The 144179-nt window shown below is 39.9% G+C and overlaps 3 protein-coding genes and 1 non-coding gene across 7 annotated transcripts; 1 reads left to right on the forward strand and 3 right to left on the reverse strand.

The window, feature by feature from the left end:
- Nucleotides 1-10452: 10452 nt before the first annotated feature.
- ALDH5A1 (aldehyde dehydrogenase 5 family member A1) lies at nucleotides 10453-35403 on the reverse strand. The gene is made up of 10 exons (XM_060189293.1): nucleotides 35062-35403; nucleotides 30401-30484; nucleotides 29111-29281; nucleotides 26128-26244; nucleotides 20902-21045; nucleotides 18664-18807; nucleotides 16764-16926; nucleotides 13809-13974; nucleotides 11733-11791; nucleotides 10453-10704 (listed from the first exon to the last, which is right to left on the reverse strand). The coding sequence occupies exons 1-10, from the start codon at nucleotides 35401-35403 to the stop codon at nucleotides 10499-10501; spliced, it is 1596 nt and encodes a 531-aa protein (XP_060045276.1). The 3' UTR covers nucleotides 10453-10498.
- Nucleotides 35331-90415, forward strand: GPLD1 (glycosylphosphatidylinositol specific phospholipase D1). Of its 3 annotated transcripts, none has more exons than XM_060189291.1 (26): nucleotides 35331-35439; nucleotides 39728-39810; nucleotides 41827-41882; nucleotides 45148-45226; nucleotides 49322-49419; nucleotides 50917-51027; nucleotides 53279-53327; nucleotides 54982-55036; nucleotides 57389-57496; nucleotides 57796-57823; nucleotides 57919-58058; nucleotides 58485-58550; nucleotides 61005-61128; nucleotides 64832-64971; nucleotides 68156-68342; nucleotides 74957-75067; nucleotides 76532-76606; nucleotides 76704-76860; nucleotides 78458-78599; nucleotides 79507-79612; nucleotides 79700-79793; nucleotides 84481-84657; nucleotides 85149-85309; nucleotides 86886-86912; nucleotides 87013-87063; nucleotides 90307-90415. In XM_060189291.1, the coding sequence occupies exons 1-26, from the start codon at nucleotides 35402-35404 to the stop codon at nucleotides 90391-90393; spliced, it is 2550 nt and encodes an 849-aa protein (XP_060045274.1). In that variant the 5' UTR covers nucleotides 35331-35401; the 3' UTR covers nucleotides 90394-90415. The 3 variants fall into 3 exon arrangements, with proteins under 3 accessions (XP_060045274.1, XP_060045275.1, XP_007526005.1); XM_060189292.1 differs by lacking the exon at nucleotides 35331-35439 and adding an exon at nucleotides 39218-39329; XM_007525943.3 differs by lacking the exon at nucleotides 35331-35439 and having other exon boundaries at nucleotides 39660-39810.
- Nucleotides 83892-84022, reverse strand: LOC132538514 (small nucleolar RNA SNORA44). The gene has a single exon (XR_009549868.1). It is a non-coding gene; the product is annotated as a small nucleolar RNA SNORA44 (small nucleolar RNA).
- Nucleotides 90416-93209: 2794 nt separating the features above from the next.
- Nucleotides 93210-114788, reverse strand: MRS2 (magnesium transporter MRS2). 2 transcript variants are annotated; one of them, XM_016189507.2, is made up of 12 exons: nucleotides 114442-114788; nucleotides 112233-112306; nucleotides 110481-110517; nucleotides 107314-107426; nucleotides 106263-106436; nucleotides 103945-104075; nucleotides 102515-102631; nucleotides 99052-99204; nucleotides 98702-98819; nucleotides 94103-94216; nucleotides 93681-93795; nucleotides 93210-93240 (listed from the first exon to the last, which is right to left on the reverse strand). In XM_016189507.2, exons 1-11 carry the CDS (start codon nucleotides 114671-114673, stop codon nucleotides 93685-93687), a joined length of 1374 nt encoding a protein of 457 aa, XP_016044993.1. In that variant the 5' UTR covers nucleotides 114674-114788; the 3' UTR covers nucleotides 93210-93240; nucleotides 93681-93684. The 2 variants fall into 2 exon arrangements, with proteins under 2 accessions (XP_016044993.1, XP_007525985.1); XM_007525923.3 differs by having other exon boundaries at nucleotides 114484-114787.
- Between the last annotated feature and the right edge of the window lie 29391 nt (nucleotides 114789-144179).

A 144179-nucleotide genomic window follows, 5' to 3' on the forward strand; every position in this document is an offset into this window, starting at 1 on the left:
GCTGATGTGGGGTACACTATGGTGAAGACTCCATTGCAATTTCCTGTGAATTTATAATAATTTCAAAATAAGATATTGAAAATGATCAAATAGATTAATACTTTTTTTCTTTTTCTTGGTAAGGAATCATCTCTAGGGCTTCCCCACTCTGGGCTTATTTATTATTATTATTATTATTATTATTATTAAAGAGAGAGTTGCCACAACACCAGTTTCCTTCAATATAGTAAGGGCCAGGCTCAGACCTGGGTCACATACATTAAAGCAGCACACTATGCAAGGGAACTGTTTTGTCAGCTTCAGATTCATGATTAACTCTTAAATAATAAAACCTTTTCCATTAAAGTAAGGAACACTTTTAAAAAAAAAAAAATTTTTTTAAAAATTTATTTTATTTATTTGCTTTTGTTGCCCTTGTTGTTTTATTGTTGTAGTTATTATTGTTGTTGTCCTTGGCCTGTGAAGCGACTCCCCTGCAGGTGGGGAGCCAGGGTTCGAACAGGGATCCTTATGCCGGTCCTTGTGCTTTGCGCCACCTGCGCTTAACCTGCTGCGCTACAGCTCGACTCCCGAACACTTTTTTTTTTTTAAAGCCAAGTCAGTTTCCCCAACTAGATGAGCCAGAAACTCTCTCTCTCGCTCTCTTTTTTTTTTTTTTTGAAACAAGCTTGGGCAAATGACCACCTTTTCAGTTACTGGAAGCCCAAGTGGTGAGTGTTATCAAGTGTTTTCCTAAAGATGAGTCTAGAGTTGCTGAGATCTTTGCATAAGAGTCAGAGCACACTGAGCTTTGTAGAATTTAATACCATGCCTACAAAAAAGTCCCTGCCCTCCTAAGCTACTGGAGTAGGAACATTGTCTGTGGTCAGTCTTTCTTGGTTAGCTGATTAAATAGTTAGAGGTTAATTTGCAACTACAAATTTCCCAGTCCATTTCCACTATTTTATAAATAGTGTGACCATGAACACAGTTTTTTTCACACTCTCAGACCAAGCAGGGCTTCTTCTTTTTTCCCTAGACAGCATTCCCAGATTTGCTGAATAAAAAATACACAAATTTGTTTTTCAGTTTGTTGATAAGTCAGCTAAAATAGCCTTTGCTATTGAAATTTTTCTGATAAATGAGAGTGAAGGTACAAGAGTGAAAGATGACTACATCTGCTTCTAAGCAGAGGCCTAGGCCAAAGATGGAAAAAAAAAAAAGCCACCTAAAATTGAGAGGCTTCTCTTGGCAGCAAAGTAATCTCAATTTTATTTTTAAAATAAAAAAATTAGGAAGTCGAGCAGTAGCACAGCGGGTTAAACGCAGGTGGCGCAAAGCTCAAGGATCCCGGTTCAAGCCTCCGGAAACAACAAGGACAACAAAAGGGAATAAATATTTTTTAAAAAATAATAATAAAAGATTAAATAATCGTGGATTATAACAAGTTTCAGGAGTGCATCATTTTCATTATTTTATTTATTTACAAAAAGGAAACATTGACAAAACTATAGGATATAGGGTACAACTCCACACAATTCCCACCACCAGAACTCCGTATCCCATCCCCTCCCCTGATAGCTTTCCTATTCTTTATCCCTCTGGGAGTATGGATCCAAGGTCATTGTGGGATGCAGAAGGTGGAAGGTCTGGTTTCTGTAATTGCTTCCCCGCTAAACATGGGGATTGACAGGTAGATCCATACTCCAAGCCTGCACAGAAGTGTCTCATTATGACTCAGCATCGATTTATACATTAACTTCACCAGGGCAAGTGCAGTTCTTCCTTTACCATATAAATGAGACCTTTTACCTGTTTTGAACACCCTTCTTCCCTTCTGGTAACCTCTATTTTGGTCTCATAGTTTAAAAACTTATGTTTTGTTTTCTTCAATCATTCTTTTAAAATATATTTTTTATTTATTTTATTCATTATTGGATAGAGACAGAAATTGAGAGGGGAAGGGGAGATGGAGAGGGAGAGAGATACTTGTAGCCCTACTTCACCACTTATGAAGCTTTGCCCCTGCAGGTGGGTGTCGTTTTCTACGGGTTAGGTTGTTTTCGCCGGGCTGGCTTCACGGGCAGGTAACAGACGACCAGGGACTCATAGTTGAGCTGTAGGCAGTATCTCTTTATTCATGCAGGACGCAGCACAATCTAAGACGAGCTAAGCTAAACTCAAGGTAAAGTACTCTAAAACTCACAATGCTGTCTTTATATATACTTGCCAAGTAGGGTGGAAACAGGGTGTGACATAGAGAGGGTGGAGAGAAAAGTGACAATCAGAGTGTGACAAGGAGAGGATCAGGGTGTGACAAGGAGGGGGGGTGGAGCAAAAACATATCATGAAACAGTGGGGATTGAACCAATGCCCTGGAGGGAGGTACTTGTTAACAGCGGTTATATAAATAGAATGAAGTGGTTATGTAAATAGAATAGTGTTAAGCAGGGGGATTTAAACCAAATGAAACAGAAGGGGTCTCATGCATACCAACAATTCCCCCTTTCTTTTTAACTAATGGCCATTGCGGGGTGAACAGAAATGTATATTGTACAGGCGTTTTCAAAAGAACTGGCATAAGACATGGAAAACAAAATAGGCGAACAGCAATAACCAGTGTGATGCCAAGTGGAGCTTTTCTTGCCTCAAAGGGCAAGGCCTAGCAGGCGAAAGGGCATTTCTTGCCTCTGGGAACGCTTCATGCCTCTGGGGGCATCTCTTGCCTCAAAGGGCGTTTCCTGCCTCTGTGGGCATCTCTTGCCTCTTGGGGCGCTTCATGCCTCTGTGGGCATAACCTAATAAGGAGGGGGAGTTTTCTGCCTCTGGGACAGAGCCTGCAGGCGAGGGGATATGGTCTATAAAGTCTCAAGGCAATTGGCTGAAGTTAGTCTTTGAGAAACACAGCTGTGTGTACCAGTAAGTCCGATGGAGGTGTCAGTCCAAAGTAGCTGACCACAGAAGAAAATGCCGGAGGATGAAACGCTGCACGTCTGTCTCGATGGGGAATGTTGGCCACCAGAATTCTGCTTTTCTGTAGAGAGTGAGCTTTCGAGTCTGTGAATCTGTTTCTTCAGGTCGTGCCAGGTCACATTATTGGTTTCTGGGGGCGATGTCAGAGAACAGGGGTCCAAATGGATTTCCGGGAATTCCATTTGAGTAGATGCTTTTTCATGTGAAGACTTGACAGCTGAAATTCACTTACTTGTCAAACAAAACTTGTAGCAGATTAGAAGTTTACTATCATTGATAACTCCATTATAATTGGAAGTCCTTTCTAGTATCATTTCAAGGTTGTTAAAACACTTTAAACTCAATAAAATGTGGAAAGGTAAACAGAAGAACCACGGTTAAAAGCCTTAGGCATGAGAATAATTAACATAATCATTGCACTATCTGCCCCACCCATAACTCATACAGTTTTCAGGATTAAACGTTTCAGATTCATGTCAAGATGTAAAAGAGAAATCAAAGGAGGAAAAAAACAATTTTTTGGATTGTTTCTGGATATCTCTAGAAATCATGGCTGCGTCCAGCATTTTTTTTTTTTAAGTCAATGTCAAACAAAAATTCAGTCATTCAAATCATTCTCTTATGAAACGCAACTTGAACCAGATTATCAAGATCTCACCATGTAGGATTAAGAATCCCCGGAGGGCGACCTAGTCCAAAAAGGTCCTTGAAATTCCATTTAGGGTGTTTCTGACTGTTCCTGCTGGATTGCTTCAGGCACCCATTTTTAAAAGCGTCTTCCCATTGAAGAAAGAATCCAATCAGGAGAGTAGAACTAACCACATGTCTCCATACTTGGGAACTGCCAGGGTACTTGAGAATGTTCTTCAAATTAGAGTAGTCCTTCTGCATGGGAAACATTCGAGAAGAAGTCCAGAAAGTTCTAGGGGAAATCCCCATGCATATCCCAAGGTCTACGATCACGGTCATAAAGAACCAAACTGTGGCCCGGAGCAAAATGTAGTCCTTTTCCTCAGGAAACATGGGAGAGGGAATCCAGAAAGTCCAAGGAGAAATCTCCGTGCATCTCCCAAGCTCTATGATCCCGGTCATAAGAAACCAAAGTTCCCGGTGAGGGAACCGAAGTGTGGCCCATAGTAAAATGTTCCAGAGACAGAGAAACTGTCTCATAATGAAACAGTAGAGGCTTTGGCAAACCTCTTCGTAAGTAGAAGAGAAGACCATAGTGCATAGGTAGGCAAAGTCTTCACTTATCTAGGAGTTGCGCAGGTCTGCCCCACGTTGGGCGCCATATGTCGTTTTCTACGGGTTAGGTTGTTTTCGCCGGGCTGGCTTCACGGGCAGGTAACAGACGACCAGGGACTCATAGTTGAGCTGTAGGCAGTATCTCTTTATTCATGCAGGACGCAGCACAATCTAAGACGAGCTAAGCTAAACTCAAGGTAAAGTACTCTAAAACTCACAATGCTGTCTTTATATATACTTGCCAAGTAGGGTGGAAACAGGGTGTGACATAGAGAGGGTGGAGAGAAAAGTGACTGGTGACAATCAGAGTGTGACAAGGAGAGGATCAGGGTGTGACAAGGAGGGGGGTGGAGCAAAAACATATCATGAAACAGTGGGGATTGAACCAATGCCCTGGAGGGAGGTACTTGTTAACAGCGGTTATATAAATAGAATGAAGTGGTTATGTAAATAGAATAGTGTTAAGCAGGGGGGATTTAAACCAAATGAAACAGAAGGGGTCTCATGCATACCAACAGGTGGGGACCAGGGGCTTGGACCTAGGACCTTGTGCGCTGTAATGTGTGGGCTTAACCAGGTGCCACCACCTGGCCCCTACTTTAATCACGTTATGTACTCTATATACCATGTATTTGTAGAACTATGTGGTATTGGTTTCACTAAGGCAAGAGTCTGTAGATTTATCCAGGTTGGAAATGGCAGGGCTTCATCTTTCCAACTTTTTTTTTTAAATGTTTTTATTTTTTATATTTATTTATTTTCCCTTTTGCTGCCCTTGTTTTTTATTGTTGTTGTAGTTATTATTGCTGTTGTTGTTGATGTCATTGTTGGATAGGACAGAAAGAAATGGAAGAGGAAGGGAAGAGAGAGAGGGGAAGAGAAAGATAGACACCTGCAGACCTGCTTCCGCCTGTGACGTGACTCCCCTGCAGGTGGGGAGCTGGAGGCTCAAACTGGGATCCTTACGCCAGTCCTTGCTTTGTGCCACGTGCGCTTAACCTACTGTGCTACTGCCCGACTCCCCATCTTTCCAACTCTTAATTCATTAATTTATTTAAGGATTTATTTACTTATTTGTGAGAGCAGGAAGAGAGAGAAAGCACATTAAACTTGGGACTTCATGTTTGGGATTATAATGCTGTATCCACGGTACCACCTTCTGGGTCACTCAGAAATTTTAAGTAGCTGAACAGTATTCCATTCTGTATATATGTCACATCTTTGGACACTCTGATTGTTTCCAACCCTTGGGTACTGTTGAGTAATCTGACGTGAATCTAGGAGTGCATATATCTCTTTGAATTAATGTTTTAGAATTTTGGGGACTAATACAGACATGGGATAACTAGGTCATATGGAATTGGTATTTTTTTTCTATTTCAAAATGAGAGGATCTAGAGCTGGTTCTGGTGATTGGCCTTTAGCCATACAAGAGAGAAGGGTGAAACCTTCATAAATATTTGCCCTGCTTCTAGGAAAATAGAGTAGGGCAGAGAGCTTTTCTTCTTTGTGTTCTCAATTGCTTTCAGTTCAAAATAATCTTTGCACTGAAGTGGTCTACATATTATGGGATGTCTAGTTTTAAATTCCAATGTTCTTATTTTGGGTTGATTATATATAATTCAGGAAAGTCATGAGACACTTTTGCATAGAAGAACATAGAAAAAAAAAGAAAACCATAGAAAAATGTCATGATTTTCTGGATAACTGAATATATCATTCCTATGTGTGTATGTATCTGACCTAATACTATATCTACCACAAACTCAAACCATGTTTTAGCAAAAGATAGGCAAAAAATATGACCAGGAAACACGGAAATTGAATGTTTTGTTAATATTTATTAATCACACACAACTCTGTCTACTAATAAGTTACTGACACATGTATACATTATCAAAAACTGGACAAATGAGCTAAATGCTCATGTTTCAAATGCAAAGTATATTCACATCACTATAATTATTTCCAGGTTTTATTCCACAAAATATAACATGGAAAAAAACACACAGCATAAATATTCAAGTAAGATACTCTCTTAAGTAGCTGCACATGGATAATTAGAACCCCAGGCTCTATACCTCAGAGAAGGCAATTATGTGGCACAAGTCAGTGAATAAATTAACAACATACACCTATACACATTGTGCTTCTGATCTTTATTTTCAGCAGAGTCTTTCCATATGAATAAAGGTAGATGGGCTGGGGAGATAGCATAATGGTGATGCAAGAAGACTTTTATGCCTGAGGTTCTGAGGTCCCAGGTTCTATCCCTAGCAGTACCATACACCAGAGCTAAGCAGTGTTCTGGTATAAAGAATAAACTAGAACAAAGGTAGGCTAGACAGCATCTGATATAAACTCATATTATAGTCTATTCAAAAATGATGATAACCAATGCAAATGAAAGAGAATTCCTGCAAATCTGGGGTACACAGCTGAGGAAAGAACATTGAGAAGTAGTTTTTCAAGGTCAGTAGGCTTTTGTTATCTAGGTACTTTTGGTTAGCACTCACTGAAACAATGTCACCAAAAGTACCCTTCACACAGTAGGTGTTCATAAAACAAAATAATTCCTGAAAAACATGGCTAGGTCAGTATCTCTTCATGATCCTCAGAGAGGGCAAGTTTAAAACTTATTCTGTAAAGAGCCAAAGAATAAATATTGTAGACTCCACAGGTTATACTGTGCCTATCGAAATGCTCAGCTCTACCATGAAAGTAGCCATAGACCATACAGCAATTAAATGGGACATTTGCACTACAAAAATTTACTTACAGACACTGACATCTGAATTCCATATAGTTTCAGGTACAGTAAGTAAGATTATTATTTTGATTTTCACCCACAGCTATCTGGAAATAAGAAAACTATTCCTATCTCTGCATTATATAAAAACAAGTGGCAAGACAGATAAGGTTAATGAGCTATAGTCAGCCAACCTTTGCTTTAATGATCCTTTCTATTTCATAATGGAAAATATATTTGTAGAAATCCCATCAATCACTTCGGGCACCTTATTGGCCACACCCCAAGAGAAAAAAAGTAGGCCATTGAAATGTTTGTTTCCCCCCATAATTCAGAATTTTTCTTTCTTTTTATTTTATTTTTTTTTACGGAAGAGTAATCTATCTCCTTTTTTCTTTTTCTTTTTTTTTTTTTAACCAGAGCACTGCTCATCTCCAGCTTATGGTGTGTGTGTGGGGGGGGGGGGGGAGATTGAACCTGGGACTTTGGAGCCTCAGGCACAAGAGTATCGTTGCAAAACCATTATGCTATCTACCCCCCCCCCCCAATCTATCTCCTTTTCAAAGTACTCACAAACATAAGAAAAGATCTTACAATGAATTCTGGTCCTCACTTTACATACCTGGTAAACCAAGTAAACAAAACAATATTTACCAAGGAATCACTGACTTATAAAGCTACAAAGGTATAATACTCTAAACACCCTCAAGCATGAGTATGTTGGACTTCTAAAAGTGATATTACAGGACTTGCATGGCCACACCCCAAAGCTTGTGCTGACAGGACCTGGTCAATGTTTGTCACTAGGAGTTAGATTTTCAGCTTTTATCTACTGTGGGCCTCGAAGATAGGTCTGGCATAACCCAGGCCCAGTACAAGGCTGTTCCTGGACTGGCTGCCATTTTTCTGTGCACAAGGACATCCCAGAACTCAGTCAACCATAGCTTCCCCAGACTCACAGAGGAATTCTAAGTACTGGGAGGGGGGGAGCTGAGTAATTGCAACGATTGTAAATTTCCTTCATGTTTTCTTTCAACTACTCAGATATTCATGGACTGTCAGTGGATTCTTAAGAGAGGAAAAATGTTATCTTGCCCCATTTAACCAGGAACAACCTTCACAGTCATACATCATGTAAGGTTGGGGATATGTTCTGAGAAATGTGTCACTAGGTGATTTTTTTTTTTTAATTGGATAGAGACAGAGAAATTGGGAGGGGTAGAGAAGGAAGAGAGAGAGAGAGAGAGACACCTTTAGAGCTGCTTCACCACTCATGAAGTGTTCCCCCTGCAGGGTGGGGACTAGGTGATTTTTATCACTATACTAAAATGAATATTCATAGACAAATCTAAAAGGAAGAGCTCACTGTCTACCTGGGTTATATATAGGGGTTACTGCTATATTTGTGATCCACTGGTGACTTCTTCTTCTTCTAGCGTTTGCCCTTCTTCTGTAGCCAGTCAACAGCGTCAGGTTGAAAGCTGTCAGGAGCTGCTTGTTGCTGGCTTTGAAAGTGAGTGGGATCCATGTGGATTCAGTCGGCTAGGAAGGATCACTGGTGACTAATACATCGTTAAGCAAAGCATGACAGTATCCCTTTCCTCAGTATTATAAAGGCTGATTGTTAACATGTCTAGAAAATCCTCGAATTTTCCACAGGAGAGGGCTCCTGCTTTGCAGTGTATGTGACTCAGGCTCAAGCCTCCACTTCAGTACCTGAGAGTACTACAGCATTGATGGAACTTATACTGCTATGGTATTATCTCTCTCTCTTTGTCTCTTTACCTGAATAAGTCACCCCAGAGTGATGAAGCTCTGGCAATGACAAAAATAACCTAGAGGGAGTCGGGCAGTAGTGCAGCAGGTTAAGTGCATGTGGCACGAAGTGCAAGGACCGGCCTAAGGATCCCAGTTCAATCCCCCGGCTCCCCACCTGCAGGGGAGTCGCTTCACAAACGGTGAAGCAGGTCTGTGGGTGTCTGTCTTTCTCTCCCCCTCTGTCTTCCTCTCCTCTCTCCATTTCTCTCCTACCCAACAGCAACGACAACAATAGTAACTACAACAATAAAAAACAAGGGCAACAAAAGGGAATAAATATTAAAAAAAAAAAAACTTAAAAAAAATCACCTAGAAGAGCCTTACTTTTTCAGAGTGAGAAGGAACTTTTAATCATGATCTCTAAAACATATAATGGCTACAAGGTGTCTGAAATTCAGGACCTCAGATTTCTTCTACAAGGTAGGGTGACAACTATGGAATTTTTCTCTCCTTGAGGGTAGTGCAGTAAAAGTGCCTTTGCTCTTTTGGATATAAGGTAGCAGTCCCTCAAGAAGACAGAAAAAAGCAGGCTGAGGTGGCATGTACTTGAGTGTGCCTCCCCTCCCCTTGGTTGAGCCACTGATGTACTCCTAGTAATAATGGAGTACTTACAATGTACTTATATGGAGTTCTCCTGTACTTACAATGAGTTCTCATTTTTGAAGAATAATTAATATAGTTTTTCTTAAACTCACATTCATTTTTCCTCTTGGATTCATAATATTGCATTGAGCTACATGAGGGGCAGGGGTGGGTAAGTGGCATGTCTAAAAGAACAAAGCTGGTACTTGGCAAAGGAGCCAAGCTGAACCAGTAAGCCTGTACCTTTCACTTTACCACCTGCCTGTCGAGAGCTTTGCTTTCCGCTGAGGCTCATTTCCCAAAGGAAACAAATGAAATGGAAAATAGAACAGAAGTGAGAACAATCTTTAGGACCATGAAGGCGTCAATTTAAAAAATGACAAAGAGCAAAAGAGGTGTTCCTTCATCCCTCACAGAGAAATAGGCAATTTTGTGCTATTTCAGAAGTTTTAAATTCCATCCCAACCTCTGCAGCAATGCTTCTGAATACACGGCCAGCGTCTGCAGTGCTGAATTGGTCTGGCAGCCATGAGAGCTCCATGGTGCCTGATCAGTCTGGCCATGGCCGGTGCGCCGCTATGTTCCATCGCTGGGGAGCCAGAGACAACCTGAACTGCCCCTGCAGCTACAGACAGACTATGACCCACATAGTCAACGACTGTCACCTCTCCAGATTCAAGGTCTCGAAACTTTACATCAGGCTCAACCTGACGCTGTTGACTGGCTACGGAAGAAGGGCAAACGCTAGAAGAAGTCTGTGAATCACTCCAAGGGACCTTGCCTGTGGCCTTCCTGGTCTAAGCCTCAGAGCCACATGGGACAAGGCTGTGTTAATGACAGTGCTCCAGGGGCCACCTGCCTTGTGCTGCATTTGCTTGGAGGCATTCACTATTGTTCAGGGCTCACAGGGTCTCATTCTATAAAGTAAAGGCTGGTTGTGGGGGAGTTTGCAGTCACAGGTACAGAAGCTTTCCTTGGTCCCTAGTTAGGTAAGGGGGAGGGTTAAGACTGGCATCTACTTAAGGTCAGGAGGACCCGATGAGCTTTACAAAATGTCTCAGATAACTTAGAAATTCATTTAAAATAAAGTATGGCATGTCCTCATGTTGGTAGATAAGTATCCTGCTTTATTTTTTAAAGAGCTAGTGCCGCCTACAAGCCTCCAAAACACACATACTTGATTTCTAGATACTCATCAATGCCATACTTGGAGCCCTCTCGCCCTAGGCCAGACTGCTTCACCCCACCAAAGGGGCACTCAACAGAGGAGATCAAGCCTTCATTAACACCAACCATGCCAACCTCCAGCTGCTCTGCCACTCTCCAGATCTGGGCCGGGTCTTGAGAGTAAAAATAACCTGTCATAGGAATAAAGGACTCAGTCAACATGTAGACAAATCATTGAAGACATCAGATCTAATGCTGAGGGTGCCATGGATGATCATTGGTCTAGTCACGTAAACTTAGATCCTCTCTGTTTCCACCCAGAGATCCCACCTATTTCTTCATCTCAAACCCTTTGGAAATTACTTGTCTGCTTTCTTCCGTCATCATCCCATCAGAAAAGGCAGAACATACCAATATAGCTGAACTCGGTGTTATAAAGACCCTTCTCTACATTTTTTAACTCTTGATTTATGGTATATGTCTCAGCAGCCTTAACCTCTTCCACTTGTTATAATTCTTACATCACCCACGGCTAGTGCCCACAGTGGGGCATGAGTTCAGATAATAATGGCTCCCATACTGGTGCTGAATTTCTTCCTCCCCCCCCTCCCCTTTTCCTTTCATCTTCTTAAAAATACTCTTATTTCCTCTTGGGTTTACTAAATTCCATTGAGCAATGCTCATGTAATTTTATCATAATGTAAACACCTTGACCATCTACAAACTTAAAAAAAAAAAGAAGAAGAAGAAATGGCAGCCACTTGGTGAGGCTCATCTGCATGTATTATCTTCCTTTCTACACTGACCTCACACTAATGCTCTTGTCTAGCATTTTCCCTATTTAAACTTCCAGGAGCCAGGCAACATGGGAGAAAAAAAACACCTGGAATTTCCAGGCATTATGCTTCTGGGAATATGAGGTTTCCAGAGTATGTGTGACTCTCTTCTAGAACAATCTGCACTGTCTGTACTATAGCTCTCCTCCCACCCCCAACACATACCCTCAGCTCTAACCAGGGAGCTCCCAAATGTGCTTTACTGTGGTCGGGGCAAGGGAACAGAAGCTGACACAAAATACATTAACTTTTCCTCCCGAGAAAGCAACAGAACAAATCAAGAAAACTAGGTTTCCTTCTTGAAACTTGGGCAATGTTTAGAAGATAAACTCAAGCATCAGCATGAGAAGTGACTGAGCACCACTACGTGGGGTGAGGCCTACCTGCCAGCCCAACATCGGCTGCATTAGCAATGGCCACAGCCTCCTCCTCTGTGTTGAACCTGCCAAAGTTAAGACGGGTTATCAGCACAACAACCTGTTAGGGAGAATAAAGAATCTGCCTGGGTTGAAGTCCCCAGTCCCTATCTGCAGGGGGGAAAGTTTCACAAGTGGTGAAGCAGTACTGCAGGTGTCCCTCTTAGTTTCTGTCTCTATCCAAAGAAAGAATAAGTAAAAATTAAAAAAATAATAATAATGGCACAAAATCAAAATGTAAGAAAAGGATAAGTATTCATAGCAAAATGAAGAACAACAACAAGATGGGGAGAACCAATTATAGGTAACAACTAAGTAGAAGTATCTAGGATAAAAAAAAGGGTTGTGACACTCATCACCAAAGTTCTATGTCCAATGCCCACTCGATAATAACCAAAGTCCTGTCAAATTTTAAAGTTTGTTTTTCTTTTCTTTATATATATGTATATATATATATTTGATATTTATTTATTTCCTTTTGTTGCCCTTGTTGTTTTATTGTAGTTATTACTGTTGTTAGATAGGATAGAGAGAAATGGAGAGAGGAGGGGAAGACAGAGGGGGAGAGAAAGATAGATACCTGCAGACCTGCTTTACCGCTTATAAAGTGACTCCCCTGCAGGTGGGGAGCCAGGGTTTCAAACCGGGATCCTTATGCCTTCTGGTTCTTACACTTTGCACCACCTGTGTTTAACCCACTGTGCTACTCCCCCCCCCCTTGCCTCCAGGGTTATTGCTGGGGCTCGGTGACTGCACTACAAATCCAGTGCTCCTGGTGACCTTTTTTTTTTCCCCCGCATTGATGTTGTTGCTGTTATTACAGGATAGAACAGAAAGAAATTGAGAGAGGAGGGGAAGACAGAGAGAGGGAGAAAAAGACACCTGCAGACCTCCTTCACCACTTGTGAAGTAACCCCCACTGTAGGTGGTGAGCCGGGGGCTAGAACTGGGATCTTTGTGCTGGTCCTTGAGCTCTCTACTAAAAGATTTTTTTTTTGTACCTAATTCATAACCAGGGATTGAAGTAAAGCCTCTGTTTAATAATAATAACAACAAAAAAGGTTGTGATAATGAACTTGAGAGATGAGCTGGTAGGTTTATCACTAAGCTGACAGATGGCAGAAAAGGAATGTTTAAAAGAGAACAAAGAATAGATGGAGAGATGGAGTGAACAAATAAAAGAGTTAAGATAAGTGAAGAACAAAAGTAAAAGGATATAAAACTTCTTTGAAGGCCAGAAAAGGGTAAACAAAGGGAAGAGAATATTTGGAGAAATAACAACCAAGAATTTCTCAGAACAAAACACTTAAATATTTAAAAGTATCAGACTAAAAAAAACGTCTACCATGTCATATCAGAGTCTCCACATGAAATCAAAGGATGCAAAGAAATTTAAAAAATCTCCAAAGAGAGAAAGTATAACCCTCCCAGAGAAATAAGAACCAGATGTTAGATTTTACAACAGCAAAAAGAAAAGAAAAAAAAAAAAAAAGGAGGGATAGTTTGAAAATGTTGAATCTAGAATTCTATCCAAGGAAATTATTATTTACTTATGAATGTGGCATGAAAGATCATTTCTCAGGACTTATGGGAGGATTCATTCTATTCACAAGAATGAGTTCAGCAGAAAGCAAGAATTGATAAAGATTGTGGTCTAAATAGGCAATAACACACTTCTTTAAACTGAGCTTGAATTCAATTGCCACAATACAGCTCTCTCCCTCACTAGCCCACTCCACCTCAAAAATCTCAAAGGAACTGAAGACTTTCTTTCTTTCTTTCTTTCTTTCTTTCTTTCTTTCTTTCTTTCTTTCTTTCTTTTCTTTCTTTCTTTCCTTTTCTTTTTTTCTTTGCTTTTTGTTTTTACCAGAGCACTGGTCAGCTCTGGTTTATAGTGTTGCTGGGGATTGAATCTGAGACCTTGGAGTGTCAGGCATGAGGATCTGTTTGCATAACCATAATGCTCTCTCTCTCTCCCACCCTAAGAGTTTCTTTTCCTTTTCTATTCTTTCTCCTGTCTTCCTTCCAGCTCAGTGATCTTACTTGATGACAGGTGCCAGAGGTCCAAAAGTCTCTTCCTGAGAGCAGAGCATGTCCTGGGTGACATTGCTGAGCAGGGTGGGCTCAAAGAAATTTTGTCCAAGTTGATGTCGATTCCCACCTGTCACAATGGTGGCACCTTTGGAAACTGCATCACTCACGTGTTGCTCTACCTGCCATGAAGAGGAAAAAGATGAGCCCTTGGGAAAGTTGGTTGAGGAGATTTTGGAAACAGTACAATCCTGTAGAGTGCTCAAACTTCAGAAAAGAGAACTGGATCTCTCACTTCAAAAGTTACAACGATAGGGCAGTGGGTTAAGTGCACATGGCATGAAGAGCAAGAACCGGTGTAAGGATCCTGGTTTGAGCCCTGCTCCCCACCTGCAAAGGGGTCACTTCACAGGCGGTGAAGCAGGTCTGCAGGTGTCTATCTTTCTCTCCCCTTGTCTGTCTTCCCCTCCTCTCTCAATTTCTCTGTCCTATCCAGCAACAATCACAGCAATAACAACAACAGTGATAAACAACAAGGTTAACAAAAGGGAAAAATGGCCTCCAGAACAGTGGATTAGATTAGTAGTGCAGGCACCCAGCCCCTGCAATAACCCTGGAGGCCAAAAAAAAAAAAGGGTCATAAACAGGCATGGGCAGTGGTAAACTCAGTTGAGCACACATGTTACCATGTGCAAGGACCCAGATTCATGCTCCTTGACCCCCAACTGCAGGGGAGGAAGCTTCATGAGTGGTAAAAGTGGTGCTGCAGGTATTTCTCTTTCTCCCCTTTCTCAGTTTCTCTCTGTCTCTATTTAATGAATACATAAATAAAATGAAAGGCTACAAGCAATATTATTTAGTGCCTTCCGGGTTGAAGGAACCCAGAATTTTATCCACTCTGCAAAGACACAGATAATAAGGGTATATGAAGTGCCCAGAGGCACCCTCTCCTACTCCTCTCTTTTTCCAGTAGTTTGATGTTATCTGTGGGTGGGTCTGATGTCTGGCAACTTTGCTCCTATTTCACTCCTAGGTCAGTTCCAGTGTCTTGAGTCCCATGCTGTCTCCTTTCCTGGACTTTGTTTTCACTTTGTTCCAATACAGGCATAGCTCTCTATTGTACCTTGGTTTACCATGCCCAGCAGATACTGTGGTTGTGTACAGGGCCCCCAACCAGTAAAAAGATTGCAATTTGCTGAATACTCAGGTGATGGTTAAAATTTTAGATATATATGTATACATATACATATATTTTTTTTTAATTAAGGTAAATATATTGTATTTTTAAGACATAATGCTATTGCTCATTTAGTAATCTCCAGTATAGTATGAACATAACTTGGACAGTCACTGGGAAACCAAATTCATTGTGTCTAGAACCAAGCCTCCAATGTGTGCTTGTATATTCTCCTCTAGTAGTTGTTTCAAAAAGATATGTACCCTACTACCAGATGAGCTATTCCTTGATCCTTGAAAATAATTTTCCCCCCATTTTATTTGGAGGGGAGGTTAATGTTTTACAGTATAGTTGTTGACACACAGGTACAACCTCTGCCCATGACAGGTGTGAAAAGGATTTTTTTTTTAATCAGTAGAAGGAGAGAAGTCTGACTCATCAACTAGACTGACATATTTTGAACAAAGAATCCTAAAGCTTACCTTTCCTGCCATTTCTAAATTATGAATATGTTTGTTGCAATTCTTTTAAAAAATATTTAATTTATTCCCTTTTGTTGCCTTTGTTGTTTTATTGTTGTAGTTATTATTGTTGTTGTTATGTCGTTGTTGTTGGATAGAACAGAGAGAAATGGAGAGAGGAGGGGAAGACAGAGAAGGGGAGAGAAAGATAGACACCTTCAGACCTGCTTCACTGCCTGTGAAGTGACTCCCCTGCAGGTGGAGAACTAGGGGCTCGAACTGGGATCCTTACACCGGTAGTTGCGCTTTATACCACGTGTGCTTAACACGCTGCGCTACCACCTGACTCCCTGTTTGTTGCAATTCTATCTTTTCCTGTTGGGAGACTTTCATCAGGAATTCTTCTGGAAAGAATGCTGGTTCATATCCCAGAGCAATGTTAGGGTAAGATGACTAGAGGGCTCTGAACTCTATTCCATCAAGACCCTAAGACCCAGAGAGAAAAGAGTAAAAAAAGGATGAACATTTGGAAGTAGCAATAAGTGGAGGTGTATCTTAGAAAGGAAAACAAGGCACGGCCATAGGAAAAAATGGGCAAATATATATAGAATTACAGAAACAATAGTCAATCTGTATCTGTGACCTTGGGAGAATTACCACAGTTTCCAGTAGAGGAAATGGGGACACAGAACTCTAGTGGTGTGGATGGTGTGGAATTATACCCCTGCTGTCTTATAATTTTGTAAATTAATATTAAATCACTAATAAAAGAGTTCTTTTGGAAAGACATTTTTTTCAGTCAAGGGGAGAAGCAATAGCTCAAGGTTAGCATTTCAGCTGAAACAAAAAAGAGCTCAAAAAAAAGTGTGGCCTTGATTTCCTTCCAGGTGTTCAAAGTTTAGAGAACTTGAATTCAAGAAGATCCTATTTTTTTTGGGCGGAAAAAAACAAACAAACAAACAAACAAACAAACAAACCCAACTAAATTACCACCACTAAGATTATGAGAAAAGAAGGCAGAAAAACCTCAATGACAGACCCATGAGGCCTCAGTGATAGAGACGGGCAAACCAATGATCACATTATAGCAACTGATTCACAGAAACTAGAAGAAATCTACTTTTTCTAGACTCTTCCACTATTTTCAAAATAGTCTCACTGGGCAACTTACCAGTTTTTTTTTTTTTTTTTAACCAGAGCACTGTTCAGCTCTGGTTTATGGTGGTGCAGGGGATTGAACCTGGGGCTTTGGAGACCAGTGTGCTTTTTGCTAGTCCAGCCTTTGGTACAGAAATGATGAAGTTATCTTTAGCAGAAAATAAAATGCACCTACCTTTTCTACTGCACTTTTATTAATTAATGGACCTTGGGTAGTTCTCTCCTCAAATCCATTTCCTACATGGAGGTTTGTCTTAATTGCCTCAGCAAATTTCTTCACAAAGGAATCATGTATTCCCCTTTGCACCAAGAAACGGTTTGAGCAAACACAAGTCTGGGAAGAAAATAAATAAATAAATAAATAAAACACAACTCACAGGGCGTGGCAGGTGTTATTGTCCCCACCTATAGATATGTGACTGTCGGCTTCCTCTCTGAATGTGGAAACACTTCCTTAAGGTGGTTCCTGTCCTGTGCCCAACCTGCTGTTTTCTTCCCGAGGTAGGGTTGAGTCTAGAGATAAGCACCTTGGTGAGAGCACATTCCTTTCCAATTACCTCCACAGCTACCACACCTCTGTGGTTAAATAGGCCAATTCAAATATCTCTATGTGTGCGCACAGATGCACACACATACACACTCCATAGAGCCTTGCACACATAAGACCTCATGGCATAGTGTTACTCTGGTACACACACAATTTTTTCAAATTATTTGAATAAGCTTTTGTGAAATGAATGAGTGGAGGGAATTCAACACAAAAAGCTGCAAGTTCCTGAGAGGAAGATATACTGCAGTGAAACTGAGCAGAAGCCAGAAAGAATGCAGCCTAGGACTGATACCCTTTGCCTAAAACCTTCCAGTGTGGCTCAGTCTGACATTTGGAAAATCATTATTCATGTCACCCTAAATTACTGAAAAGATTATTTATTTTCAATTCATTATTTTAAAACTCCAAACTAGAAATATAATTAATACATTTTATCTCTGTTCTTTAAAAAAAATTTTAATTCCCTTTTGTTGCCCTTGTTGTTTTACAGTTATAGTTATTCTTGTTGTCATCGTTGTTGGATAGGACAGAGAGAAATGGAGAGAGGAGGGGAAGACATAAAGGGGAGAGAAAGATAGACACCTGCAGACCTGCTTCACTGCCTGTGAAGTGACACCCCTGCAGGTGGGGAGCCGGGGGCTCGAACCGGGACCCTTATGCTGGCCCTTGCACTTTGTGCCACGTGCGCTTAACCTGCTGTGCTACCGCCTGACTCCCTTAAATTTTTTTTTTAAATAACTATTTATTTATTGGATTAACACAGAGACATCAAAAGGGATGGGGAAGATTGCAAGGGAGACAGAGAGACACCTGCAGCACTGCTTCACCATTTGTGAAGCTTTCCCCCCTGGAGGTGGGAACCTGGGTCTTTGAACACTGTAACATGTATACTTTAACAGGTGTACTACCACCTGACCCTTCATCTCTATTGTTTTTAAAAACATTTTTTGGGAGGTGTCAGAGTAACACTATGCCATGAGGTCTTAAACCCAGAACCTCACATATGCAAGGCACATGGTTCTTGTGATAAGCCTTGTTCATAGTTCCATATCTTTTTTCTTAATAATGTATTTTGTAGTAGAAACAGTATATTTTATTTTTATTTTAATGAGAGATATAAAGGGAAAGATACAGATATAGAGGTAGACAGAGAGAGAGACAGAGAGAGAGAGAGAGGGAAAGAAATAGATCAGAGCATTGCTCAGTTCTGGCATATGGTGGTGCTGGAGATTGAACCTGCAACCTCAGAGCCTCAGGCATGAGGATTTTGCAGAACCACTGTGATATCTCCCCAGTCTTAGTAGAAACAGTCTATATATTTTTTGTGTTATTTGCATTTTCACATGCTTAAAGCAGAATATCCAAAGTTGTAGCTTTACAGAATGAATGGACGGGCAGGATCCAGACAGTTCTTCTAGAGGACAAGGTGTTGGGATTCTTATAAACACACACACACACACACACACACACACACACACACACACACACACACACACACACACAAAATGTTACAAGACTCACCTGTCCAGAGTTCCTAAATTTAGATGCCATGGCCCCTGCTACGGCCTGGTCCACATTGGCACTGTCAAATACAATGAATGGAGCATGGCCTCCCAGCTCCATGGAGACCCTTTTCACTGAGTTTGCTGCATGGTGCAGCAGTATCTGCAGAAGACAAAAAGCTATGAGCACCAAAATCAACTACCTGAACTTATTTATATGCCTTTGTTTAAAATTACTTACATAGAGCAGTGAATATGGGATGATAGTTTACATCAGAAAAGGTATAGCAAAACTACAGTCATATCTGCCTGTATTTGACAAACACTGAAAGGATAACAAAAAATTTTTTAAAATATATTTTTTATTCATTGAGTAGAGACAGAGAAAGGAAAGCGGGAGATAGGGAGAGGGAGAGAGATAGAGGAAGAGAGATAGAGAGAGAAAGAGAGAGAGAGAGAGAACCACAGCCCAGCTTCACTATTCCCAAAGCTTTTCCCCTGCAAGTGGGAACCCAGGGCTCGAAGCTGGGTCCTTGAGGTTGGTAGTGTGTGTGCTCAAGCTATTGTGCCACCTCCTGGAATCCAACGAGATTTTTTTTTTTTAATTACTGATTGATTGGACAGACAGAAATCAAGAGGGAATGAGGAGATGGAGAGGGAAAGAGACAGAGACACCAGTAACACTGCTTTACCACTTAAACCTCCCCCACCCCCAAAACTCAACTCCTCTTTCTGTGCCAAGCCTCTTGTCCTAGGATAGTAGCCAGTCTATGAATCTGATTTCCTTGGGTTAACTGATCATTCATGATTTAAGTGTGTGTGTGTGTGTGTGTGTGTGTGGTGGATGGAGGGGCAAGATGTTATGTGCCACAGAACAAGGCTGCTGACCCTCTTAGGTCTAGAAGGGGTGACACCCCTAGAAGGTGGCAGACTATGTCTCTGAGGACCAAGAACTCAAGTCACTCACAGATTCTTTGAAAAGATCAGTTCAGAGGAGATCTTTGCTATATAATGCAGTTATTCCTTTAGTAAAGGTTCCTATCATTTCCCTTTAAGCTACTTGAAATGAATCACTGTTTGAGTAAATAATTTAGATGGTAATGTTGAACCTGACAGGAACATGGTTGATATTTTCTTGTGTGTGTGTGTGTGGGGGGGGCGTTTGATTTGAAAGTGACAGTTTGCAGAGCAAAGTGAGGAAATGTAATGAGTTGCTGCCATTTGTCCAGCATCCTGCAATTTTTCTGGTTTGAATGGTGAAGGTTTTATTGCCCTTTCTCCCATGTTCCTTTCTCATTGTTTGCTTCAGAGTAATACCTGAAAGCCCCTGAGATAAAGTTTGCACAATAAGATCCACTGATCAGGGGAGTGACAGTTTGTGGATCAAAAAATTCCTGCTTCTTTGAATGTAAAACATTAATTTCCCAATAAAGAAATAAAAAAAAAATTCCTGCTTCTGTTCTGGATGCACAAGTGTCACTAGGCATGAATGTACAGATATGACAGAAGTGACTAGAGTGGGCTTTTTAAATTGCCTTTTTCCTTTTTGCTTCTAATGAAGTCTAAAAATGACCAGTTTCACAAAAACTGCCAGGTTAGATTGATAATATTTTTTGTCTGGCATGTGTTTCTCTATACAACTAGCTCTAGTTTATACATGTATGTGTAGTACACACATATATATTAACAGAAAAAAAATTATAACCAGGAGAGAAACACCAGAAATAAAATTTTTGTTTTTCTGATTTTTTTTTCTCTTTTGAACATTTAAAAGGATATTAAAGTCCACTCAGAGGCATAACTTGAGATATATGGAAAAACCTTTTGGACTTTAAAAGGAGAAAAAAATTCTGTCTGTAAATTTCTTTATACCAATACATTTTTTGTTCAGCTCTAAGATATCTATTTCAGCATCAATTATAGGTTTCTAGAACCTAAGTCATGAAGCATGCATTATAGAATTAAGGAAATACAATGGACAGCTTTCAGTCACTTCACATATGACGTACTAGGAAACTAAGCTACTCTAACTCTGCCAGTGCTGTCAAGCAAGAACTTCCTTCATGTCACAATAAGGAGCAGCACATACCACCATCTCTCCAGGGGATGATGATCTTACTCTACTCAACAGCACTATTAACTCAGTGCTGAAAACTTTCCTCCAAATGGTAATCAAGAAAAAATAGTATTTTTATACCCTTCAAAAAAGAAAACATTGGAATGACATGTGTCCCCCCATAAGACTTAAGTCACTTACCTTTCCAGTAGCTGTTGAGCCAGTAAAGGAAATTTTGGAAATGAGAGGGTCAGTGCAAAGTGCCTCCCCTACTTCCTTGGCTCTCGTTTTAGAGCAGGGAATGACATTGTACACACCTGCAGGAATCCCAGCCTGGTTAGCAAGCTAGAAAGGAGAAATGGCAAATGGTCAGACTGAAAAAAAAAAAAAGAGAGAAAAGAGAAATAAACTGGTAATTTTTAGTTGACCCTGGGGACAGAGTATGAATATATTTGGAACTGAAGTAGATAATCGTATTAAAATGATGTTAATATGCTGTTAAATGTTTGCAAAATAAAGTTTCTTAGAGCAGGAGTTTCAGTGCTACTTTTTTGTTTAAAAAAACAAGTTGAATGTCTTTCTCAATAAAATCAGAAGATGGTGGTGCACCTGGTTGAACGCACAAGTTACAGTGTGCAAGGACCTAGGTTCAAGTCCCCACTCTCCACTTGTTGGGGGAAAACTTCACAAGTGGTAAAGCAGTGCTGCAGGTGTCTCTCTCTCTCTCTCTCTCCTCCTCTAACTCCTCCCTTCTCTCAATTTCTGGCTGTCTCTGTCAAATAAATAAAGATACTTTTTTTAAAATGTTAAAAGCAAGCAAGCAAGCAAACAAACAAATAAATAAAAGAAAATCAAAGGATAGCCATGAAAAAAAGGTTGTCAGATTCATTGCAGAATCAAAAGGAACCAGTGAAAAGAAATCTTCACTACTGCACATGACGATGGGTGAGGTCTTTGCATGGGTGGTTTGCTTTCTCAGTGCAATATGAGGAGAGGGAGGTCTAGAAGGGTAGTGTGTACCCTGGTCACATTCGAGGTAGAAATAAAGCCAGCATGACCCCCCACAGCTGCTTGACTTGGGGACCCAGGCTTTGTGCCTGGTGATTCTCTTTAGGTAAGTCCCATCCTAAGTTATTTATATTTCCAAATTCCACTAACAGTAACCTTATTGAACATATATGATTGGAATTTTTTGGAAGATGATGATAGCAGTAAAGTTTTTGAATCTTCCTAAGTCACTCATAACCCCCAAGAGCAGAGCAAAACCAAAATAAAACGGCAAAATTAGACACCAAACTCAGCATCTCAGAGCCAGCATTAGCAACAAGACTGGATGTAAATGGAAGCAAGTGAAAGTTCTTTTTTTTTAAAGTTGTCATACAAATGCTTGACTAAAGCTATGATTCTGAGGTATCTACTTGTAAGACAGTTATTTTGAAAAATTGCATTTCCAATCACATGACTAGATAAAGAGCCACACAGCACCTTCCACCCAAGTTTCTTTTGTTTTCTAATTATCTCTAGTTGACTTAGATAGCTGACAAGTCGTCAACTAGTTTTCTGCCTTCCTGAAATTTAATTCCTGTATCTTGTTTATTTCTTTATTTTTAAATTCAGTGCTGGGGAATGAAGCCAGAGTTTTGTGCTTGTGTTTTTACTGAGCTGACTCCTTCATTCAATTTAGGTATTTTTAAATGTTTTATTTATTTATGCCAGAGCATTGTTCCGCTCTGGTTTGGGGGGTTGGGGTAAGAGGGGGCAGTGTACACGTGGGGACAGAACCAGGGACTTTGGAACCTCAGGCAGGAAAGTCTTTTTGCATAACAATTATCTATCTCTCCTGCCCCTTCTACTCCATTTTTTATTCATATTTTTGAGAGAGCAAAACACTTTTTGACATTAAAACACCAAACTTGGTGCTGTCCATGGTACTCCCATGGGGTACTAGAAATCAAACCAAGGGCATCACACATAGTAAGGCCATGCTTTACGCACTGAGCCACTTTCTGGGTTTTAAATCCACTAAGAAAGACTGAACCCATGAATCTCTAGGCCCTCCACTGTGGACTCTATAAGAATGAAACTCTAGGTCCATGTTCTCTTTCTCTCTAACAAAGGCCCTATAGACACAGCCTGCCTCTCCTCTCCTCTCCTTTCAGAGTTATTTATTAATTAGAAAAAGAGAGAGATTAAGAGAACCGGAGTATCACTCTGGCATATGCATTTATGGAGATCAAAATCAGGACCTCATGCTTGAGAGTCTTAAGACCTTATCCACAGCACCACTTCCCAGGTGCCCCTTATTTTTCCAAGTTCCCTAATAGTTGTTGCTCAGATGCATCTGAAATCATAGTAAGAACCACAGGTGTTGGTCTAGCCATGTTGGCTCAGGTTGGGAGCGTCTGTGGAGAGAGATCTCAGGGGCCAAGTAAGTACTCCCGGATATTTCTGGCCAATACTGTCATTATCTATTTTTTTTAAATACATCTTTTTAAAAATATTTATTTATTTTCCCTTTTTTTTGCCCTTGTTGTTTTTCCCTTTTGTTGCCCTTGTTCCCTTTTGTTGCCCTCGTTGTTTTTCATTGTTGTACTTGTTGTTACTGATGTCATCGTTGTTGGATAGGACAGAGAGAAATGGAGAGAGGAGGGGAAGACAGAGAGGAGGAGAGAAAGACAGACATCTGCAGACCTGCTTCACTGCCTGTGAAGAGACTCCCTTGCAGGTGGGGAGCCAGGGGCTCGAACTGGGATCCTTCTGCCGGTCCTTGCGCTTTGTGCTACGTGTGCTTAACCCGCCACACCACCACCCACCTACCAAAATGCATCTTTTTAAAAAAATCTTTTAAAATTTTAGTTATTTATTATTGATAGAGACAGAGAGAAATTGAAAGGGGAGGGACAGATAGAGAAGGAGAAAGACAGAGAGACACCTGCAGCCCTGCTTCACCACTTGTTAAGCTTCTACCCTGCAGGTGGAAACCAGAGGCTTGAACCTGCGTTCTTGCACACCGCCTGGCCCCAGTACAGTTACTGTCTATAGGCTGAGGACAACACAACAAAGCACTGGACAACAAGAAATTCCCACAAAATGCAAATGACATGTGGGTGAGGCCACAAAACAGTGACAAAACAAAGGGATCACTTGTGTGAGAAGACACAGAGGAAGCAGTAAGATCACTGATGAACTGATAAGAGAGAACTTTAAATAGCTCACAGATGTTCACAGAACACAAGGTGGGTGCATCTGGGAATAGCAGCCATAACTGCTCAATGAATAATAGGACAGTGCAAAGGACTCCAGTAAGGGGTGAAGCGCGAATCATGTGCACCGTGAGATGGAGGAGGAAGAGACCCCTTACAGTTGGTAGAAGGGCCATGTGGTGGCACAGCTTGTTGAGTGCACACACTGTCATGTGGAAAGACCCAGATTCAAGTTCCTGGCCCCTACTTGTAGGGGGGAAGCTTTAAGAGCAGTGAAGTAGTGCTGTAGGTGTCTTTCGCTCTTTCCCTGTCCTCTCAATTTCTGTCTTTATCTCAAATAAATAATAGATAATATATATATGTTTAATATTTTTATTAATTTTTTTATATTTATTTTCCCTTTTGTTGCCCTTGTTTTTTTATTGTTGTTGTAGTTATTATTGCTGTTGTTGATGTTATCATTGTTGGATAGGACAGAAAGAAATGGAGAGAGGAGGGGAAGAAAGAGAGGAGGAGAGAAAGATAGACACCTGCAGACCTGCTTCACCATTTGTGAAGTGACTCCCCTGCAAGTGGGGAGCTGAAGGCTCGAAATGGGATCCTTACGCTGGTCCTTGCACTTCACGCCATGTGAGCTTAACCCACTGCACTACCACCCGACTCCCAATAGATAATATTTTTTAAAAAATTTAAAAAAAGGTTTGGGTGATGGTGTACCCAGTGTACATGTCACCATGTATAAGGATCTGAGTTCAAGCCTCTGGTCTGTACCTGCAGGGGGGAAGTTTCATGAATGGTGAAGCAGTGCTTCAAGTGTCTCTCCTCCTCTCTTCCTGTCTCCATGTTCCCTCTCACTTTATCTGTTCTATCAAATGAAAGAAAAAATAAAAGGAGGAATCAGGCGGTAGCACAGCAGGTTAAGCGCAGGTGGCACAAAGCGCAAGGTCCGGCGTAAGGATCCCGGTTGAGCCTCTGGTTCCCCACCTGCAAGGGAGTTGCTTCACAAGCAGTGAAGCAGGTCTGCAGGTGTCTATCTTTCCACCCTGTCTGTCATCCCCTCTTCTCTCAATTTCTCTCTGTCCTACCCAACAACGAATGACATCAACAACAACAATAATGACCACAGTAAAGCTACAACAACGGGCAACAAAAGGGGGGGAAAATAGCCTCCAGGAGCAGTGGATTCTTGGTGCAGGCACTGAGCCCCAGCAATAACCCTGGAGGCCAAAAAAAAAAAAAAGAAAGAAAAAAGAAAAGGAAGTGGGGGGATTACACTTAGACACACACACATGATGACCAACAATGTAAATCAGACAGAAATGTTTGGAAATGAGCTGAGGGATAATCATTGCAACACAAAGTCAAATATGTCAAATACATGATACTTAAAAAAATAAGAGGCGAGCCGGTGGTATACATGATAGAGTGTACACATTACTATATGAAAGGATGTGCATTCCCAACCAGGTCCCCACTTGCAGGGGCATAGCCTCATGAGTGGTGGAGCAGTGCTGCAGGTGTCTCTCCCGCCCCTTCTCTCTCAATTTCTCTTCTTTCCCTGAAGAATCAATCAATAAATAAATCAATCAGTCAATAATAAATAAATAAATACAATCTTTGGCTGGTGATAGGATTTCATTAATTTGAAAACCAGCTGAGGGAAACAGTACAGCGGGTAGAGCAATGGACTTACATGTCTGAATTTCCAGTTCCATCCCTAGCACTGCATGCCCTGGAATGGTACTCTCTGACTTCTGTCCTTCTCTTTTAAGTGCAATATTTCTAGTTTGTAAAGATAAAATCCTTCAATTTGAAAAAAACAGGTAGCTAAAAAAAAAAACACAACAACAATCAAGTACTTCTTATATGAGCTAATCAGTAATGAAAGAAAGAAGATGAGTTGTCAGCCGTGCTCTGCTTTGTGCTCTTATGTCTCTGACTGTAATGCCTGAGTTTTCACCTAGCCACTATGATCTGACTACCTATTTAAAGAAAATAATGGAAGACAGAATTTTTTTTTTTTTTTTTTAGGATAGCCTAAACAAATCCATGGCATACTACTGTCAGGAAAATCTTTCAGCTGTTGTTCTTCTCTAAAAAGGAGAATCAGATGCCTTAAGATGAGGGCTGTCAATTAAAATAAAACCAATAAAGAAGGAGGGAAGGATGAACTCCTTCCTTGACCCTTTGGGTTGGACTTTGCAGCACAGGGAGAGCAACTCACCTCAGCAAGGGCCAGAGCAGAGAAGGGTGTGTCTTCGGCAGGTTTCACCACCACGGTGCAGCCAGCAGCCAGCGCAGCTCCCACCTTCCGGGTGATCATGGCACTGGGAAAATTCCACTGGGTGAGAAGAGTAAAGGCAGTATGTAAGATGAGGGGCTGTCCCATAGTTCAAAGGCAGGCAGGTCAGGCAGGCAATTAATAAATTCTATTGCACAACTCACTAGCAAAACTGTTCCTGACTCCCACACAGGTGAGTTCTCAGAACACCTGCCACCTGTCAACTTGGACTTGGGAGACAGATTTATAAAGACAACAAAAAAAAATTTGCAGCCTAAAACAATACATCATCTACATCAGGGCAGCAAACATTTTCCTTAAAGGGCCAAGACCATAAATGTAGCGTATGGTTTCTATTAAAATGTTAACTGCAAGCTTGTAACATGAATGTACATGTCTATGCTTCAACACAACTTTATTTGCAAATGCAGGCAGTAGGTTTAGCCTGAAGGCTGTAGTTCACTGACATTTTAAGAGAAAATATCAGCAAAAGTGATTTAGAAAGTGGCAGTCATTATTTTCTTCTCTTTCTGTTTATAGAGAGGCATCTGTAGACAGCTAGAGATCTATAATAACTGCATTTTGTTTTGACATATTATTGTAGAGTACTTCTCCAGCACCATCTTAAACGGTATAAAATTAAACTTAAGTAGTCCGGGAGGTGGCACACCTTTGGACTCTCAAGCATGAGGTCTGGAGTTTGATCCCTGGCAGCACATGTGCCAGAGTGATGTCTGGTTCTTTCTCTCTCTTCCTGTCTTTCTCATAAATAAATAAATAAATAAAAATCTTTAAAAAAGAATGTAGACCAGGTCTAAAAAATTATAATTAAAATATCAGTATAGTCCAGTGAGATTGGTATTATGATTTTTGTTTGTGGGTTTGGTGTAACTGAGTCAAAGCAGCTAAGTAACTTCCTTAGATCACAGTCAGTCAGCAGTGAACTTTTCATCAGACCTACTTAGTCCTTGTAGTAAGGGGGTGTTTATATGTAACTGATCAAAGAAGGAACAATAATCTTGAGACAAGTTGGCAGCTACTGTAGAAAAGTTGGGACACAGCAGAGAACATATAGATAAAGAAAAGCTAGTCAAGAACAGTAAGTTGGGCATTCACTTACATACTGTCGTCCTATCCAGAAAGATACAACATTGTATTTCTTAGTCTTTTACCTCTAGAACCTCACCCAGTGCCTATGTTTTGCTCTTGATGACTATAAATTAAGCATAAACTGTTGTTCAAAATTACAGATATACACACATATTGATGTTCAATGATGCACACCTGAAATCTGTATGTTTAATGCAATGTTACTTCAATAAAAATCTATTTAGGGGGTTAGGTGGTAGCGCACCTAGCTGAGCACACAAATTACCATATGCAAGGAACTGGGTTCAAGCCCCTGGTTCCCACTTACAGGGGAGGGCAGCATCATAAGCACTTAAGCAGTGCTGCATGACTCTCTGTCTCTCTCTACCTGCCCCATCCCTCTCAATTACTCTCTGTCCTGTCAAATAAACTAGAAATAAAAAGAAGGGAGTCAGGTGGTAGCACAGCGGGTTAAGTGCACATGGCACAAAGCGCAAGCACCGGCATAAGGATCCTGGTTGAGCCCCTGGCTCCCCATCTGCAGGGGCGTCACTTCACAGGCAGTGAAGCAGGTCTGCAGGTGTCTATCTTTCTCTTCCCCTCTCTGTCTGCCCCTCCTCTCTCCATTTCTCTGTCCTATCCAGCAATGACGACATCAATAACCCTGGAGGCAAAAAAAAAGTGTCATGTTAAAGTTTATTAAGAAAATGATGAATATCTTCTTTGAAAAAATATTTATTTATTCCCTTTTGTTGCCCTTTTTTCTTAATTGTTGTAGTTGTTACTGTTGTTGATGATGACGTTGTTAGATAGGACAGAGAGAAATGGAGAGAGGAGGGGAAGACAGAGAGGGGAAGAGAAAGATAGACACCTGCAGACCTGCTTCACCTTTTGTGAAGTGACTCCCCTGCAGGTGGGGAGTCAGAAGCTCAAACTGGGATCCTCATGCTGGTCCTTGCGCTTTGCGCCACGTGTGCTAAGCGCACACCACTGCCCTACCGCCTGATTCCCGATAAATATCTTTTTAATGGTCACAGGTGAGGTCAAGAAGCAGCTTTTTTTGGCAAATCAGAAAATCCTCCTGGCTCCTCCCCGATGTTTCAAACTATGAAAGCATTAGAAAACATATTCAGGTTAAGCAAGAAAGCTCACCTGGAAGGGTGCCTGCTTTCTGCCATGCCTGTGAACCAGGTTGGAGCCCAGCCCACCATACTGGAGGAAACTTGGATATTACAGTATCTGTGTCCCTCCTTCTCTCTGATTCTCTTTTTTTTTTTAATTTTTTTAAAATTTTCCCTTTTGTTGCCTTTATTGTTTTTCATTGCTGTTGTAATTATTATTGTTGTCATCATTGTTAGATAGGACAGAGAGAAATGGAGAGAGAGGAGGGGAAGACAGAGAGGTGGAGAGAAAGGTAGACACCTACAGACCTGCTTCACCAGCTGTGAAGTGATTCCTCTGCAGGTGGGCAGCCGGAGGCTCGAACTGGGATCCTTAGGCCGGTCCTTGCCCTTTTTGCCACCCGCACTTAACCCACTGCACTACCGCCTGACTCTCTTGATTCTTTCTAACTGAAAAATCACGATTAGAGCAGATAAGCCATAATGATGACATGTGTGTGTGTGTTTCCCACTAACCCCACCCATCTCATAGAGGACCAGGAAATGCGCCTCCACATCCAACAAGGAATCAGGAAACCAAGAAGAGGTAAAAAGTGTAACTAACAATATGAGTATGCCTCTTCACAAGGAAGGAAGAAAGAAAGAATTGCTTCCTGAGTCCCTGTTCAATGTCTCACTCTGGGACCTCGTCTCATCCTGATCCTGCCACTACGTACCGGGGTGATGATTGCAGCCACACCTAGGGGCTGTTTGAGGACCAGAGCTCGTCTATCTTTTGGTGGGGGATAGATAATGTCCCCATAAATACGTCGGGCTTCCTCTGAAAACCATTCCAGGAAAAGGGCAGAATAGACAATTTCTCCTTGCGCCTCCTTCAGTGGTTTTCCCTAGATTAAATCAGAAAAGGACATATTGTTAACTTCTAATAGCAAAAACATGACTATGATTCCAACTTCTTCAAGGCTGCAAGTAGGAGTAGAAAAGTTTCCAATTAGGAGCTGGGAGGTGTTGTGCGCTTGGTTGAGCACACACGCTGTAATGTGCAAGGACCCAGGTTCAAGTCCCTGGTCCCTACCTGCAGGGGAGATGCTTCACAAGTGGTGAAGCAGGGCTGCAGGTGTCTGTCTCCCCTTCTCTCTTCCTCTCTATCTCCCCCTCCCTTCTCAGCTTCTGTCTCTATCCAAAATTAATTAATCAATTAATTAATAAAAAATTCTAGTTACAAAACCCTGAGAGTGGTTGAGAAATGTCTGTCTTCAGTGTGTGTTTCAGAGAGCAGGCTTCACATGGTGAAGGAACTATAACAAAGCCAGTATTCATTAGCATTCCTACTGTGTTTACAAATTAGGAGTAGAAAACTAGAACAGCATTTTCTATATTTTCTCTTTTAAATGTTGTAACCATGGTGTAAGTAGTTTAATGCAACAGAGAGATACATTTTTTAGTTATCTTTATTTATTGGATAGAGACAGCCAGAAATCAAGAGGGAAGACGGTGGTACAGAGGGAGAGAGACAGAGAAAGACACCTGAAGCCCTGCTTCACCACTCGTAAAGCTTTCTCCCTGCAGGTGGGGACTGGGGGCTTTGAACCCAGGTCCTTGCACATTGTAATACGTGTGCTCAACCAGGAGCACCACCACCTGCCCCCCTCCAGTAGATTTTTTTTTTAGTAGATTTTTAAATGAACAAAAACAATATGAAAAAAAAATCAAACAAAACAGTGACATGGAATAAAATCTGGACTAGTGAAAAAGCAGTGCACATAGTTCCACTTAAAATCTTGCAGCATCTTAAAGAATAAGTTAGTACAAATTTTTATTTGCTTAATAAGTGCCAGGCATAATTAGAAAAAGACATAGCTGGCCTAGTAATTGACATCTACTTCGACAAGGAACTCACATTTCCTTAAGCTACAGAACAGCCCTGAATTAGTAGTTTTCCCAAGTGCTAGTCTAACAATTGCCAGAGAGTTTCTCAGGGTAGCACATTTAGAGCCTGAACTTACACTTTCAGCTGTAATTATCTTGGCAAGTTCATCTTTATTTTGCATCATCAAATCGTACCATTTCCGAAGTAATGAACTCCTTTCCTGAAAAGGGGAAAAATGAGAAAAATAGTGAAATACCAAGTCTAAAAGGACTTTAAATAATCTCCAGTTTCTTAAAACACTAGCTGTGCAGTCTCATTTTATTTTACCTTTATCTACTTATTGGATAAAGACAGCCAGAAATCGAGAAGAAAGGGGGTGATAGGGAGGAGAGAGACAGAGAGACACCTGCAGCCCTGCTTCACCACTCGCGAAGCTTTCCCTCTGCAGGTGGGGACAGGGGCTCGAACCTGGCTCCTTGCGCGCTGTACCATGTGCACTTAGCCAGGTGTGCCACCGCCTGGCCCCCGCAATCTCATTTTTGAAAGGCCAGACATGGACCTTTATCTAGTGAGTCGTAACAAAGACTCAGTGCCAAGTCGTAGCTAAAGTGCTATACTAAGTTACACATTGTAAAGGAGAGTAAATTTTGTGAAACAGCTATTAGCACTTACGATAAGTCTGAGTAACTTTAATTTCACTATACAAAGGTTATTTTTTTCTTATGAAATTGTATTTTCATAACTTCATAGTTTCCAAATAGGTGAAGCACATACAATCACACTTAAAAACATTAGTGGAAAATATTCTGTACATTTATGCCTCCAGGGTTATCAGAGGGGCTCAGTGCCAGCACTCTGAATCCACTGTTCCTGCAGGCCATCTTTTTTCCATTGTTGCTGCATACATTTAATTTTAAAGATTTATTCATTTCTATTATTTTCTATTTAATTTTTATTTATAAAATGGAAACACTGACAAGACCACAGAATAAGAGGGGTACAATTCCCTCTACCAGAACTCCGTATCCCATCCCCTCCCCTGATAGCTTTCCTATACTTTATCCCTCTGAGAGTATGGACCAAGGGTTATTATGGGGTTCAGAAGGTGGAAGGTCTGGTTTCTGTAATTGTTTCCCCTCTGAACATGGGCACTGGCAGGTCGATCCATACTCCCAGCCTGTCTCTTTCTCTAGTGGGGCAGGGCTCTGGGGAAGCGGGGCTCCAGGACACATTGGTGGGGTCGTCTGCCCAAAGAAGTCTGGTTGGCATCATGGTAGCATCTAGAACCTGGTGGCTGAAAAAAAGAGTTAACATATAAAGCCATACAAATTGTTGACTAATCGTGAACCTAAAGGCTGGAATAGTGCAGCTGAAGATTTGGGGTTTCTGTTTTAGAGAAATGCAAATAAAGTCTACATTGAGATTACCACCTCAACCCTGTGAGAATGGCATACATCAAAAAGGACAGCAGTGACAAATGGAGAGGTTGTGGGGACAGAGGAACCCTTCTGCATTGCTGGTGGGAATGTAAATTGGTCCAACCCCTGTGCAGAGCTGTCTGGAGAACTCTCACAAGGCTAGACATGGATCTTCCATATGACCCAGTAATTTCTCCCCTACGATATACCCCAAGGACTCCATAACACCCAACCAAAAAGATACGTGTACACCTATGTTCATAGCAGCACAATTCGTAATAGACAAAGGCTATTTAAAAAATATATTTTAATTTATTTATTACTGAGTAGAGACAGAGAGAAATTGAGAAGAGAGGGAGAGAGGGAAAGAGACAGAGAGACACCTGCAGCCCTGCTTCACCACTCGTGAAGTTCTCCCCCTGCAAGTGGGGACCAGGGACTTGAACCTGAGTCTTTGTGCACTGTAGTGTGAGCACTTAACCAGGTGTGCCACTGCCTAGCCCCTAAGCTATTATTTTTTAATTAAGGGAAATACACATAACATAAAATGTACTCTCTTAACTATTTTTAAGTATACATTTCAGTGGTATTAAGGACACTCACAATGCGCAGCTATCACCACCATTCACCTTTGGAACTCTTCATCTTAGAAAGTTGAAACACTAACTTTTCATCCTCCTTACTGCTCCTCATTATTTATATTCTTTTTTTTCTTTTTTTGTTGTTGCCCTTGTGTATCCTTGTTGTTATTGCTTTCGTTGTAGTTGGAAAGGACAGAGTTCTCTGGGTCATTCAGAATATTAAGTGAGGGAGATAGCATAGTAATTATGCAGAAAAGCTTAGGGCAGATGATAGATAGCATAATGGTTATGCAAACAGACTCTCATACCTGAGGCTCCAAAGTCCCAGGTTCAATCCCCCGCTCCACCATAAACCAGAGCTGAACAGTGCTCTGTAAAAAGTAAAAGGCAGATTATGCTGAAAGACTTTCATGTCTGGGGCACCGAAGAATATTATGGGGATCAGGAGATAGCTCACCAGGTAGACACTTCACCATGCCATGCAAGAGGCTCCCTTGCCACATGGGAGCACGTACACAGAAAAGCTTCATAAACAGTAGAAAAGGGGGGCCAGGTGGTGGTGCACCAGGTTAAGCACACATAGTATGAAGCACAAGGACCTGCACAAGGATCCTGGTTTAAGCCCCTTGCTCCCTAGGTACAGGGGGGAGGGTCGCTCCACAATTGGTAAAGCAGGTCTGTAGGTGTCTATCTTTCTCTCCCTCTCTATCTTCCCCTCCCCTCTCCATTTCTCTCTGTCCTACCGAAAAAAAGAAAGAAAGAAAGAAAGAAAGAAAGAAAGACTATAGGAGCAGTGGATTTGCATCCCCAGCAATAACCCTGGAGGAAAAAAAAAACAACTCAACAGTGGAACAGTGCTGCAGTATCTCTCTGTCTCTCCCCCTCAAAAAAAGGGGGCCTGCTGGGGACTGTGCAGGTGTGAAGTTCTAGTGGGTGGGGTTATGCAGAGACTCTCACATCCGAGGCTCTATGATCCCAGGTTTAATCCCCAATACCACCACAAACCAGAGTGGGACAGTGCTCCAGTAAAACAAACACACAAAAAGCCCTGGGAGTTTCCCCACTAGGGAAAGAGAGAGGCAGGCTGGGAGTATGGATTGACCTGTCAACGCCTATGTTCAGCGGGGAAGCAATTACAGAAGCCAAACCTTCCACTTTCTGCACCCCATAATGACCCTGGGTCCATACTCCCAGAGGGTTAAAGAATAGGAAAGCTATCAGGGGGAGGGGATGGGGTGCAGAGCTCTGGTGGTGGGAATTGTGTGGACTTGTACCCTTCTTATCCAATGGTTTAGTCAATGTTTCCTTTTTATAAATAAAAAATAATAATTTTTAAAAAGCCTAGGAGAAATACAAATAAACAACCTGAAATTAAAGTCTACCTCACTCAAAGTAGAGCCCATGGTCTTTTGAATGGCTTACACCCTACCCACGCATCCATAATCTTCTACCCTACAATTCTGCCCGCCTGTCAGTCCACTTTTTTTTTTTTTTTTTTTAAGAGTTAGGGAGTGGAAAAGACCATAGCACCAAAGATTCCTTCAATCTTTTGGGGGCTTCATTTGAATCTGGGTCACAGTGAGCTATTTCACTGGCCCTCTCATTCTGCTCTTAATTCCTGTTCTATAAATGTGTCAGGCATGTTCCTGACTGGATTGTTTGCCCATTCTGAATTCCCTCACCTTCTGTGGTTCTCAACTAGAGCACAAGGTGTGATGTTATGCTGAATTGTGTTCCCCTAAAATTCATATGTTGGGATCCCAACCTTCAATACCTAAAAATATATTTGGGTAGTTTTGCTTTCGTTTGTTTAACCAGAGGACTTACTGCTTCCAGTGGGCATTGAACCTGGGTGGGTGATAACTGGGCTTCTTAGGTGTGAAAGTCTTTTTGCATAATGACTTCCTAAACATAGTCTTCAAAGAGGTTGCTGAGACTGGGGTGCAAACAACTTTTTTTTTTTAATTGAGGGGTTTAATGCTTTACAGTGCATTGACATATGATTAATACATACTACCAATTTAATTAAAAGGGATTTTCAGATAGATAGTTTTGGACAATGGCAAATTCATATTCTGTAAAAACTCACAGCATGGGGCTAGGTGGTGGTCCATCTGATCTGCTCAAGCACATACATTATTACAGTGTGCAAGGACCAAGGTTCAAACCCCTGGTCCACACCTGCAGGGGAAAGCTTCACCAGCGGTGAAGCAAGGCTGCAGGTCTCTCTCCCTCTCTATCTTCCCCTCCCTTCTCAACTTCTCTCTGTCTCTATCCAATAATATATATAAGATATATAGATATATAAAGGCTATATATAGGATATATATGTATGTGTCATATATATATATATCCAATGATATATATATCACAGCAATTCAAGTCTATGATATTTGAATTCTTCATTCATGATTCTAGGCCAAGGGCACTTACTACCTGTCCTGTGGACCAACGGAATGGCCTTCTGCATAGTCAACCAGGGAGTTATTTCAGATGCTCAGAAGAGTCACTTGTGTCCCTCACCTTCCCTGACACTGTCCCCTCTTCCCAAGTCAGTCTCGACTAGTTAGTTCACTGCACACTCCACTGACTGGCTGTCATACTGAAAACATGAGGCTCAGGGATAACGACTCTGTCCCTAAACCCTGGGCACAAAGTGTTCCAAGCTTATTTGACGATCCCCTCTTATTTTGGGGCTTACAGCTTTGTCAATCCGAGAGTCAGGGGGTTGAGGAGGGGGGAGAGGCCAGGTGGGTTTCGCTTTGAGTCAACTCTCCCTGGCCCCGCAGCGCGCTTACCTTGGCAGAGACCCCCTTCCAGCTGCAGAAAGCCTCGTAGGCGGAGCGCACAGCGTTGCGAGTCTCTGTCACCCCGTAGTCCGCCACAGTGCCGAGCTCGGCGCCGCTGGCCGGGTCGTACACCGGGAAGGTGGCGGCAGCCGGGAGCCAGCGGCCGCCCACGAAGCCGTCGGTGCGCAGCAGCGCCCGGGAGAGGCCCGCCGGCCCCCCGGCGTAGCGGCGGAGCTGGGCCAGGCCGGGAGCCGGTCGCCAGCAGCCCGCGCGGGGGCGGAGACCACGGCCGGGAGGAGCAGGCGGGAGGCGCTGGGCCCCGAAGCTCCGCAGCCGAAAGCAGGTCGCCATGGCCGAGAAAGTAACAGTGGCGGCGGCAGGAAGCAGGCAAGCGAGCGCGCACACGAGCGCAGGGGTCGGGCGGCGGGAGCGAGGAGGAGGCGGGGACGCGCTGAGTGCTTGGAGGCGGCAGGTCGAAGGTTGTGGAGACGCGGAGCTGCGCTTCCCCGGGCGCCCTTCACTCTGAACTTGACTTTAAGCGCTGTCCTGAGGCTGTTTGGGAAGGATGTATCTGGAATCGGACGATTCGCGGGAAGATGCACTGGCCCTCTCGGGTGTTCGATCGTTTGTTAATGAATGTTCCTTAGCCACCCCAACAATGCGTAGCTGCTCAGTTTCTGCATCACCCCTTCATCAAGACCTTTCCCAGCCACAGGAGTCTGTTCTGGATGCATGAATACATGGGTGCCTGCACTGTCCAGAACAAGTTCAAGTTTCCTCGTTGATGCAGGATTCAGGGAAAAGGTTAATTTGTTGGAACAAAATGCGACCAGGATGCTTTCCTAGGTGTGGGTCTAGGTGTTCTCATTAATTGCCCCTGATACCTAAGAGAACTTTGGAGACAGACAGACTTGGATCCAACTCAGAATCTGCTGTGGACAAGCACTGAGGTCAGGTAGTGTGGGCAAATGATTTAATCTCAGCCCTCTCATTTGAAATGGGAGCAATACTCTCATATGTTTGTTGTGGGTAAAATATAATCCTTATATTTATATTTTAAGCATTAAATGTTCCAGAAGTTCAAAACAATGATCACAGTCATAAAGCGCTAATTCAAGGCATATTAGGTAAGATTAAAACTAGGCCATAAACTAGTGAATGGAACTATTCATTAAAGCCAAATCAACTAAAGTATAAGAATTCATTGTACAGACTATGTTCACCTTCAAATAGCATTCTTCACCCAGGCACAATTAGTTTGAACCTAAAAGTTTACTGCGAGTGAAAATCAAAATATTAGGCATATACTCCAATTTTATGAATTTAAATGACATCTAGCCCTGTATATTGATTTAAAATTATTTGTCTCAACATAATATCACCTTTTCCTTCCTACAGCTTTAGTTGAGAGTCTCTCACTAGCTCTTCTAGATTTTATTCACTTTTTCCCCTCAGGCTTCCCCCCCCAAAAAAAATCAAGAGTCTGTACTTGACAACTTTGTTTTTAGCTTATTTCAAGCTAGTCACTCTTGAGTCAGTCACATCTGGAAGAAACAGGAGACAAAGTTTAGTCTTTTGTATGTGTGCATCATGACTTCATCTATGTTACATTACTTGAAGAACTGGGGGAGAGGAAGCACTGATAGAAATGGCTGCCAGCTGAGTATCACTCTCAGAACTTGGAAGCTGATGTGTTTCCATCTACTACCTGAAGAGGGGACTTTAGTGATAACCGATTTCTTTGATCTTGGGAAAAGGCTGTTCTATTGAGGAAATTGAGGTACTGAGAGGTGAAGTAAACTGTGGTCCAAAAATCTCTTAATCCAAAATTAGTAAATGTACAATTACTTAATTAATTTTTACCAGAGCCCTGCTAAGCTCTAGTTTATGGTGGTTTGGGCAATTGAACCTGGGACTTTGGAGACTCAGGCATGAGAGTCTCTTTGCTTAACCATCATTTTCTTTCCCTGCCCAGTAAACTCACCTTTAAAGGTTTTGTTTGGAGTGGTGCCCATCCCTTTCCTAGTTAACCTCTCCATTAGGCTGAGATGGCACAACACTCAGGATTCACAATACATTTAGGGAGGGGCACATAAAGTGCTTAATTTCTTCTAGAACTGGAAGAAACAACCTTTAGGTTGAGAATTACTTGTTAGTAATACAAATGCAAATATAAAGTGAGATATTTATTTATTTATTTATAGGAAAGAAAAAATCAGATTGTAGAGCTACAAAATTCATGATCTCATCTCTCCCAGCCCCTTACTGTTTTTGTGTTCTCTGCAAATCCCCATTGTTGCATTAATAGGATGAAGTCATTCTGAACCTCAAATACAAATATAGATGCATATATATTTACATATAGAAATTTGGGATTCATATTTCTTGACTACTGAATCTGATTCCTTCTCTGGTGCTTTGTGGTTGGATTTGTTTTTATTAAAATTGCTTTGATATTCTGAGGCAGCTTTGTTTTTTTTCTTTTTTTAAATTTTTATTGTTGTAGTTATTACTACTGTTATTATTGATGTCTTCATTCTTAGATAGGACAAAGAGAAATGGAGAAAGGAAGGAAAGACAGAGAGGGAGAGAGATAGAAAGATAGACACCTGCAGACCTTCTTCACCACCGCTTGTGAAGCGACTCTCCTGCAGGTGGATGTTTTTTTCTTGTTACTCCTCTGCAACCTTCTTGCTATTAGCATTGAATGTCTACTCTTGGATGTCTCAGCCCTCAGCAAAGCCCCACCTCCCCTGTAGGCTTTGGAAGGTTGAATGAAAAGTTTTATCAGAAAGGCATAGAAATCGCAACCCATTGTGTATGTGGGGGAGTAAAGGGACCCTGGCAGGATACACTCTGTTTGGGGGTGCAGTTGGTTTCCCAGCTCCAGCAGATTGCCATATCACACTGGAATACCTATGACGGGGGTGGGAATAGCATAATGGTATGTAAAAATACTTTCATGACTAGAGTCAGTGTATTGCACCAAAGTAAAAGACTCTGGCATGGTGGTTGTGGGAGGTTCCTGAAACATGATGGCGGAGGAGGACCTACAGGGGGTTGAATTGTTATATGGAAAATTGAGAAATTTTACACATGTACAAACTACTGTATTTTACTGTCAACTATAAACCACTAATTCCCCCCCACAAAGAAAATGAATAAATAAGAAAAAAAAAAACCTTTTATGCCTAAGGTTTCCAAATCCCAGGTCTAATTCTCCACACCACCAAATGAACAAACAAACAAACGAACAAAGGCCAGACTTCTACATGAAGTTTTGTGTGTGAATTTCTTATTCTTTTAAAAAAATATTTTATTGGGAGGTTAATGATTTACAGTACAGTTGACAAGAGAATTTTGTTGACAGAGGGTGAGAGTAAGTTGACCTAGCACCTGGGGAGCTAGAGCTCACTCATTGTGAAACTCTCAAAATAATCTCTAGCACTGCATATGACACAGTGGTGTTCTCTGTTGCTTGCTTATGAAGTAAATAAATCATTTGTATAAGTTAATGTATGTTTATAAGACATTTGTTTAGTCAACAAAGTATCAATTCCTCAGTCTTAAAAGACAATTTTTAAGACAATTCCTTTGTCTTAAAAGCAGCCTGGAGCAGCTGGGTCCAGCCATAGGGGAAGAGCCTCACAATTAATTTTCTTGGGACTTTGCAGGTGACTTAGATAAGGTTGCTGAGGAAACTTGGCAGACACCTAAAGATCTCAGGTCATCCCATCTTCTTATCGTCTCTTTCTGTAAGCTCATCTGGAAAGGAAAACCATTTCTTCCTACTCTTAGGTTTCCTTTCTTGTTCTTAATGTATAATTTGAATAGTGAAAGCTTTCAGACTGGAATGATTTTCATGGGAAGCTTAACCTTTCATTAAAAAAAAAAAAATCCCCATGAATTAATTGCTCCTGGTCAGATACTTCATGACAGGTGGATTCTGAGACATTTTCTGAACTCTTATTTCTTGGTCCTAAACTTTCTGTTTCACACCGACTCCAGTCAAATCAGCATCTTTGATTGAGCTGCAGGAATCTGACTGTTCAACAGACTTCAGATAAGCCCTGGAAGAATAGTCAAAGGTAGTGAGACGAGGAGTTGTTGCTCTTGTGTAATCACATACAGTGTCAGCATCTGTTGCCAAGTGCTGCGTAGCCAGTCCCAGCTGATGGTCGTAAAAGCTTTCCCAACACTTGAAGCTTTAAGGGCGAGGAAGCAGAGCAAGCTGATGAATGTGTGGTGAGGATGCCTGTGAGATGGGTCTTCATAAGGTGATTTGATCCAATTTATTGACTGTTGATTTGGAGAGGTTAAGTTCTTTTGTTGTTTTATTTTCAAGAGAGCAAAGAATATTTGGAGACTATGTTGCTTGTAACTCCATACAAGCTCTCATTTAAAAGCAATCAAAACAAAGTCTTGGTCAGAAACTGGCAATGCACCTAATTGGAGGCATGTCAATTTCATTGACTTGTTTTTTTTGTCCCTTTTAGGTAGACAGTTTGTTTGGTGGTCTGTTGAAATTAAACAGTTGACATTCAGGGGAAATATGATTTTGAAACAAGGTTGGGCTTTCAGTGTCAGTGACCTTCTTAAAGGCAAAACTGTGGGTCTGTCTGCATATCAGGCTTTGAGCTCCTGCAGGGAGTGATGAAAGTATGTCTGCTTCCAGGTTCTGGTTTAGCCTGCTGATTGTCCTGGGCTGTCTCTGTGCTAGAGCCTCATCATGTGGCATTTCAACACACGTCGAAATAGGTAAGTACCAGTGCATTTTGGCAGGACAACGAATCAGGCAAAATGTGTTAGGAAGTTTAAAGTTGGGGCTGGGGAGAGAGCATGATGGTTACGCAAAAAGACTTTCATATCTGAGGCGCTGAGCTCCAGGTTCAATCCCCAGCACTATCGTAAACTGGAGATGAGCAGTGCATTGGTCTCTTTCTGTATCCCTCTCTCATTAAAATAAAATATTAAAAAAAGAAAGAAGTTTAAAGTCTGTCCATAAGTTGATCACAAGTTCCCCACTATACAGACCAAGCAAGTAAAAGCCATGGCTGGGGTGGCTGCTGGGGACTGGGATTATCAGGGTGAACTCTGGAGGGGCAGGGAGGGAGCAAGAGCATGGAAGCCTCTTTGATCACGGGGTTCCTGGTGGTTGCTCAGAGTAGAGAATAGTGAGGAATTGCATAAACTAAAGGTTGCCATAAAACAGAGACGCTGACAGAGTAGGAGAGGAAAAGCTGGCTGGATGGGATAGAGTAGGAATGAGGAACTTGTTTGTGCTGCTTCACACTTCCAAGTACACCTGTAAAGGGCCCCATATCATCATGGGAGTAGGGCCCTGAGTCAAGTGGTCTTAAAGATGATTGGTCCAGTGAAAGCAAATAAGCAGGGGTGTTTGTTTCCTGGCATGAGAAGTATTCAGAAAGAGGACTGAAGTTTAGCCAACTAACTGACTGTCAACAAGCTCATGGGCAAATACAGATTTATCAGTATCTGGTTCTTGAGTGAATGAGGTATATTTATACATTGAACAATATGAGACAGTATAGTATAATGAGGTGTGACTATATTACAGATTTCAGGTTCATTTCAGATATACATGGTATGCTAAATATTCCTTTAGATAAAGGCAATTTATTTACTTTATAGTTACATCACCTTTAGGAGGTACAAAGCAGAATTTAATTACAGATAATAATCTGTCAATGTAAAATATTCTTAGTGGGGCCTGGTGGTGACACACCTGGTTGAGCACACATGTTACAATGTGCAAGACCTAGGTTCAAGCCTCAGAGCCTGGTTATAAAAAAAAAAAAGTTTCAACATTTATAGGGTTGGCGAGATAGCATACTGGTTATGCCAAAGATTTTTATGCCTGAGATTCTGTAATCCCAGGTTTAGTCTTCAGCACCATTAGCTAGAGCTGAGAGACGCTGTGGTCTATTTCTGTATCTCTCTCATTAAAATAAATAAAATATTTAGAAAATTTTTTAGCATTTAATATATAGTAAACATATTAATATAACATAGCATGTAGTAAATTTACTTGTGTGAGCATAATTGAAAGGCATTCTTAATATATACTTTTTTGAGAATTTCTATGCAAAGGGAAATAAAACCCTTAGTATTTATTTACTGCTGTAGATGATTTTATAATATATTGGTTCATATTTTCACCTCTTACATAATACCTCTGTGGAAGGTCTATATTTCTGAGCTAGTCAGAAGTGACCTCATTTAATGGATTGGATTGTTAAACTACAAGTTACATATGTAGGCTGTGAAATTATCACTCTTTTTAAAGATCGTTATTTATTTTGGATAGAGACAGAAATTGAGAGGGAAGGGGGAGATGAAGACAGAGGGAGATAGACAGAATGTTAGAGACCTACAGCACTGCTGCACCACCCGTGAAGCTTTCCCCGTTAAATGTCTTTGTCACTTACCACTTATTTTCTGTGATTCTCTCAGTAAATCTGTAAGAGAGGTATTATTTACTTAAGTGTACGTAGGCAGGAACTAAGGCCTAGAGAAGTTAAATAATTTACTCAGGGTCAGAGAGTTAACTTTAAGTCATCATGCAAATATTTTGTTGTATCACAATAGTACATACTGTGTGAATAATGCCAATGGAAAATATGAGTACATAATTTTCATTTCCCACTTTCTGACAGTTATAACCATAAAAATTATTTTCCCTTAAAATGATCTGTTAAGTTTTATTTTCAGTTACAGTTGAACTTTATTGATCTGTGCATTTATTTTCCTCAGGTCACAGAGCTCTGGAATTCCTTCAGCTTCAGGGTGGGACTGTAAATTACAAAAAGGTATAAAGTTTGATTTTTTTTTTCTTCACTGAGCCCCAGTGATAACCTCCTGGTTTAGAGGGTTCCTGAAGTAATCTTCAGCGATCCTCTTTGTTATTCCTAGTTGATTAGGGAGAGCAAAATGCCCCTGGAAGTCTCCCTGATTTTTAAGTTTTATTTCTTATGCATTTCCTTCTAAAGGTCTTAACAGATATTTAGTTATCCACCTCCATAGTAGTTAATCTGTTCTATACCTTTCAACCCCCCCTTTTAAAATTTTATTTATAAAATAAAAAATATCGGGTGGGGGTAGATAGCATAATGGTTATGCAAAGAGACTTTCATGCCTGAAGCTCCAAAGTCCCAGGTTCAATCCCCCGCACCACCATAAACCAGAGCTGATCAGTGCTCTGGTTAAAAAAAATATATATATATATCAACAAGACCATAGGATAAGAGGAGTACAATTCCACACAAGTCCCACTACTTTTAACCAGATTGCTGTTCAGCTCTGGTTTATGATTGTGCTGGGGATCTTCAGTGCCTCAGGCTTGAAAATCTTTTTGCATAACGATTATGCTGTCTTCCCCACTATTCTGACTCTTTACACTATTTCTAGTTCTATAGTTGGATGATACTTTGTAACAAAAATGCTTCTTAAATACTTAAAATTTGATACAATGTATTTAATGTTTTCTCTTGATATTATCATATTTGGATCAAATTAATACCAATAAATCTTGATTATCCAGTATAGAAAGTAGGATACTAAAGTTACTGAAATCTGTTGTATCCTATACTTTCAATCATTTGCTTCAGCCTCCTTACTTGTTGATTTTTATCAGGGAAAAACGGTATTTATTACTTGACTCCCATCTTCAGTGATCCTGTTTAAAAATAGACAGGAAGGGCCAACAAAATAGCTCACTTGGATAATCTACTTTGGATATGCACGGATATTTACTTGGATAATGCTGTACTTTGCAAATGCAGACCCAGGTTCAAGCTTGACTCTCACTACACTGGAGGAAAATTTGGAGCTATGGTGTCTGTCTCCTTACCTCTCTCTTTGTCTCTGCTTTTTTTTTTTTTTTTATTTAAATCTGAGCAAGTCATTGTAGAGTGAAAAGCATTAATCTACTTGCTTTACCATGTGAACAATTAAACCTGAGTGTGTACAGACTGTTTTCTCCTAGTGGGGACTTTGGAGCCTCAGGTATGAAATCATTATGCATAAACCATTATGTTGTTTCCCCCACCCAGATTATTTAACTTTCTTTTTTGTCTAAAATATATTTTTAAAAAAATGACATAGGGTGTCTTCATCGTATCAGAAAGCACACAATGTCAATTTTTATCATCTCTGGACTCTTAACTTCTAATTTAGTTTTTTTTTTTTCATTTCTAAAATTTCCAATAGGCTTTTCTTTGTATCTGTTTCTCTACTGATAATTTTTTGGGAGGTATTGTTTGTTTTAAATGTCTTTTAATTTTTCAGCATATTTTTTTTAATGAAAGTTGCTTTAAAACACTTATCAGAAATACAGGCTGAATTCTCAATGGATTATAGTCTATGATAGTAGATTCAGGGAGTCAGGAGGAGGAAGGGAGGATTACTGTAAGAGGAATTTAGGAATGGTGGAATAAGATGATGGTTTATAGTGGAATAAGATGATGGTTTATTGGAGCTAGTAGCATACTGATACTTATATTAGGGAAATGTAGTCTTGTAACAACAAAGATTCTGCAAATCAATACATACTCAAGTGATATTAGACTTGAAAAAATAGGCTGTAAACCATTAACCACCCACCAATAAGGAAAAAAAGAAAAGAAACATGAAGAAAAAAAAAAGAATTGAAAAAATGTTTCTACTTGACAGATCTCCTTGATACTTAATGAGCTTATGAATGGCATATAAAGACTAGTTAATAGATAAAAAGGAACAACAGAATAGCATAGGAAAAAAAAACACAGATAATTCTAAAATTATGTCATCTCAATGTTATGTGTGGTGGGTGATTTTTTTTTTTTTTTATTGAAACCTGAATATTTTAAGTGTTAGGTTAAGAAACTTGACTTCTTTATGTCCCCATCCCACCACCCCCAATTTGGTATTAGGAGATGGATAGTGAGGGCCACCATAGAGTGGGGATCAGCATGAATTGCATAAACCTGTCAACAAAGAAAGAACATTTGAAAGAAAACCTATGCTTTTGCCAGGATGCTGTGCTGTTACTACAGCACTGGACTTGAAATTATAAACTTCTGAGTCTCTGATCCTTGACATTGTATGCACCAGAGTGATGCTTGGGTCTCTCTCTCTCTCTCTCTTTCTCTTCCTCTCTTTTTCATTAATAAACCTTTAAAAAAAAAGGAAAAGAAAACCTTGAGTAGGGGAAGTAACATAATGTTTACACAAACAGACTTTAATGCCTGAGACTCCGAAGTCCCAGTTTCAATCCCCATACCACCACCGTAAGTCAGAGCTGGGGTAAAAACAAAACTAAACAAAAAACAAAAACTTGTGCAATCTACTTTTATATCACTTTAAAAGGGAAAGGATTTTCAACTCTCTAAAATTAAAAAGGGCATAGTCTCACACTAAGGGACTAAAAACTGATCTTTCTATTCATCTATTCACATACATAAATTCATGCTTACATGTGTATACATATAACATGTGTCTGTATTTTCCTCATTTCACTGATTTACAGTTGGCCATTGAAAATGTTCTTCAGCCAGACCTTCAACCTTCTGTGTCCCACAATAATCTTGGGTCCATACCCCCAGAGGGTTAAAGAATAGGAAAACTATCAGGGGAGGGGAGGGGATACAGAGGTCTGATGGTGGGAATTGTGTGAAGTTGTACTCCTCTTATCCTATGGTTTTGTCACTGTTTCCTTTTTATAAATAAAAAATTTAAAAAAAGAAAAGAAAATGTTCTTCAAACTAGCAACAAGGCAGTAAAATGGCTTTAGGAAGATTCTACTCTGCTGAATAGCCAACAAAAATGAAAGGTTAAATTTAAATTGGTAATTTTTGCTACTTCCTAAGTAGCCTGCCTAGGTTTGGTAGTGAAGAATCTGAAGTTCTGTGTTGTAGTGTGTTGTCTTGCATTATGCATGCATTTTTATTATTTGTTGACCTTTTTTTCCCCCTATTCCACTACCACCACCTATTTGTTCCCCTGTGAAAATAACTAGCATCTTCGAGATCGGTTGGATCTGAATTTCCCAGACTGTTGATACTTATCCTCTAATCTTTATATTTTCCTATTTCCCAGTTGCTACTTGAACACCAGGATGCATATCAGGCTGGGACCGTGTTTCCTGATTCTTTTTACCCTAGTATCTGTGAAAGAGGTAGGGTGAAGATTTGTAGACACCGTTACTTTTACTTGAATAATAGAAAGTGACTTAATATTTAACTGCACTTTAAAGTTTTCAATGCTGTTATTCAGCAGCTTAGTTCATGTTGTCAATTTTTCCCACTCAGTCAGACTTAGCTTGCTTACGTAGAGAAATTCTGGCATGCTACGTGGTAGTGCACCTTGTTGAGTGCATGTTACTATGCTCAAGGGCTCCACACACTGATTCCACACATGACTTCATGGTGGAAGCTCCATTAGTAGTTAAACAGTGTTGCAGGTGTCTCTCTTCTTATGTATCTCCCCCTTCTCATTTTTTCTGTCTTGTCAAAGAAAAAAAACCTTTAAAATGAAATTCTGAACCTTATTCTAGGTAACTTTACTCATTCTACTGCTTTCTAGCAGACGAGAAAACATTTTAAAAAGGACTAAGTGGTCTGTTGTTTCTGTATCTTTTATGTTGTCTGTTAGCAGGTGACATTAAAAAATCCCTTACATGTTGGGTTTCAGTTTCCATGTCTGAGACACAGTAATCACTTTTAAAGTTAATTATTCATAATTTTGTCAATGTTATTTGTTTCTTTGCTTTTTTTTTCAAATTGTTTCTCTTTTTTAAAAAATCATCTTTATTTATTGGATAGAGATAGCCAGAAATTGAGAGGAAGGGGAGATAGAGACAGAGAGACACCTGCAGCACTGAGTCACCATTTGTTAAGCTTTCCCCCTCCAGGTGGGAACTGGGGGCTTGAACCCTAGTCCTTGGGCATTGTAACATGTGCATCAACCAGGTGTACCACTACCTGGCCCCTGTCAGTTATTTGAATTTAGGATTTTCCTCTTCATAGGACTTTTTGTAGCTAGCATGTCCTATTTGTTCTTGGGCATAACTTTAAGTCTTTGTCATTACATGTAACTTTGTTACATTGTATCCATAAACATGGTAATTTTGATACAGTTATACTTTCATAGTGGTACATAATCCAAGGACTATTATATTGGATAGAATGAAACTAAATGCAAGATAAGGGAGGGAAGGATTTTGTTCTTGGTAATTTAGATGTGAAACTTCTAAGGAGCTATCATGTTAAATGACATGGGGTGGTTGTGCTACTGTACAATTGGGGGTGATGATACTAGGAATTTTAATAAGATTTTGTGAAGAATATCTAGAAAAAGTAGTATTTTCAGTCTGACATAGAAGACAATGTGAATTTTTAAGGTGTATGACTATACTTAAAACTCCACTAAGACTACAGAATTGTTTTGAGATATGGGAATAAAGGTAATTTTTGTTGAATCTTTATTGGTACTAATGATGGACACTTAAAAAGGTAACTAGTGTATATTTTTATGGGTTGGTACTTAGTAGTACTTCCAAAATTGACTTTGAAATGCTGTGAATTCACTTTTCACTCTGTAAATGTAATTATTTATGATTACTTTATTAAAAGGCAGCCAGCTGTAATTTTTACAGGACTGTGTGAGCTATTCAAACGCTTTCACCTCCAAAAAGGATATTAACTTCCAAAACAACAATGTGCATAAATGTGGTAATTCGCTGCTTATTTCCATTAAATGAAACATTCTGATGACTCATATTACCATGAATTTGCTTTAACCATCTCATTTGCATAAAATAATCCATCAGCCTGGTCCCAAAAGAATCAGTCAAAGAAAAAGACCCCAAGGAATAGACATTGTTACCGAGTCTACTAAGTAGCTAAAAAGTAAACTAAAGTAGTATCATCAAATTTAGGTATGAAATTCTACATATGCAAAGTACTGTGAAGGTGATACATCTTGGAGATGATTTTTAAGTATTTGAAATATTAAAAGATCATTATCTTAAAATATCAAAATAATAAAACTACTCTCACTTTTCGACCAATTTTGCATGTATTTTGTTGCTGTTGTCGTTGTTGACATCAATAAAGGCTTTGTCAAAAATTGGGCACATCTGAGCTAGTGTTATCAGCAAACTAGACGTATGGGTTGTATGAGGCCCCATTAGGACACAGACAATGCACCCAAATTGAGTAATTGGAGAGGAGTTTGTTAAGAGAACTTTTCAAAGCTGTCGCAGGATGTAAGGAAATTTCAGGTAGGGGGCAGTAGAGGAATTGCAGACAGATTACTAGAAAGGGGCCTCTTTGTGGGGCTGAAATTTAGTCACAGTACATGGCAGCCACTGGGACCCACACACAGGGAGCCAAAGGAAAGAATACCCCAGCCTTTTTTTTATTCTCTTGTTTCCTGTTGGTTTACTCCATTGGCCAAATCTAACACACTGAAAGTTAAGAGCAAAGATGTCAATTGATGAAGTCACTTCTTCAAAGGCAGCAGGATGAAGGGAGTAAAGAGTGAATCAGGATTGACTAAGGAAAGACAGCACACTGGCTCATCCTATAAACCTTTTTGAGGACTTTAATGTAGTGATTAGCCATTGTCTCACTGGTTTTAAAAAAATACAGTGATGCCTTCAGTGTCAGTGACTGCTGGCTCTTACTGTTTTCCCATATATGAAATATTTTTTCCCCTATTACCCTCAAGTATCATTTTGTTTATATTTATTTATTTATTCTCTTTCGTGGCCCTTGATGTTTTATTGTTGTAGTTATTATTGTGGTTGTTATTGATGTAGTCTTTGTTGGACAGGACAGAGAGAAATGCAGAGAGGAGGGGAAGACAGAGGGGGAGAGAAAGACACCTGCAGACCTGCTTCACTGCCTGTGAAGCAACTCCCCTGCAGGTGGGGGGCTCGAACCGGGATCCTTATACCGGTCCTTGCGCTTTGTGCCATGTGCACTTAACCCGCTGTGCTACCACCCGACTCCTGTATCATTATCTAATACTGCTATTTTCCTACTTGCTGCAATTCTTTCTGAATTTTTATTTCTAATTAAACATGCCCTATAATGTTTCTTTAAAAAAAAAAAAAAAAACTACTGGGAGTCGGGCGGTGAAGCAGGTCTGCAGGTGTCTATCTTTCTCTCCCCCTCTCTGTCTTAGCCTCCTCTCTCCATTTCTCTCTGTCCTATCCAACAACAACAATAACTACAATAAATAAATACATAAGTATTTTTTTAATTTAACTAATTAATTTCACCAGAGCACTGCTTTTTTTTTTTTTTTTTTTCACCAGAGCTCTGGTTTTTGGTGCTACGGGGGATTGAACCTGACTTTTGGGCCGAAGTCATGAGAGTCTCTTTTGCAGAACTATTATACTATCTCCCCCGCTTATGTATTTTATGTTAATGAGAGAGATAGGAAGAACAGAGCACAGCTCAGCTCTGGCTTATGGTGGTGCTGAAGATTAAACCTGGAACTTCAGAACCTCAGGCATGAAAGATTTTTTTTTGCCTAATCATTTTACTGTCTCCCCAGCTGCCTCTTTGATAGAGACCAGGACCTAGGGGACAGGGTACATGAACACATGTATCCATAAATTAGGGAAAACTATATACCTCAAAGTAAAAGTGCTCAATCTTCTTCTAGCGTTTGCCCTTCTTCCGTAGCCAGTCAACAGCGTCAGGTTGAGCCTGATGTGAAGTGCTCAATAGTCTGCTATGATTAGACTTAGACAAAAGCTCAGCAAGCAAGACCTAAAAAAAAAAAAATACCATAAAATGTCTACTTAAATATTTACTGCTTGTGTTTTCTGTACTGTTGGAGGGGCTATTTATGATTGACATGGATTATAACTGAGCAGTATTTCAATATGCAGGTACACATCTTTACTCACTTATCCATTTGTGCAGCACTTAGGTCACTGATGAACACACACACACACACACACACACACACACACACACACACACTTAGCTTTTGCTCTCAGATACTGAAAACACTTCACATCCCAGCCTCTGCTACAGCCTTTGTGATACTAGACCTTATGAGTCCATTGAGTGCCTCTCTTTTAGCTGAATCTGCTGTTCTAGAAATGTCCTTTGAGCATTAGTGGAGAAACTAAGAGTTGAAGGGAAGGAAATGGAACTGAATGCAATGGCATGACACTTCATGGTGGTAGAAAATTTGATTGAGAATCTCCAACTGTTTAAGAGACTCCTGAGAATTGTTTTTGTTTTGTCAGGAAAATTCCATGATGTGTCTGAAAGCACTCACTGGACTCCATTTCTCAATGCAAGCATACATTATATCCGAGAGAACTATCCCCTACCTTGGGAGAAGGTAGGCACTGCTCACTGATCGTAAAAAAATTAAAATTCCAGTCCTATTTTTGCACCTGCATTTAACCCATCTGAATCCTCACCCCAAACTGTATAGACCACTTAAATTACCTCAGTTCCAAACCTAGTACTTGAATGCTTGGTACAAAGTAGGTGACTAATTACTTGAATAGCTGCCAGGCTAGCATGGTGGTGCCTCTTCCCAGGCACCTACTCTCTGGGTTGGAGAGAAGGCAACTGGAGCCAGCCTGGGCTGCTACTCACTCAGCAACACAAGGGCGATGACTCAGGAACCAAACACGTGGCGGCGAGACAATGCAGTGTCTTTTTTTTTTTTTTTCCCTCCAGGGTTACTGCTGGGCTCGGTGCCTGCACCATGAATCCACCACTCCTGGAGGCCATTTTTCCCCCTTTTGTTGCCCTTGTTGTTGTAGCCTTGTTGTGGTTATTATTATTGCCATTGTTGATGTTGTTCGTTGTTGGATAGGACAGAGAGAAATGGAGAGAGGAGGGGAAGACAGAGAGGAGGAGAGAAAGATAGACATCTGTAGACCTGCTTCACTGCCTGTGAAGAGACTCCCTTGCAGGTGGGGAGCCAGGGGCTCAAACCGGGATCCTTAAGTGGGTCCTTGTGCTTTGCGCCACATGCGCTTGACCCACTGCACAACCACCCGACCCCCAATGCAATGTCTTTATTGATCAGAGAGCCACAGCTTTTAAAAGACAGACCTGGAAGTGGCAAGTTGGAAATGGAAATGGCTAGGAAAGGGGCAGAGAAAGGCAAAATGGAGCTGGAAAGGTAGGAACTTCCTTAGCAACTGTAGGAGGGTATTAACTGGCAGGATTAATACTACCCTGGAGGGTGGGGTCTTGAGGGTAGAAAGAAGATAGATCAAAGGAATGGAATGGGTGGGGTCTTTCAGGCAAAACAATGATTACGTAGATAGGCCATAGTATCAGGAATGCAGGGTGCTTTGTGACACTCCTCACAATTGCCCGACAAATAGCATTTTAAAATTTATTTATTATTATTTTATTTTATTTTTTAAATTATTTTTGTTTTTTTATTTGTTTATTTATTATTGGATAGAGACAGAGAGAAATTGAGAAGGGAGGGAGAGAGAGAGACACACACCTGCAACCCTGCTTCACCACTTGTAAAGCTTTCCCCCCTGCAGGTGGGGACCAGGGGCTCGAACCTGAGTCCTTGTGCACTGTGATGTGAGCACTGAACAAGTTGCTCCACCACCTGCCCCCCCCAATAGCATTTTTTTTAAGTTGGGGCTAAGTTACTTGGTTACTTTTCTTCAGTAGTACTTCTCAGGCACTACAAAACATTTCAAAAGTCATTTGTTTTTGAAACTAGGAGCTGCAGTGTACCTACTACTGATTTATTTAAGTGTCAGTAATGGAAATCAATCCATATTTATTAAAACTTTTAATAGGATTGCTATAAAACAACTCAGATACACCTAACTCTAGTTTGTTTATTTGACAGGATACAGAGAAACTAGTAGCTTTCTTGTTTGGAATTACCTCCCACATGGCAGCAGATATCAGCTGGCATAGCCTGGGTATTGAACAAGGATTTCTTAGAACAATGGGAGCGGTAAGTATATATCTTTAAAGTGTGCAGGTGAAAAGAAACCACCCTATATCCCTCCAGGTTCTTCAAGTCTGGGATAATAATTAAAACAAGAGCACACCAGACTGATAAGAAAGAAGAATTTCAACAGCTTGTATACCTCTTGTATAGATGGGAGAGATCTGGGGATTCTGAGAGAACTCATGTCATGCAATCTTATGCACCAACTGAAAAGCTTTTTTTAGCACAGAGGACTTACAGCACAGAGGACTTTGGAAGAAGGAGGGTTCAATGGTGAAAGTTCTGTCTTCTCAAGAAGAGAAGAGAATATAAGGCAGTGCCAGTCCCTAGTTGGAGTCCTGAATATCTCAGAAGATCTGGCCTGGGGGGCAGGGTGGTAGCGCAGCTGGTTATGTGCCCATGGTGCAAAGCCAAAGGACTAGAATAATAATACTGGTTTGACCCCCACCTTACAAGGGGAGGGGGTCACTTTGTAAGCAGTGAAACAGGAATTCAGGTGTCTGTCTTTCTCTCCCCCTCTTTGCCTTCCCTTCCTCTCTCTATTTCTCTCTGTTCTATCCAACAACAACAATAACAACAACAACAAGGGCAACACAATGGGGGGAAAATGGCCTTCAGGAGCAGTAGATTCATAGTGAAGGCACTGAGTCCCAGAGATAACCCTGGAGGTGCAAAAAAAAAAAAAAAATCTGGCCAGATGACTGGAAGACAGTGATACACACCCATCCCCCCAAACACCAGATTCTGTTTAAGAGGGATCTATTTGGAAGCTAATCTACATTCTACACCAGACGTCCCTCCCATGAATTTAACCCTTTTTCCAAAGACATGTGGGGATGAGGTGGGGCAGAATGATAGATATTTTGCTTCCCTACTAGGTAATGACTTTAAGGATGTGATACTCAATGTCAGAAACTGATGGTAAACAAAAAAGTCAGAAGAAAGACAAACACTAGATACTCTCACTCATATGAAAGATATAAAGAGGGAGTCGGGCTGTAGCTCAGCATGTTAAGTGCAGGTGGCACAAAGCACAAGGACCGGCATAAGGATCCCAGTTCGAGCCCTGGCTCCCCACCTGCAGGGGAGTCGCTTCACAGGCGGTGAAGCAGGTCTGCAGGTGTCTATCTTTCTCTCCCCCTCTCTGTCTTCCCCTCCTCTGTCCATTTCTCTCTGTCCTATCCAACAACGATGACATCAATAATTACAACAATAAAACAACAAGGGCAACAAAAGGGAATAAATAAATAAATATAAAAGAAAATAAAATAAAAAAAGAAAGATATAAAGAAATAAAGGGAACAGAGAAAGTCAAACAAAAACAAATTCCTATTTCGACTCTGACCTTAGAACCGAGGTTATGAAGACAGCTATGTGAAAGGGACATTGGCACATTGGCAATAGTGGCAACATGTTTTTGAAGTGTGAAATTGGACCCCTAAAACACAGTTTCTAAGTTATTATTATGTCATTAAAAATAACGAAAACAAAACAAGTTAATTCTGACCCCTTTAAAGGAAAGGAAAGGAAAATGTCTGGTTACTCAGATGTCATATGAAAACAAGATTTTTTCCCCTCCAATGTAGTTTTTGTTATGTCTTCATTTTTTCCTATTCATTTTTTTTAATACTCTTCTTTCTAGTGAGTAAATTTATCTACATGGGTAGAATGAGTAATTCTCACTAAAAGTAGTGAGATGATGCAATGTTCTAGTTTAGCTGGAAGGTTTGAGTAGCTTTGTATTTTATTCAAGAGGTGTTCTTAATAAGGATAGGGATAGCTATACAAGATTCTGTTCAGTAAAAAGGGGGTGGAGTGGGGGGAAGGTGCAGAAAAAAATAGCTCCATGTGCTTTGTTTCTTCCTTTTTAACTTTCTCTCTGACAATGTCCTATCTTCACATTGAAAATTGTGATCTTACCTGGTGACTTGATTCTAGCAGTCCACTCTGGCCATTTGTTATATTATTTTGTGAAAGAATGAACTTGAAGATTTGTATTTATACTATTAGGTATAAACGTTTGCAATAGCTTTGTTACCAGACATTAAACAGGCAGCTCAGCTGCCTTTTTTTTTTTTTTTTTTGCAAATAAAGTAACATTAAATATAGCTGTGAAAACTGATTCTAACCATTATGTATCTCTTGCAATTCATTGGGTTAAACTATTGGCTCTCACTGTTTGCTAAACCACAGAATATGAGTTTGGGCTTTAATTTGTGATATACTCTAGATAATCTATTTTTTCCTTTCTTAGATTGATTTTCATGGCTCCTATTCAGATGCACATTCAGCTGGTGATTTTGGTACTGTTTATTTACATTTGTCAAATTTTCTTTTGCAGTAGTTATGCTTCACTTTAATGAAAGTCACTATTGTAATTTAGGATTGTTGCTATATTATCTTGCTGGTAGCATATAATACTGCAGTTTGTTTCCAATATAGGTATACCTCATTTTATCGCTTTTCAGCCTTTAGGCTAAGATCAAATGTAGGTATACCTCATTTTAACATACAGATATGCTTCTGAAAAGCTGTGTGTATGCATTTTTTAAAAATTTCTCTTTATGGGGCCAGGTGGTGGTGCACCTGGTTAAGTGCACACATTCCAGTGTGCAAGGACCCAGCTTCAAGTCCCATATCCCCACCTGCAAGGGGAAAGCTTCATGAGTGGTGAAGCAGGGCTGCAGATGTCTCTCTGCCTCTTTCTCTCTATAGCTCCCCTCTCAATTTCTGTGTCTATCCAATAATAAATAAACATATAAAAATTTCATTTTACCATTAACTATGTCACAATTCTATATAAGGTTAAAACTTTTTAGTCTTAAATTGGTGGCTTCACTATTTTCTGTAGTAAATTATCTTTAAAGACACTGACTAGATGGGGAGAGATTTTTTTTTTTTTTCCTTCTCCAGGGTTATTGCTGGGCTCGGTGCCTGCACCATGAATCCACCGCTCCTGGAGGCCATTTTTCCCCCCTTTTGTTGCCCTTGTTGTAGCTTCGTTGTGGTTATTATTATTGCCCTTGTTGACACAATTCGTTGTTGGATAGGACAGAGGGAAATGGAGAGAGGAGGGGAAGACAGAGAAGGGGGGAGAGAAAGATAGACACCTGCTTCACCGCCTGTGAAGCGACTCCCCTGCAGGTGGGGAGCCGGGGGCTCGAACCGGGATCCTTACGCCGGTCCCTGCGCTTTGCACCACATGCGCTTAACCCACTGCGCCACCGCCCGACCCCCGAGGGGAGGTATTTTTAAGAACACTTATGGTTGGTGGGGGCAGATAGCATATTAATTATGCAAAGAGACTCTCATGCCTGAGGCTCCAAAGTCCCAGGTTCAGTCCCCTGCACCACCATAAACCAGAGCTAAGAGACCTGTTATAAAAAATTATAATAATAATAGAGAACCCTTCTGGTCCATTTTCCATTAAAGTGAAAACTAACATTTGTTAGAAGTTTTTGATTGGGAAATTCTTTTTTTAATTCAGATTTTAAGATCTTTCAGATCACCTCTTTTTAAAGAAAAAGATACTTCTGGGAGTTGGGCAGTAGCGCATCAGGTTAAGCACACCTGGCGCGAAGTGCAAGGACCAGTGCAAGGACCAGTTTGAGCCCCTGGCTCCCCACCTGCAGCGAAGTCACTTCACAGGCAGTGACGCAGGTCTGCAGGTGTCTATCTTTCTCTCCCCCCTCTGTCTTCCCCTCCTCTCTCCATTTCTCTCTGTCCTATCCAACAACAGCGACATCAGTAACAACAACAACTACAGCAACAATAAAAAGACAACAAGGGCAACAAAAGGGAAAATAAATAAAATTAAGAAAAGATACTTCTATCTAAAACAATTAACAAAAGTGCACAATATGAAGAATTTGGTCTAGATTGTGTAGATTTGTCTTGAAAGAAGCATGCTATGCTATCATTAATTCATGAAATGTAATTATTTTCCTCATACCATAGGAGGAGATGTGTTGAGCCAATCTGAATTCAATTTTAATTACCTTGCACGGCACTGGTAAGGGCAATTTACATTTAAATCTGTGATATCTACACTTAAGGACTTTTGTTTTTCCTTGCAAAATATCATTTACTATATAGTGAAGGGGTTTTCTTTTTCTTTTTTCCGTTTTTACTAGAGCACTACTCAGCTCTGGTTTATGGTGGTGCTCCGAATTAAACCTGGGACCACTGGTGCCTCAGGCCTGAGAGTCTTTTTGTATAACCATTGTACTATCTCCCCGCACCATAGAGGAGAATCTTATGCTCTTGCACATTTTGAACAATAAAGCTGCAGTCTTAGTAGATTCTTTAAAAGATTTCATTGTGATGACCGGGGAAGGAGTTGACATTTATGCAGCTGTGGTTTTGATCCTTTTCCACTACTTGTGAATGAGCAGTACTCCTAAATCTGTCATAATTTATTCATTCTTTTAATATATATATATATTACCAGAGCACTGCTCAGCTCTGACTTATTGTGGAGACAGATGGTTGAACATGAGACTTTGGGCATCAGGCATGGGCATCTCTTTGCATAACCGTTATGCTATTTTCTCAGCCCTTAAATCTTAAATTAAAAAAAAAAAAGCAGTTCTGGGGATAATGCAGTAATAGCACACCGAACTTATAGGCCAGAGTTTCTAGTTCTAATCCCTGGTATCACTATATTCCAGAGATGAGCAGTGCTCTGGTGTTTCTCTTGCTCTTACGAAAATAAACAAATCCTGTGGTCCACGAGGTGATGTAGTGATAAAGCTTTGGACTCTCAAGTATGAGGTCCCAAGCTCGATCCCTGGCAGCATATGTGCCAGTGTGATGTCTGGTTCTTTCTCTCTTCTATCTTTCTCATAAATAAGTAAATAAAATCTTAAAAAATAAATAAACAAGTTCTTTTTTAAAAAAATGATGATTATTATCTATGCTAAATGAATGTGTTCATATATCTTATATAAAATAACAGGTGTATTATGTATTTTTATATAAGTGTGTTCAGGATCTGGGGAGGTAGCATAATGGTTACGCAAAAGACTTTTATGCCTGAAGTTCTGAGCTTCCAGGTTCAGTCCTTAGCATTGCTATAAGCCGGAGCACTCTCTCTCTCTCTCATTAAATAAGTATTTTTTTAAAGAATATTTTTATACAATAAAAAAATTAAGATGATGCTCACCTGTGTAGTTAAAACCCAGCTTAAGAAACAGAGTGTCTTAGAAGCCTTTTCTTTCTCACATCTTTTCACTCCAATAAGGGGTAGCCATTTCTCTGAGTTTTCTTTGTTGCTGTTTTCTGTAGTTTTACTGCATATGAATGGATCCATATGTAAAATGTTATGATTTTTTTTCACTTTAAATAATAGAATGGCACAGCATCTATTCTTGAATTTTTTTTTTTTTTTTTGCTTAAAATTGTTTTTGAATTTTGGTCATACTGACACATTCATCTGTAGTTCATTCATTTTCACCACTGTATGTCCTTTTACTACAAGGATTTATCAGTGCAAATTACAGTGTTCTAGTGTTGATGGATATGCAAGTAGTTGTAATTTTTCTTTTGCATTGCACATAATGTTGCTATGAAGCATTATTTTTATAGTTAGGTAATTTCTTTTTTAAATGTGTATTTATTCATTCACTTATTTGATAGGACAGAGAAATTGAGAGGGAATGGGAGATAAATACCTGCTGCCATTGATGCTTTACTGTGCAGGTGAGGACCAGGGACTTGAACCAGGGTCCTTGTGCATGGTAATATGTGCACTAGACAAGGTACTCCACCACCCAGGCCGCTAAGAAATGTTTTTGTAGATTTGTTTGTGTAACAGAAGTGAATGTCTTTCAATAAACCACAATGGGTGTGTTGTGAAACTATACCCATGTAATCTTATAATCTTGTAAACCATTATTAAACTGCTACTTAAAAAAAAAAGAAACCACCATAAGAAATGGAATTACAGGGTTGTGTGGTTTTATACATGTTTAATTTCATTAAATAATCAGACTTTTCCAAAACCTCTTCCCAATTTGTACGCCTGTCACTTTTTATAACAGCTTATAAGACTTCTTTCTGTTTCTTCTGCATTCTAAAACTCTTGGTGTTGTCTAAGTTTAAATTGTTCTGATCTGTTTTGTGTGTGATGATATCTCACTAAAGTTTCAATTTGTATTTTTCCAGATTACTAACAATGTTAATATTCCCTCTCATGTAAAGTGGGAATACGGTAGTACCAACCACTTGGGATTATTGGCACAGTCAACTAATGCATGTAAAGTCCTTTTCAGAGTGTCTGGCACATAGTAATCATGGAATTTTACAGGTAGTTATTATTGTTGCTATTACTATCCTCAACTTAAGAATCTAATGTATTTCTCAGGTATGTACCCGTAAAAGATCTACTGGAGATTTATAAGAAACTTTATGGCCGAGAAGTTATCACCAAACATGTAATTGTTGACTGTTCATATCTTCAGTTTTTGGAAATGTAAGTATAATACATATACATATATATATATATATACATATATTCAAAATGTAGATTTTTCAAATATAAAAATTTGAAATAATTTTACTTGATTTTATTAGTATACTTACTGGTATTTTTTGCTTCCTGAAGATGATTTTCCTTATTCAAATACAGCTGCATTATAGTTGGTGTATGATGATGGATTTTTAAAAAAAATTTTAGTATTTATTCAGATGATGGATTTTGTTGTTGTTGTTCATTATTTCTTTTCTTTGAAGAAATCACGTTCACTAACAACATTATTGTTTATGTTGTAGGCATGGTGAGCTATTAGCTGTTTCCAAGGTAAAGATTTCATTTTTTCAAAATACTAATTTAAAGAGTTCTATAAATACCAGAAGGTATACTTTGTTTCTCATTTTTCTTTCTCTCTGCCACAGCTCTATCCCACTTATTCTAAAAAATCCCCATTTTTGGTGGAACAATTCCAGGATTACTTTCTCGGAGGACTGGATGACATGGCATTTTGGTCCACTAATATCTACCGTCTCACAAGCTTCATGTTAGAAAATGGGACCAGGTGAATTATTATTCTATTTCTATCCATTATGTCCTGCTTTGCCTCTCTCTTCCTCACCACAACTCTCAGGACTTTTGTGCTCACTTGGTTGAGCTCACGTTACTGTTCACAAGGACCTGGGTTCGAGCCCCCAGTCCCCACCTGCAGGGGGAAAGTTTTGCAAGTGGTGAATAAGTGCTACAGGTGTCTCTTTTTCTTTCTTCCCCCATCTCCTTCTTCCCTCTTGATTTTTTACTGTCGCTAGCCAATAAATAAAGATAATAAAAAAGCAAAATTTTTTTTTACCCCAGTGTACTAGCTAAGAGCTGGCTATGTAAAGCCAAGTCGCTAGAGATGGTTTGAAACACACCACTCCTTCTCAGTAAAATTCCAAGTGGAAAAGGTTAAAAAAAAAAGTGCCTAACTCCTTCACTATTTCCCCCCTAGTGCCTGCAGCCTACCTGAGAACCCTCTGCTCATTACATGTGGTGGCAATCAAACTAACACCCAGAGGTAGGTGGATTCCAATGTTATTCATAGAAAAAGAACATCGCACCTGGAGGAATATTCATTAGACATTGAAAGCATGGAACTTATAGACAGATTGGTTCAAATCCCTTCTTTGCCATTTATGGATGTGATTTTATTTTTTTTTAAACAAAATGTATCGATGTGCCATTGTCATACCATACTGTAAGTTTTCAGGAGTACAGTATTATACCTTTATATGAGATTCTCTGTACCTACTACCAAAGTTCTAATATCCTTCCACTGTCATCACTGCCTGTCCATTGAAATTCCTACCTCCCAGCTCTTTTCCTCTACTATTACCATGATATTCACAGAGGCTGAGTTTTGTTATCTTTTTCCAGCTTGTTTTAGTTATTCATATTTTTACATAGGAGTGAAACCACCCAGTAATTATTTTTCATGTCCCTACTAATTTCATTTAGCATAGTCACCTCAAGTTCCGTCCACTTTATCTCACCAAAGGCATGATATCATCTTTTTAAATTCCATTGGATATATATCCTATGGTTTCTTTACCCAGTTATCTATCAATGGGCATTCAGATTGATTCCATATTTTGGCTATTATAAATAATACTGATAAAAATATAGGAGTACTTGTGTGATATTTTTAGATATTTATTTATTTATTATTGGTTAGAGACAGAGAGGGGGAGATAGAGAGGGAGAGATACAGAGAGACTCCTGCAGCCCTGCTTCATCACTTGTGAAGCTTTCCCCTTGCAGGTGGGGATAGGGGGCTTGAACCCAGTCCTGCACACTGTAATGTGAGCTTTAACCAGGTGTGCCACCATCTGGCCCCTTGTGTGATTTTTAAACTTGTTGCTTAATATTTTGAAACCTCCTCCTTTGGCAAAATGAAAACAATACATACTCATACTCCCAGCATAATGGTGTAGGGCATGTGTAAGAATGAATAGGAAGCAATTAACACATTAGTAAACTGCACAGTAAATCTGAAATAGCAGTTGATAGCATTTTATCATTGTCACTATTACACATAAACATTACTTTGGAAAAAGAATTTATCAATGAGTCTTGGAGTGAGATCTGAGAAAGAGAACCAGAGAGTCTGATGTGTGTTTTTCCGGTTGGAGTTAGTATTTCCTGTTAGGTACTAATAGTTTTTTTTTTCTTTCTTATTTATTTATTTTTTTTAGATACAGATAGAAAGGTCAAAGAGAGTGAAATAAATTGTAGCACTGAAACTCCTTTCACGTGTTGGGGTCCAAGCTCAAACCTGGGTCATGTTCATGGCGAAGCAGCACACTTAAGTGAGCTATTTTGCTGGTCCAGGTGCTGATATTTTAATAGCTCTGTTAATGTTACAAATATGCATTACTAGTTAAAAATATTTCATAAAAATATTTCCTTATCACCAGGTTCTAGGAACTAGTTTGGGCATTAGACATCTCACTGTGAACAAAACAAACAATTCTTTCTCTGGTGGAGTGTCGGGCTACATGGGTGGATAGACATTAAACAAGAACTTGGAAACACTAGGAAGGACAAGTGCTGGGATAGGTAGGGATACATAAGACTATCACAGGGAGGCTTGGAAGGGATGTTTCAACTGACATATTTAAGGGTGCATAAGAGTTAAATATTCAAAAAGGCATAGAAATGGAAGATCTGAAGGGGAAGGAGAATTTAGAGCTTCCGAAAAATGAAAAATATGCAGAAAGTGTTCAGTTAAGCCCTCTGTTTAATTTAGTTGAAGTGGGTAATTAAAAAAATTAACTTGAATGCCTTTAGATTTCACTTACACTCTCCCTATTGTCAGAATTTCTACACTTGCTGGTGCCAAGGCCCCCTTCATTCATTTCTGCTGTCTGACTTTCGCTCCCATCATTTTGGAGACCTGTCTGGCTCTTCATATTTTCAAGGCTGCTTAGCACATATAAACTTGGGAAAGCATTTATAGTGTAGACTTAACTCTAGGACGTCTTTAAAGAGAAATCAGCATATCTGAATACCATTTTCCCCAGCTACTTTTCTTAATTTATTTTCTTGAATGTTTGTGTGAAATATTTAAATAGTTTGACTTTTCAGTCATCTGAAAGGAATGCAAACCTTTTAATCTATAAGAACTTTCAGACTATAGGAGAAATCATTTTTTTGTAAGGACAATGTTTTTTGTTTGTTTGTTTGTTTGTTTGTTTTAAAGGTTTATTTCATGAGTAAGTGAGGTAGATTGTCCTACCTCCTTGGTCATATATAAGGACAAGCTTTTCAAACCTTGGAAATGTGTTCACTAGGATATTTTGTGAAATCATCCATACAGAGTTTTCTAAAGTACTGTTTGTTACGGTTGCTGTTCTTTCAGCTTTCTTATGTTAAAATTGTATGTTTTTAAAATCTGTAGTCAACTTGATTATATTCTTCACTAAAGTAATCAGGGTGTGTGTTGTTTATCAGTCTTCTCCCTTTTCCACAGCTCCAAAGTACAGAAAAATGATTATTTTCATAGAAATTTGACTGTATCCCTAACTAAAGATGCTGGGAAAAATATCAACCATACTGAGAGAGGTGTGTTCTTTAGTGTGGATTCCTGGACCTCGGTAAGAATTTCTGCTTTGAATGGAGAAAACAGAACACACTGCTTCTTTTGATCTCTTGTAGATTCCTTGGTTGTCTGTTTGTTTGCTTACAAAAAGAAGAAAAGAGGGGCCCAGGTGTTAGCTCAGTGGGTTAAGGGCACATGGCGCAAAACACAAGGATCAGCATTAAGGATACCGGTTCAAGTCCCCCCCCCCACCTGCAGGGGGGGTCGCTTTATGGGTGATGAAGCAGGTCTGCACGTGTCTTTCTCAGCCCCTCTGTCTTCCCCTCCTCTCTTGATTTCTCTCTGTCTTATCCAACAACAACAAGGGAAACAAAATGGAAAAATGACTCCCAAGAGCAGTGGATTCATGGTGCAGACACCCAGTCCCAGCAATAACTGTGGAGGCAAAAAAAAAAAGAAAGAAAGAAAGAAAGAGAGAAATGAAACAGAAAAGAGAGAACCAGAGTATCATTCTGGCATGTGCTATGTCAGGGATCAAACTCTGGACCTTATACTTGAGTGTCCAACACTGAATCCAGTACACCACCTCCCATCATTGTTCTTTTTAAAAAAATATTTATCTTTTTATTGGATGGAGACAGCCAGAAATCAAGAGGAAAGGGAGAGACAGAGGAAGAAAGACAGAGAGACACCTGCAGACACGGTTTTACCACTCGCAAACCTTTCCCCCTGTAGGTGGGGACTGTGGGCTTAAACCCAGATCCTTGAGCATTGTACCATGTGCACTCAACCAGGTGCCCTGTGTTGTTCTTTAAAAGTCAACCTGGGCTTCTTCTAGTTCTGTAGATCATATATATTATCAATCTTTTTATTTTATTTTTATTTTTTATTATCTTTTTTATTGGATAGGGACAGCCAGAAATTGAGAGGGAAGGGAGTAATAGAGAGTGTGAGACAGAGAGACACCTGCAACATTGCTTCACCACTTGCAAAGCATTTCGCCTACAGGTGGGGACCAGGGGCTCAAACCTATATCCTTGCACATTGCAAAGTGTGCTCAACCAGGTGTGCCACCACCATGCCCCATCATATCATTTTAATATTTTATTTATTTTGGGTAAAAACAGAGAGAAGTTGAGGGAAGGGGAAGAGAGAGAGAGAGAGAGAGAGACTGGGTTAGGCAGTGATGCACTCAAATATGTTCAAATATTACAATCTGCAAGGATCCTGGTCCAAGCCACTGGTCCCCACCTGCAGAGGGGAAGCTTTGTAAGTGATGAAGCAGTGCTGCAGGTCTTTTCCCCTCTTCCCTTTTGACTTCTATCTCTATCCAGTAAATAAAGCATGAAAAAACGTGTGGGGGGGGAACACCTGAAGCATCACTTGTGAAGCTTCCCCCTGGTAGGTAAGGACTGGGGGTTTGATCCAAGATGCTTGCACATTGTAACATGGGCACTCTACCAGATGTACCATTGACTGGGCCATGTCGATATATTTGGTATTCAAATCTGGTTTGTTCTAGAGACTTCCTGAGGCCTCACCCTGAGTCTCAGTGGCATCTGGCAAGGCCGATGGAGTTCAAGGTATTGCTGAGCATGCAGGCCAGTCCTGCTTTGTGGTTATTACAAAGCATGACAGCAACACTGTGGACTCACTGTGCAGATTGCCACGACAAGGGAAATGATTTTATATAAAATTCAGTCATGACTTTTTTTTTTTTTGGTCTATGAGGAAGATAAATTATAGAAAGGAAATAGACTTTGACTTATAGAAAAAGTTAATCTATACAGTTATCTTCCCAGTGTCAGGAGCAGTTCCATTTGCCACTGAAGATTTTGAATTGAAAGGTTTTGTGGCCAAGTAACTTGCTAGTTCTGAGCATCTTGTCTGCAGCCAGAATATACCTTTAGGGAAGCTGCCTGCCATTGTCCTCTTGGAGAATTCAGCCTGGAAATCAGGAATCCAGCCTCGGAAGACACAGCTTTTCACAACCTGTCTGCAATGGTTAATTCTCAATTCTAAATAAAGATCTGTATTTTAACATTTAAAAAAAAAGAGAAAAAGTTAATCTAATAGGGATGGTAAGTACAAAATTATATGAAAGTAGACTGCAACAAATGCCCTGGTAGGATGGAGGAGAAGTTTGATAAAAAGGATTGTGTGTGTGTATAAATATATTTCCCTGGAAGTTATCAGAGGAGGTGACACTTGAGTTGGCCTGAAACAGCAGACAGTATCTTACTCGTCAGCATGTATTTCTAGTAATAGGTGGGGAAAGTTTTAGGATCTATGGAAATCTAAGTAATCTTACTTTCTTAGATGATAAGATAAAAGATAGCAGGAACTGTGAGAGAGATGGAATTGTGGGATTAATGCCAAGAGAAGGATTTAGAAGGAGAGACAGACACCTGCCGCACTGCTTCACCGCTTGTGAAGCTCTCCCCTCCTCCCCCCCCCCCCGCATGTAGGGACTGGGGGCTTGAACCCTAGTCCTTGCACATTGTAACATGTGCGCTTAACCAGGTGTGCCACTGCCCAATCCCTCCATACTGGTTTTAATACTTGTCTGCCAATTGCCTTAAAATTCCCAATAACTTCTGAATAAGAAGCTCCAGGTTTTTATTGTGTATCAGGCTTTACCCTTTATGTAAGAAGGCCTGGACTAGAGACACTACTATAAAACAGTGACAAAAGCAATATGTTTTGCAGTGGTTTAAATCTGTTGTCGTTTCAAGAGAATAAGTTGTGTAGGAGAGTGATCTCTACATTTCCAAGGCCTGTTATAATGCCTGGCTTGCAGTTGCAGACAATTCAGTGCTTCTTGGATAAATGAGCAGAGCAGAACAGGACATTCATTAGGCTGAGCAGACTTTGTTTAATCTGCCAGAGGGGTGAGAGTGGCAACACAATCTGCATGATCTCTTCTGTCAGAACCCTATGGACTGTGTTTCTCTTGAGCCTGCACAGGCAGGGCTGACCCTGACTCTGAACCAACTGTTCTCCTCTGCCACTGTCCTAAAAGCTCTTGTTTGGTCTCGTGCCATCTTTGGGTGAATTTAGAGTTATGTGTCCTGAACTTGGATGGACATAGTGCTTGGCAGGATTGTGCAGGGCCATTCCAGTCTGTGTTTGTGTCTCTGCAGGAATGATGTTAACAATAGCCCAGTATAAAATTGTTCCCTCAATAAAAATAAAAGTTCCTTTAGGGCTGTAACTCACATTCCTCAGTGGATTCTGGAGGTCGTGATCAATCTCATTCTAATTGTCCTAAGTGTCTTATTTGTTGGTAGGAATCAATGCTTGTTTATTTATTTATTTATTTATTTATTTATTATTTATATACCTTTTTTTTCTTTTTGTCAGAGCACTGCTCAGCTCTGGCTTGTGATTGTGCAGGGGTTTGAAGCTGGGACTTTGGAGCCCCAGGCAAGAGTGTCTCTTTATATAATCATTATGCTATTTCCCCTACCCTTTATTTATTACCACTTGTAAAAGCTTGTTCCCTTTATAAAATGCTTTTGGCAGGAAATGGTAACTTTGCTGACTATTCTGCCTTTTAGAAAACTATTTCTATTAGTTATATTTATAATGAGTGTGAGAGAGATACAGACAGAAAGATATAGGAGAAAGGCCAGAACACTGCTCAGCTCGTGGGGCTTTGAAACCTCAGGCATGAAAGTCTTTTTGCATAGCCACTATGCTCTCTCTCGCCCACCTGACTATTCTGTCTGTATCCACTATGATTGCTCTGTTTTCAGCATTCCCTGTCTTTTATGTATCGGGCTTTGGAAAGGAACCTACGGACAATGTTTACAAGTGACTCTCATCAGTTGCTGAAGCATGTTTCTAGCCCCTCGGCCTCCTACTTCTTGTCATCTCCCTACGCAAGGCTTGGCTGGTAGGTATATGTTTATCTAATTCCTGTTTTCCAATCAGTTTCAAGTTTATTCTATCATTCCATACATGTTTAAAATGGTACCTGTTAGCATTTTATTTTCCGATCAGTTCACCATTCATTTAGTGGTTAAATTATTGTAGTGTCCGGAATGCCCTACAACTTTCAAATAACCAGTACACTAACTATGGCCACAATGGAGCCTTACTCCTTTTAATAAAATTTAGTCATTTCATTTATCATTGCGTCTGTTTCTGGCAACCACTGATGTTTTTCTAAAACTCTGGGTTTGTTTTTTTAGACTTGTTTTGATTTTAGATTCCACACACAAATTAGATCATATAGCATTTCTCTTCCTCTGCCTGACATATTTCACTTACCATAGTGCTCTCAAGATAGATCCATGTTATTGCAAAAAAAAAAAAAAAGGCAGAATTTCATTTTCATGGTTAAATAATATTGAATTGTGTAGGTAGTTAGGCCTGTGCTTACCAGTGGGGATACATGTTAAGAAATGTGTGTTTAGGGGGCCAGGCAGTGGTGCACCTCGGGTTCAGCACACACACTACAGTACGCAAGGAACTGGGTTCAAGCCTCTGGTCCCCATCTACAGAGAGAAAGCTTTATGAGTGGTAAAATGGGGATGCAGGTGTCTCCCTGTCTCTCTCCCCTTCTCCCAGTTTTTTCTGTCTCTGTCCAATAATACAAAAAAAAAGCTACTAAGAAATGTGTGTTTAAGTGACTTTCTCATTGTGTAATTATGCAAACCTAGATGGGGGGTACAGCCTACTACACACCTAGGCTATATGGTCTAGACTTTTGGCATCACCATTGTATGTGTGACCCTTTGTTCAGTGAGACATCGTTAAGTATCACATGACTGTACACAGCACATTTTAAATTAACTTCATGAAAGGGAGAAAGAAAAACACCAGAGCACCATGCCAGCCTGTGTGATATCATGGCTTGAACCTGGGGTCTGACACATGTATGTTCCATGGTCTATTGCTAAGCCACCTCCCTGGTCATGACACCATATTTTCAGTGGTAAACACTTAAGTTGTTTCCACATCTTGATTATTATAAGTAATACTGTACAAATATGGAACAATATTCCCATCCTTTAGGTTAGTATTTTCCTTTCCTCTGGATAGTAAGTATCCAGGAGTAGAATTGTTGAAACATATTGTTATTCTATTTTTAATGTTTTGAGGAGACTCCTTGCTATTTTCCATAATGACTGCACCAATTTACATTGCCATCAGCAGTGAACAAAGATTATTTTCTCCATGTTTTAACCAACACTTATTTTATTTATTTATTTATTTTTGTAATTTTATTTATTTATCTTCCCTTTTGTTGCCCTTGTTGTCTTTTTATTGTTGTTGTAGTTGATGTCGTCATTGTTGGATAGGACAGAGAGAAATGGAGAGAGGAGGGGAAGACAGAGAGGAGGAGAGAAAGACAGACACCTGCAGATCTGCTTCACTGCCTGTGAAGCTACTCCCCTGCAGGTGGGGAGCTGGGGGCTCCAACCGGGATCCTCATGCCTGTCCTTGTGCTTAGCGACACCTGCGCTTAACCAGCTGCACTACCACCCGGCTCCCCACTTATTATTTTTTTTATAATAGCCATTTAAACAAATGTGAGGGCTCATTAGTCACTGTGATAGTTCATAATGTTGAGCATTTTTTCCTGTTCATATTAGTTTGTCTCTGTGTCTTCTTTGGGGAATATCTGTTCAGTTTCTCTACTGATCTTAATCAGAACACTGTTTCTTTTCTGAGTTCTTTATTCATTTTGTATATTAGCCACTTGGCAGTGTTTGATTTGCAAATAATCTGTCCTATCCTCTAGGTTTTTTCTTTTGTTTTTCATATCCTTTGCTGTGAAGATGTTTTCCAGTTTGCTAATTTTTGGTTTTGTTGCCTTTGCTTTTGTTGAATAATGAAGAAAACCTCCCTAGTAGTCTGCTGTTAGATGGGAAGTTGACACTTTGGAGTACCTAGAAAAAAGAAATGCATAAGGCAAGAGGCAGGGCTAGAATGTAAAGCTTCAATACCACTATCCCAGAATCTCCATGTGTTTACAAACTTGGGGAGCCCTGAAACCTCTTTTTTTATAGAACATTCAAACTTTCAGTTAGAATGATGGTGTATTGCCCTAAGAATGACTCTAACAATGACTGCTAACAGTCCTTCCTTTTCTGGCCACCAGTGCATTCAGTTCCAGCACTGGAGATGAGAGGTGAATTTTGTCTTTACTGACCATTCACTTGTGAATAATGGCTCTTTTTGGCTGCCTTTCAGAAAGATCCAGAAGAAGGCTCCCATGGGCAGCATGGGAGGGTGGTACCCAGTTTTCAGCCTCAGGATAGAGGACTGCATTGCCCTGCAGTGTATATATTCCCATTAGAAACTGCTTTTCTCTTTTTCATCTTTATGTGACCATAAACACTCAAACACATAGACTTTTGGTCTTTCCATTCCCAACAGAAACATCTAAACATTTTTCTCCTTTCATCCCTACAACTGGTATGCTATAAAATCTTATTTAGAATCAGCCACTAACTATATAGGACATTTAGATTTTTTTTTCAACACAAGACACCCTGTGCAACTGAGGGAGAAATGGTGTATTTAAAGAAAATTTGCCTTCAATTAAATAACAAAGCAAGTAGATCAGATCAGAAAGTACTTATTATTTATTTATTTATTTATTTAAAATTTCCCTCTCCCTTTTTTTTTTTTTAACCAGAGCACTGCTCAACTCTGGTTTATGGGGGCACGGGGATTGAACCTGGGACTTTGGACCCTCAGGCATTAGAGTTTTGTTTGTATAACCATTATGCTATCTACCCCCATGTGACCTGCTTCTTTAGCTGGAGGGGGAGGAAATTGGCGGAGCATAACTTCATCTGTGTTATCAGGTAGACATGAAATTTTGCTTCTGCAATTCTGGATTTTAAACAACAAGATGCTTTGATGTGTCTGTTCTTTTTTCTTGGCAAGCTAGATTCAATCACACATATAATAAGACCTCAGAAAGAAATACTTGAAATTGTCATGTAAGACAGAAATAGCTAAGAGAGGAAGTGAAAATGAATTCTAGAAAAGGGAAGTAGCAGGAGGCAGTTTTACCCAGAGTTCTCAGTAACTAACTATGGTGGGCACTCTCCTCTCTACAGGGCAATGGCCTCTGCTGACTTCAACCAGGATGGGTATGGCGACTTGGTGGTGGGTGCCCCAGGATATAGCCGCCCTGGCCACATCCAGGTGGGGCGTGTGTATTTTCTATATGGCAATGACTTGGGCCTGCCCCCAGTTGACCTGGATCTTGACAAGGAGTCCCACAGGATCCTGGAGGGCTTCCAGGTGAGACACCCACCTTAGGAATAATCATCTCTCAATGATCCATGATAACTACACACTTTGTGTAGAGTCTTCTGGATGAATAATAAGACACAAGACTAATGATTGTGACAAATAGCTGGTGGCCTACATTCATGTAGTACTTTTCTCTTTTAAGAAATGAAAAGCTGTTTGCTTCATTGACCTCATTCTATCATTCATTACATTTGAATGCTTAGTCCATCACCTCCTCAAAACACAATTCTATTTAGAACTGTTTTGAGTAGCCAATCTGGATGTGATTTATTTATTTATTTATTTTACTAGAGCACTGCTCAGCTCTAGCATATGGTGGTGTGGGGGAATTGAACCTGGGACTTTGGAACCTCAGGCATGAGAGTCTCTTTGTATAACCATTATATATAACCCACCCCCTGCCCAATTTGTTTATTTTTATAAGAGAGAGAGAAATGAAAAAGAGAACTTGAAGTGCTACTCAGTTCTTCTAGTGTTTGCCCTTCTTCCGTAGCCAGTCAACAGCGTCAGGTTGAAAGCTGTCAGGAGCTGCTTGTTGCTGGCTTTGAAAGTGACTGGGATCCATGTGGATTCAGTAGGCTAGGAAGGATCGTCAGTTTCCCCAATGAATGGGTACTCACGGGATGCACCACGAGAAGGTCGATCCAGTGCAACCAATGCTACTCAGTGATGGCAGATAGCAAAGTTGGGACATCTGGAATGCCAGGCATGCAGTTCTGTGTTCCACTACTTTGAGCTTATTTCTCTGGTCCTTGGACAAGACTTCTTGATAATGCTGATTATGTAAAAGTTCCATTTATGTATTTAGTTTTTATTATTGTTCGAACTGAAACTTGCTTTGTGTACAGTTTCAGGGAAGGAACCATATGCTTTACAGAGACAAACTACCCCTTTTCCAATTTTTATTCTGTATAATGGGTTGGGGTGGGAGGCACCAAAGCTCCACTCCATAATCTGTGGAGTTCCTTGACACTAGTCCTGCTGTTTTCAGCTGGGGCTGGCACTCAGACCTAAGACCTCACACACGGTAAGTTATGTACTTCACCCAACATGCTATCTCTTGCCTTTTAAATTTTATTTTAAATTTTGAGGCTGAGGAGATGGCTCAGTGGAAAAGCACATACCTTTCGTGTGTGAGGTCCTGGGTTTAACAAATCAGCACTATGTAAAAACAGAAAGTCAGAATGGGGAAACAGCTCAACTGGAAGAGTATCAGACTTGCATGCTTGAGGTTTGATGTGTGGTGCTGCATGTAGGAGGGTAGTGCTCTGGCTTGGCTCTCTCTCTTTTTCTGTTTCATGTGAAACTCTGTGTTTCATATGTATTAAGTGAAAAGAAATCTTTCATAAACACACAAAAAAGACAAAACCAAAATAGATCATCACATGTGTTGAAGTGGTGCTCACTTTACTTTTAAATAAAAAATTAAATTAGAATTTTATTGATGGGCAGGGGTAGCTAGAATAATGGTTATGCAATGAGATTATCATGCCTGAGGCTCCAAAGTCCCAGGTTCAATCCCCTGTACTACCACCAAACAAAACTGAGCAGTGCTCTGGTAAAAAAAAAAATAAATAAAAGAGAGAAAGAAAGAAAGAATTTTACTGATTTAGCATTGATTTGCATTACTATGTAACATTTAGGCATACACACTTTTCTATGTGAATATACATATAAATGGCCTCTTCCCCCTTAGAGCTGTTTCTTCGTGTGTACGCGATTTCATTATTCCTGGCTAAGCTTTTTATTTGAATAGAGACAGAAAGGGAGAGGTAGCACAGCACTGGAACTTCCTCTATGCCAAGGCTTAAATCTGGTCTCATTCATGGCAAGGTGCACACCCTACCCAGTGAGCTATCTCTCTGGTGCTAGATGCTATTATTTTTAGTTTCTGGATAGAGACAGAGAGACAGAGAGTGAAAGAGAGACCACAGCTCCCAGGCTTCCTTTAATGCAGTAGGGGCTGGGCTCAAATTTGGGTCACATTGCATGGCAAAGCAGCAAACTACACAGGTGATACTTTTGTTTCAGAATTTACATTTATAGAACAGATGTGAAGACTTACAAAGCACTCAGTAAACCCTTTTCTAGCTTTTCTAATGTCCACATCTTAAAAAACAAAAAGCAAAGCAAAACAAACAACAACAACAACAATAAAACACCTGCAGAGTGAAGCATAATGGTGAGTGATAGCATAATGGTTATGCAAAACAAAACAAAAAAATACTTTTTTTTCTTTATGAAATAGAGATATTGACAAGACCATAGGATAAGAAGGGAACAATTCCACACAATTCCTACCACCAGAACTCCCTATCCTATCTCCCACCCCCCAAAAGCTTTCCTATTCTTTAGGATCATTATGAGGTGCAGGTGGAAGGTCTGACTTCTGTAATTGCTTCCCTGCTGAACTTGGGTGTTGGCAGGTCAATCCATACTCCCAGCCTGAGAGAGACTTGAATGCCTGAGGTTCCAAAGTCCCAGGTTCAGTCCCCCATTCCACCATAATCCAGAGCTGAGCAGTTCTCTGATCTCTCTGTATCTCTCTCATTAAAATAAAACAAAAACCCTGCAAGTCTCACACTCTGCCCCTGAGCCACTTTCCAGCTCACAACTAAGATCGTAACTGTGGTAAATTTACCAACAGTAGTGATCTTCATGCCTGAGACTCCAAGGTCTTAGGTTCAATCCCTGAGTTGGAGCTGAGGAGTGCTCTGGTTAAAGAAATACAGATGAAGAGTAGTACAAAAACATAGCATCATTGAAGCACAATGGACTCATGCCTGAGGCACCAAAAGTACCAGGTTCAATCCCTAGCACCACCAGAAGCCAGAGAAGAGTAGTGTTCTGAAAACAAAACCAAGGCTGCGGGTAGATAGCATAATGTTTATGCAAAGAGACTCTCAACCTGAGGCTCCAGAGTCCCAGTTTCAATCTTTTTTGTTTTTGCTTGTTTGTTTAATTTTGAAAAAGGTAGAAGAGAGGAAGAAAGAATCAGACATCACTCTGGTCCTTGTGCCAACAGGAATTGAACTCAGGACCTCATGCTTGAGAATCCAGTGCCTTATCTACTATACTACCTCGTGGATCACCCAGTTTCTAACCTTAACATGATCATAAGCCAGAGCTGAGCAGTGCCCTGATAAAAACAAAATAAAACAAAAACAAATGAACAAAAAAATACCTATAACAGAGGGGGGTCAGGTGGTGGTACACCTGGCTGAGTGCACACATTACAGTGCACAAGGACCTAGGTTCAAGCCCCAGTTCTCCACCTGCAGGGGGCCAGCTTCACCAGTAGTGGAGTTGGCTGAAGGTTGTTCCCCTCCTCCTCCTCCTCTTGGCCTTTCCCTTTCAATTTCTCTGCCTCTACCCAACATAAAACCCCTTTCAAACAAAGGGAAAACTTGTTTATGGTCTAGCTTAGATTATAATGAAAGGACCCCTGAATAGAGGAGGTGTCATAATTTTGGTCAGTGTGTGAGGATCACTCAGTGTCAGAGGAACTATGTTTTATGGGACCTTGTGATCTCATGAGAAAGTGCTAAGATCATTCTACCCACTCCTATTATTTATTTTTACAAACCCATTTCCCTGTCACACTGTGGGGTAAAAAAAATGATCGTTAGGGATCCTATCAACACTGAGGAAGGCAATGAGAAAGACAGATACAAGCAGTTGACAAACTCTCTCAGTGACAGTTGGAGGGAGGAAAAAAGATGGTTTCATGCCCTCTTCCCCAAAGCAATCTCATTCATTTATTTACTTACAATAGAGACAGAGATTAAGAGGGAAATGTGAGAGATAAGAAGAGACACCTGTAGTGCTGCTTAACCATATGTGAGGCTTCCATCTTGCAGGTGGGGACTCGGGGCTTGATCCAGGTCCTTACACACTGTAATGTATACACTCAAAGAGGTGCGCCACCATCCGGCCCTTCCCAAAATGATTTTTGACTCTCAAAAAAGTTACCAGATCAAAGCACATATGCAGTATGAGAATCTTATATGCTACCCCTGCTGTGCAATAAACTTTTTTGTATCCTTGCCCATAAAATGGAAGATGAAGATACTCTTAAGAATTTGCCTTCCTGGTTTGAGCCCCTGGCTCCGCACCTACAGGGGGCTCGCTTCAGAGGCAGTAAAGCAGGTCTGCAGGTGTCTTATCTTTCTCTCCCCCTCACTGTCTCCCCTCCTCTCTCCATTTCTCTCTATCCTATCTAACAATGAGACGGCATCAATAACAACAACTACAACAACAATGAAAAATAACAAGGGCAACAAAAGGGAAAATAAGTAAATATAAACAAATTAAAAAAAAAAGAACTTGCCTACTTTAAAATTCTGTGCTTTTCTTGGAATGACTGGTTTTCCTGCTTGCTGGTGCAGCTAGTGTGAATTGAAATGAACCTATCTGTTCGCAGTTGGCAGAGGATCCTACTTTTTGGTCCCCAGCCTGCCCTTAATGTGCTTTGTGTCCCAGAGTCTCCTCTCTTGTTTATTAAGTTCCTGCTTTGAAAGGGAGTCATGTCCATGTGTGCCATTGCATATAGAGGTAGAGAAATTAGCCAACAATGAAGAACTGATTATAGGTTCCAGGGAATGTGTGCTATGTGGTAAATACCCTTTTGTGCAAGACTATTCCTTGTTATATAAGTTGAGAAAGAGTGGGAAAATGCAGTGAGTCACTTATAGGATTAGGCTGATTATACATAGTATAAAATAAAAGATCTAGAAAATTCACCTTATAAGAAAATGACCCTAGAATGGACTACGTTTTCCATCTGGAAACTGAAAAGGGATATAGTAAAAGTGCCTGTGTCAATCTATAGGAAGTGCTTAGAACTGTGTTCCAGAGAGTGCCATCTGACCGAACTTTTCTTTTTTTCCCTTTATCTTTTCTTTCTTTCTCTCATGATGGAGAGATATAAAGACAAAGATATAAAGACCGGAACACTGAATAACTCTGGCTTATGATGGTGCTGGGGATTGAACCTGTATCCTTCAGAGTTTTGGGAATGAAAGTCATTTGCTTAACTATTGTGCTATCTCCCCAGCACACCAGTAGAAATTTCTGTGGTAGTAGCTGCGTGGTAATGTACCTGGGTTAAGTCCCCAGTCCCTACCTGCAGGGGAGAAGCTGAAAGTTTCACAGGCAGTGAAGCCATGATGCAGATGTCTCTTTTTCTCTTTCTCACTATCTCCCCCTTCCCTCTCAATTTCTGTCTCTATCTAAAATAAACAACTGAATGAATAAACATAACTTTCTGTGGTGGTGTAAATAAAATGTTCCATTGTGCTGTCCAACATGAGAGCCACTAAGAGCATGATTTTGGAGTGTTTGAATTATGTTCAGTGTTGCCAAAGAAATGTCTTACTCATTGAAAATTTATTTACTTAAATTTTTTTTTACTTCTTTTATTTTAAAAAATAGTGATTGTGTGTGTGGATGAGACAGAGAGAGATAGAGAGAGAGAGAGAGAGAGAGAGAGAGAGAATGGTGAGTATTGCTTTAACATCTGCAATACTCAAGATGAAACCATATGCTCACACATGGGAAGGAAGACGCTTTATTGGCTGAGCCAGCTTCTTGGTTCATAATGTTTATTGCTTTATATTTAGCAACTGGAGAGAAAAGTCTGTCAGTAGAGCAAACGATTTGTATATATGAGGCCCTAGGCTCAATCCCGGACACTGCATATGCCAGAATGGTACCTTGGTCTTTCTCAAGTTTTTTAAAATGTATTTATTTAGTTATGGAATGAGGGAGAGAGAGAAAGAACCAGAGCATCTCTCTGGCACATGCATTTTGGTGGACTGAACTCCGAACCTTATACTTGAAAGTCTAGTGCTCTGCCCATCACACCACCTCCCTGGTTGTTTTTCAGGCATGCTCTTTCATTAAATATTTCTTGATGGGCAGGAGTAGATAGCATAATGGTTATGCAAAAGAGACTCTCATGCCTGAGGCTCTGAAGTCCTAGATTTAATCCCCTGCACCACCATAAGCCAGAGCTGAGCAGTGCTCTGGTTAAAAAAAAAAAAAATTCTTGAGAGGCTGAAAAAATAATTTTATGATTGACAAAATAATCCACTTAAGTTGTGAGATGCTTTGTCATTTATGTGACCTAGGTTTGATTCTGACCCCCACTATATTGTAGGAAGCCTTTGTGCTATGGCCTCTTTCACTCTCTGTGTCTCTGTCAAAAATAAATTAATCACATTTAGCTCATGACTGCCATATGGAACAGTTTGACTTGAGGGCATCCTGAGTACTCAGCACATGTTTGCTCTTGTTTCTGGTATTATGTGATCTTTATATATTTTTTCAAAATGAGTTTGATCCTTAGCATCGAGCATCATACACACCAGATTTCCTCAAAACTTAGACTTTTTTTTTCTTTTGGTAACCTCTTTTTTATCTTAAGGCAGACAGATATGCCACAAATATCCTGAAGGGAACTTTGAGTAAGTTAAATGTTGCAGTTATGTGCCTCAGTTCTTGTGTACCTGATGAGTTCCCCAGGCTTTTCTATTGCCAGTGAGCAGGAGGATTCTTCTGGAGGTTGGAGTTTAGCCAAGTGAGTAACTTGAACCTTTCAGCCCTCAGGTCGGTTTGGCTCTGCCTTGGCTGTGTTGGATTTCAACAAGGATGGTCTGCTAGACCTCGCAGTGGGAGCCCCCTCAGTGGGCTCAGAGAAACTCTCATACAAAGTAAGGCTGGGTGGGTGCTGATGGTGGGGGGCGGGGAGGCCTTGGGTGGAAGGCTGGGTGATAGGGAGAATGGGTGGGAAGGTAAGGACTCTCAGGTGATGTGTGCTCTGGACAAATTTGTCAAGAGCAGTAGACATTTGCTGAACTGTGTAGTGATGATCCTGGGTAGCTCCCCCATTTATGTCCTTGGGTTCTCTGACAGCTCCTGTTCCTGCCTCCCTGAACTAAGTTTGACCTCATAGCTGTCCACCCACTGCTTTCTTCTCCTCCCAGTCTGTGATATAAGAGGGGAGAGAGGGAAGATAAAAATTCTTGCTCATACAGGGCTTCCTGTCATCACAGCAGAAAAATGACTTGCCTACTCTTACTACTGCTCATGAAAAGAATCCAACCTTCCCACATACACTTCACACCACAGCAGGAACTTCTAACAGTGAAGGCCAGAAGAGCTACATTACTTTTAGGAACTGCAGGGTCACCAGGGGGAGTAATCTTCCTTCTCACACTAGTCTAGATGCTATTTTTCATCTAGGCCCATCAGATGCTCCTATGTTAGGATCTGGAGAGCCTCTTGTCCCCCTCCCTTTTTGTTTTTTCTTTAGACTTAGTTAACATTACTTACAGGAAGTGCTAGATAAACCTGCATTTGCTAGGTAGGACTGGTGACAGGCAAGTTTTGAGACAGGAACTTGTTCATAACCCAGAATAATCACCTAGCATGCATCTAAGATAAGTGAAATGTACCAACAGGGCCTTCAGGGGAGTAATTGGCTGGGCTGAAGATAGCTTCCTGGAAGAGTAAGAAACCCAGCTGGGACTTGAAGGAGAAGTTAAATAAGTCATTCTGCAGATGCTCTGGAATATTCTGGATAGCAGATCCTGAGCAAGGCACTGTGGAAGAAAAGATACATGGCAGCTTCTGATGGGGGAATGGATTCTAATAGTTTTATGGACTTGATAACTTAAAAAAATTCAGCTTGGGGGGCTGGGGATGGGCAGGATAAGTGCAGATGGCATGAAGCACAAGGCAAGGACTGGCATAAGGATCCTGGTTTGAGCCCCCCCATTTGAGCCCCCAGCTCTGCACCTGCCAGAGGGGGGGTCACTTCACAAGCAATGAAGCAGGTCTGCAGGTGTCTGTCTTTCCCCTTCTCTGTCTTCCCCTCCTCTCTCAATTTCTCTGTCCTATCCAATAACAATAACACCAACAAGGGCAACAAAATGGGGAAAATGGCTTCCAGGAGCAGTGGATTCATAGTGCAGGCACCGAGCCCCAGTGATGCAAAACAGACAAACAAACAACAACAACAAAAAAACCAGCCTAGCAGCGCTAATACACAGGACAGTTTCTGCCACCGATTTCTGATGGTGACTGCTTATATCATCATCTATGTTTGACTGTTGCTTGAGATTTCTGTGCCACCACAGGAATCTTTGATTCTCCTGTGGTTTGTCCTTGCCTAGGGTGCAGTGTACATCTACTTTGGGTCTGAGCAAGGAAGAGTGTCCTCTTCTCCCAACATCACCATCTCTTGCAAGGTATGTTTCCCACCTTATCCAGGTGCAGAGAATGAATGTGTTTTCTGATGTAGCCTGACTGGCCCTAGGACTGAATGAAATCTGGTTTCCTCTTAAGGATGTTTACTGTAACTTGGGCTGGACACTCTTGGCAGCAGATGTGAATGGAGACCACACGCCTGATCTGGTGATTGGCTCCCCTTTTGCACCAGGTGGAGGGAAACAGAAAGGAATTGTGGCTGCATTTTATTCTGACCCCAGCTGGAGCAACAAAGGTAGAGCTTGCTGGAGGGGTGGACAGAAAGAGACGTTCTCTGACTACTATGTCCTTGGTGACTTCTCTTACATGGGGGTTTGTGCTTTTTTTTTAAAATCATTTCCAAACCTAAAATTTCTAACAGTCCCTTACTCTTACACATGTCTGGCAAGTGATGAGAATAGATTCCCCAAGTACTCAAAATGAGATCTAACTTCTAAATCTGGGTCCAGTTTCTAGATCCAAATCCACAGGAAACCAATAGGACACTCTCATAGTGTCCTGTCACAGTGGGGCCATATATGTCCCTGTGATACTCTTAACTGCCCAGCAGGGACTCCTTCCTTTTTCTAGTTCTTGAAAGATTGTTTTATTGATAATACATTTTAAAAAGTATACTATGAAAAGTTTATATTTTGCGATTGTAGAAGTTGAGCCACAAAACATGTTATTATACTAGTTCAGGAAAATTTTTTTTTCATTTATTCCCTTTTGTTGCCCTTGTTGTTTTATTGTTGTAGTTATTGATACCATTGTTGTTGGATAGAACAGAGATAAATGGAGAGAGGAGGGGAAGACAGAGAGGGGAGAGAAAGATAACACCTGCAGACCTACTTCACCGCTTGTGAAGTGACTCCTCTGCAGGTGGGGAGCCGGGGGCTCGAATTGGGATCCTCACACTGGTCTTTGCACTTTGTGCCACCTGCACTTAACCCACTGCACTACTGCCCGACTCCCAAGGAAATCTCTTTTTAAAAATAGAAAATAATATCCTCCATAGCACAGAAGGAGCTCTACAAATGCATTTCCTAGTATTTATCTATTTATGCTGGGGGTGGAATCCCTGGCTTCATACCAGTAAAACATGTGCTAGAAATGCATTTCTCTTTCTTTGACTTGGCTACTAGGGTTATCACTGAGGCCTAGCATCTGCAAGACTCTGTTCCTTATGACCATTTTTTTTTTAATAGAGGGTGAGAGATTGAGAGAGAGAGGCAGGGGAAGAGATAAACACATGTAGCACTATTTGACCACTGTGAAGCTTCTTTCTTGCAGGTGGGAGAGTCTTGAACCCAGATCCTTATATAAGGGTAGCGTATATGCTTTACAAGGTGAGCTACCACCCAGCCCCCTAGAAATGTGTTTGCTAAGTGAAGTAAGTTATCCATTTTCTCATGTTGGGGCTCTGGGAAACACATGGCAAAAGCTCAGGAGATGGGTGGAGGGTAGATAGCATAGTGGTTATGCAAAGAGATGCACGCCTGAGGCTCCAAAGCCCCAGGTTCAATCCCCCAAACCACCATAAGCCAGAGCTGAACAGTGCTGTGGTTAAAAAAAAAAAGCCCAGGAGAATGAATCCATACCTAATAGCCTACATCTAAGAACCTACCCTTTCCAATCCAGTTGCCCTCTAACTTAAAGGGATGCAGCTGGGGAAACAGTTCACCTGGTAGAGCATCAGACTTACATTAGGGAAGTTCCCAGTTTGATCCCTGGCACTGCAAATGCCAGAGTGGTATTCTGGTTTCTAAGTGTCATGTGAGCTCTTTCGCATGTAATAAAAAAGCTAAATCTTTGAGAGAAACGAAACGCAAGGGGCTGTTTTTCCTTTGTAGAGAAGTTGAATGTAGAAGAGGCCAACTGGATGGTGAAAGGCGAGGAGGACTTTGCCTGGCTGGGGTACTCCCTCCATGGGGTCACCGTGGACAATAGAACTTTACTGTTGGTCGGGAGCCCAACTTGGAAGAATGCCAGTAGGTGAGCACTGCTAGTGGGGCCCAGCTGAGCAGAAAGGGTAGGCGTCTGCTGCTGAGGTAGGTATCAGAGAAAGGCGTTGAGAAATTCCTACTCCTTAAAGGCACGCTAAGTTTTTGGAACAAGATTGCAAATTCTTATTCTTAGAAGTCTAAAAATGACAATGATGGATGTACTAGTTTGACAAGACTGTCACAAAAAAAGATCCAGAGGTTGGGTGGCTTTACCAACAGGGATGTATCTTCTGATAGTACTTGTGACTGGAAAATTGAGATCAAGGTGTTGGCAGGTTTTTATTTGTCTGCTTGATTCCCCCACCCTATTCCCTCACTCCTTTGTTGATCAGTGGCCGTCTTTTCTCTATGTTCTCATAGCCCAGAAATAGGACACAGGGCGGGTTTCTATCACTGAGCACTGATGGTGGTTTATTTCATTGTCAACTGTATTTCTTTGGTTTTTAAAGGAATTTTGGACTGTCACCCAAGCCTTGAGATTTTTCTGCAGTTTGTCCTTGTCTAGGGTACATTTCTCTTGGGTTAGGATACACCCTAACAACCTCATTTAGACATAGTTATCTGGCTACAGACCCCTGCCTCCAAATGGGGCCACATTCTCCTTAGTATTTTAATATATGAATGGATGGGGGGGGGCATTTCAGCCCACAGCAGTAGCCTTCCCTTTCTTTTCCTGCTAGCTGGGAGGCAGGATGGCAGATCTCTGTCGGAAGAACTCTGATTTTATTATCCACTCTGAAAATCCCCCCCTAGCCCACAGTAGGCCAAGGATCACAGGACTGAGAGCATGTAGGCATAGGGTCAGCTTTGTTGGAATAGGTGTGTTGTCTTTTCTTGGACTTGAATGTGTGACTACCTCTGTGTCCTAGCAGCTGAGCCTAATGTGTTTGTTGCAGTCTGGGCCACTTGTTCTACAATCGTGATGAAAAACAGAGCCTTGGACGGGTGTATGGCTATTTCCTGCCAAACTGCCAAAGCTCATTTACCATTTCAGGAGACAAGGTATGGCAGTGCTTTCCTCCCAGGAAAATACACTACAGAGTAAGTTTTCTTAGCTGTTACACTAAATTGCTTTATTGCACTTCACAGGCAATGGGGAAACTTGGTACTTCCCTGTCAAGTGGTTATGTCATGGTGAATGGGACACGGACACAAGTGCTTCTGGTTGGTGCCCCAACTCGCGGTAAGTGATGTGTCATAAATTTTGCTTCTTTTTAGACTAGGTAGCTCGTAACTTCTTTCTCCAGTCAGCTGTTGGATATTTAGGTTGATTTCCTACTTTACTTATTGTAAATGGTGCAGCTATGAAAATAGGGGTGCACACATCCTGCTGAATTAGTGCTTTCATGTTCCTCAGACATGTGCTGCTAGTGGTACCGCTAGATCATAAGAGATTTACACTTTTATTTGCCTTGGGACTCTTCATACTGTTTTACATATGGTTACACAAGTGGTAAAGCAGGTCTGCATGTGTCTATCTTTCTCTCTCCCTCTCTGCCTTCCCCTCCTCTCTCCATTTCTCTCTGTCCTATCCAACAACGACATCAATAACAACAATGATAACTACAACAATAAAACAACAAGGGCAGCAAAAGAGAATAAATAAATGAATATTTTTTTAAAAATCTGCTCTTAGATAGGAGAACTGTGGCAATTCTTCTTCTAGCATTTGCCCTTCTTCTGTAGCCAGTCAACAGCGTCAGGTTGAGCCTGATGTAAAGTTTCGAGACCTCCTTTGAATCTGGAGAGGTGGCAGTCGTTGACTATGTGGGTCATAGTCTGTCTGTAGCCACAGGGGCAGTTCAGGTCGTCTCTGGCTCCCCAGTGATGGAACATAGCGGCGCACCGGCCATGGCCTGTTCGATAGCGATTGAGGAGGGCCCAATCATAACGTGCTAGGTCAAAGCCGGGTTGACACTTGCAGGGGTCTGTGATGAGGTGTTTGTTCTTTACCTCAGCTGACTGCCAACTCTGTTTCCAAGAGTCTGGAACAGAGAAGTTCAGTGTAGGTATAGGGGACCAGATTGGGTGACGAGACGTCAAGCGTTGAACAGGATGGGCGAAGATATCCGCGTATATTGGCAGGTCCAGTTGAGCGTAGACGTGGGAAATGAACTTAGATTATTCATCAGCATATTGTGGCAATTATTCATCAGCATATTGCTTCTAATAGCAGAAAAAGTTAGGGATGAACTAAATGTAAACATTTTATAATCTGAAGGTCTCTATTTTACTTAGAATATACAATGTGTAGGACAGAGTGGTAGTGCACCTGGTTGAGTGCACATGTTACAATGTGCAAGGACCTGGGTTCAAGCCCCCAGTCCCCATCTGCAGGGGGAAAGCTTCACAAGTGGTGAAGCAGGGGTGCAGGTGTCTCTCTGTCTCTCTCCCTCTCTATCACCCCCCTTCCCTCTTGAATTCTGGTTGTCTCTATCCAATAAATAAAGTTAATTAAAAAAATTAAAAGAAAAAAAAAGTTTGTTAAAAAAAGAATATGCAATGTGTTTACACATCAATTTGTCTACCCAAAGAAACACTACATATCATATACAGTTGCTTTATGTTTTTGAGGTATTATACTAAGTTATAAGTTAAAAAATTGTTTTATGGCATTCACAAGTTTAACATCCAGTAATTTTAACTACTCAAGAAAGTTACATGTAGTACCTTACTGTTTATAGTTTTATAGGTTTTTTTTTTATGAATGGCAAGTGTGAAACACATGAGGTGATGTCTGTTCTCTTGTGCCTTTCAAGCATCTAGCTGGTAAGATGTATGTTTAGAATAGTGCTGCTGTTTTCTGCTGCCATTGTCAGCCAAAATACTCTTGAGAAATAATATACTATTCTTCCCCCTCAAAATCCCCAGAAATTCATGATAGAAATGAAAACAAAGTTGAGGTCTGAAAATTAATGGTCACTAAACAGTGTAAGCATTATGGAAGGAATTCTGTTACTGCAGCATTTTTATTTATTTATTTATTTTTTAAAGAATTTGTTTATTTATTCATGAGAAAGATAGGAGGAGAGAAAGAACCAGACATCACTCTGGTACATGTGCTGCCGGGGATCGACCTCGGGACCTCATGGTTGAGAATCCAATGCTTTATCCACTGTGCCACCTCCCGGACCACAATTGCAGCATTTTTAAGACTTAGAAATTCATAAAGATCTCAGGATATTAAAAAAAATTTTATTAATAGTTTGTTGGATTATTTGTTACTCAAGGGTTAAGTAGTCAGGGGTTATGACAAGTTTTGTATAGAAAAACATAAAAATACATCATGACTTTTACAACAAATCAATAATATAGAAATGAAGAAACATTAGTTTTTCCCTTGTCTAAAATGTATACATGCTACTGTTTAACACCTATGTTATTAAGGAATGAGGCTCTGAGTGTCAAATGTATCTGAATCCTTCTCTTCCCCATCACTGTTTTAAAATTTAATTTTATTATGATGGAAAGAGAAACAGAGTAGGAAGGAGGAGCTAGACACCTGCAGCACTGCTCACTGCCATTGAATCTGGACCCCTGCAGGTGGGAGCCCAGGGTTTGAACCCAGGTCCTTGTGCATTGTAATGTGTGCTCTTCAAGTTATGCTATCACCAGACCCCCTCCTTTTCTTAATTACTTTAAGAGCAGTTTCAGGCTCACAGAAGAATTGAGTATAGACTTCCCACTGAACCTGTCTTCATAGGAACACAGTTCCCTCACCACTACAGACCTCCTCCTAACGCATTTGCTACAGTTGACAAACATAAATTTAAAAAAAAAAAAATCATCTTTATTTATTTGAGACAGTCAGAAATCAAGAGGGAAGGGGGGATAGAAAGGGAGAGAGAGACACCTGCAACACTGTTTCACCACTTGCAAAGCTTGCCCTGTGCAGGTGAGGACCAGGGCTTGAACCTGGGCCCTTATACACTGTAATATGTACACTCAACCAGGTGTGCCACCATCTGGCCCCTGACAAACATTGTCAGACATTGTATGGCTTTGGACAAATGTATTATCTAACCACTATTATATTATTATCTCACAGGATAGTTTCACTGCTCCCCAAATCCTCTGTGCTTCACCTATTCATATCCCTTCCTTCCTCATTAATACTGACCTTTAAAAATCTGTTTCGTTCTTCTAAAAAGTCAGTTGAGATACCTTTTTAGATAGGCTTCTTTCTTTTCATTTAGTAATATGCATTTAAAGGTCACTCATATTGTGGCTAAATAACTACTGTTTTGAATAATTTCTTCTGAAATGTTGAGAATTTTGTGAGACATTTTGATGAAATTCTGAATTAATAAGCTGTGAACATTCCTTTTTCTTTTTTTTTTTTTTTTTCCTTTTACCAGTGCACTGTTCAGCTATGGCTTATGGTGGTGTGGGGGAATTGAACCATGGACTTCCGGAGCTTTGGGCATGAGTCTCTTCGCATAACCATTATGCTATCTATCCTCCACCCAGCTGCGAACATTCCGAAATGACTGCTATTTACACATATATTGATATATCTAGGTTATAGAATATAGTCTAGATAAGCTGTCAAATATCTTTCTAGTCCTTACTCTGTAAAAGTAAGGACTTGGACCAACTTCCTCCAGGTTAGACTTTGGGACTACAAGGCAGCTGCATAGGTCTCAAGGCCCAGCAGAAGCACTAGAGATGTGTAGACTGGCCTCTATCAGATGACCTGACCTCGGCCCACATTATTTTTCTAACATATTATTTTATTTATTTTTATAAATTATTTAATAATGATTGGCAAGATTGTGGGATAAGAGGGGTACAATTCCATACAATTTCCACCACCAGAATTCCATATCCCATCCCCTCCTTTGCAAAGGGTCCTTACTCTTTATCCCTCTGGGAGTATGGACCAAAGATTTTCATGGGGTACAGAAGGTGGAAGGTCTGGCTTACAGTAAAGATTTTTAAAAAATATATTTTATCTTTATCAACAGAGAAAGATGGGATGCTTGGGATCAGTCTTCAAGCCTCAAGACTATGGCCATGGTAGTCCCTGCCACTTTTCCTTGTCTCAGCTTGGTTCCTTTTGATTCTCCTTTTCTGTATTGCACAGTACACCCTAGGTGCAGATGAAGATTGCTTTACTGGTAACAGATCTTTCTAAAAAGCAAAACTCTAGCAATTGGTCTGTCACAATCTTCAGTATTGACACTGCCAGGAAACCTGTTGAAGAAGTTAAAATTTCTTACACTCACTCTACCCGAAACTGGTGAAAATCCAAGAGAAAGGCACCAAAGCACATGTTCTGAAATATAGGAAAGTTGAGTGGCAGCTACAGATAATATGCTGACCTGTGCTGTCAAAGTCTCTCCAGGTTATTCTTGCATGCAGTTGGAGATCCCATGGCTACCACCAGCCATAAACCTTGGGAACATGCTGCATTTCGGTCCACATTTTTAGCATAGCTTGCACCTATGTGCCACAGACAGGCAGAGAGGGAGAAGCCACAAAAATCACTCCCCCTATGGCAGGGTGCGACAGAGGAGCAGACAGAGAACTGCAAGTATGCTATTAGATTCCTGTCACTCCAGAGATTAATATATATATATATATATATATATATATATATATATATATATATATATATATGAAAGCACTGCGCAATTCAGGTTTATGGTGGTGTGGGGATTGAACCTGGGACTTTGAAGCCCCAGGCACGAAAAATCTCTTTCCATAACCATTATGCTATCTCCCCCACCCTGATGAGTTCATGTTCCTACATGAAAAGTCAGTAAGGATTTTCTCCTGCTTAAACCTTTCTGGGTACTTGAGGCTTTCACCCTGCGCATTTTCATCCTTGTAAATGACAGCGTATACTGTAATATGGTTCATTGCAGATGATGTGTCTAAAATGGCATTCCTGACCATGACCTTGCACCAAGGCGGAACCACGAGGATGTATGAACTAACACTTGACTCACAACCGTCTTTGCTCAGTACATTCAGTGGAGACCGCCGCTTCTCCAGATTTGGTGGGGTTCTGCACCTGAGTGACCTGGATAATGATGGCTTAGGTAAGAAAGGAACAGTGCCTTTGCCCAACCGACCAGTCTCTTAACTGGATCAACTAGGATCTGCCCTTATAATTGAGTCTAGTTGCCTAAGGGCCTTTAGTAGATCTTGAATCAGATACATTGGGAGTGAGATGTGAGATGCATTTTGTGAAGATGGTCAATGAGTAACCATGCCACTTGTTACTAGTGAATTATGAAACAGAAAAGCTTATGAGTTAGGATGAAATCAAGGTAAACTAATTAAAGACATACTAATACTGCTTTTTAATTTTTTTTTTTTTTTTAGTGAGAAAGATAGGAGAGAAAAAGAACCAGACATCACTCTGGCACATGTAATGCCAGGGATCAAACTCAGGACCTCATTGCTTGAGAGTCCAAAGCTTTATCACTGTGCCACCTCCCGGACCACCATACTAATACTGTTTATGGGAAGTTAGGTTAGGATCTAGTTAATAATAGAATAAAAGAATGACAGTATCTTTTATTAACAGATGAAATTATCATGTCAGCCCCATTGAGGATAGCAGATGTGACTTCTGGGCTGATTGGGGGTGAAGATGGTCGTGTTTATGTGTATAATGGCAATCAGACCACCTTAGGTGATATGACAGGCAAATGCAAATCCTGGATAGCTCCATGTCCGGAAGAAAAGGTAAAGTGTTCAGAATTCTCTTTCTTTTCTTTGGGAAAGAACTCCTACTTAATAAGTCCTTAGGTCCATTGTGAAACCAGAATTTTTTTTTTCAACAGAGAAATCAGAAATTTATTTTAATTTGTGAAGCTAGAATTTTGATCTGAACTCTATGGTTTTGGGGTCAAGACCCAGTCACTGGCTTAACCTAGGTTTTTCAGGCTCAAGCTGCCTGCATCCTTGCTATTCTGAAGTGTTTTGTCCCCCAGAGCTGATGTTCAGCTGGACTTGGTATCATAGTGCTTTTCAGTCAGACTTTCACTGCTTGATCAGGTTCTCATTAAAAAAAAAAAAAAATCCCACTCATTTATGTCAATACTTTGTTTTACTAATTTTTCTGAAGTGAATTTCCTGGGCCTGAATTGAATCATTTTGATCACTTCTTTTTTAAGCTTGAATAAAACTTTAAAATTTTCATTAATTTTTAGAAAACAAAAAGTACAAAGAAAATTAAAAGTCTACTTAGAATATTACTTTGAAGAGATGTCATCTTTTATATGTATTATCTATTATTTTTCTATGAAGTTAATGTGACCATTTACTGTACATTTACTGTGTCTAGTACCATGCTAAGTACCTTCTGTACATTTAACCCACATCAAAACTATTAAGTTGGTATAAATGATCATTTCTAGATAAAATGAGTATCACACGTTTGTTCTATGTCAAACTGCTAGGAAATGGCACAATAGGAACCTCAATTATTAAAGATGTGTTTATGAATTTTTTAAAATTTCTTTATTGGGGAATTAATGTTTTACATTTGACAGTAAATACAATAGTTTGCACATGCATAACATTTCCCACTTTTCCATATAACAATACAACCCCCACTAGGTCCTCTGTCAACCTTTTTGGACCTGTATTCTTCCCCCCACCCACCCCAGAGTCTTTTACTTTGGTGCAATACGCCAATATGTTTATGAATTATTGTTGACAATTAGGATTATATCTAACAATAGGACCATTTCTGTGCCATCCTATTTTAAACAGTATACTTACTGGCTGTGTAGTATTTTATCTTTAGATAAATGTATAGTTAACCAACAAATGATTATTAATCTATTAGAAGAAATAGATACATAAACATTTTAATTTTAAATTTTAAAAAATTTATTATTGGATAGAAAAGAAATTGAGAGAGGAGGGAGAAAGAGAGACAGAGACGTCTGTAGCCCTGCTTCACCACTCGTGAAGTTTTCCCCCTGCAGGTTGGACCAGAGGCTATAACCTGGGTCTTCGTGCACTGTAATCTGAATGCTTAAGCAGGTGTACCACCGCCTGGCCCCTACATAAACATTTTTATAATGAAAACTTATGAGCTAAACTTCTAACGTCAAAGTTAATACATATAAATTGAGAAACCAGAGCATTTCTCTAGCATATATGATACCAGGGATTGAACTCAGGACCTCATGCTTTCAAGTATATCTCTCCTGGGAGTTGGGGGAGGAAGGAATGCATAATTCAAAAGCTAAAAATATGAATGTAAGGTATAATAACCTACACTAAGTCTCCTTTTGTAATCATTTTCTAGGCACAATATGTATTGATCTCTCCCGAAGTAAGTACCTTTGGAAGAAGTAAAGAAAAATTCCCTAGCCTTTTACTGAAAAACATGGTGTATTTTCAAGAGATAATTAACAAGTCGGAATGTTTTACAGGCAAGCTCAAGGTTTGGGAGCTCTCTGATCACAGTGAGATCAAAGGAAAAAGTAAGTACAGACTGCATATTTATTTTAAAGGTGGGGTTGGGGGGATTTTTTTTTTTTTGGAAGAGAAAAACAGAGGGAAATAAGATGATTCTGTTAACTTGTTCAATCTTTCTGCCAAACCTCAACAAATGAGGTTAGCAAGTATATAACCTGTGGATCAACTGCTGTTGTCACCTACTTTCTCTACAGCTTAGGAGCTGAAAATGATTTTTAGGTTTAAAAGATTTGTTTGTGACTGTGAATTTCAGATTTCAGTGTCTGTTTTATCAGTACATATGCTCACGCTCATTTGTTTATGGTGTCTGTTGTACTACAATGGCAGAGTTGGCTAGTTGCATCACAGAAAAGTTTGCTGACTCTCGCCATTTAACTAGTTGATTTTCTCTGGTCACACACTTCTACTTGTCATTGCTGTATTTCTATGTATTGCACTATGCCTGTTTTCAGGCAAATATATAATTAACTGATTCTTTTTAAATGGTTGCACCATATTTTATTTTTGGTTTACCTTTCCATGGGCTTATTTTATTTTATATTTTTTGCTTTATTTTTACTCTTGACAAGACAGAAATTGAGAGGAGGGGGGAAAATAGAGACACCTATAGCACTCCATTACTTGTGAAGCTTGCCCCCCTTGTAGGTGGAACCAGGAGCTTGAAACTGGGTCCCTGCACATGGTATCATATATGCTTAATGGGTAATCCAGTGTGCCACTGCCTGGCACAGTTTAAGATTACAAGTACAGTTTCACACCATACTTATAACCAAAGTTCTTAAGTATGAAAAGATTCTCTCTAGAGATCAGTCTTGCCTTCTTATTATGTGATTATTCATGATATATATACATATATATATATACATATATGTATATATGTATATATATATATATACATATATATACATATATATATGTATATATACATATATATGTATACATATATATATGTATATATACATATGTATATATACATATATATGTATATATATACATATATATGTATATATATACATATATATATATATATATATATATATATATATATATACACACACACATTTTGAACATTAGTATGTACAGAAGACTCGAGGGGCTATTAGAGGGCTGGGCATTGATACATCTGGTAGAGCACAAATATTACCAATGTCTGAGACTCCAGTCTGGGGTCCCTGCCTGCGGTGGGGGACTCTTCATGAACTGTGGAGCAGTGCTGTAGGTGGCTCTCCTTCCTCCAGTGTTCTCTATTACAAAACAAAACAAAATAAAACAAAACAAGCCAGTTGCCAGGTGGTGGCACACCTGGTTGAGCGCACATGTTACAATGTGCAAGGACCGGGGTTCGAGCCCCTGGCCCTCACCTGTGGGGGGAAAGCTTTGTGATCCCTGTGAAGCAGGGCTGCAGGTGTCTGTCTCTCCTTCTCCAACTCCTCATCCCTCTCGATTTCTGGCTGTCTTTATCCACTAAATAAAGATAATAAAAAGTTAGATTTAAAAAAGGCCATCAGGAATGGAATTGTATAGGCACTGAGGCCCAGTGGTAACCCTACTGACCAAAAAAAAAAGAAAAAAAAAAGAAGATATGGGAAGTTAAAAATGAAAATCACTGTAAGGTTAAACTATGGAATAAAGGTTGTGAAGCCTTCATAGTTTTATTGTCACTTGGCTTTACCAATTCAGGTAAACTCTTTTCAGGTGGACAGAGTGAGGGGCTGGGGAATTGCTAACCCAGGAGAGCACATACTTTTTCATGTACCCAGGCCCCATCCCCTGCCTGGGTAAGTGGCGTAGTCTCTCTCTCTTATCTAAAAACAAAAAGCCTGATAAAAGTGGTGGGATTGTGAAGGCAACAGCCCTTTTGGCCAAAAGACAAAATAAAACAGGGTAGGGAAGGAGAGGGGACACCAAAGCTTCTCCCAAATGTGATGGGGTCTGGGCTTGAACCTATATTGCACACCTTCCCAGGTGAGCCTGTTTGCTGGCTTAGTCTCCTTAGAATTTATAGTATGAAACCAGGTCTGTGTGAGAGACCAGACTCATAACCAGTGTGGTGAAATTGCCCTCTAGTGGTCAATAATTCAAGTTATCCTTTATCTCATTTCATATAAGCAGCATTTAGCTTTCATTTTAATTTTGTTTTGCCTCTAGGGTTATTGCTGGGGCTTGGTGTCTGCACTGCTCCTGGCAGTCATTTTTTCCATATATTGGATAGGGCAGATAGAATTGAGAGGAGGGGATTTTGTGAAGTGACACCCCCCCCCCCCCCCCGCAGCAAGAGGATCCTTGAGCTTCGAACTATGTGCCCTAACCTGGTATGCCACTGCCTGCCCACCTTAAAATTTTATTGATCTCTTTACTTTTTATTACTGGAGCACTGTTCAGCTCTGGCTTGTGGTATATGGGATTGAAGCTGGGACTTAAGAGCCTCAGGCATCAGAATCTCTCTGCATGATTAAAATTAATGTGGTTATTAAACATGGATTACAAAGGCTATCGGGAGGATTCCCTAAAGGTTTGGTCATAAAATTACTATAATCTTGGGTTACATTTAAAATTTCATTTTCCAAAATTAGGACATTATAAAGGGCCCACATTTTATGTAAAAATTATGCATACTGGGCTGTGGTACACTCAGTACAGTGCAGATGTTACCATGAGCAAGGGCCCACATTCAAACTCCTAGTCCCCACCTACAGGGGGCAGCTTCATATGCAGTGAAGCAGATAGCTTTCTCTCCCTCTCTGTAAATTAGACATATCAATTATTATTTACACCGAGAATAGGAATATGCACATCAAACACTTAGAGGATTTCTTTTGGTTGCTAGGGATCTGTGTATGCAAGATCCCACTGTTTCCAAGCCAACTTTTTCATTCTTTTAGACAAAGTGAGGTGGGTGGTAAGGGCAGTAAGTGGTGTTAGGCAGGCCCTTGTGAAAAAATTCATTACTATTCCAGATACGCTGTTCACATTGTATAACTGGAATTCTTGAATCAACACTTTATTCTCTATGTATGAAAGAAGAGTCTGACATGAATGAACTTAGCCGTATTTTCTGAACCTACCAAAATAAGAGTGTTAGTATTTAAGCAGAGAGAGAGAGGATTTAAGTTCAAGTCATGGGATCTAGCTAATGTTCTACCCACTCTTACGTCTTCAGAACATCACATGATGTCTGGCCTATCGCAGGAACTCAATACATGCTATATGTTACATAAGTAGTGACTTTGATTTTGTGTTCTCTACAGAACCAAGTTGTCATTGCTGCTGGAAGGAGTTCTTTTGGAGCCCGACTCTCTGGGGCACTTCACATCTACAGTCTTGGCTTAGATTAAAGAGTCTACTTCCTTTTCCTAATCTGTCTTCCCTCTCGTGTCAAGTTGCTCCCCAGGGTGAACACTCTGGTGGCCATTAGTAGAGTGAGTGCTGCTGTGCATGAAGACACAGGCTCTGTGGAAACACAATGCAGTATAGAACGGTGCATCAGAAATATATGATATAGTCTGCTTATTCAGCTGGCACCCCTCCAATTTACATTCTTGCTTCTATGCTTTCTTTCGTAACTTACTGCCTGTCCCCATACCTGTTGTTTGAGTTATTTTCCTTTCTAAAATGATTCCTGTCTTTCTGATGCCTGAAAAGACCTGTTGGTTTACCTCCTAGGAACAATTCCTCTAACAGATGGCCTTTTAAAACTGGTAACTCGTTTCAATTAAAGAGAAATGATATAGTATATATGGAGGTTTGGGGAGGCAGGGAAACAGTAGTTAAGGGTAGCCTTACACTTTCAAAAGTCACTTGTAAACGATTAAGATCCCTATTGAGTTTTACATTTTGAATGTTTCATATAGTGAAGGACAAATGTAACTAAAACCCCGTCATCTTTCTGTGCTCTCAGATGCTTTAGCAGGGATAGCTGTTTTAGTAGTTGACAAACTTAGTAACTCTCCATCAGTTTTACACGACCCCACAAAGTGCTTTTGTTGCACTAAGTTGCCACAAGTTGTGCCAGGAGACCAAGGAGAAGAATCTGGCCCAAGACAAAGTTGATGTCAGGAACTGAGGTGAGTGAAGCAGGACGTGGATTCCCTTGTTCCTGAACTGGTTTTAGTTGAATGGTGTTATCTGCCAGTCATACAGGAACAATAGGTTTCAGTTTTGCTAAAAGACTTTGCACTAGAGAGCATAATGGTTAAGCAAAAGGTCCTAGTTTTTATCCCTGCACCACAAGCCAGAGCTTACAAGTGCTCTCCAGTAAAAAGAGGGAGGGGAAAAAGAAAAAAGGCTGGATGGTGGTATACCTGGTTGAAAGCACATTACCATGTACAAGGACCCAGGTTCAAGCCCTCACCTTCCACCTGTAGGAGGGAAGCTCTGAGTGGTGAAGCAAGGCTTAACGTCTTCCCTTTCCTACCAAAGGGAAAAGGGAAACAAACCCTCCCTGCCAAAATTTGGCATTATCTGTCAACTAGAAACTGATTTTCAAAGGATCTATCCTATGAAGGGTATTTAACCACACTAATTCCATAGAAAAATCATGTAAACTGTATTCCTTCTAAATGTCAGCTTTTATGCAAATATGTAAAAACCTAACATATAAAAGTGTCTAGTATACTGTATATCAACAGGTGGATTAAATTTTCACTTCACTAAACACTGATTGTAGTTCTAAAAAGTTGATTCTGAAATGATCAAGAACAAAAATGGAAGTATCTTGTAGGGTTTTAAATTTCAGCACAAATCTGAGGTCATACAAGAACTTAATATTATCTTTATTTAAAACATCAGAGTATACAGATATAATTTCAGCTTTTGCTATCATGTAATAAAATTTCCCCAAATCTTAGAGATTAGAACCGTTTTAAGTATGATTTGAAGTGAGTTTGGGAATAAACTCAGATATTTGAACTCCACATTCTATGTATCAATCATTCAACATTCCACAGATTACCACTGACATAGGCTTAAGGAAATTCCAAGGAACGAAGTATAACAACTTTTAGAATAATTCAGCAGAATAAATAGCTTCTCACATCAAATTGTCTTGTGGTTATTTACCATAGTCTCTATCAAGAAAAAAGTGTTAATAGTATCCTGAAATGATATTTGTAAAGTTTTCTTAGAAGCTTTCTACAAAATGTATCATGCCTTGCTAGGTCTTATACATGCTAAACAAGAGATAATTACTTGTTACTTCTGTAACTCAAGAGCTTGGTATTTTATCATTACTATTCAAATAGTGGTTTATAGGTGGGAGTATAGCATGATTATGCAAAGAGACATTCATGTCTGAGGCTCTCAAGTCCCAGGTTCAATCCCCCACAATGCCATAAACCAGAGCTGAGCAGTAATCTGGTTAAAAAAAAAAAAAGATAAATCAAATAGTGGTTTATGTATTCAGCCAATTAACTCAAACTTTAAAACTGCTATATATATATATATATATATATATATATATATATATATTTGGTATAAGCTATTAGAGATTTAATGTAAGAAACATCCTGAAGTCATCAAAGCAGACCTAGATGGCATTTTGAAATCATTCTTGATCTGATCACTTTCAAGAACTTATTTTGAAGAGCTGGGGCCTCACTCCTAAGCACTTCTGGACTGCTTTTTCATTCAAGAGATGCACTGAAGATTCCTTTGGATCACAAATCACAAATACACCCTATTCAGTGAGCTCTAATTCGTCAGCCTTCCAGGAACTTTTTAAGTAGTTAGCTTTTCTTCATTAGATTTATAAGCTAGCATTTATTTTTTACTCTTTCTGGTAAGACATGACTTACCAAGAAAATGATTTTACCCAAGTTCCAATGGTTTTGTTTCTAGCTAAGTTAAAAAAAAAAAAAGTTTCCAGGACTCAAGAAACTGAATTTTTTTTTTTTTAAATTAGTGATTTAATAATGATTGACACGATTGTGGGATAAGAGCGATACAATTCCCACCACCATATACCCTCCACTGGAAGGGTTCCTAGTATTTATCCCTTGGAAGTATGGATCAAAGATTTTTATGGGGTGAAGAAGGTGGGAAGTCTGGCTTCTGTAATTGCTTCTTTGCTAGACATGGGCATTGACAGGTCGATTTATATCCTCTCAGCCTGAAGAAAGTGAAATCTTAATGGAGTAAAACCCGTAAGCTGATGTAAAATGATCATTCTTTTTATTCACCCTGTTCTGTAAAAAAGGGAAAAGAAGAAAATAAGGTTTTGCAAGGATCAATGTAAAAGATAAACTTAAGGTACATACATGCATATATTTAAACTAGTTTTCCAGTGATGAGAGCAGAAAATTCACAAGAATGTAAATTTCTATAACAATTATAAAAAACTCACTCAAAACTCTAATCACAATTTTTTTTTCTTTTTTTTTGGAGGGGGTGTGTATGTCAATCTTTCCATGCCTTTTGAACTTTTAGTAGAATTCTGGTCTTCTACAAAATAAGACCTCTGATTATTTACTCAAGATTCTGACAACTTAACAAGGCTCTGTTACTGGAGTATTTTATTTATCAAATGCTGTTACTTAAACATTTTTTTCAAGTCTGATTTGTAAAAGAAAAATCATAAACATATCTACAGAAATTTTCCAATGATTACTATAAAATCATTTTTCACCATGTTAACGATCCGTTAGGACATTCCTGCTTGATCCAAGTCCATCTGGCCTGAAGCTGTTTTTCACTTCCATCCTTCTATCTGCCTGTAGGGCCTTTTTGGGTAAAGATGTCATCTAAATAAATCAGGAAAATTAATTTTAGTTTGTATTCTTCCTAAGAGAATAATTATTAAAATGATACGGTAACTACTAAATAAGAGAAGGACTAGAGATGACATAACTAACTGAAGTACTTATTCCAGTGGTGTGGTTAAGCAGAAAGTTTGCCAGGCTCTGTAAAGTGTCTTACACCTTATTTAAATGGATCATTAGCACTAAGAATTAGTTGATAAGGCCTGTGGCAAATTAAACCCAGGTTGTCTGACTTAAAAGCCCAAGTATAACTATGTGTAAACCGTGCTGTGAATCAAACTTTTCATACCATAGAAGGGAAAGGAGCTTCTAGTTGACGCCCAAGGAATGACAGTAAGCGCCTCCAGATCAGACCACTTCCCATAAACATAATTCCTGTTACCAGCCAAAATACTCGATGGTCCTAAAAGAAAACACAAAATTTTACCAGTAAAAAAATTAGGTTCCTCAGACAAAATTCTCTGGGTTATTATTGTCGCTGAGTTTAAAAGAAGTATTATTTGTACAGTTCTTTCCTGTAGAAGGTAATCAAGAGTGGTTTGGGAGGTGGTACAATGGATACAGCATTGGACTCTCAATCATGAAGTCTGAAGTGTTATCCTTGACATCATTTGTGCCACAGTGATGCTCTGATCTCACTGAATAAAACAAAAATAAACTAAGAAGAGCCTTGATAGCACCCAGAGATCAAAGCTCAGGATAAGCCAGAAAAGAAACATTTTTAATCCACTTATAAACCAAGCTGCTTTTGTGTTTCTTCAAGCCTTTATTTGCAACCTTTTAACAGCTAATAAATTTTAACAGCTAATAATCACAGAGGACAGAAAACTTTTGCTTATAATTATTGTTTGAGCAGTCTAGGAGGTAACACATATAGCATTTATAAAGTTCCAACTTTATGCCCTGGTATTGCACATGCTAAAGTGATATTCTGGCTCAATCTTTTTTTTTTTTTTTAAACCAGAGCATTGCTCAGCTTTGGTTTATGGTGGGGCGGGGCGGGGTGGATATAAAACCTGGGACTTGAGAGCCTTAGGCATGAGAGTCTCTTTGTATAACCATTCTAAATCAATCTTTACAATACCAAAACAAACAAAAAAGAAAAACCTAAGAACTATAGTTACCAAACTGAGCTGAGGTGCTCAGGGTATCAAAATACCTGAGAATATTTTAAATTGCAATGAAAATATATCTGTGCAGTACCATGAAAACTATACAGCTCCTATGTTGTGTTAATCTCAGTAATTCATAAAGTAACTGACAAGTAATTACAACATAAAAACTTTTGATTTAAAGATGCTATGAAAAAATTCTTGTGGCACTAAGAGCATCATGACCTAACCCATTAATCTATTTGTTCCCATGAACGCTTGTGAGTAGTGCTGCGACTATACAGTTTACTCTCCATTACATTCCTAATCTTCTCCCAAGTTTGCATCAAAATATTTTGCTTTTATTATTTGCATGTGAAAATTATTGATACGTATATTTGTTACATTAGTATTAGAAGTTCTCTTTGGAAACAAATCCAAGAAGTTAGATTTTCAAAATGAAAGTAAAACTTGTTTCAGCCTCAGAGCATATTTATGTAAAACTAAATGAGTACAAGCAGCATGCTGCATTTTTTTTTCCCTGACTAAATGGGCAATGCGTTAAGGAAGCTTCTGACTTACAGTAAATGTTTTTTCTCATATTCATTTTCAAAGTTGTACCATTTTACAGTGTAAATTTTAGTTCATGGTTAATGGCAGACAAGGACCCCCATTTATGTTATTAATTGGTTAGCTATAATGATTAGGTTACTATGCACAATGGTAGTCTATTAAATGAGTGGTTAACACTGACAGTTTCATGTCATATATTGGGCAGAATTCTACCTCTTTGTAACAGGAAATTAAGTCAGGCTGACGATACTAGGAAGACAACTGCTAACTTAATTGTTTTCAGGTGATAAACCCAATCTCCAGTTATGTCAAAGAGGGCCTAATTATTTTTCTTTTAAATTTTTATTAGGACAGAGAAATTGAGGAAAGATAGGGATAGAGAGAGGGAAAGACACCTGTGGTCCTCTCCTTCACCATTTGTGAAGTGCATCCCCTGCAAGAAGCGGGGGCTTGAACCCAGGTCTTTACTTGGTAATATGTGTGCTCAATTGGATATGCCACTGCCAGGCCCTGGAAGGCCTAACTTACTGAGCAGAGATTTTTGTCAACATGAGTTTTAATACATGCAAACTACCACTGTTTTTTGTATACTTGTTCTAAAACTATAAATCAAAAGTCTAGAAAGGCCAAAATGTGACAACTTGAAAAATTTGTCAGAAGCAAGTCAGATTTAAAATTCCAAGTGTCATTAAAATGCACATACAGTGCAGTATGAAATTTCCAGATAATGAAAGGTACAAATGGCCAAGATTTAGGGATTTAATGTTTCCTGTGCATCTTGTGGAAAAAGATATCAAACTCATCGAAAGAATTGAGACCCCACAAATTTATAATGATTAAGAAAAAGTAAAAGCTGGCTCAACTAGGAACAGCAAAGAGGATCACCTGAGAAGGCAACAAGATAAGACTAGGATCACTCTAGGAACCCATCAAGCTACAGTTAAAAAGGCCTCAGGCTTCCTTCCGTAGCCTGCAGGAAGGAAGAGGGATAAAGAAGAGGGATTAACAGCCATTGTGCTTCACTTCAGGGATTGAGATAACATTAAAACTGTAAATTTCCAAAATTGTGAACTCTTACTACCTTACTTAGAAACAAGTCAACCCAGGCAAGTGAGATAAGTCGACTGAAAAGTACTGAGGGACGTCATACCACATCAAATACAATGCTTAAACCAAGAAGAAACATTGGAGAAATTAACTAGGACAAAAGTCCAGATAAAAGCCCCCCAAAAGATAGAAGCACAATAAGTAAATAAGGAGGAAAGGGTGTGCTTTACTTTGGAGTGACAGAATTAGAACATCACTTGATAATTACTATAGTAAAATCTAACTTAATGCACTAAATAAAAGTATTGAAAGCTAACATTGGAGGAAGAAAATCTGATGACTAACAGATTTCTACAGATTTAAGTAGCTCCCTATGTGCTACTTAATTCCATAAGGAAAAAAAAAAAAGAGTAACTTTTTAAAAGGAAAGTTGGCAGAAAACACCTTAACCAAATGACCTAAGTTATCACTGGCAGGACAAAATCACATATGTCTCCTGATGGGATTCAGTGTAAAGAATATATAGACAAGAAATAAAATCACAATCTAATAATGTACAGTTTGAATACCTGACTTCTATTCTTTGAATATGTCAAGCTGATGAAAGATTAAAGAATTAGTATAGAAATCACCCAAGGAGACAAAACTATATGCCTTATGACATTCTTTGAGATGTAAGATAATTATTGATACAGACAAGTGCCTAAGTAAGCAAGTAACTTTCATTGTTAACTTCTAGACTATGATATGAGATATTAGATTAAAGGGGCATCACATTTGTTGCTTATTCTTGAATGCTTTAGAAAAAATGTATACACATGATGTACTGCATCAAAGAAAAGGACGGAGGAAGGAGAGAACTTCATGGTCCCGGTGCATAATATAAAAGGACCTAGGTTGTGGGTGTGAATGTTCTGTAGAAAACTTTCACAGAGAGATGAAAAATTATACCCATGTGCTAATGACTGCACTGCAAACCATTAAGCCCAATCAAGTGACTGAAAAAAATGTATATAGATAGAATGACAGAGTAAGTGTAATAAAATGGTGGTGTCTGACGAATCTGGGTGAAGGGTAGCTATATGGGAATTCTTTAATAGTCTGCCATTACAGAGGTTTCCCTATCCTATATTCACTACTGTAAGTATTAACCCTAACTGTGCAGGAGTTTTTTGATATCCATGAACTCAAAGAAAGAACATGTTTCATCAGTCCTTCTGGAACCCTAGAGAGATGGAATATACAACTTTGATGAGGCATGATTTTCTTCTGTGGGAACCAATCATTGTTACTGAGTAAGCCTAGCTCACTACTACCTACCATTTATCTATTATAACTTAGTTACTTATACCTAGGGTTTGCATACACCAGGACAACAAGAAATGAATTTCTAAAAAACCTTCCTTTCTGGAAAACAGGCACAAAATAAGAAAATATTAACATAAGTAATAAGATACAATCAAGTTTGCAGAGTGTGTAGAATGACTGTAAGCATTTAAGTGCAATTTTTTAATAAAAATGGAAGACATGAATTTATACATTCTGTAATCATAATCTAATTTTTGGGATTATCTTTTGAGAATGTTAGGGTTTTGTCTATGTTGCACAAGATAAACTAGTTCCTTTGGATTTTCTAATAGTCTAGATCTGGGCTCAAAAGTCTTCCATAGGAGTAGGGCAGTGGCTATCTTTACACCTGTTTTAACAGGCTTAACAATACTAAATAAATTTTAAATGAATTAAGAGCATATATTTTACTTCACTTGGAGAATACATATATTAAGACTTTCTTTTAAAATTCTATTTACAAAGATGATCTTCAGGGGTTGGATGGTGGTGCACCTGGTTCAGTGCACACATTACAATGGGCAAGGACCTGGGTTCAAGCCTCTGGTCCACAACTACAGGGGAAGCTTCCCTATTTTCCCTTTCCCTCTCAATTTCTCTGTCTCTAGCCAACATATTTTTAAAAAATAAAATTACAAAGATGATCTTCAAAATAAATAAATCAATAAAAGTAAAACACTGGCTGGAGAGATGGCACAGTGCAGAACTTGCAAGTATCAAGTCCTACATTAGAATCTGGCATTGCACATGCCAGACTGATGCTATACTTCCCTCATTAATAAAATAAAATGTTAAACAGCCCTTAGATTATTAAAACCGTACATTCTCACCTCTTCAAGAGAAGATTCCAAATTCATTCCGAAAGCAACTCCCATTAATCCAAAGAGTGAAAGAGAGAAGGTTCCCATAGTCAACTGCAGATTTAACCTCATCATCACATTGCGGTGGCTGGAGAAGAGAACACCTACTCAGATCAGACAGGCCCACTAATTATATAAAGCAAAGTCATTAAGTCATTTATTTAAAACCATATGGATTAAATCTACATCCTAAAAAAAAAAAAAAAGGACACACTTCCAGGCTATGGATGATGATGGTAAAATTCTTTCCAAAATGATAGTTCCTAAAGAATGTTACTTTTTAATTATTATTTTCAAGATTATTTTACATGATACATTACCTGTCCAGATTGATGAAGATAATACTCTGTGAGTCATCAATCAATATCCTAAGTTCACGAGCTGCGTTGGAAAGATCCTCAGCTAATCTGTAGTAGTTTTCTAACAGCAACTCCATCTCTTCTGCATGGTCAATTCCAGCGCTGCTCTTCTCACTGTAATTAAAATAGGCACTATGTCTCTGGTCTATAAATAAAACATCACCAAAAACTTCTTGAATTATAGTATTCATCTATCAAAGGAAAAAGAATCAGAGAGGCTGGGGGAAATAGCATAATGGTTATACAAAAGCTTTCTAAGCCTGAGGCTCTGAGGTCCCAGATTAAATCCAACACCCTAAGCAAGAACTGACTGGTAGTCTTGTTTGGTCAGCTGGTCTAACTTTCCCTCTGTATCAACTCTTTCTCATTAAAATAAATATTAAAAAAAAAGGGAGTCGCACGGTAGTGCAGCGGGTTAAGCACATGTGGTGCAAAGCGCAAGGACTGGTGTAAGGATCCTGGTTCAACCCCCGGCTCCCCACCTGCAAGGGAGTCACTTCACAGGTGATGAAGCAGGTCTGTGGGTGTCTTTCTTTCCCCGTCTTCCCCTCCTCTCTCCATTTCTCTCTGTCCTGTCCAATAATGATGATATCAGTAACAATAATAATAACTACAACAACAATAAAGGGCAACAAAAGGGAAAAATAAATATAATTTTTTTAAATACATAAAAAAACAAAACAGAGAAATAAGAGAAAAAAGAGAAAGGGGCTGGGTGGTGGTGCACTTTGTTGAGCATACATGCTGTAATATTTACAGACCTGGCAAGTCCCTAGTCCCCACCTATGGGTAGAAGCTTTCTGAGTGGAAAAACAGTGCTGCAAGTGTCTTTCTCCTACTCCAGCCTGCCTTTCCTCTCAATTTCTCCCTGCCGTATATATATTTAAAAAAAAAAAGTCTCTTCAAAATTTTTTTAAAAATCAAGTTTGTCTTTTCTATTACAGCTTCTGGGACTAATCACTGAGTGTTTTTGTCAACGGATCCTAAACTAAACTCAGTTCAAGAAGGCATATTTTCTATCCCTACATAGGCCACTCGTTTCTGTTGCAGAGCTATAATCCAAAGTGTTATGCAAGTAAATGCTAGTTGTTCCACAAGGCAAAACAAGATAAAAACAAAGAGCATTTTCTTTCCAAACTAAGTGTATTTACTTTCACATGTGAAGACAGATGTTTCCGGATGACAACAGCAGTTATTCTGCTCTTTATTTGTATCACTCCCTCATACCACACCAAGGAGGTAGTGGGAAGGAAGTTCTCCATAAAAGAATCATTGACAAGTTGACTTAATAAGCAAAGTGAGTGAAAGTGATGAGTATTCAAGTTTCTGAAACTTTATTTGCTATAGTATCATATATTTTAAAAAGTCTTAAAAAATTAAATGGCTTTAATTTTTCAAAATGCTTTAAAAAGTCTGCATAGTCTGAGAACTAAACTTACTTTTTGCCCCAAGCAGTATTGAGCATACATAAGATCAAATTACTTTTAAATATTACTTGTTAATTAAGGAGATAAAATTTCTCTGTATCTACCCAACAACAAATACACGAATGAAAGAAAACTGTGTCAACACTATATAGTAGGTCATTAACCTCATAATCAAATGTTAAAGAAATAAAAAGTTTAAGGGAGGGGAGCTGGTTCAGTGCTGAATACATGCACAGTATTTGTGAACCCCTGGGCTCAGTGCCCAGGAGCACATAAGACAGACTGGTGCTCTGGTCTTCTCCTTACTATCATGTTTATAAGATGAACATTTTTTTTTTGCCTCCAGGGTTACCAATGGGGCTCAGTGCCAACACTCCAAATGCACTACTCCTGGCAGACATTTTTTTCTTTCCCCATTTTATTGGACAGGACAGAGAGAAACAGAGAAGAAGGGGAAATAGAGGGAGAAAGATAGCTACAAATCTAATTGATGAATTAGGTTTGTAGCTATCTGTGAAGCTTTCTCCTTGTAGGTGGGGAGCAGGGACTTGAACCCAGATCCTTGTGCTTCCTACTATGTGAGCTTAACTGTATGCACCACCGCCCAGCCTCTGTAAGATGAACATTTTTATAGTTCGACATCCTCGAGGAAACACTCACGAAAGATATGTCTCTGATATCTGATTACTGTAAAAAATGGCAACTAATCCCTAGCACTGCAAAAATGGTATCATCTGTTTTCGATCTACACTATGCCTCGGCCTCGCGTGAGCTTAATGTGCAGCTTGGCGATACGAGAATCCGGCATGAAGCCCAGCCAGTCTATCTTGGCGTTACTCTCGATCGCACCCTGTCATTTCACAAACATCTCATAAAAACTGCAACAAAGGTGGGCGCGAGGAATAACATCATTGCAAGACTGGCCAGCTCCTCATGGGGCGTGAGCGCTTCCACACTACGATCATCATCTCTGGCATTATGCTATTCCACTGCAGAATACTGTGCCCCAGTATGGTTCTGTAGCCCCCATGTCCACTTGGTCGATTCTAAATTATATTCCTCCATGAGGATGATTTCTGGAACCATCCGTTCCACCCCGGTTCCATGGCTGCCAGTTCTTAGCAACATCGCCCCGCCAGATATTAGTCGGGATGTGGCATCATCTAAGTTCATTTCCCACGTCTACGCTCGACCAGACCTGCCAATATACGCGGATATCTTTGCCCACCCTGTCCAACGCTTGATGTCTCGTCACCCAATCTGGTCCCCTACGCCTACACTGAACTTCTCTGTTCCAGTCTCTTGGAAACAGAGTTGGCAGTCAGCTGAGGTAAAGAACAAACACCTCATCACAGACCCCTGCAAGCATCAACCCGGCTTTGACCTAGCACGTTATGATTGGGCCCTCCTCAATCGCTATCGAACAGGCCATGGCCGATGCGTTGCTATGTTCCATCGCTGGGGAGCCAGAGACGACCCAAACTGCCCCTGCGGCTACAGCCAGACTATAACCCACATAGTCAATGACTGCCACCTCTCCAGATTTAAAGGAGGTCTCAAAACTTTACATCAGGCTCAATCTGACGCTGTTGACTGGCTACGGAAGAAGGGCAAACGCTAGAAGAAGATAGTGAACTAAACAGTCTTACTTATTTCTCTTCGCCATCTTTTCTTTACTACTGTATGATTTTTCTCTCCTTTTATATTCTCTAGTGCAGTTTTTTCTCCTGTAGTTCCCAATACAGTAGATGTGTGTGCCACTTTGGTGGTCAATTTTTTAAAGATAATGCTTATACTCACCAAGCTGAGTAGTCTAGTATAGTCTAGTATATTAAGTATATACACAGTATATACTTAATAGCTTATTAAACTCCAGTAGTTAAAATATAACATAGGGAAAGAGTGACTGAACTGGAGATGTGAAGTGTCTGTATTCTTTTTATAGAAAAATTATGCTGAAGACAGTACACTGGCTCCAAGAGAATAAATGTACTTACAAGACTTGTGGGTCACTCCATTTTGTTAGACAGAGCTCTTCCAGCAACTCTTCTTCATCTAAGATCTCCAAGACTGACTCCTTAAAAATTTTAATGTCTGTCTCTAACTTTGATAGACTGTAAGAGTAGTCATATAGAAATGATTAATAATATACTACAACACAAGCATTTAATAATAAGAATAGCACTTTTTTTAGGTTATCTTATAAAGTAGTTATATTTTTATGTTCATGGTAAACAATGATTTGTAAAACAGTATTTCCACATTTATGATCCAGAGGCTAGGTGGTGGTGGTGCACCTGGCTGAGTGCATAAGTTACCATGCACAAGGACCCAGGTTCTAGCCCCGAGTCCCCAGTTACAGGGGGAAGCAGCCCTGCAAGTGGTCTTGGTCTCTCTCTCTCTCTCTCTCTCTCTCTCTCCTTTACTTTCCCTCTCAATTTTTCTGTCCTTTAATGTATAAATATCAAAAGAAAAAAACCTTTATAAAAAAATAATTCTCAAGTCAAAAGCATATTATAGCGGGGGTCAGATAGCATAACAGTTATGCAAAGAGACTCTCATGCCCGAGGCTCCAAAAGTAAGTACTTGACAAAATTAATCAGTTATCTAGATTTTAGCACACATTATTTCTCAAAATTTGTGGGTTCTGCTTTGGGAATTTATTCCTATTCTTAAGTATATGACAGTGATAATATAAGGACGGATTATTTACCTTTACCTGATAAACACCACAACAATTCTAGACAAAGAAATACTGATTTAGGAATTTTAACTGCTAACTTGTGAAGAGATTTAAGGAAGTATAAATCCTGATAGCATGCTTAATTTATGATACAAATTAATAAAAGCATCACTCTTAAATTCTGGAATGTTTTACACTAAGTTAAAAAGTTATTTCTGGGGAGTTGGGTGGTAGTGCAGTGGGTTAAGCGCATGTGGCGCAAAGCGCAAGGACCAGAGTAAGGATTCCAGTTCAAGCCCCTGGATCCCTTCACAGGCGGTGAAGCAGGTCTTCAGGTGTCTATCTCTCCCCCTCTCTGTCTTCCCCTCCTCTCTCTTTTTCTCTCTGTGCTATCCAACAATGATGATGACAATAACTACAACAATAATAATAATAAAAAACCAAGGTTAACAAAAGGGAATAAATAAATAAATAAAGTTAAGTGACCATTAAAAAAAAAAAAGCTATTTGTGTTGGACTGGGAGGTGGTGGCACAATGGAAAGCATTGAATTCTCAAGCATGAGATATCGAATTCAATCTCTAGCAGCACATGTACCAGAGTGATATCTGGTTCTTTCTCTCTCCTCCTATCTTTCTCATTAATAAATAAATAAATAAATTAATTAATTAATTAATACAATCTTTAAAAAAAAAAAAAAACTACCTGTGTCTAACTCCCAATTTTATAAATCCCTCATACTTACCTCTTGCCATTTTGCAGTAAGATATGCAGTTTGCTTCTATCTACAGAAGAATGTTTGGGATCCACTAAAGCTTCCAATGTCTCAAGGATCAGTGGCTGCAAAGTACTAAGTTTCCCCTGAAGGGTGTTGATCTAGATAACAACATGACCTTTCATAAGAATCAAAACAATCTTTTTAGAATACTCAGGATCAGTGAATCCTCTCATTAAATACAGAAATCTGTAATAACTAGGAAAGTTGCTATTTTTTGAAAACGTAATCACTATTGGGATGCCTAGTTTAGCTAACCCAAAAACCAGATCTGCTGAATTCAAAGATAACCATGCATACATAATGTTATTAATAGGCTCACATCTGGTTGACAGGGAATTCACTCTTGCTAGGATTTTTTCTTCTACAAATGTATTGATACTTATTATAGAAGGAATAGAAGATTAAAACAAAATTCATCTTCTATACTTAAAAGACAAACTTTACATTGGTAATCAATACATATCTCCATTGAAAACAAGATATAGTTCAAATTTCCTATAACTGAGACTCAAACTTTTTTTTTTGACCAGAGCAATGCTCAGCCCTGGCTTATGGTGGTGCCAAGGATTGAACTCGGGACCTGAGTCTCAGCTATGAAAGTCTTTTGCATAACCATTACACTATCTACCTAGCTGTAAAATACAATTTTAAACTGTATTTTACAGAAGCTATGAGGTGGATAAGGGGATAAAGTACACGTTTCACCTAGCATGAGAACTCGGGATAGATCCTCTACCCCATAGGGAAGCACCATGGAAAGCACCAAGGAAACTCCATGGTGAAGTGGTATTTTGGTGTCTCACCTTCTTCAAAAATATGAATAAAAACTGGGCTGGGAAAGCCACTCACTAGTATTACACATGTATAAGGCTCAGGGAATCACCTGGTACTACAAAAAATTTTTCATTGCTACAAAAATGCTGTCATTTGAGCCTTTAGCAAGTCCTTTGCTATTATTGTCCAAATAATAGTTTTCTAAAACCTGCAATTTAAGAAGTGCAATAAGGCATGCTCTGATTCAGATTCATATAGCTTATAGCAGGTATGCACTGATAAATCAATGATATGAATCTTAGCTATAGGAAGTTTCCAATGGGGGGATGGGACATGGAACTCTAGTGGTAGGAACTGTGTGGGATTATACTCCTGTTCTCTTACAATCTTGTTAACCATTATTAAACCACTAATAAAAAATTAAAAAAAAATCTCAGCATAAACTTGAAGGAGCTTACTCAACCTGTCATTGACCAATGTTTACATTTTTGTTTTCTCACCTTTCTCACTTTTCTCCCTACTTAGTAACTGGTTCAAACTAGTGACTGGCTAATGCTAACTGGTACTACTGGCACAGCTAACTAGTAGCTATGTCCTATTCTCTCAATAGAGCAAAAAAGATAGAATTAAACAGTTCACCCAATTCCCACCAACCTTGTACTTCCTTTACCTTTCTCTCCTCCTTTTATCTTTACTATGGTCCTGTACTCATTGTCCATGTAGTCTATTTCTAAATATGGACAAGAATAGATAATGAAAGACTTGCAGGGGTCAAAAGAAAGCAATAGCCAACTGTTCAAGTCTGGTGAAATTTATAGATAATTACTACCTTGCAAGTTAACTGAGGAGTCAGAAAAAGAATATAGACACTCAGGGTGGGGATATAGCATAATGGTTATGCAAAGAGACTTTCATGCCTGAGGCTCTCAAGTCCCAGGTTCAATCCCCCACATGGCCATAAGCCAGAGCTGAGCAGTGCTCTGGTAATAAATAATAATAATAATAAAAAAAAACCTAAAAAAAAAAAAGAATATAGGAACTCTATGTCATCCTTGGTCTCAAAGGCATCATTTAGCTGCCTAAAAGACTGTACAAACAAAAGTACTAGAAACTACTAGAATGATTTGTGCTATAGTACACATTGTATAGAATGTATAGAATTTAGGCTAAAATGAATTACATTCAGAATTTTTGATATGTTCATTAATATATCTAGAATCTTAAGTATTCTGAATTATCACTTTTAAGAGTTATTAAAACTACACAAAAGCTAGCCAATTTGAAAAGCATATCTCTGAAAGTCATAGTAGACTATAATTATATACTGTACCAAAAGATTTTCAAGCTATTTGATAGGTGATACAGTTTAAGAATGAAGTATTTTCTCCCTATAGAATCTTCAGATATTTTTTTTTTAGGGGGAGGTTTGTTGTCAGGGAAACATTACCAACTTATCTTTCTATAATAGTATTTATAATCAGAATAAAGTCAAGAAATAAACACAGGCTTACCCGATATTGCAGGAGTGCTTCTATGGCTCTAAACTCAAAAGGTAAAGGGTATGTAACAAGTTGACCCTCTCCAGCCAACTGTGAAGGGAGTTCCCGGAACAGCCATTGTTCTAAATTTAAATTACGATAGTCTAATACCAGAAGACACTCGGGAGTTATTACAGCTTTCAAATACTGTAAAGCAGAAATACACATATGCATTTGTAGAACTACAGAAAAAAAAAAAACTAATGAAAGAGAACTCTGAATTTTAATTGTCTAAACCAAATTACTATTCATTTGCTTGTATTTTTTAAAACTTTTTTGAAAAAGAAAGCCTAAGACACATGTAAATATTGGCACCTTTTGCCCTCAACAGAACTGGAAACTAAAAAATTGTATATTGAGACTGCTAGGGCCATCATGACAAAACTGAATAAAGTCTTGCTAAAAATCATGTATTGAGTAGGGGGTTGATAGCATAATGGTTAGAGATTCTCCTGCCCGAGGCTCCAAAGTCCCGGGTTCAATCTCCTGCACCATCATAAGACAGAACTGATCAGTGCTGTGGTAAAAACAAACAAACAAAAGAATGCATTGAGTAGGCTTTGGAAATAGTTTAACCATTATTTGTTTGATTTTAAATGGAAAAATTCCCATTTAAAATATTAACATTGTGGTCCAGGAGGTGGCACAGTAGATAAAACATTGGACTCTGAAGCATGAGGTCCTGAGTTCAATCCCCGGCAGCACATGCACCAGAGTGATTTCTGGTTCTCTCTCTCTCCCCCTATATTTCTAATAAATAAGAATCTTTAATATATATATATATATATATTAACATTAAGATAATTTGAGATGATATAACACTGTTTTAGTGCTCTAATTAAAACACTGGCATTAGAAATTATTATTTCATTTGAGCTCTATTCATAACAGGGTACACTATAAGATAACCCATTTCTCCTCTTAACTATTTTAACTACCATATACTTTTAATTGAGATAGAGATCAACATAGTTAAGAAGGGACTGTTAAGACTGAAATAATCAGATGAATTAAAATCCTTTACCTCTATTCTCATGATAATTCTATTGTTTCTGGTTGTGATGCTCATCAAATGTTGAAATCTCAAATCTCTGGCTTGAAGACCTAATTCCTGATATAAGTCAGTTTTCTTCTTTTCTATAAAAGAAATATTTTCAAGAAAGGTTGGCTAAAGCAATAAAAAGTTTCTTATCCCAAAACCTAGATACACACCAGTTTCTGTGAGAGAGAGCATATGTTCACACGTATCCGTAAACTACTGCAAATATATACCTGAAAGCAGAAGTACACTAGAGTTTGCAGTGAGTACCCCCCTAACACTTCCTCTCCACTATTCCAACCTTTGGGTCCATGATTGCTCAACAATTTGTTTGGCTTCGTATGTTAACTCTCTTTTCAGTCACCAGGTTCCAGATGTCATCAGGATGCCGGCCAGGCTTCCCTGGACTGAAGACCCCACCAATGTGTCCTGGAGCTCCGCTTCCCCAGAGACCCATCCTACTAGGGAAAGAGAGAGGCAGACTGGGAGTATGGACTGACCAGTCAACGCCCATGTTCAGCGGGGAAGCAATTACAGAAGCCAGACCTTCTACCTTCTGCAACCCACAATGACCCTGGGTCCATGCTCCCAGAGGGATAGAGAATGGGAAAGCTATCAGGGGAGGGGGTGAGATATGGAGATTGGGTTGTGGAAATTGTGTGGAATTGTACCCCTCCTACCCTATGGTTTTGTTAATTAATCCTTTCTTAAATAAAAAAAATAAAAAAGTCACTGATAATTCATCTGTCAGTAAAAAAAAAAAAGTTTCTTATGTCAGAGTACCTTGTATCAGAAAACTCCTCCCACCAACATCAAGATAGCTGTATTTATTATTACTTAAGTCATGTGAGAGTTTCATGAGAGAAAAGACAGATACCACTACAGAATATGAGGTGCCAGTATCAAGCCAGGAGCTTTGAGAATACAAGTACTGTACTCTGCCAACTTAGCTATTTCTATGAACATAAGGTAATGTTCTATTATCATCAGAAGCAAAGTAAAAAATGAGTGTTTTTAAGACACCTTTTTTAAAACCTTACTATACATTTAACAGGGATGCTGAAATAGCTCAACGGAATAGTGTGTTACTTTGCTATGCACAAGATCCAGGTTCAAGCCTGGCTCCCAGCAGTGTGATTTCTTTCACTCCCTGGCTTTTTTTTTAAATCCCTCTCCAGAGCACTGTTCAGTTCTGGCTTATGATGGCTGGGTATGGAACCTGGGGCCTTTGGTGTCTTACACATGAAAGTCTATTTGTAAAACAATTTTTCTCTCTAACTTCTCTGCCTAAATGGACAAAAATAAATAATTAAAAAATAAAAATACTGTAAATCATTAACTCTCCAACAATAGACTAAAAATATATTCAAATTCGACCAAAATCTCTCTACTTGAAATCTCATAGAAATCAATATAAAAACAAGTTACATGTCATTAGAACTTACAGTATCTATTTTAAAAAAATATTTTCAAAATTAATTTTATTATTGGATAGAGACAGAGAGAAACTGAGAGGGGGGAGGAGGAGGAGATAGGGAGAGAGAAAGAGAGACACTTGCAGCCCTGCTTCACCACTTGTGAAATGTCACCCCTGCAGGTGGGGACCAGGGACTCAAACCTAGGATATTGAGCACTAAATGGGTATGCTTAGGCAGGTGTGCTACCACTTGGCCCCTATAGTATCTATTTCTAGCTCTATACAGTAATAGCTAATAAGGACCTCTAAATAAGACCACCCCTAAGGGGTGTGTGTGTAAGAGACCAGAGTTCTTCTCTGACACTTAAAGAAGTGGAATAATTAGGGAGAGAGTCACCTGTGACACTGCTTCACTGCTTGTGAAGCTCCCCACACCCCTGCCCTGCAGGTGGGGACCAGGGGCTTCGGCCTAGTTCCTAGCCTAATGCATGGTAATGTGTGCTGTCAACCAGTATGTCACTGCCTGCCACCCTGCTCTGATATTTATGATGTTCTATTTTGTTATATAATTCCAGGGATCAAATCTAGGGCCTCATGAAGGGAAGGCAAGCACACTACTAAAGAGTCACATTCCTAGATCCTAAAATTATACACACACACACACACACACACACAATTATTTAGGAGACTGAAAACCTGGGAGGTAGAGAGAAGACAGGAAGACACCTGCGACACTGCTTTATTACCTGTGGAGTGTCCTCCCCTCTCTGTAGGGGGGATGAGGCCTTGAACAAAGGTCCCTGTACACTGTAACGTGTGCTTTACCAGGTCCACTACCACCCAACCACTGCATTTTCCTTTTCCTCACTACATTATATCTTCAGCACTTTAAGCCTGTGAACAGGAAAAGTTCAATCTCTTTTATCCTCAGACTAATACAGAATGAAAAAATTAATCAGTTCTCATACTTGATTCTATCTGAAAACTGAATTTATTATTGAAGAGAAAACACATTAACAGATGAGGAAATCTGAGAAATACTAGTCATATTAGAGTAGTTAGTACTTGCATTTGTAGAGCCAAACTGTATCAGTGTCAAGAAGTTTAATTAGGACAATCTTTCAAAGGAGATATTTAGGAAAAACAAGAACCCACCAAATATATATATTTGAGTAGGGTGTGAGCAACAGCAGGAACAAAACAATGGAGTTGGATGTACCCAGAGGATTTGAATCTTCACCTTGGATCACTACAAAATTAGCAGCATTTTAAAAAGGCACTTCATATAAGAGTAATCATGAGTAGAGTTCCACCTGCTAATGTCCTTTTCTCCTGTTTTCTGCCATTCATTCCTGCCCTGTCAGTAATAAGTTGTTTAAACAAGGACTGGAGGAGATGAATGTGAAGACTTGGAAGTAAGAGGGAGACTAAAAGGGAGAAATCAAAGGAAAAGGTCTCCATGCTCTGGCTGCCTACCAGCCTGTTCTTCAAAATATACTTGTAACATCTTGTTAAAGTAAGAGTGGCTCTTGACAGGAAAAGTAAATCTGGGAGGATATGTGCAGTTTAGGAATTGCCCGCTCAAGTTAGCACTGATGGACAAATAATAAAGACAAACCTCCTTAAATACATCCATGTATGTAAAACCTGTTCTACTTAAAACATAATTCCCACAGATTCTCTCAACAATTAAAAAAAAAAAAAGATGATTTGGAAGAAAACTAAAGATACTCACCAAAAGATGTAACATTTCCCCCTTCGTCAAATTTTGTCTAAAAAGAAGTAATAAAAAACATTATTGTATTCTACTGTTTGTAGAATTATACCATGTGGTTTTATGGTAATATCTCACATATACTAAAATGCATATAAAACAATAATGCCCCCTTTTTAATGCTAAATTAGAAACAAACAAAAAAATTTCTTTCCTCTTTTGCTGGGTTGGATTATCTTGGTTCCCCTGAAAATCTGATAGAGGAAAATCAGTTTTGTTACTGGGGAACACTGCTTATGGTAAAAATGTCCACTGGTTGGCAAGACTGAACTGGACTGGCAGGATATAAATTGCATTTAGCTGGTGGGAAGCTACAGTAATTTTACCCTTTCCCAAATGTGACAGCTCTTGTAACTGGCCATATTCCTGGTGATGTCTCTGAGGGTGTTATATTGATACTTGGGACCATTAATCTCCAGACTACTATGGAGAGAGTATGCATTACAAAAATAAAGTATGTAAGTCATAAGAACAGTTTTTTGTAATATGTGTCCACAGTTAAATGTAAAGATGTCAGATGAGCTTTAATGAATCACTGTAAATCATTTTTAGGAAGACACACTTAGATAAAGTTCTATGTATATAATATAAATTCTAGGTTACTACCATGCCAACATAGTCATGCTGTGTTGATAACACAAAAATTCACAATCTCTATTTTATCTTCCCTTTCTATGGCAAAGATCAATATGAACACTGACATCTGTGTTAAAGAAGCACTTATATCAAAAAAGCTTTGTTTTGTGTTATTAGCTTCTTCTTGAAAAATTGGGCTGTGAAAATAACATAATGGTTATGCAAAAAAGACTTTCAAGCCTGAGGAAGCCAGGTCTCAGGTTCAAGCCCCAGAACCACAACATCCCCAGACGAGTGGTTTAAAAACTACACACACACACACACACACACACACACACACGTTACATGTCTTTACTCTTCCTCTTCCAACTAAACTATATATACTGAATATTTTTCATCTTAGTTATTTATTCATAATGGGATTTTTTTCCTGATAAAAAGAGCATACAAACTATTCTTAAAATGCTTATTTTGCAATGCAATTCACAGTATACTTTCTAAACTGTCACACATTCAATAGTACTAATTTATTTAATCCTAAATATTCTTAGTAGACAAAAAACACCAAACCCTACAAAGCTACTGCAGTAGCACATCATATATAACTGTCACCTAGTGTCACCCTTTATTGATATTTCACTTCAAAGGCTATCTTTTTCTAAATATTCACAGGCAGTGCACAGGCAGTGTTATTATTTTATTTATTCTCTCAACACTACCATTTCAAAGAAAGCTGCAGAGACCATGACTCCTTGACAAGTATCCTGTAGCAATACTGCTCTGTGCAGCCTTCAAAACACTTCTGCATCTATTATGCTGAATACACAGGTAAAAACCCCTCTACTGCCAATAGCCTGTAAGAACATCCAAATATTCACAGAGAATTAAATCAACTGAGCATTCAAGTAGGAAGCACTATACTTCGATCAGAACTGCTGTCCTAGTACAAAAAAAATTTAGTAGTTTCAAAAGTGTTACTAAGAAAATCCTGCTGACATTCAAGTTACTTAGCATAAGGAAGACTATGCCACATAAATCTGAAAATACAGAAAAAAAAAAAAAAAACAATGTAACCCAGGTAACTTCAGTAAGAATGAAAGTATGGTTCTAAGTAACAAGTACACCACGTATACTCACCACAGTAAACACTGGGGCTACGCTGGCTAAAGTGGCTTGAGAAACATCAGATGTTCCAAACCGATATGTTCCACCTAAAGAAAGAATTAGAAGGGCTGGGGTTGATAATATGTTTATGCTAAGAGACTCTCAGTGCCTGAGGCTCCAAAGTCTTGGGTTCACTCCGCAGCACCATCATAAACCAGAGCAGAGCAGTGGTCTGGTAATAAAAATAAATAAGCAAGAAACAAAAAAAGAATGAATTAGAGAATTCCTGGTGACCATACAACTGCTTACACACACACACACACACACACACACACACACACACACACACACACACACACACACCCCCTACCTAAGATACAACTTTCATAGAATGGTTATCCAACCAGGTCTGCTGATAGGTTATTTTTCTAACCTTTTCCAAGAGGAAAAAGAAAAATCATTGTTATTTGCTAATTTACAGATGATCACATTCGACTTGGCAGGAAATGAATCTTTAAAGTAATGTCTAGGAGCAGGGGAGACAGCAAAATGGTTGCACAAAAGATTTCTTCTTGAAGCCCCAAGGCCCCAGGCTAAATCTCCTGCACAGCCATAAACCAGAGCTGAGCAGTGCTCTGGTATCATCCTCAGCATAAAAATAAATGCTCAAAAACTAATGGTTTATGTAAAGTTCCAGAAGTAATTTATAGATGTTAATCACATTTGTTCATTTTTTAATTACTGATCCACCAGAATTGGATAAACAAATGCACAACAGCGCTGAAATTTAAAGAAAATGCCTGGGCCAAGGAGACAGCAGGCTTTCATTCAACCCCTGTACCACAAACCAGCTGAACAGTGCTCTGGTATGTGTATATATATATATATATATATATATATATATATATATATATATTTTAAATATATATTTTAATATATTATTTAAAATATATAATTTATTTTTGTGTGTGTAAAGACTCTTCGTGAAAAGCATATTGGTAGGTATATTTTAGAAAACATTGAACCCATAAACTTTTTCCACAGATATACTTTATAGTGAAAAAAACTATGAAACAGCCTACTGAAATAGAATGAAGATAAATCTTTGAGAACAAGTATTATATATTTAAAGCATGAGTAAGATGACTTGAAGTGAGCTCTTAAGTATAGTCAAGTGGTAGGTACGCTTAATGACTGACAATGGATATTATACTCAACATAAGAGGAATGGAAATATATAACATACTGACTTCGTGCTTCCAAAGTGACAGTAGACTCCACAAGATATGTAGATTGATTTATTTAATTTCTGATCTGACTCCTATTCACTTTTTAGTAACTCACGCAACTAGCCAGCGTCTGAGCTTACTTGCCTCCCACAAAGTTCAAACTATATTGTAGAAGCGTCTGCTAAACGGAGGCATGAGAGCTAAAATTCAGCATCGGCTGAGTTATCAAGATATTTACTGACTCAATGCTTGCTTCAAAACCCAAGAGGACATGGAACTGTATTTCAGCATTATCAACGGAGAGAACATGGGAGGTTGTGATGGTTCCTCTGGGAGGTTTAAAGGAGTGTAACTGAGCAAACTGATATGAGGGCGGTGCCATTTCTGTGAGAAGTCAGGCATTTCAATGTTTTCTGTTTTGGGGAAATACTAGCTCCTAGATTCTGTCATCTGCAAAAATGTAAGTAAAGCATCAAGAAGCGTTACCAGTTTGTGAAAACAAAAACAAAAAACCTTAACTACTTCCCCTTTCTTTCCCCACCCCAACCCTGCTTTTTGGTTAAGATAGTACTTAAAAAACAAACAAACAAAACTTTGTAAAGCCCGGTAGAGCAAACAGCTCCCAGCTCCCTTGGATAGTGCGCTGCTTTGCCATGTGTGCAACCGGCCCCCGCTGCACTGAAGGAAGCTACGGTGCCGCGATTCCATTTACTCTTTGCCGCTCAAACAAAACAAACTCAACAAACTCCTCAAAGTACCTTCTCCGGGGAAATCTCTTAAATACGAAGTCTCAAAGCCCGCGATCTCGCCTCTGAGCGTGTGCCCATCCTACCCTCTTACCGCAGCAGCTGGGCACAGGCATGAATGCTTGCAATGGCAGGGGATACATTGATTGGAAAAAAATATATTTCGGGCACATAAACTGTGCGAGCCCACGGAACACCTGGGGGTGGGGTTCAAGAGCGGCCCCGGGGCCAGAGCACTGAGCAGGAGACGCCGCGACCCGAGTTTACCTCGAGACCCGCGGCCCAGCTGCAGGGCGGGGAGCAGCGTACCCGTCACGCGGAGACCGTGGGGTCCGCAGAGCGACGCGGCCCGGCGCTGCCCGAGTAGTTGGATCACGCGGCCGCAGGGGACGACAGCCTGAGCTGGAGGGCTCTGGCGCAAGGCCAGAGTACACAGTGTGCGCCGAGAGAGCCCCACCGCGCGGGGCAGAGGTCGGGTCAGGCTCCGCAGGCTTTCCATGGCACCGGAGCGGGAGAGACATAAGGTGCCAGTGATTCATGCCGGACGCTGGCCGATCAGCCGGCACTACACAAGCAGGCGCGGAGGCCCAGGGTGCAGTCACTGCGTACTGAGCATGCGCGGGGCGCTCCGTGATGACGCATTATTTCCCACGCATGCTCGGAAGGGTTAGGGGCGGTGGTAGTGATTCGCTTCTTGAGGCTCATTAGCTTTTGTGGTCTCCACCTGAGCCTCTGCCTGTACCTGGAGAAAGGTTTAGGATGGTCCTATCAGTCAAACCTGCTTGCTTTGACCTCTGGGTCTTTGGCGTGGCGGTCTATTAACTAATGAAATGTCTATTAACTAATGAAATGGGGTAAAGCACGCAAGTCTAGCAATTTCTGGAGCATTTCCAAATTTGATAAAATAAGCAATTCAGACATTAATCTAGTCACATCGCAATTAAACATTTTTTAAAATATTTGTTTATTCCCTTTTGTTGCCCTTGTTTTATTGTTGTAATTGATGTCGTCATTGTTAGATAGGACAGAGAGAAATGGAGAGAGGAGGGGAAGACAGAGACGAGGAGAGAAAGATAGACACCTGCAGACCTGCTTCACCGCCTGTGAAGCGACTCCCCTGCAGGTGGGGAGCCTGGAGCTCCAACCCGGATCCTTATGCCGGCCCTTGTGCTTTGCGCCACGTGCGATTAACCCGCTGCGCTACCGCCTGACTCCCGTAATTAAACATTTTTTTTAAAAGTTTTTTTTTTGCTTATTAAGAAGATAAGTGGAAAGAGAGAACTAGACATCACTCTGGTACATGTGCTGCCGGGGGTTGAACTGGGGTCTCCATGCTTGAAAGTCCAATGCTTTATGCACTGCTCCACTTCCAGGACCACGCAATTTATAACTAAATTTAGTGTTGCGAAAAATAAGCTCATATGGGATGATGTATCACACTTGGTGGTGAAAGTTATATAATAAATACTCAGGATTTATATTCCACATTTAATCTAATGTAAGATAGGGTCGACTTTAAGGTTGTTTTTTTTCCTCCCATGTGCAATACCATCAAGAAAGGAAAACTGTGGTCCAAGAGGTGGCATAGTGGATAAAGCATTGAACTTTCATGCATGAGAACTCTGTACCAGAGTGTACAGAGTGATGTACCATGAGTGATGTCTGGCTCTCTCCTATTTTTCTCATGAATAAATAAATAAATTCGAAAGAAAGAAAAACTGCTGATAAATTGTGTTTTCTAATCTTATTGTAAAGCTCACCTGTTTCATATATGAAAAGTTGACTTTAGAAATGATTGAACACAGAATATATGCAAATTTTAGTGCATTAACAGCTTTAGTCTTTTATATTAGTAATGCAAAGCAGAAATTAATTTCACAGATTTCTATTCAATTATTCTGTAAGATAATAAAGGTAGGGAAACATACGTGATCAAGGCAACAGTCCTCCTTCCCCCTAACTCTCACCCCACTGGGTAATGAAGATTTGAAATAGATAGATTAGGAAGCATGTAGACAGAGGGTATTACAGAAAGAAGGATGTCTGATTTTCACACTGAGGTAAAAGGAAAACTTCGATTACCTCCTGGGAGTATGAAGTATAGGAAGAGTTTAGGATATAGATATATATCGATTTATTTTATTTCAGCTCATGAAAGACACTTAAAAGCTTTCTGTGCCTATATAAAAATTAATAATGTTTCTTTCCTTATGCTGGGGAGGAAGGAATAATTTTACTTTACTATTTTAGGTTCTAGGCTGATATCCCCCTAAAAAATATAAAATAATAGGAGAATAAAAAATGACCTTTGTCTCCTGCATACAAGAGAGAGAGAGAGAGATAGTAATGAAATAACTCCCACAGATGACCACAAGTCATCAGTTTATACACCACCTCCAATGAAAGACAAAACGAAAAATGTTAGAGATGATGGTGTTATTGATGCTGTGAGGGCAGGTCTATTAGAGAAGGCTATCAAGAAGGATATAGCAAACAAGAGTGTGGTTATCAGAAAAGAAAACAGAAGTAGAACCTGAACTGGAATTGGCGTATTGCACTAAAGTAAAAGACTCTGGGGTGGGTGGGTGGGGAGAATACAGATCCATGAAGGATGATAAATGACATAGTGGGGGTTGTATTGTTAAATGGGAAACTGGGGAATGTTATGCATGTGCAAACTATAGTATTTACTGTTGAATGTAAAACATTAATTCCTCAATAAAGAAATAAAAAAAATACACACACACACACAACACCCTACATGCGTGCGCACGCGCGCGCACACACACGCACACACACACACACACACACACACTGAGATGTACAATTTTGTGTGCAATAAACTCAAATGCATAGCTTCTTACTGAAGAAAAAAAAGAGTGTGGTTATTATGCAGATTCAAATATAAGTTGCTTAGTTGATAACAGTTCCTAGAAATTTAGTCATTTTTTTCCCCAGATACACAGAGTGAGACATGCTTACAAAAAGATGATATTCCATATAAATATAAAATTTCCTTACAAAAGATGAATTTCTGCTTGGTTTTCAGACACCCCCCTCCCACATCAGCCCAACAGACAGAATCAAACAAATGTTTATCTGAAAATAGAAATCACAATTATAATTCAGTCTAGGAGCAATGCCAATGTATGTCCCACAGGGTCAGTATAGGGGACTTTTAAGGAGTCCAGTAGGGAATCAGTCCAATCTTCAGTCATCTGTGTAAAACTTTTTGGAGTGGACCGTAAGTTCATTTAAAAAATTTTTTATTTTGTTCATTTTCCCTTTTGTTGCCCTTGTTGTTTTTATTGTTGTTGTGGTTATTGATGCCATCATTGTTAAATAGGACAGAAAGAAATGGAGAGAGGAGGGGAAGACAGAGAGGGGAAGAGAAAGATATACCAGCAGACCTGTCTGCTTCACTGCCTGTGAAGCCACTTCCCCACAGGTGGGGAGCCAGGGCTCGAGCTGGGATCCTTGCGCTTAGCCCTACGTGCCTTAACCCGCTGTGCTTAACCTACTGCCTGACTCCCTTAAGTTCATTCTTTTCTTTTTTTTTTTAATGTACTTTTTAAAAATATTTATTTATTTTTATTTATTCCCTTTTGTTGCCCTTATTGTTTTATTGTTGTTGTCGTTGGATAGGACAGAGAGAAATGGAGAGAGAAGGAGAAGACAGAGAGAAGAGAAAGATAGACACCTGCAGACCTGCTTCACCGCCTGTGAAGCGACTCCCCTGCAGGTGGGGAGCCGGGGTTCGAACTGGGATCCTTATGCCGGTCCTTGTGCTTTGCGCCACCTGCGCTTAACCCGCTGTGCTACAGCCCAACTCCCAAGTTCATTCTTTTCTTAGTAATAAGTGGGTAGAAGTTTTCAGACAGAAGGTGGCAGTATTCTGGGTCTGTTACAATAATTTACAAATGTTTCCAATTTCTTCACCAGTACCAATTTTCTTTCTTTCTCTCTCTTTTTTTACATTTATTTATTTATAAAAAGGAAACGTTGACAAAACCATAGGATAAGAGGGGTACAACTCCACACAATTCTCACCACCAGAACTCAGTATCCCATCCCCTCCCCTGATAGCTTTTCTATTCTTTAACCCTCTGGGAGTATGGACCCAAGGTCATTGTGGGATGCAGAAGGTGGAAGGTCTGGCTTCTTTAGTTGCTTCCCTGCTGAACATGGGCCTTGACAGGTTGATCCATACTCCCAGTCTGCCTCTCTGTTTCCCTAGTAGGGTGTGGCTGTGGGGAAGCGGAGCTCCAGGACACATTGGTGTGGTTGTCTGTCCAGGGAAGTCTCGTAGGCATTATGCTAGCATCAGGAACCTGGCGGCTGAAAAGAGAGTTAACATACAAAGCCAAACAAATTGCTGAACAATCATTAACTTAAAGGTTGGAATAGTACAGATGAAGAGTTGGAGGGAGTCCTCTATTTTGTAGATAGCTAGTAGGTATATTTTAGTTGTATTCCAAAGGACCTGTGACTACACTTTTTTTTTTTATCCCTGAAATCTGATATACAGGTGGATCCAAGTAATTGTCTGGGGAGATGGTGTCATGGCTGGAAAAGGAACAGAAAGCTGGATCAGGCAAGAGAGTAGCTCCCTAATATGGGAAAGGTGTATAAATATTGTTGACAGTAAACCCCATCTATTTGATTTGGTCTGGGGCCCATATTCAGCTTAGGAGCCTGTGTGACCTCTGCATCTCTCTAGATCTGAGCTCATATTCTGTGGTCATGTGTAGAAACATTCCAAGCTGCCCCAATATCAGGACCTATCTTCCTCAAATGTAGCATTAAGTATGTTGTCCATCCTCCCTTCAGAGGATGGAAAATTCTCTACTGTTGTTGAGGGCAAGGTCCTATGGGGGGGCCCACAAAGGGGTCTATGTTGTTGTTCCTTATAAAGATGACCACAGAATGGCAAGAGAGGTTTATTTGAAGTCTAGGCCCATCATGTCTGTTCGAGAATCTCAGGATTCTCTGAAAAGGGCCCCAGATGATGGGGTGGCCTGATAGTGACTAAAGAGTCATTGTTATAGTATGCCAGTCTCTTGCCCTTATTCAGCTTTTGCAGTCCTTGCTTTGATAATGTTAGCTTTGGAATGAGTGCGAGAACTCTAATAGGAAGTAGGTGAGGAGGGTATCTAAGTCTAATTAGATACTATTTAATTAGGAACTTTATACTGACTCACTGAAGACTATTGTGTACTTTTGCTTTTAGGTGTATATTTTGCCCTAATTCATGGATACATGTGAACATATGCTCTATCTCATGGGACCTGGTCTGTATCTAGGTTTTGGGACTTTGTTAGGAAGTGAACCACCTGGAATGGAATTAGAAAATACTATGAAAGGAAAGGTCTCACCTGAGTAATGAAGCTGAAGGGTTTTCATTCCACACCTGAAGTCTCTGGACACAGTCTGAAATGAAGCATGCTGAGGTGGTACTCATTATGTTGATTAGATTGGGATCAGCGGATGCAGTATCATTTGGTATGAATTGAGAGAAGTATGCAGGAAAGTGAGCCCCACCCTAGAGATCCCAGGACTGGGGGAAATATAGGCTCTATAGAGGAAGTGGGAGGTTCCTGCTGTCTTAGGGTTAAGAAGAAAATAGATAGTTATTGCTATAATCACATTGTTTGACAATTGAGTTAACTTTGAAAAATCCCTTTGTTAGGATTTGCTGCATCATACACACCATCACCATATTTTATATCCTCTGACATTATTTGTATATAGTTCTGCCACCAGTTGCTTCTGTTCTCCCTGGACTAAGCTTTTAAGAGAGTGAACATATCAAAGACTCAGCCTCTGTATTAAAAAGACTTGATATGTGCTTTAAAAATTTGAGACATTCAATCAGTTTTATTAATTAAGTAGTGATTTAATATGACTACATATTAAATTAATATTAATTAAGTAGTGATTTATATGACTACAAATTAATAGTAGTGTACATAAACACCATTCCCACCACCAAAAGACTGTGTCCTATCCCATCCCCCACCGCCCCCTGGCCCTGGAATGTTGGTATGCTTCTAAAAACCCCTTCTGTTTCATTAGTTTAATCCCCCCTGCTTAACACTATTCTATTTACATAACCACTTCATTCTATTTACATAACCGCTGTTAACAAGCACCACCCTCCCTCCAGAGCATTGGTGGTTCAGTGATAGAATTCTTGCCTGCTCTGCCCCCTCGCCTTGTCATACCCTGATTTTCAACAGTCACTTTTCTCTCCATCCTCTCTGCGTAGCATCCTGTTCCCATCCTACTGGGCTAGTATATTTATAAGGACAAGATTGTTTGTAGTTTTGAGTTTAGCTTAGCTTGGTATAGATTGCACTGTGTCCTGCATGAATAAAGAGATACTGCGTACAACCCAGCCATGAGTCCCGGGTCGTCTGTTACCCGCCTGTGAAGCCAGCCCATTGAAAACAACACTGGAAGCCGAACATCCACCCCTACCCTCACCGTAGGGTTTTTACTTTGGTGCTGTACTCCAAGTTCAGTCAAATCCTGCTTTTAGTTTCCCTTTCTGTTCTTCTTTCTCAACTTCTGTTGATGAGTGGGATCATCCCATACTTGTCTTTATCTTTCTGACTTAGCTTACTTAACATAATTCCTTCTAGCTCCATCCAAGATGGGTCAGAGAAGGTGGGTTCATTGTTCTTAATAGCTGCATAGTATTCCATTGTGTTTATATACCATAGCTTTCTCAGCCACTCATCTATTGTTGGGCACGTGGGTTGCTTCTAGGTTTTAGCTATTACGAATTGTGCTGCTATGAACATAGGTGTACACATATCTTTTTGGTTGGGTGTTATGGCGTCCTTGGGGTATATCCCCAGGAGAGGAATTACTGGGTCATATGGAAGGTTCATGTATAGTCTTGTGAGAATTCTCCAGACTGCTCTCCACAGAGGTTGGACCAATTTACATCCCCACCAGCAGTGCAGAAGGGTTCCTTTGTCCTCACAGCCTCTCCAGCATTTGTTGCTGCTGTCCTTTTTTATGTATGCCATTCTCACAAGAGTGAGGTGGTAATCAATGTTGTTTTTATTTGCATTTTTCTGACTATCAGCAACCTGGAGCAATTTTTCATGTGTTTAGTCTTTTGGATCTCTTCTGTAGTGAATATTCTGTTCATATCCTCTGCCCATTTTTGGATGAGGTCATTTGCTTTTTGGTGCTAAGTTTGCTGAGCTCTTTGTATATTTTGGTGATTAGTCTCTTACCTGATGTATGGCATGTGAAGATCTTCTCCCATTCTGTGAGGGGTCTCCTTGTTAGTGTGATAGTTTCTTTGGCTGACCAGTACCAATTTTTACTTCAGAATTACCCAGAAGTTTCAGCAAAGCAGTTAGATATATTTATCTGTTATTTTGTAAAAAAAAAAAAAAAAAAACTAGCTCATGGGTTGGGTGATAGTGCAGTGGGTGGTTAAGTGCATGTGGCATGAAGCACAAGGACCAGCGTGTTGTTGTGTGCTGCAGAGAAGAGAGAGAGGAGGTCTGGAGTGAAGAGGGAACACAAATCTTTATTTGCGCTGGCACCTCAGAGTTGGGTGCTAGAGAAGCAGGTTGGGCCATGTGGAGGTAGCGAAAATGGCCGCCTCACGCAGTAACCTTTCCTGCGTCTGCACACCTAAGTGAAGCGCTGGCAAGAGAACAAGGTGCGGAAGAAGAAGGGCTTTTATAGGAGCAGCTTTCGTGAGAATGGGAAGGGGGAGGGGTAACCATAGCACTCCAGGATAGGATAATAACTCTCGTGAGAAAGGGGGTGGGGAGGAGTAACCAAAGCACTCCAAATATCGCAGGGAAATAGACAATGTCCTGAGGGCACAACATGGCTGAACAGGTACTCCATCTCGCGGGAACTAGCAGTAGCCTGAGGGGACAACATAGCAGATGTGACTGCATCTGCACAATTTCCCAGCACCGGCGTGAGGTTCCGGTTTGAGCCCCCAGCTCCCCACTTGCAGGGGAGTAGCTTCACAGTTGATGAAGCAGGTCTGCAGGTGTCTTTCTCCCCCCGTCTTCTCTTCCTCTCTCCATTTCTCTCTGTCCTATCCTACAATGAGGACATCAACAACAACAACAATAACCACAACAATGAGGGCAACAAAAATAAATAAAATAAATAAAAATAAATTTTAAAAAACTTAAAAAATAAACTAGTTCAAAACAATTCTCATGCCAAGTCAGAATATTCTGGTTGGCTGATTTTGCCCTACTTCATCTGTTTAACTCCACAACATATCAGAGTCTCATGATCTGGATGGACTGTGTTTTCACAAAAATTTGTTTCACTTCGAAAAAGCCATACCAATAACCTACTCTCTGACCATACCTTCCTTGAGACTTTATATCCATAACAATTTGGTCTCCCACCAAACCCTTCCTAACTGCTCTTCTACCTCTGCCCACACAGGAGTTTTGCAACTGACACTTGAAGAAATCAGTTTAATCAGTAGTGAGAACACATAGGACCCATGAGGTATAATTATAGAAGACATTTTATTTTTGTCCTTTCATTTCTGCTGAGTGGGGGCAATCCTCTCCTGCATCTCGAAAACTTAGGCATGTTCCATGACTTTCCTGATCTCTCAGTCCTATGTTCACTCTTCTCAATTTAGCAAGTAAAATGCCAACCCAAGTACACTCTGTGTACTGGTTTTCAGTGTCAGACTCAATTTTGTTAATCTTTTTTTCATGTTTTAAAATTTTTTATTGAGGGGATTAATGGCTTACAGCAAATACATGTGTAAAATTTCTCAATTTTCTGCAAAACACAATCCCCTCCAGACCAGGTCCTCTTCCACCATCATGCACCAAGACCAGAAAGCCCCCTACTACCCATTCTGCACGGTCCTTTGGTGAAATACAACATATGAATTTTTTTTTTTTTTGCCTCTAGGATTATCTCTGGGGTTAGGGTTAGATGCCAGGCATGTTGGAGCCTGTAAGTGAATGATTTGCATATGTGAGGGCACAGTCTTATAAGCTTCCTGACCTCACTTAAACAGGATACTAAATGTTGCTATTCACCAAATTAAAAAGCTTTATTTTATAAAAAATGAAGTCCACAAGGAGGAATAGAGAGAGGCAAGGAGAGCCATATGCAACACTGTTTCACTCAGGTGTAGAGTGGGGGCTTGAACTTGGGCCCTTGTGAATGGTAACATTGTAATAAAAAAATTCCAGTGGTCCAGGAGGCGGTACAATAGATAAAATGTTGGACTCTCAAGCATGAGGTCCTAAATTCAATCCCTGACAGCACATATACCAGAGTGATGTCTGGTTCTTTTTCTCTCCTCCTATCCCTCTCATTAATAAACAAATAAAATGTTTTAAAAATTCTGTAGTATTGCTCAAAGGTAACCAAAGAACGAGACCAGAGGCCACATGGAGGGCAGGAAGTTAGGTTTATTTTACATTAACGGGTTACAGGCCAATTCTTACCAGACCTGCACACACTTGTCCCACAGCACACAGCTTTTATCAGTTTCAAACTGGGTGCAGCACAAGCTCATTGGTTAGAACCAATGTCTATCAGAGTGCTGACAATAAAGGTGAGAGCAGGATGGCTACCATCAGAGCCAGCCACTCAGATGCTGGAATGTAGAAGTGGGCATACACTAGGAGCCTATAGATTTTTCATTTCAACATGTGCATTCAATGGGGGAGACACTGTTTGGCTTATGGGTGTCCAGTTTTATACCATAAGTTAAAGGTCACTTGTGGTTTTAATTTAGTTAGGGCCTTGTTCAAGAGCCAGGTGCTGGACTGGGGAGATAGCATAATGGTAATGCACAGCCAGGTGCTTTTGACTGACGTTCTCTCTTGCTATTTATCTTTAGAAATTGTACCTATTTTAAAATTATTTATTTTAATGAGAGAGATACAGAAAGATACACAAACACACAGAGAGTGAGAGACTAGAGCATTGCTCATCTCTGGCTTATGGTGTGCTGACGATTGAAGCTGGACTTTAGAACCTCAGGCATGCAAATCTTTTGCAGAACCATTATGCTATTTTTCCAGCTCTGACTGACATTTTCTTTCTCTCTCTCTCTTTCTTTATTTCTTTCTTTTTCAGTTTTCTTCTTTCTTCTTCTCCTTCTTCTCCGCCTCCTCTTCATTCTTCTTTTATTGATTTAACTGTGAACAACAATTCTAGTGGTCCACACAATTCCCACCACCAGAGTTTTGCATCTCATCCCCTCCACTGAAAGCTTTCCTATTCTTTATCCCTCTGGGAGTATGGACCCAGGATCATTATGGGGTGCAGAAGGTGGAAGGTCTAGCTTCTGTAATTGCTTCTCTGCTGGATATGGGCATTGGCAGGTCAATCCATACCCCTAGCCTGTTTCTGTCTTTCCCTAGTGGGGCAGGGCTATGGAGAGGTGGGTTTCCAGGACATATTTGTGAGGTCATCTGTTGGTATGCTTCTTTAGTTTTTTTTTTTTTATCTTTTTACCAGAGCACTGGTCAGCTCTGGCTTCTGACGGTGTGGGGGATTGAACCTGGGACTTGAAAGCGTCAGGCATGAAAATCTCTTTGCATAACCACTAAGCTATACCCCGTCCCTGTTGGTATGCTTCTAAATTCTGCTTCTAAGACCCCTTCTGTTGCATTACTTAAGATGTGGTCTATTTACATAATCACTGTTTTACCTGGGTCCCACCCTGACTGCAGGGTATTGGTTTAATCCCCACTGGTTAGATGGAAGCTTTCTATGTTCTGTTCCTGCTCTTTTTTTGCTCCGCCTCCCTCTCCTAGTAATTTCCTTTCCCTTGTCACTTCTGGTGAAGAGATGCATAAAAGGTGATGTATCTGATTAATAAATGAGATACTGCTTCCCAGCTCAGCCATGAGTCCCTGGTCGTCTGTATCCCACCCATGAAGCTAGACAGGCAGTCATCTGCCCAGGGAAGTCAGATTGGCATCATAATAGTATCTGCAACTTGGTGGGTGAAAAGAATTGAGATATAAAGTAGAACAATCTGTTTAATAAGGAACCTAAGGGTAAGAATATAGCAGATGAAATTTGTGTTCTCCATTTTTTTTTTCTTTTTCTTTTCTACCAGAGCACTGCTCAGCTCTGGCTTATGCTGGTGAACCTGGGACTTTGGAGCCTCAGGCATGAGAGTTTCTTTACATAAGCATTATGCTATCTACCCCACAGCCCTTGTGTTCTCCATTTGGGGAAAAGTTAGGAAATCTAGTTTAGGTATATTCCAAGGGGACCCATGGCTTTACTAATTCTTGCTTGAGCCTGACAGCTAACATAGAGGTGGGCTATAAGTGTTGTCTGGGGAGATGACGTTAGAGTTCTTTGTTTAAATCTCTATATAAACCCAAGCCCACCCCCAAATAAAGGAGATTGTTCGTATCAGAATCCTCCCCGGTGTCTCTTGTCTATATCACTGAGCCCTCAAGCTAGCAAGGAGGAACCAGTAAGTTTAGCTTCCTGGCTGAGAGTCACCCTGCGTGAGCCCCAGTAGGCTTGGGAGTTAGAAATGCTGCAGTGTCCCTTCTTCTCTTTCTGTTTCTCACCCATTATTTAGAAAAAGAAAAACAAAGAGTTCCCCAGTAGTTCTGAATCCCAGTTCCATTGGGACCTGGAACTTTTTGTACCAGGAACCTTTGTTTTTGCCCCATTACTGAGAGGGAAGAGAATCTGAAGAACACCAGATGAAGCCAGATGCTGTTTCTCTTTTCTGAGAGGGCAGAGGGAAAAGGAAGTACTTTGAGGGTTTTAATAGATGTGGGTTTGGTTTAGAAAGCGAATGAAAGCAAGGTTTTAGAGGAGAATAAAAATAGACATCAGAGGCCAGTCAGTGGCACACCTGGTTAAGTGCATATATTACAATGCACAGGGACATAGGCTTAAGCCCCTAGTCTCCACCTGCAGGGAGAAGCTTCACCAGTGGTGAAGCAGTGCTGCAGGTCTCTTTTTCTCTCTCTCCCTCTCTGTTTCCCCCTTTCCTCTCTATTTTTCTGTCTATCCAGTGATAAGTAAATAAAAATAGTGGGCATCAGCTCCCCAAATGGCTCCATGCTTCTCTGGTGTGTATCTTTTCATACTGGGTACAAGTATAAGTATACATGTATCCATAAGTTAGGGGCAACAATATAATCCAAAGTAAAAGTACTTATTAGTCCACTGTGATTAGACTTAGACCTAATAATCCTGGCAATATAGCAGAAAGGCCTATAGAAGGCACCATACAATTTTCAATCAATTGCCAACACCCATGTTCAATGGGGAAGAAATTACAGAAATCAGACCTCCCAGCTTCTGCACCCTATAATGATCCTGGGTCCATATTCCCAGAGTGACAAAGAATAGGAAAACTTTCAAAGGAGGGGATTGGATACAATGTTCTGGTGATGGGAATTATATGGAATTGTACCCCTCTTATTCTTTGATCTTGTCAATACTTCCATTTATAAATAAATAAATTAATTAAAAAATTCTAATAACATTTATTAGGCCTAGACACCCTCCTCTCATAATCCATACTTCACTTTCCTCAATCACTCTTTTTCTTTGTTTTTTAAAATTTATTTATTGGGGGGTTAATGTTTTACATTCAACAATAAATACAATAGTTTGTACATAACATTTCTCAGTTTTCCATATAACAATACAACCCCCACTTGGTCCTCTGTCATCCTTTTTGGACCAGTACTCCCCCTCCCCCCCCCCCCCCCAGAATCTTTTACTTTGGCACAATACACCAACTCCAGTTCAGGTTCTACTTCTGTTTTCTCTTCTGATCTTTTTTTGTTCAACTTCTGCCTGACAGTGAGATCATCCCCTATTCACCCTTCTGTTTCTGACTTATTTCACTTAACATGATTTCTTTTTTTTTTTTTATTTATTTTATTTAAGAAAGGATTAATTAACAAAACCATAGGGTAGGAGGGGTACAACTCCACACAATTCCCACCGCCCAATCTCCATATCCCACCCCCTCCCCCGATAGCTTTCCCATTCTCTATCCCTCTGGGAGCATGGACCCAGGGTCATTGAGGGTTGCAGAAGGTAGAAGGTCTGGCTTCTGTAATTGCTTCCCCGCTGAACATGGGCGTTGACTGGTCGGTCCATACTCCCAGTCTGCCTCTCTCTTTCCCTAGTAGAATGGGTCTCTGGGGAAGCTGAGCTCCAGGACACATTGGTGGTGTCTTCAATCCAGGGAAGTCTGGCCGGCATCCTGATGACACCTGGAACCTGGTGACTGAAAAGAGAGTTAACATACAAAGCCAAACAAATTGTTGAGCAATCATGGACCCAAAGCTTGGAAAAAGTGGAGAGGAAGTATTAGGGAGTTACTCACTGCAAACTGTAGTATACTTCTGCTTTCTTACTTTGGTGCCATACTCCAAACTCAGTCAATTTCTGCTTTGCGTTTCTACTTCTTTTTTTTTTTTTTTTACATGCATAACATTCCCCAGATTCCCATTTAACAATACAACCCCCACTATTTCATTCATCATTTTTCATGGACCTGTATTCTCCCCACCCACCCACCCACCCCAGAGTCTTTTACTTTGGTGTAATACTCCAATTCCATTTCAGGTTCGACTTGTGTTTTCTTTTCTAATCTTGTTTTTCAACTTCGGCCTGAGAGTGAGATCATCCCATATTCATCCTTCTGTTTCTGACTTATTTCACTCAACATGATTTTTTCAAGGTCCATCCAAGATCGGCTGAAAACGGTGAAGTCACCATTTTTTACAGCTGAGTAGTATTCCATTGTGTATATATACCACAACTTGCTCAGCCACTCATCTGTTGTTGGACACCTGGATTGCTTCCAGGTTTTGGCTATTACAAATTTTGCTGCTAATAACATAGGTATAAACAAATCTTTTTGGATGGATATGTTGGGTTCCTTAGGATATATCCCCAGGAGAGGAATTGCAGAATCATAGGGTAGGTCCATGTCTAGCCTTCTGAGAGTTCTGCAGACTGCTCTCCACAGGGGTTGGACCAAATTACATTCCCACCAGCAGTGCAGGAGGGTTCCCTTGACCCCACAACCTCTCCAGCATTTGTTGCTGTTACCTTTTGTGATGTATAACATTCTCACAGGAGTGAAGTGAAGTGGTATCTCATTGTTGTTTTTGTTTGCATTTCTCTGACAATCAATGACTTGGAGCAATTTTTCATGCATTTCTCTGCCTTTTGGATCTCTTCTGTCATGAATATTCTGTCCATGCCCTCTCCTCACTTTTGGATGGGTTCATTAATTTTCTTGTTGTTGAGTGGTCCGGGAGGTGGTGTAGTGGATAAAGTGTTGGACTCTCAAGCATGAGGTCCTGAGTTCAATCCCCGGCAACACATGTACCAGAGTGATGTCTGGTCCTTTCTCTCTCACTTCCTATCCCTCTCATTAATAAATAAATAAAATATATTTAAAAAAATTTTCTTGTTGTTGAGTTTGGCAAGCTCTTTATATATTTTGGTTATTAATCTCTTGTCTGGTGTGTGGCATATAAAGGTCTTCTCCCATTCTATGAAGGGTCTCTTGGTTTGGGTTATCAGTTAATGTTATCTTTACCAGCTGTTCTGAAGATGTAATTGGCTATATAGAGAAGGAGAATCAAGAGGAACCAAGATGAGACGAGAAATCTTGACTTTTTAAAGTAATTCTGTCACCTGGAAGAAAAAGAATAAAAAGTGTGTCAAGAGCTGCAATGGCCAGAACTTTTGTACATAAACATACATAAACACCATTCCCACCACCAAAAGACTGTGTCCCATTCCATCCTCCCCCTTCCCCTACCCGCCTGCCCCCCACACCTTCTGCACTCCATAATGTCCCTTGGTCCTTACTCTCAGAGAGATAAAGAATAGGAAAGCTATCAGGGGAGGGGATGGGATACAGAGTTCTTGGGGTGGGAACTGTGTGGAGTTGTACCCCTCTTATCCTATGGTTTTGTCAGTGTGTCCTTTTTATAAATAAAAATATAAAAAAAGATTTCTAAAGTTAAAAAAAAGTTTTAAAAACCATGTTCTTGGGGGTGTAGCCAAGATGGCAACTTGGAGACAACACCTGGTGTGAGCTCCGAAATGAAGCAGCTTTCAACCTGAGATTCTCAGGAGATGCCACCAGGTTCCAGATGCTATCATGATGCCAACCATACTTATCTGGGCACACAACCCTACCAATGTGTCCTGGAGCCTGGCTTCCCCAGAGCCCCACCCCACTAGGGAAAGAGAGAGACAGGCTAGGAGTATGGATACACCTACCAACACCCATGTTCAGTAAGGAAGCAATTACAGAAGCCAGACTTTTCATCTTCTGCACCCCATAATGACCCTGGTCCATACTCCAAGAGGGATAAAGAATAGGAAAGCTATCAGGGGAGGAGACTGGATACGGAGTTCTGGTGGTAAGAATTGTGTGGAGTTGTACCCCTCTTATCCTATGGTTTTGTCAGTGTTTACTTTTTTGTAAATAAAAATTAAAAACAAAAAAACCAACAAACTATGTTCTTGTCTATGCACAGGAGTTAGATGGGCTTTCCTGTGGTCTATTTCGTGATTCTTCCAACTGGGATATGCAAGAGAGTGCTTTCTCATGTGTGACAAGTTTTAAGGCACCTGACCACAGGAGGGAGCACGATTCCTATGTTTCCTTAGTTAGTAGAAATTTTAATATGCACTTGGGAAGGCAGGGGCAAGCATTTAAACGATGCAGGAAAATCCTAATCTAGAAATATAACTATGTACTAGTCAGTGTTCTTTGGAGATATGGAACAGAATGAAAGATCAGTTGGTCTACCACCTGCTGTCTGAAAGTTGCTGTGATAATAATTCACTACCACTCTGCATTTGAGACCTGAAAAATCGAACCAATGGTGTAAAAAAACTAGTCTAAAGACAAGCCCAGTTGGCGTAAAGAGCAAGGTGTCTAGGAAAGACTCCATTGAGAGAAGATGAACGGAGACATTTCAGCTTAAGCACTGAGAAAGAAAAAAAAATTCCTCTGCTTTTTGTTCTAATCAGACCCTCAGTGGATTGAATAATGTCTACCTATAATGTGGACAACTCGAGCCCTGGCACCCCACCTGCAGGGGGTTCGTTTCACAAGTGGTGAAACAGGTCTGCAGGTGTCTGTCTTTCTCTCACCCTCTCTGTCTTCCCCTTCTCTCCCCATTCTCTCTGTCCTATCCAACAACAATGATATCAGTAACAACAACAATAATAACCGCAGCAACAATAAAACAACAAGGGCAACAAAAGGGAAAAATATAGCCTCCAGGAGCAGTGGATTTGTGGTGCTGGCACCGAGCCCCAGCAATAACCCTGGAGGCAAAAAAAAAATTAAAATGAAAAAAATAATAATATGGACAACAGCCTGCTTTACTGAGTTCACTAGTTCAAACGCTGATTTCATTTGGAAGCATCCTTATAGACATCAAGAAATGATGTTCAATCAAGTTAACACATAATGTGAACAATTAAATTATACAGCAAGAATCTAACCACATTTCCATTATTATAATCTAAATTTATGCTAAGCTATGCTGCATTTGATTATATATATATTTAACTTAATAGTGTAAGAGAGCACCAGTAGATTGCTGCACAGAACAGTTTCAAAGAATTTCACAGAATAAAAGTGTTAAGATGAACATACTCTACTTCAAAGAAAACACATACAGTGACCTCTAATAATTGGTGCAGTTTTCACCATTACATACTCTCTACAGAAATATGGAGAGCAGCGGGTTAAGCTCAGGTGGCGCAAAGCACAAGGACCGACATAAGGATCCCGGTTTGAACCCCGGCTCCCCACCTGCAGGGGAGTCGCTTCACAGGTGGTGAAGCAGGTCTGCAGGTGTCTGTCTTTCTCTCCTCCTTTCTGTCTTCCCCTCCTCTCTCCATTTCTCTCTGTCCTATCCAACAACGACAACAACAATAATAACTACAATAATAAGACAACAAGGGCAACAAAAGGGAATAAATAAATAAAATAAATATTAAAAAAAAGAAATATGGAGAGGTGTTAAGTATAAGGCAGTATCCATTTTTTTCTTATTATACTTATTTTCTGTCAAAACATTTAATATTTGGTTTGTAAAAAGAGTAAGCCTTACCAGTGTACTTTTATATATTTAAAAAAATAAATGTAGCTATATATATATATATATATATATATATATATATATATATATATACTCACACTGTAATATATGTGTGAAAGGGTTATGGGTAACAGACGAGGGAGATAGAGCAAATTTGATGAGAAATTACTTCAAAATACTTTAGATTGCATGAGATAGAGTTAAGTGGAATGATATTTTGTATGCCAGGGTATGCCATTTGTTAAAAATTTACTATTTTACTCTGTAAAAAGCCTGTGACATCAAAACATAGTTCACCAAAGTAGTTTTTTCATTAATCCAGAAAGTAGTTTGCAGTTAATCAGTAACTTCTGTAGCAGTGACACAATTTCCTGCAAAATTGATGTTTTTGTAATGGTTAACTGTTCTCTTAGTCATTCACAGCAGGGGGTAGTTTCTCTCATCAAAGACTTCTATTTATAACAGTTCATTAAAGTTTAAGATATTTATCTTAAAAAACAACAACAACTTCTTAGATACTAAAAGCTAGTACAGCTTTACTTCAGTGTTTGCCAGTGAACTAAGAAGGGTCTTTCAAAGTACTAACTAGATAGGCAATACTCGCATGTAAGATTTTACAGCAGGATGTAAGAGTTAACTTCCAGCAAGATATAAAAGTTAACTGACTGATGGCAGGCAGAGACATAGCCATCTGAGCATACTTGTTGATGTTAAAATACAGTGGTTTTAATTTTTGGATTATAAAAAGGAAAGAGAAAATGCATTATGAAGTTTTGTAAAACTAAGGTCAGTGTAGAAATGCAATCTGTCAGTAGGGTGAAAATAATAAAGAAACCCTTGAGGTATTAGGAACATAGCTAATTTGGCATTATTATTTTGTTCAACTCCTCCATATCTGAATTACAAAATTACAGTTCAGTGGTCCAGGAGGTGGCTCAGTGGATAAAGCACTGCACTCTCAAGCATGAGGTCCTGAATTCAATCCCTGGCAGCACATGTACCACAGTGAAGCTCTGTTTCTCTTTTTTTCTCCTCCTATCTTTCTCATTAATAAATAAATAAAACTTATAAAAAAAATTATAATTTATACCAACAAAAATAAGCAACTTGAAATATTCTCACTTTAATGAAATCTGATCTTAACTTTGATAGAACACAAACTAAATCATTTACTTCGAGTACAACAGGTTGTTGAATAACTTTGTTTCATTCAACATTTTTTCACTATAACACCAACACACTTGTAAGAAGAAAATTTAATTCCAGCCACATTCAATTAAATTATGCCATTGCAGGAAGTGCCACATTCTAGATTTGGCTTAAAGTTGTATTTTCCAAGAAAACTCCTTGCAAAGTTAAGCAGAGGTATTCATCCTTCTCTTTTGAGATTATCTCACTTAACATGATTCTTTCAAGCTCCATCCAAGATAAGGCATAAGAGATGACTTCAGTATTCCTAACAGCTGAGTAATATTCCATTATGTCTATTTTTTTTTTTAGTGACTTAATATTGATTTACAAAATTCCGAGAGAATAATGGGTATAATTCCTCAACATTCACACCACCAGAGTTCGGTGTCCCCATTCCCTCCACTGGAAAGTTTAGTAGTTTTCAATGTCACACTTATGGGTTTACTATTTTTTTCTGTTTATCTATCTATCTATCTATCTATCTATCTATCTATCTATCTTTATCTATCATCTACCCATATTTTCTATGGTCCTGTCTTCCCTTCCTTTCTTAGTTACATCTGCAATTATTGCTACTTCCAAATATCCTGCCTTCCTTTTTCCTCTGGTCATCTTCCCCTAACACTTCTCCTCATCTGAGAGGATGGGCCAGAATTATTTTTGGGGTGTAGATGGTGGGAGGTCTGGCTTCTGTAATTGCTTTTCCACTGGACATGGATGTTGGCAGGTCGATCAATACCCCAATCTGTTTCTATCTTTCCCAAGTGGGGTAGGGATCTGGAGAGGTGAGGTTCTAGGTCATGTTGGTGCAGTCATCTGCCCAGGGTAGTCAGGATGGAATCATGATAGCATCAGCAACTTGGTGGCTGAAAGGCAGTAAGATATAGGCAGGACAAAATAATTAATAAACAGGAACCAAAAAGTCATAATATAGCAGATGAGAATAGGGACCTTAGTGTGGAAAGAAGCTAGTGTGTCTATCTTGGGTGTAGGAACGCACATCATTTCTATATACCACAACTTTCTTAGTCACTCATCAATAGCTGTGGGGTCCTGGTCCATGACGGTGGGAGAGGACCTATGTTGGAGGTGATAGTACTTTGCACACACTTACACTGGGGAGATGAAAAATTGTATCCATTTGTCAGTAACTGTACTATAAGCCATTACCACCCCCCCCGTAACAAAAAGATAATAAAAAAAAGTGAAGTAAGGAATCAATGAGGCTTGAATTCTTTGAGGTGAGAGAGGGGAAGATATTAGTTGCTTACTGTGCTTTAATTTTTCTGTATAGGGATGGGGTAGTGGTGCATCTTGTTGAGCATGTATAGGGATGGGGTAGTGGTGCATCTTGTTGAGCATGTATAGGGATGGAGTAGTGGTGCATCTTGTTGAGCATGTATAGGGATGGGGTAGTGGTGCATCTTGTTGAGCATGTATAGGGATGGGGTAGTGGTGCATCTTGTTGAGCATGTATAGGGATGGGGTAGTGGTGCATCTTGTTGAGCATGCAAGTTATGATGTTCAAGGACCCGGGTTTCAGCCCCTGGTCTCCTCCACCTGCAGGGGGAAAATTTTGTGAGTGGTATAACAGTGCTGCAGGTCTCTCTCTGTTTCTCTCCCTCTCTGTCACCCTCTTCTCTCTTGATTTCTGCCTGTCACTATCTAATAAATAAATAAAGATTAAAATATTAATTTTTCTTGTATAAACACAGCTTCTGACTTATTTAAATAATATATTTGTACTTGACTTACTTGATTATGCATACAAAAAATTTAAAGTTGAGAGAAAAACAACACTTTGATATATTAAGACTGTTTCTGAGAGTCAGGCTTAAGTCAGCGACTTAAGCTCAAGTGGTGTGAAATGCAAGTGGTATGAAATGCAAGGGCCGGCGTGAGGATCCCAGTTCGAGCCCCTGGCTCCCCACCTGCAGGGGAGTCGCTTCACAAGCGGTGAAGCAGGTCTGCAGGTGTCTATCTTCCTCTCCCCCTCTCTGTCTTCGCCTTCTCTCTCCATTTCTCTCTATCCTATCCAACAGTAACAACATCAATAACAACAATAATAACTACAACAACAATAAAATCAAGGGCAACAGAAAGGAACTAAACAAATAAATATTAAAAAAAAAAAAGAAAGAAACTGTTTCTAGGCCAGGAGATATAGCATAATGGTTATGAAAAACAAATAAACAAAAAACCTCTCATGATTGAGGCTCCAAGGGCTGAGCAGTGTTCTGTTAAAAAACAAACAACAGCAAAAATCATTTCTAAAGTACTTGCTAGTTTGTAGAATCAAGCCAAAAGAAATGAACAGCAATTTTATTAACTTGAACTCAAAGAAAATTTTGCTCCAATTGAGAGCAACAAAAACATAATTTAATCATAAGTGAAGGGAACTGAGAATTGCTTCAGATCTTGAAAGTATTTTCAGCTTAGGTTGTTGCCTAGTTTCATAAAAAATTTTGTCTCTCCCTGGCTGAACTGTTACATCAATATGGAAGGAGAAATGCTTTGTTAAAATCATTTGTCCTTTTAAAGAATCAAAGTATTACAACAATTGTGTCATAAGTGGAATTATTCAAAGAAAAGTTTTAATATTTCATCTAGTCTTGGATGTCCTGCAAGCAAATAGAATGAACCTAGCAGCTTCTTACAGCTGTCACTGAGGCAAAAATATTTTTTTAAAAATCAACTGTCTGCTCTAATCCTCACTTATCATAAACTGTCAATTCTACAAATGTCCTGGTAACACACTATTTTTGGGGATCCCAAAACTAGAGTGAATAAATAAGAACAAAGAAAATCTATTATGGGAATCATATGTATTAGCAACAGAGACATTGAAAACAAATTGAAGAGTGAATGCATTGTGGGCACCAGGTGGTGGCACACCTGGTGAGTGTACTTGTTACAGTGCACAAGGATTCGGGTTCTAGCCCCTTGTCCTCACCTGCAGGGGAAAGCTTTGCAAGTGGTAAAGCAGCACTGCAGGTGTCTCTCTGTCTTTCTCTTCCTCTCTATAACTCCCATCTCAATTTATGGCTGTTTCTATCCAATAAATAAAGATAATTTAAAAAAGGGTGAAGGTATTCAAGTTCAATTAGATCAAGAACAATCTGATATTTACTCTAGTCCTGACTTTCCACATCTTCCTCTGGCACCTTATACAACTGAGCTATGTCAAGCTTCCTCAAGATGTTTAATTTGTTTTATTATTTTATTTTATTTTGTATTTTTAATTATTTATTGGATAGAGATAGTCAAAAATTGAGAGGGAAGGGGGTGATAGAGGAGAGAGGCAGAGAGACACCTGCAGCACTGCTTTACCACTTGCAGAGCTTTCTTCCTGCAGGTGAGGAATAGGGGCTCAAACCTGGGTCCTTGGGCACTGTAACACATGTGCTCAAACAGGTGCACCACCACCTGGGGTGGGGAGGCCTCTTTCCCAGGCAGAAACTCCTGGCTTACCCGCTCTGTTGCGCACCAGATGCAGGGGCCTAAGAGAATGTTCTGGGGCAATAAGGGTGGAGCCATACAGGTCTCTCGAGAGAAGAAGCCAGGGACTTGTCTCATGAGCAATCCATTTATTGAACAGCAAAGCAGGATTAATAAGGGGTTGCAGGAGGAAGTGACATGTGTATACCATATATGGTAGGGAGACAAAGGGTCTAGGGGAGGGTCAGGACTTTTCCAGTAATTGTTGAGCAAGAGGTTTAATTGGTTAAAGCAACGAGAATGCAAGGTTATCAGTAACCAGCAGCCAGAGCGGGATCCGGAGGGCAGAGAGAAGATAGATCAGATATGATCAAAGGAATGGAATGGGTGGAGAGGTAGGGAGGAGAACTTTCAGGCAAAACAATGATTTGTAGAGAATAAGGGAGTGAGCTGGGAGTCGGGTGGTAGCACAGCGGGTTAAGCGCACTTGGGTCAAGGACTGGCAGATTAAGAATCCCGGTTTGAGCTCCCAGCTTCCCACCTGTAGGGGAGTCGCTTCACAAGCAGTGGTGAAGCAGGTCTGCAGGTGTTTATCTTCCTTTCCCCCCTCTCTGTCTTCCCCTCCTCTCTCCACTTTTCTCTGTCCTATCCAACAACAACAACGTCAATAATAACTACAATAAAACAACAAGGGCAACAAAAGGAAATAAATAAATATTAAAAAAAAGATAAGGGAGTGGCTGTTGTGAGGCAGGGAGGCTGATAGGTGGGGCAGACCCTGGAGGCCCTGTACTTCCTTGCTTGACCTCTTAGTAGAGAGAGACTGATAGGATTGGCTGTCCCCCTCAGGCCCTCGTTTCTCAATGGGGAGGTCCCACCAAGCTCTACTATATCCTCACAATTCCTTACAGCCCCTTATTTGTTTTTAATGAGAAAAATACACAAAGGTAAAGAGATCAGAGCACTTTCAGTTCTGGCATATGTTGGTGCTAGGGATTGAACCTCAAACTTCTGGAGCCTCAGACATGAAAGTCTTTTACATAACCATTATGCTATCTTCCTAGCCTGGTATATTTTCTTTTATCACCAGCTTAAAGCTCAGTTTTAGTCTACTCCAAGAACTGTATATATGTCCACTTTCCTAGAAAGGGGATAAATGTGTGTAATCAATACATGTGAAATAGACATTCTATAAAAAACTATACAAAGGGAGTCGGGCGGTAGGTAGTACAGCGGATTAAGCACATGTGGTGCAAAGCGCAAGGACTGGGTAAAGGATCCCCGTTTGAGCCCTGGTTCCCCACCTGCAAGGGGATCCCTTCACAGGCCGTGAAGCAGGTCTGCAGGTGTCTTTCTCTCTCACTGTCTTCCCTCCTCTCTCCAGTTCTCTCTATCCTGTCTAACAAAGACGATATCAATAACAACAATAATAACTACAACAACAATAATAACTACAACAATAATAACTACAACAACAATAAAAAACAACAAGGGCAAAAAATGGGAAAATAAATAAATATAAAAAAACTAAGCAAAAGGGAGAGGTGGTGATTGGCTAGAATTGGTACTCGTTGGAATGAGGTAAGTTATTGGATGTACTCTTTTTTTTTAATATTTTTTTTATCATCTTTATTTATTAGAGACAGCCAGAAATCTAGAGGGAAGGGGGTGATAGAGAGAAAGAGAGACAGAGAGGCACCTGCATCCCTACTTCACCACTCGCAAAGCTTTCCCCCTGCAGGTGGGGACCGGGGGCTCGAACATGGGTCTTTGTGCACTGTAACATGAGCTCTCAACCAGATGCGCCACCGCCTGTCCCCCAGGATGTACTCTTCTTATCATCAGTTCAGGCTGCTGCACTGGTAGCCTGAAGGTCATCTATGTAAAAAAGTCACAGGTGTGTCACACAAAATCCATTTGGGATGAGCACTGATAAAGTCTATTTCAGCTAGTGAGACAACCAGGTTCAAGACAAAAACCCAACACTGGATTTTTTTCCCTCTGCTCTGTTGTATTCTACTGAGTCTGACCAGTTGGTACATATGAAGATCTAAGTGAACCACGTTTATCTGTACAGGAAAAGCCTTATTTTGAAAACAAAAATCAAATAATACAGAATATTTATGTGATATATATGATGTGTCAGACACTTCCTCAAAGACAATACATGCATTGTAACTTTTAATTCTATACGAACAGGGATTTATACTTATTTTATTTATTAATATTTATTTATTTTTTCTACCTGGGTTATCACTGGGCCTCCATGCCTCCACTATGGATCCAATGTGCCTGGTGGCCACTCCCTATCCCCTCCTTTTTTTTTTTTTTTTTTGCTAGATGAAGAGAAGATTAAGAAAGAACAGGAAGATAGAGTGAGAAAAAGAGTGAGAGAGGCCTACAGCACTGCTTCACCTTGCAGTCAGGGGCCTGGAGTCTGCCTCCTGGTGCTTGTGGATAGTATGTTGGCCATTTTATACATGAGGAAAATAAGGCTTAGAAAAGTAGACAAATGTTGACGCAGCTCTTATGTGATAGTCAAGATTTATTTATTTTTTAAATATGTTTATCTTTATTTGTCAGCTAGAGACAGAGAGAAATTGAGAGGGGAAGGGAAGATAGGGAGGGAAAGAGACAGAGAGAGACACCTGCAGCCCTGCTTCACCACCCATGAAGCTTTCACCCTGCAGCTGGGGCCCAAGGACTTGAACCTGGGTCCTTGCATACTGTAATGTGTGTGCTTAACCAGGTGTGTCACTATCTGACAAGGAGTTAAGGTTTAATTCCAGACTACAAGTATCATGTCTAAATCAAGTATCATGGGTGGTAGTGCAGCTGGTTAAGTCACATGGCACAAAGCACAAGGACCAGCGTGAGGATCCCAGTTCAACCCATGGCTCCCCACTTGTGGGGGCGGGGGGTTGCCTCACAAGTGGTGAAGCAGGTCTGCAGGTATCTTTCTCTACTCCTCTGTCTTCCCCTCCTCTCTCTATTTCTCTCTGTCCTATCCAACAATAACAGCTATAACAACAAGGGCAACAAAAATGCGAAAAATGGCCTCCAGGAGCAGTGGATTTGTAGTGCAGGCACTGAGGCCCAGCAATAACCCTGGAGGCAATCAATCAATCAGTCAATAAATAAATAAATAAATAAATAGCATAATCAATTGCTTTTGAAGCACAATGACATTTATAGTGAAGCAAATTAAAATCACTTTTAAGACTATCCTAGTCAAACTGATCATTACTTTTTTAAAAAAAGTTTTAAATGAAATTTAAATACTTTAGTGAATTCATTGTAATGTGCGTTCATGTGAAAATATATTTCTAACAGTACTTGTCTTCGTTTTTCTCCTATAACAAAAGTCTACCATTACCAATTAATACTGAGTGAGTTAGTTTCAAAGGTCAGATCTCTGCCTGGACCATATCTGGAACATTTGTATTTTGGTCATATCTACACATGGAGAAAAGAGCAAGTCCTTAAGAGAAAAGTTTTGTGCCTAAATGACACATGGCAGCTACATAAACCATTTGACATGTTTATAAGCTCCAAAGAATTTGACTGTAGTTGAAAATCTCAGGCAACTTTTCTCCCTTGCTGTGAAATAATTATCTGGAGACTTAAGAATCCTCCAGGTGGCTAGTTAAATGCTTCCAGAAGGCCTGGGGTGCTGATGAACCCCTCTGAGGATTTCTGTAGTTTACAAATGACCTTATTGGTCAAAGAATCTCATTTATCACATACTTTATTTTAAATTTCTTTTTCAGTGCTGAGGACTGAATCCAGGGCTGAAGATATCTTTCTGACCTAATTTTTACTCTACATTTTGAAGAGAAAGTGTGTGTGTGTGTGTGTGTGTGTTTCTGTGTGTTTGTGTGTGAAAGAGAGAGAGAGAGAGAGAGAGAGAGAGAGAGAGAGAGAAAATATGTGAGCAAAGCACCACTCATGGAGTTCCATTACTGCTGACCTTTTCTGTGGTCCCAGGGATCAAATGTTAGAACGGGATTTCTAGAAATGGTCTGTTTGTAAATAAAGTATTAAGTAGATGTTGTAAATTATCTCAGCATGTGGTGTATTGTGCCAAAGTAAAAGACTCTGGGGTGGAGGCGGAGGAGAGTACAGGTCCAAAAAGGATGACAGAGGACCTAGTGGGGATTATATTGTTATGTGGAAAACTGAGAAATGTTATGCATGTACAAATTATTGTATTTACTGTCAAATGTAAAACATTAAAAAAGTAAATAAAAAAGCAAAAAAATTATCTCAGCATCTCTGAATAAACTCTGGAATACAGAATTGTTTCTTATTTTAAAATGCTGATATTTAAAGTATTTCTAATGAATCTTTTACTAAATTACTAGGTTCTAATAGTATTTCACATATATTACTTTCCTCACTCATGCTCATGGCTCAAACCTTTGTATATTCCCAGGCCATGTGAGAGCATAGATTAAAATTAATCAAAATTAGTAAAACAGCATGTGGTGGGTTCTTACTGTCCATGAAATGTACGTGTGTATCCTATAATTCTTCCCCTGGAAAGTTCCTCCCAATTAACACTCAAGAGTTCCCGGGGTGGGGGTAGAAGTGGGGAGTTTTAGGTCTGTGCAATTTCTGCATATCCCTCATTCTCTGATTCTCTGCTCCTGGTACTTTCAGTGTTATTTTATTTATTAAGTAGAGGCAGAGAAAAATTAATAGGAAAGGGGAAGAGAAAGAGGGAGAGATAGAGACATCTTCAGCACTGCTTCATTGCTCATGGTGCTTTGCAAGTGGGGATCAGGGTTTTGAACTTGGGTCCTTGCACATTATAATATGTGTGCTCTACTAGGTGTGCCACCAACCAGCCCCACCAGTGTTATTTCTTACTAAGGATCTTTATTGCTTGTGAAGCTTGGATTCTAGGTCTGTTGGATTACTAGGTCTCCTCCCTGTCATAACTACCATATTATCACTCTTAGAGTTTAAGGAAGCACTTTATCAGCCCTCTCCTTCCTATATTATATTTTATTCTTTTTCTTCTTCCCAGAGCACTGTACGGTTCTAGTTTGTGGTGGTGAGGGTGATTGAACCTGGGATTTCAGAGCCTCAGGCATGAAAGTCTTTTTGTATAACCATTATGCTATCTACCCTGCCTTACCCATATTGTATTTTACATGTGGCATAAAAGGAGAGTTGTTTGTGTGCAATGTTTTCTAAATGTACAGTGAAATTTTTATTCCATGTCCAATTCCCTAGAATGAGTACATGGGGATTGGAAGATGACCAGTAACATACTAAATTTAAGGTTCATCTTGCCCCATGATTCTAGGCTTTATTACTGTTGCTACTTAAATTTATTTTTAAACTGAATGTTTTTTTTTTTTGAGTGGTGCTTTTTTATTATATCACTTATATATTTTAATAAAGATAAAAGACTGAGATGGAGCGAGATACACAGAGAGACAGAGAGGGGAGAGACACCTTCAGCTTTGCTCCATTGCTTATAAAGTTTTCTCCTTGCCAGTGGGGACCAGGAGTTTAAACCTATGTCTTTATACATGGTAAGGTGTGCACTCTACTGAGTAAGTTATTACCCAGTTTTACTGTTACTACTTTTGACTTCAGGGTGTGTTTAAGTTCCTTTCCTTTCCTTCCCTTTCCTCTCCTTTCCTCTCCTCTCCTTTCCTCTCCTTTCCTCTCCTTTCCTCTCCTTTCCTCTCCTTTCCTCTCCTTTCCTCTCCTCTCCTCTCCTCTCCTCTCCTCTCCTCTCCTCTCCTCTCCTCTCCTCTCCTTTTCTTTTCTTTCCTTTTCTTTTCTGTATCAGCTTCCCAGATAACACACTCCTGGTGAGCCCACCTAACAGCTTGGCAAATATAGTCAGATATAGAGGAGTCCTTGTGGACATAGTTGAGACTCTGATAAGACCTTCCAGAAGAGAACTCTGTGTTGTCTCCCACTCCCTCCTCTTCTTCCTTCTCCTTTTGTTCTTCCTTCCCTCTCCCTTTCTACATACATATTTAACTTGTAATACTACTATATCAGTTGAACACCACTGTGTGCCTAGCATTGCTCTAAGCACCTCAGGTAGAGCTATGACAAAATAGATGACATCCCACTATCTACCCAGATGCTAGCAATAGTTGCCAGTGCTATAAATGGAATACTACAGAGTCTGTGCCAGTCAGTGACTCAAGACTATCTTATGTGGGGTTGTTAGAGAAGGCCTTTCTCATGAAATGATCTGAATGCCCCCCCCCCCATCACATATACCAGAGTGATGCTCTGATTCTCTTATTAGTAAACACATAACACTTAAAAAGACAAATGTATATAAGAATGAGTGGGTTTGTAAGATGAGCCTTCCCTCCCCCACCCCTGCAGTATGCTAGATGTGCTGGGTATGCTGAGTTTGTGGCTGGAGCAGCAGGGAGCAGGATTCCATGTGGGTGACCCTGTCTCCCAGGGCCATCAGTTGGGAGGATCTTTTGCAGAATCCTCTTGGGGCACAACCGCATTCCCAGCTCACAGAGCACTCTAATGGGACCTCTGGGCATATGGTTTTCAGGGTTTCTAACCTCATTCCATAGGGAGGGGAGCTTCAGGGAAACCCCAACCCAGCTGTATAATCATAGTAAGAAGAAGGCAGTGGGGAGCCCACATTCCCTTAATTCTTAGGGAATTCCAGATCTCACAGAATTAAGCTCTAGAAGATGAAGACCAAGGATTTCTCATGTCACGGTGAGGTGTTTCTGTTAGAGTAAGAGCATAAAGCCTGTATCCGCCAAGATGGCAAAGGGACTCTGGGGGGGGGGTCCCTTCATTATTTTAGAGAGGATATTGGTCAACTCATGTGGGCCTGCTCTCAGACAACCTTATTTATTTGTCCTGTCTTAAGACTTCTTTCTGAGGGGCTCTTCTATGTAGCACTGCAGTGTACTAATTAATGTATACTACCCCAGTTAGAAGCCCTTTACCTTTGGGACATCCCCGCACCCCGCCCCTTTCTGGTAACTGCTAATGTACTTTCGTTTCTTTTTAAAAATTTCTTTATTAGGGAATTAATGTTTTACATTTGACAGTAAATACAATAGTTTGTACATGAATAACATTTCCCAGTTTTCCATATAACAATACAACCCCCACTAGGTCTTCTGCCATCCTTTTTGGACCTGTATTCTCCCCCCTCCCCCCCCACACCCCAGAGTCCTTTACCTTGGTGCAATACGCCAACTAATGTACTTTCTTATTCTGGATATTTTCAGTTCTCTTGTATTTTCTTATACTTTTGACTAAAGTCAAAAGCAGCAATAGTAGGGCTGGGTAGTAACTTACTCAATAGACTGCACATCTTATCATGTATAAAAACCCAGGTTGAAGCCCTTGGTCCCCACCTACAAGAAGGAAATTTTATAAGTAGTTAAGCAGTGTTGAAGGTGTCTCTCCTTCTCTCTTTGTTTCACTGGGGTCACATGGTACAGTATCTGACTTTTTGAGTAACTGCCAAATTGTTTTCCAAAGATACTGTATTATTTCATATTACCACCAGAAATGAATATGAATCCTATTCTTTTTCACATCCTCATCAATACTTGTTATTATTTTTTGCTTTAATAATTTTACTTATGCTAGTAAATATGCAGTGGTAGCTTCTATGTTCTTTAATTTTTTTATGTGACCCTTATAAGTACTATAGAGCTGGAGTTATCCCCATGTGAAAACCTTTTTCCTTACTATATGCATTTAGAGGATCTTCTGATTATGATGTAGCTGGATTTATCTTATTTTATTTTAGATAGAGACAGAGAGGCAGAGGCATATATGTGTGTATCTATATATGGAGAGAGAAAGAGAGAGCGAGAGAGAGAGAGAAAGAGAGAGATATTATAGCACTTCCTTCAGTACAGTGAGGCCTGGGCTTGAAACTTGGTTACACACATGGCAAAAGAGCACACTACTCAAGTGAGCTTTTTAACTGTCTCTGGATTTATTTATTTATTTTTCCATTTCACAAGTAATGGGCTGATGTCATGATAAGGGTCGAGAGAGTTGGCATTAATATCACACTTATATCTACAGAAGGATCTGAGTTAATTATTATCATATAAACTTGTGCTTTTAAAATATTTATTAATGAGAAAGAAGGAACTGTAGAGTATTACTCTGGCACATGCAATGCTGGGAATCAAATTCAGGACCTCTTACTTGATGGACCAAAGCTTTTTCCATTGTGACACCTCAGGCTGAAAGCTTGCATACTTTACATGTCATACT

The sequence above is a fragment of the Erinaceus europaeus genome, chromosome 4 (genome assembly GCF_950295315.1).
Source record: "Erinaceus europaeus chromosome 4, mEriEur2.1, whole genome shotgun sequence".
NCBI classification, from domain to species: Eukaryota; Metazoa; Chordata; class Mammalia; order Eulipotyphla; family Erinaceidae; genus Erinaceus; species Erinaceus europaeus.

Bases quoted from the DNA above. Each gene is read 5' to 3' on its own strand.
- GPLD1 (XM_060189291.1), top strand. From the start codon at position 35,402: ATGGCCGAGAAAGTAACAGTGGCGGCGGCAGGAAGCAG. The intron at 51,028-53,278 runs GTAAGTATATAT...TTCCTTTCTTAG, and splicing joins TTCTTAGAACAATGGGAGCG to ATTGATTTTCATGGCTCCTA. The intron at 78,600-79,506 runs GTGAGCACTGCT...TGTTTGTTGCAG, and splicing joins ACTTGGAAGAATGCCAGTAG to TCTGGGCCACTTGTTCTACA.
- ALDH5A1 (XM_060189293.1), bottom strand. From the start codon at position 35,403: ATGGCGACCTGCTTTCGGCTGCGGAGCTTCGGGGCCCAGCGCCTCCCG. The intron at 29,282-30,400 runs GTAAGTTCAGGC...GATTTAATCTAG, and splicing joins AGATAATTACAGCTGAAAGT to GGAAAACCACTGAAGGAGGC. The intron at 26,245-29,110 runs GTACGTAGTGGC...CTTCTCACCCAG, and splicing joins TGGCTGCAATCATCACCCCG to TGGAATTTTCCCAGTGCCAT.
- MRS2 (XM_016189507.2), bottom strand. From the start codon at position 114,673: ATGGAAAGCCTGCGGAGCCTGACCCGACCTCTGCCCCGCGCGGTGGGG. The intron at 110,518-112,232 runs GTGAGTATACGT...ACTTCTTTTTAG, and splicing joins TAGCCCCAGTGTTTACTGTG to ACAAAATTTGACGAAGGGGG. The intron at 107,427-110,480 runs GTGAGTATCTTT...TTTCTTTTATAG, and splicing joins GGGAAATGTTACATCTTTTG to AAAAGAAGAAAACTGACTTA.